Below are 144,179 nucleotides of genomic sequence, written 5' to 3'. Positions count from 1 at the left end.
ACACCCACCGTTGCTGGTGAGAAAGGGGAAAACACTCAAGAGAAGGCGTTATTAGCTGCAGAAGCCCGCAGGTTACACGTAGATGAGTCCCAAGGCGACTTTAGGTCAAATGCTTATGCTAAACTTTTATATGAATACGTGGATGCCATGGAGGTTAAGGACTGCTATGTCTGCATGCAGTTGCCGGCGTCTGTAGATGAAGGCATTCGATATCATCACCTCCCGCTGACATATGGCATTACATGTAGCTTATTGCTTAGTATATTTTATGGGAGAGATAGTTTTGAATACTATTTCTCCAATTACGATTCAGTGTTGCCAGAAGTCCCAAATTATAAACAGATGAACAAATGGGACTACTGGAAGAGTGAAGACAGGTTGGCAAAGTTTTTCATTCCTTGGATTACCTTAGATACTTCACATGCCCGCAGAAATAACCTGACATGCAAGGTGTCAGATGTCGAGAAGAAGTTCATAGGGCAGGTGGATGATCGATACAGGAGACAAAAGATTTTGAAAAAATCAGGACAATGGAAAACAGATTGGACCGAGGAAGAGAAGGCACACAAGAGAAAGGGTAGTAGTGGTCCAATAGCTTTAGATAGAACGCAGAGAGGAAAGTTATGTCTTCATAGAGCCAAAACGTATTATGAAAATGTATACGTGGGAGAAGTTAGCTGTGAACATGCTTTCAATCTAGAGTACTATACTAAGGACTTCCTGAAGGGAATGCAAGTGATTCCAAATGTGTATTTTGTATGTGGAAGAAATGCCTACGTGAGACTACCTGACAACTGGTACGGATCATGTTACTTGGCAATTATCTTCCCCAAAATATATCATGCCCAAGACTTAGAGATAATCGAGGGCAAGACATCATCGAGAGGAAGGAGAGATATAGGAGATGCAGAAATGGTTGGAGATGTCTTTGGAGCTGTGTTCCCTCTTTTGGGACTAATCCTTAATGATGTCAAAATTAGACGACTGGCAACAGTCGTAGACAGGTTGTCTGCCAGCACTGCTCAGTCCTTAATGCTGGTAGAAGGAGAGATGCAATCGATAAGGGCTATGGTTCTCCAGAACCGTCTTGCATTAGACGTCCTATTAGCAAAAGAGGGCGGAGTCTGTAAGGCTTTGAAGGTCCAGGAATGTTGCACTTACATTCCAGACAATTCAAAGCCCCTTGAGAAAGTTATTAGGAACATAACTGATATTCACAAGGAGATCGAAGACTTGAGTAGAGAAAATGTCTGGGAAAAGGTGGGCCACGGAATGAGTGAAGCTGGAGGTTGGCTCACCACATTAGGCAAAAGCTTTGTGTGGTATATACTGAAACCTATCATCATAATATTGATCCGTGGGATCGTGTTGTGGGGATTGGTGAGGGTATTCAAATGGTACAGAGCAAGAAGGTCAGAGAGGGCCCAGAGAGAACAGCTGCAGAGATTGGCTGCCATACAAGATAGTCAGTACAGGAGTCTGAGGGCTCTGAAAACGCAGAAACGAGTTATGCTAGCAATCACTGCAGTTTAAATGTTAATGATGACCCCGAGAGGTCATCAAAGGGGGGAACTGAGAGAGCGCAAACTGACCTAAATGTATAAGTACACCACACTTACACGTAGTAAGCACAAGTCATGAAGAGAAATGCCATGAGTGCTGATACTACCTACATCTATATTCTGAAATGTGTAGTTAATTTAGAGATTTAAGTAGAAGTGGAACTAATGCAGAAATGTGTGAAACTATATGACTTTATTAGACGTGATTATTCCTGAATCCATGTCGTGTAGCTGCTAAAATGTAAGATGGCATACGGTTAAACGTAGAACGTGGTAGGCCTCAGGGCCAGAGATGGAAGGGATGGGGAAGGTGTTTCATTTCACGACATGGATTGCACTAATGTTTTAGTAATAACGTTAATGGGCCATGATTTATAGATGTGTTTACCGAATAATAGAATAAGAGTATTAACATGCTATTAATTAATGAAGTAGTTGAATGTTATAATCATTATGAGAAATGCTGTAGGCCTGAAATGTTTATAGACATTGATTTACACGTATTGGTCTGGGCCGAGAAATGTTGCAAACCTTTGTTGGAAGTCTATGAGAATTGGGATCTTGGCTGCAGATGTCTGTCTGCAAGGGAAAGGGGGGATCCAATTATAAATGAAATGAATAGAGGTTTGTTCAGGAGACGGCCCAGACATGGAGGAGGGTTCCGGAATGTTTTAAGGGGTATCAGCGGGCCGGAGAAGAGTCTGAGAAGCAAGGTCAACTCTAACGCACGAGGCCTCATCATGGAAAAAGCCAGAAGCTACACCACGTGAGGGGCGTCTCACGAGGGGCGTCCCAAATGCTGTTGTATGTTTTTGTATTAGGGACAGCACCCCTGGGTGGAGTTAGAGCAGAAGCCTGAGGACCCTTTAGAGAGCGGATGGGTAGGCAGAGAGGGGTCATGACTGGAGAACTATAGGTTTTCACCAAGAGACTAAGAGTGGGTGACTTCCCTAGGGGGTCATTCACCGCTGACACCTTTGGTAGGTTGAGACCTGGTTAAGTAGGGATACCATCTAGAACAGAGTAGGGACAGCCTAACCTGTGTTTTTCCTCCAACTTAAATGACGGAGAGATCTCAGTACGTGTCAATGCTGATAGCTTTATTATTCTTAGAACTTGTACTCGTAGTTTTCTTTGCTCGTCTGAGGGTTTTCAGAGAGCACATGTATGTAGTTGGGCCCGTGTATCTTGTGAATCTCATTCTGAGATGCCTGTACTTGCAGCTTATTCTGACTATATAATAAATCTTTGAAAGCTAGAAGTTGTCTGTGATCTTTCGGAGCGGAGTCCTTTATTGGGTGAACTAACTTGGTAAGAGATGCACTTTCTTCCCTCAATGACAGGCAACAAAGGTTCAGTCGGCCAGATCGGGGTTTTAGATCAATAGGATAAGGTATCGATCAAAATCTCGCCCTTCCAGTATTATTTTGGGGAAATGCTAAACCTTGTGCCCAATGTTTATCTGTGGGTGTAGTCTCAGGTACAGTATCCCAATATTCTCTGAGGGGGGCAATAAGGGACGTGATATCCGGTTTGAGTGAAGTATAGATCATAGTGCTTGTTCTCCTACCCGTGCCGTGTGTCAGAAATGTTTGGCGTACGTCAGATGTTACTGGTTCAGCTAGTCTAGTACCCCGTATTTGGGATAATCGTTGTGCCAGCGATGCATATAAGAGGAACGATCCAGGGAGTATCCCATAATCATTTACTAGTGTTTCAAATTCAGCGTGGAGTCACTAACTAGATCTCCCCACGATGAGAGTCCAGCTGCTTGCCATTCTGTTATTTACGGGCGCCGAATGTCTCTCAGAGTATTGTGGAGTACCTCCAGAGATAAGACCGGGGAATTGGGTGGAGTTTAACATGTGGACTGTACGTATCGAGTCCAGCAGCTAAGTGCTGTGGACATTAAGATGTTATCAGGATGATTTGAAATCGCCGTATTCAACCCTCTCCGCAATTCTAGTAATGTCTTCTGGTTGTTATGGGTGTAGTGACCTGGGGGCAGGGCACTAGGACCCTGCAAGAGATGAGGTGGACACTGAGGGAACCGGACACCACATCCGGTCGAGGGTGTGGGAGGGGGCATTGCAGAGTGAGGGAACGACATTGGCAGACGTGCGTGGGCACTGGAACAACAGGCTGTAAAAGAATAAAGTATTGGTGATCCTTACCTGTCTCCTGTGAGTCTGTATCAGCAAGACACTACATCTGGTTAACGAAGGCGGGATACAAAGGGCAGAAGTGGATCAGACCGTTTGTCTCTCTGAGAAGAAGAGCGACGGAACCAGGAGCCCACCCTGGTCCGCTGGCCAACTCAAGAAACACCATGATGAGTGGCGTGACGGTGATAGGAAAAGCGGAGCCAGGAGCCCACCATGGTCCGTGAAGTGCAGCCAGACAACAGCGATGCCGGAGCCCACCCCGACCGCCGACACATCGGTAAGAGCGCTGTTGAGGCTGTGCGCATAAAGAAATAAGGACAGCATCTGCCGGTAAGCGGAAAAGCAAATAAGCGCCAGCAACCGAGAACGCTCGTAAGAAACTGAAGCTGAAAGCAGAAAGACGCGAGTTAGTTTGAACAAACTATTGCGAGACTACCGCAGGCATTTTAGAGTCAGGGAGACCGGGCCAAACAAAAGCGAGAAACGAGCAGCGGCCATTTTAAGAGGTCAGGCAACGCGAGTGAGACAAAGAAACCTTGCGAGACTACGGCGGGCATTTTGGAATCAGGCAACTGAGACAATCAGAAGCAAGGAATAAGAGGCGGCCATTTTGAAATCAATTTACAAAAGGGGGTGGTGATGAACAGAGTGTCTGAATTGAGCAGACCACTCTTACCCAGTCCAAAGATCAGGGCTTGATCCATCACCGTTATTTATCTCACTGCCCCATCCCAGCTCAGAACCTGGCTATATGCAAATCAGTCTGTCCCTGGCCCAGTGCATCATGGGAACAGGGCAGACTAAACTACCAAGCCAATTCTTTACCAGAAAGGAGACAAGCTACCGGGGACCGGTTTCTGGCATTTCAGCCTCTTCGGCCCGGCTTGCTTGAATCCTGATGGAGCAGTGAGAAAGGGACTCATGTCTGAGTATACCCTGCCACACCTATAGTGGCCAAAATCGATTTACAAAAGGGGGTGGTGATGAACAGAGTGTCTGAATTGAGCAGACCACTCTTACCCAGTCCAAAGATCAGGGCTTGATCCATCACCGTTATTTATCTCACTGCCCCATCCCAGCTCAGAACCTGGCTATATGCAAATCAGTCTGTCCCTGGCCCAGTGCATCATGGGAACAGGGCAGACTAAACTACCAAGCCAATTCTTTACCAGAAAGGAGACAAGCTACCGGGGACCGGTTTCTGGCATTTCAGCCTCTTCGGCCCGGCTTGCTTGAATCCTGATGGAGCAGTGAGAAAGGGACTCATGTCTGAGTATACCCTGCCACACCTATAGTGGCCAAAATCGATTTACAAAAGGGGGTGGTGATGAACAGAGTGTCTGAATTGAGCAGACCACTCTTACCCAGTCCAAAGATCAGGGCTTGATCCATCACCGTTATTTATCTCACTGCCCCATCCCAGCTCAGAAACTGGCTATATGCAAATCAGTCTGTCCCTGGCCCAGTGCATCATGGGAACAGGGCAGACTAAACTACCAAGCCAATTCTTTACCAGAAAGGAGACAAGCTACCGGGGACCGGTTTCTGGCATTTCAGCCTCTTCGGCCCGGCTTGCTTGAATCCTGATGGAGCAGTGAGAAAGGGACTCATGTCTGAGTATACCCTGCCACACCTATAGTGGCCAAAATCGATTTACAAAAGGGGGTGGTGATGAACAGAGTGTCTGAATTGAGCAGACCACTCTTACCCAGTCCAAAGATCAGGGCTTGATCCATCACCGTTATTTATCTCACTGCCCCATCCCAGCTCAGAACCTGGCTATATGCAAATCAGTCTGTCCCTGGCCCAGTGCATCATGGGAACAGGGCAGACTAAACTACCAAGCCAATTCTTTACCAGAAAGGAGACAAGCTACCGGGGACCGGTTTCTGGCATTTCAGCCTCTTCGGCCCGGCTTGCTTGAATCCTGATGGAGCAGTGAGAAAGGGACTCATGTCTGAGTATACCCTGCCACACCTATAGTGGCCAAAATCGATTTACAAAAGGGGGTGGTGATGAACAGAGTGTCTGAATTGAGCAGACCACTCTTACCCAGTCCAAAGATCAGGGCTTGATCCATCACCGTTATTTATCTCACTGCCCCATCCCAGCTCAGAACCTGGCTATATGCAAATCAGTCTGTCCCTGGCCCAGTGCATCATGGGAACAGGGCAGACTAAACTACCAAGCCAATTCTTTACCAGAAAGGAGACAAGCTACCGGGGACCGGTTTCTGGCATTTCAGCCTCTTCGGCCCGGCTTGCTTGAATCCTGATGGAGCAGTGAGAAAGGGACTCATGTCTGAGTATACCCTGCCACACCTATAGTGGCCAAAATCGATTTACAAAAGGGGGTGGTGATGAACAGAGTGTCTGAATTGAGCAGACCACTCTTACCCAGTCCAAAGATCAGGGCTTGATCCATCACCGTTATTTATCTCACTGCCCCATCCCAGCTCAGAACCTGGCTATATGCAAATCAGTCTGTCCCTGGCCCAGTGCATCATGGGAACAGGGCAGACTAAACTACCAAGCCAATTCTTTACCAGAAAGGAGACAAGCTACCGGGGACCGGTTTCTGGCATTTCAGCCTCTTCGGCCCGGCTTGCTTGAATCCTGATGGAGCAGTGAGAAAGGGACTCATGTCTGAGTATACCCTGCCACACCTATAGTGGCCAAAATCGATTTAAAAAAGGGGGTGGTGATGAACAGAGTGTCTGAATTGAGCAGACCACTCTTACCCAGTCCAAAGATCAGGGCTTGATCCATCACCGTTATTTATCTCACTGCCCCATCCCAGCTCAGAACCTGGCTATATGCAAATCAGTCTGTCCCTGGCCCAGTGCATCATGGGAACAGGGCAGTTGTAAATATTTTTGTCCACCCTAAGCGTGGAAGGGTATACTCAGATGTGAGTCCCTTGCTCATTGCACCATCAGGATTCAAGCAAGCCGGGCCGAAGAGGCTGAAATGCCAGAAACCGGTCCCCGGTAGCTTGTTTCCTTCCCAGTGTAAGAATTGGCTTTTGTAGTTTGGTTTGCCCTGTTCCCATCATGCACTGGGACAGGAACAGACTAATTTGCATACAGCCAGGTTCTGAAACTGGGATGGTGCAGTGAGCTAAAAAACGGTGTTGGATCTAGCCCTGATCTCTTGACTGGGTGAGAGTATTCTGTTTAATTCAGAGACTCTGTCCCTCACCACCCCTTGTTGTAAATATTTTTGTCCACCCTAAGCGTGGAAGGGTATACTCAGATGTGAGTCCCTTGCTCATTGCACCATCAGGATTCAAGCAAGCCGGGCCGAAGAGGCTGAAATGCCAGAAACCGGTCCCCGGTAGCTTGTTTCCTTCCCAGTGTAAGAATTGGCTTTTGTAGTTTGGTTTGCCCTGTTCCCATCATGCACTGGGACAGGAACAGACTAATTTGCATACAGCCAGGTTCTGAAACTGGGATGGTGCAGTGAGCTAAAAAACGGTGTTGGATCTAGCCCTGATCTCTTGACTGGGTGAGAGTATTCTGTTTAATTCAGAGACTCTGTCCCTCACCACCCCTTGTTGTAAATATTTTTGTCCACCCTAAGCGTGGAAGGGTATACTCAGATGTGAGTCCCTTGCTCATTGCACCATCAGGATTCAAGCAAGCCGGGCCGAAGAGGCTGAAATGCCAGAAACCGGTCCCCGGTAGCTTGTTTCCTTCCCAGTGTAAGAATTGGCTTTTGTAGTTTGGTTTGCCCTGTTCCCATCATGCACTGGGACAGGAACAGACTAATTTGCATACAGCCAGGTTCTGAAACTGGGATGGTGCAGTGAGCTAAAAAACGGTGTTGGATCTAGCCCTGATCTCTTGACTGGGTGAGAGTATTCTGTTTAATTCAGAGACTCTGTCCCTCACCACCCCTTGTTGTAAATATTTTTGTCCACCCTAAGCGTGGAAGGGTATACTCAGATGTGAGTCCCTTGCTCATTGCACCATCAGGATTCAAGCAAGCCGGGCCGAAGAGGCTGAAATGCCAGAAACCGGTCCCCGGTAGCTTGTTTCCTTCCCAGTGTAAGAATTGGCTTTTGTAGTTTGGTTTGCCCTGTTCCCATCAGGTACTGGGACAGGAACAGACTAATTTGCATACAGCCAGGTTCTGAAACTGGGATGGTGCAGTGAGCTAAAAAACGGTGTGGGATCTAGCCCTGATCTCTTGACTGGGTGAGAGTATTCTGTTTAATTCAGAGACTCTGTCCCTCACCACCCCTTGTTGTAAATATTTTTGTCCACCCTAAGCGTGGAAGGGTATACTCAGATGTGAGTCCCTTGCTCATTGCACCATCAGGATTCAAGCAAGCCGGGCCGAAGAGGCTGAAATGCCAGAAACCGGTCCCCGGTAGCTTGTTTCCTTCCCAGTGTAAGAATTGGCTTTTGTAGTTTGGTTTGCCCTGTTCCCATCATGCACTGGGACAGGAACAGACTAATTTGCATACAGCCAGGTTCTGAAACTGGGATGGTGCAGTGAGCTAAAAAACGGTGTTGGATCTAGCCCTGATCTCTTGACTGGGTGAGAGTATTCTGTTTAATTCAGAGACTCTGTCCCTCACCACCCCTTGTTGTAAATATTTTTGTCCACCCTAAGCGTGGAAGGGTATACTCAGATGTGAGTCCCTTGCTCATTGCACCATCAGGATTCAAGCAAGCCGGGCCGAAGAGGCTGAAATGCCAGAAACCGGTCCCCGGTAGCTTGTTTCCTTCCCAGTGTAAGAATTGGCTTTTGTAGTTTGGTTTGCCCTGTTCCCATCATGCACTGGGACAGGAACAGACTAATTTGCATACAGCCAGGTTCTGAAACTGGGATGGTGCAGTGAGCTAAAAAACGGTGTTGGATCTAGCCCTGATCTCTTGACTGGGTGAGAGTATTCTGTTTAATTCAGAGACTCTGTCCCTCACCACCCCTTGTTGTAAATATTTTTGTCCACCCTAAGCGTGGAAGGGTATACTCAGATGTGAGTCCCTTGCTCATTGCACCATCAGGATTCAAGCAAGCCGGGCCGAAGAGGCTGAAATGCCAGAAACCGGTCCCCGGTAGCTTGTTTCCTTCCCAGTGTAAGAATTGGCTTTTGTAGTTTGGTTTGCCCTGTTCCCATCATGCACTGGGACAGGAACAGACTAATTTGCATACAGCCAGGTTCTGAAACTGGGATGGTGCAGTGAGCTAAAAAACGGTGTTGGATCTAGCCCTGATCTCTTGACTGGGTGAGAGTATTCTGTTTAATTCAGAGACTCTGTCCCTCACCACCCCTTGTTGTAAATATTTTTGTCCACCCTAAGCGTGGAAGGGTATACTCAGATGTGAGTCCCTTGCTCATTGCACCATCAGGATTCAAGCAAGCCGGGCCGAAGAGGCTGAAATGCCAGAAACCGGTCCCCGGTAGCTTGTTTCCTTCCCAGTGTAAGAATTGGCTTTTGTAGTTTGGTTTGCCCTGTTCCCATCATGCACTGGGACAGGAACAGACTAATTTGCATACAGCCAGGTTCTGAAACTGGGATGGTGCAGTGAGCTAAAAAACGGTGTTGGATCTAGCCCTGATCTCTTGACTGGGTGAGAGTATTCTGTTTAATTCAGAGACTCTGTCCCTCACCACCCCTTGTTGTAAATATTTTTGTCCACCCTAAGCGTGGAAGGGTATACTCAGATGTGAGTCCCTTGCTCATTGCACCATCAGGATTCAAGCAAGCCGGGCCGAAGAGGCTGAAATGCCAGAAACCGGTCCCCGGTAGCTTGTTTCCTTCCCAGTGTAAGAATTGGCTTTTGTAGTTTGGTTTGCCCTGTTCCCATCATGCACTGGGACAGGAACAGACTAATTTGCATACAGCCAGGTTCTGAAACTGGGATGGTGCAGTGAGCTAAAAAACGGTGTTGGATCTAGCCCTGATCTCTTGACTGGGTGAGAGTATTCTGTTTAATTCAGAGACTCTGTCCCTCACCACCCCTTGTTGTAAACATTTTGAAATCAGGCGGCCAGACAAACAGAAAAAAGTGCGAAAAGACTCAAAAAGAAGAAGAAAACAAGGGAAATAAAGCACAATAAAGCCCAATAAAGGGGAAACAAAGGAACAAAGAAAGGAAATAGAAGAGGAAGAAGCACAGAGGAGTGCCAAGGAATAAAAATGAGTGACAATGAGGAGAAGCAGGGCATGCAAGCCTATTTCCGTAGGCCATTACCGTTCAGCCTATCGGAACTGCAAGCGGGCATCAGGTGGGAAAGATGGATCACTGAATTAGAACGCTATATGAGTGCCACAGACGTCCCGAAAGCAAGCAACTGCACCTACTAATGAATCTCGCAGGGGATGAAATAGAAGATCTCTTATTAACATTCCCCGCCGACCAAAGCGCGGATTACAAGGGAGTGATGCAGTGTCTCGCACAGAAATTTGACCCGCAACGCAACGTTGATTTTGAAAGATATACAATCAACACTGCATGCCAGCAAGGAGAAGACAGCCTGGAAGACTTTGCAACCAGAATAAGGTAGCTGGTCGCATACTGCGAGTTTGACAAATTTGACAATGAGCAAGCAATAAGACGGCACATCATCAAAGGTTGTCAATCAGTGGAGTTCCGAGCACGCGTTCTGAAGGAACCAACAGTGTGGAGAAGATATTGAAGATGGCTCGCATGGGAGCACGGGCCACGGAGCACGCTAAGCAGATGGTGATGGGAAAGGAATAGAGAGTGGCGCTAGGACATCACGTCACTGGGTAACTTCAAAAAGAAAGAATTCCAGGCGCTGGTCCTACCAAAGAAGGGCAAACAAACATGCTATCGATGTGGCCTCAAATTCCCACACGTTGGTGCCTGCCCAGCAATGGGTCAGAAATGCAGGAAGTGCAACAGGGACAATCATTCTCATTTCTCAAGCACGTGCATGACAAGACAATTCAAAAGTGAAAGAGGCAGAGGCAGAACAATGAGATCGTGGATGACCAGTAACAGATATGCACGGCATATGGAAACGGCAAATCGCAGCTCCTCCGATGAGTCAGAAGAGATGGCAGCACCTGTGAGGGAGGCGAGACTATATCTAATGTTAGACGCACCAAGAAAAGCCAAAGAAACAGAGCACCTTCATCTCGTGGAAAAACAACAAATAAAGAAAACGGCCACTGTGGACATCAGCATTGGGAACCACCAAGCCAAGTTCGTGCTTGACAGTGAAGCAACCTGCAACATCATGTGCATGTTAGAATACCACAAAATGAGAGTGAAACCACAGCTATCACCGTCAAACCTGGATGTGTTCACATGGGGCTCCAAATGGCCGGTAGAAAACATGAGAAAATTCACAGAAACTCTAACGTATAAAGGCAGATCGTACCAAGAAGAAATACATGTGCTTAAAGGTGACATCCCAGCACCATGCCTGTTCAGCAATGTGGTGGCCCAGGTAATGGGGCTACTGGCAATGACATACTACATGTCGGAAACGGAAAACATCCTACAAGAATACCTAGCTATATTGAAGGGTCTTTTCAAGCTAAAGGAAAACAGATAACATTACATATCAATGAAGCAATCAAGCCAGTGGCCCAGCATCATAGACAAGTACCAATTCACCTACATCCACAAGTTGAAGATGAAATAACAAGCTTACTGGCACAGGATATAATGGAACCTGCTGAAGGACCAGCGCCTTGGGTGTCTCCAATTGTGGCAGTACCTAAGAAGAACACCTCAAAGATCCGCATCTGCGTGGACATGAGAATCCCAAATACCGCAGTCACAGGGGAACGTCATCCGGGGCCACACCTAAATGACATGATCAGCTGCCTCACTGGGGCCTGTCGGTTCTCGAAGCTGGACCTGTGCAAAGGGTACCATCAATTAGAACTGGACCACCAGTCCAGGTACATCACAACATTTTCCACATACATGGGTCTGTTTGGATACAAGCAACTGAGTTTTGTAATCTCTTTGGCAGCGGAGAAATTCCAGGAGACAATTCGGCTAGTGATAAGACCGCTACGGAACAGCCTGAATTATAGCGATGACATTTTGGTATTTGGAAAAACAGACAAGGAATATGACGCAGCTTTGTGTCAAGTGTGCACACAACTGGAGCGAGCGAGCCTAACATTAAATGGAGAGAAATGCGAGCTGGGGAGAGGTGAACTAGTGTTCTTCGGGCACATCTTCTCCAAGCAAGAGATGAGGCCAGATCCCAGCAAACTTGAAACACTGAAAAGCGCAAATTCGCCGACGGATATTGCAGAAGTACGATCATTTCTAGGCCTTGCCAGCTATTGTGCACAGTACATACAGGACTTCGCCACAGCGAGCACATCACTAAGAGAACTGACCAAACAAGGACAGAAGTTCATCTGGTCTCAAGAATGCATAAGAAAAGCAGTGGTGACTGTGGAACGTCTGGCCTACTTTGACCCCCTGCTATGCACTGAAGTGACTGTCGATGCCAGCCCAGTAGGACTAGGAGCAATACTAGTGCAGCATCTGCCAGGGATTGATTCACAAATAAAATTGTTGCATATGCAAGTAAAACCTTAACAGACATTGAAAAGGCATATTCGCAACCAGAAAAGGAGAGCCTAGCAGTGGTATGGGCATGTGAACACTACCACATGTTCATCTACGGGAAGTCATTCACCATCATAACTGACCACCAGGCGCTAGTGATGATCTATGGCATCCCGTCAGTCAAAATGCCACCTAGGATTGAACGCTGGGGCATAAGGTTGATGGATTATACATTCACGATTGTGCACAAGCCAGGGAAAATACACAACCCAGCAGACTACACTGTTGAGACTCCCATTACCGCAGGTCCATGAGACGACATCGGGGACAGAAGAATACCTCAATTTCATACTTAAACAAAACACCCCGGCACCAATAACCCTAACAGAGCTAGCAAGAGAGACCAAGGAAGATGCCACGATGCAAACAGCCATGGAGATAATGAGAATGCAGAGATGGAGGCACATTAAGAATAATTGCACCTGGGGAACAGGAGTATGCAAGGAAGAAGTGTTAGCTCTCAAGAAGATCCATGAGGAACTGTCAGAGACAGACACCGGGATAATGATGGGAGGGGCAAGAATAGTGATACCAAGCTCACTCAGGAGGCAACTGGTAAACCTTGCTCATGAGTCACACCGAGGCGTGGTAGCAAAAAAAATAAACTGATAAGATAGAAAGTATGGATCCCTGGCCCAGATCACATGGTAGAAGACACCATAACGGCCTGCCACCTCTGTCAGGTAACAGGACCACCGGCTAGAAACGAACCATTACAAATGTCAGAACTTCCAAGAGCGGTGTGGACAACATTGGCAGCTGATTTCTTTGGGCCCCTGGACACAGGCAACTACCTGCTTGTGGTCATCGACGAATACTCACGGTTTCCAATAGTACGACACGTCCCATAGACATCAGCAACAGCAACACTACTGATATTAGATGACATATCTGCAGCATGGGGTTCACCAGAAACACTAAAAACAGACAATGGTCCTCCATTCTCAGGGGAAGAATTCTGCATATTCATGGTCTACCTAGGAAAAAAACACAGGAAGATAACTCTGCTGTGGCCCCAAGCAAATGGAATGGTAGAGATGTTCATGGGAAACATCAAAAAGGCAGTTCAAAGGGCAAAGCTGGCGCAAATATTACTTGGCCAAGCTCTGTGCCAGGTACTACGTAACTACAGAAACACATCCCATAACTCCACAGGAAGATGCCCAGCAGAGCTAGTACTGGGAAGAACAAATAGAACGAGGCTACCGCAAATAGAGGCAACCATGGCACCAGATCACAGTAGCATTGCAGAAAAAGACAAAGAGGCGAAAGAAAAAATGAAAAGATATACAGACGCCAAGCGACAAGCCAGCGTGTCAGACCTAAAAGAAGGAGACACGAGGTAGTGCATCAGCGGCAACAAAGGAAATCCGACAGCATGTTCTCCAAAGACCCGCTAATAGTAATGAAAGTAAAGGGACCAACGATCACGGCAGAGTCAGAACATCAGCGGATACACAAGGAACAGTTCACATTTCAAAGAACTAAAAGGGGAAAAAGGGGAAGACCAGGATAAGGAAACAGCAGAACAAGAAGAGAATGAGCATAACAGGAAAGAAAGAGACAACGGCAGAAGAGCAACAGACAGAAGCTGGCCCGAGAAGAGGCTGCAGACGTCCAAAAAGACTAATAGAAGAAATGTGATCATGGGAGGCACACCGACCTGTGCCCGGGCAGACTTGCATCTATCTTTACCTACACATCTCTGTGTTTCACTTTTCTTGTCACTTCTCTGTGGCTAAAGGGGGAGATGTAGTGACCTGGGGGCAGAGCACTAGCACCCTGCAAGAGACGAGGTGGAAACTGAGGGAACCGGACACCACATCCGGTCAAGGGTGTGGGAGGGGGCATTGCAGAGTAAGGGAATGATGTGGGCAGACGTGCCTGGGCATGGCAACAACATCCTTTAAAAGAATAAAGTATTGGCGATCCTTACCTGTCTCCTGTGAGTCTGTATCAGCAAGACACGACAATGTGGTGACCACTGCCCTAATTCAGGTACATTACGAAGTGCCAACCATCTCAACAGCCATTGTAGTTATGTGGCTGCGTAGTTTTTTTGTAATTAGGAGCCCCCAACCCTCCTTCTGTATTTGGGGCGTAGAGCTTTGTGAGGGGCTACTTTTAGTCTAGATCTGCCCCATATTAGGGACGGTACAATTGACTTCAATTCCCGGAGCACCTTGTTTGGCAGCGGGAATGGTATAGTCGCAAAATAATACAGCAGTCGAGGTAATAAGAACATTTTGGATATTGCTATTCGACCCATAGGGAAAGAGACAATTCAGTCCAAAATGTCATTGAAGAACCCACGGTTGTGATTGCCTTCCCCAAATTGCCATCTATAACGTTCGCTTGTAAGTGATATATTTGCACCCTTAGATATTTAAATGAGTCACATATCTGGGTGAGAGGTGCTGGGAGTAAGGTTGCCTGTTGTTCTGAAGATTGGGGTACCATTGGAAACAGTAGGGATTTCTCCCAATTTATTTTGAGACCTGAAGCCCATCCAAAGATTTTAGCAGTGCCATCAAATCTTTTAATGCTGCTTGATGATCCCGGATATAGATTAATGCATTGTCCACGTACAATAATATTATGTGCCATTGGTTATGAGCTTTATTGCCCCAGTCGATTACTTTAGTACGCAGTGCGTAGGCAAGGGGTTCCATTGTCAGAGCAAATATAAAAGGGGAGAGAGGAAACCCCTGCCTGGTGCAGCGCCTGATACTAAATGAGTCTGGAATATAACGGCCAGTTTTGACCCTGGCCTGTGGAGCGCTATATAACTATCAAATCCATTTCAGAAATTTGTAACCAATGCCATACTTTGTTAGTATCATGTCCAAATACTCCCAATCTAGGGCAGTGAATGCCTTCTCTATATCAAGGGAGGCTATCCACGCCTGTTCTCTGGATGTACATTCCCAGTTCAGTAATCGAAAGAGGCGCCAAAAATTTAGGCCAGTATTTCTATTGGGTATAAATCCATTTTGATCCAGATGCACCAGTAATTGTGTAACCTCCGTCAGTCTGTTAGATAAGACCTTTCCCAGTATCTTGTAATCTGTATTCAGTAGTGGCAGGGAGTGATACAAGCCAATTTGTTGTGGATCTTTGCCAGGTTTGGCACCTACTACAAGTATGGCCTCTTGCATCGAGGATGGTAGCATGCCCCTGTCGTATGCATCTACATATACACGATAAAGGTGCAGGACTAAATGTGTATTACAAGGGGTGTAACATTCCACTCCAGCCATCTGCCCCTGGGGTCTTACTCTTCCCCTTGCCATTTGTTGTAAAGCACCTGTTATTTCATCAATTGAGATGGGGTTTCCAGATTTTCATAATAATTGAGCGGGATATGTGGGAGTGTAACACGTTCTAAAAATGTCCTCATATCTGTCACTGCTTGCATTGAGGGTGTGTTATAGAGGTTTGCACCTTACTTTTGAACGGCTGATTTGATCTCAGCTTGTGTGTTGACCAGGTGGCCTTCTAAATTATATATGTCGGTAATTGGTGTACGGGGCATTTCTGATTTTAACAACCAGGCCAGTGTCCTGCTAGCTTTGTCCCCCTCTGCATGATTTTTCATTAGGTACCTCTTATAATCTAGTGTACATAACTTGTCTAGTGTGTCTTTGTGAGTTAACCAGGTGTGTGCTATTCTTGGTGCCATTTGTGGGTTTCCGGGTAGTTGCTGTTCTTGACTCTGTATGTCATCTTCCAGCCCTTTAATTTCCCTAGTGAGTGTCATACGTGTGCCTTATACTGCTTTTATCATATGTCCACATAGGATCACCTTGAGTGTGTCCCATTCTATGCCAGTGTTTGAGGCTGTGCCCTTGTTGGTTAAGAAGTAGGTTGTCACTGCTTCTATGAGAGACTCATGTAGCGGTGCATCTTTGAGCGGTTCCAAGGGAAGATACCAAGTAGGAATGCTGGATCTTATAGGACCATATGTCAAGCATAGGTGCAACGCATTATATTCAAAGAGTGTGCGGGGAGATAATCAGCCTGAGTTAACATTGGGAGAGCCCCTGATGGGCAATATACTAAATCTATTCTAGTATGAAGGTCATGAAGACCAGAATAGTGAGAGTGTTCTCTGAGTGTAGGGTGTAGTTCAAGCCATAGATCATATAAGTGAGCTCTGGTAGACCAGGACCGCACATGATGTGAGAGGGCGATAGTTTGGGTGCCTTGTACTGGCGGTTGAGAGCTATCTAATGTCATAGTGGGAGTGCAACTGAAGTCTCCACCCCAAATTATGGGTACATCAGGATTCTGCAATAATGCCGGCGTGAGTGATTGAAAATTGGGGTCGTCGGGTATTCGAGACATAAAGCGATACCAGTGCCACTGGCTGACCATTTAATATCCCCTCTAGGATCGTTTATCGCCTCTTCGCGTCAGTGCATATAGACTGTATTGCAAGAGGTTTCTCTGGTGCTACCCATTTCAGGGTTCTTCTCGCATAGCTCAAGTATGTGGTTCCCACCAGTGTGCCCCTCCATCTCTTGCACATGGCCCTGAGTATCTGTGTATTCAAATACAATTCTTGCAGTAGTGGAATGGTGACCGCTTTTCTTCTCAAATATTGATGTACTCTATGCCATTTTGGACAGCCGGCTAATTCGCGCACATTCCAAATAAGAAGTGTAATGTTATTTGTGCCCCTGTGCATACAAAAAGCTATTATTTATGTGTGAATCTATGGTCTACCTTCCTAGTAAAGTGTCCCCTGCACTTTTGCGTATGTACAACATAAGGATGAACTAGTGCAGTCTTAGTAATAATAAGATACTCATTTGGGCAAGGATTGAACATTCTATTTAAAAACACTCCCCAACTCCCACCCCAAGGCCCTAGTGCCAACGGGCAGCTATCCATTCTCATTCAGCTGAAATACAAAACAAGATAATCCTATTTAAGGATTATAGAAAAGAGAATCCCATCGAAGATGAGATATTACAGTAAAGAACAAATTCTACATCTATAACAGCCACTTAAAATGAGTGGTTAGGAGGGGGCCAGATTCTGCAAAGAGTCCCACTGTGCCCTCCTATATAGGTTCTTGATCTGGGCCCCAGCATCACCTGTAAAATTACCTTTGGGTTAGGGGTAGCGGGTCATCTATTACTGATGACAAACACATGCACATATCATTTTCAAACCTGGATGAGTCCTTTTACACAAGATCGTCTGCCATCTGGGGCGTAACCTCTGAGCCTTCTACTACCAGGACTGCCCTCTGTGAGCATGTCAGGGAGGGCATGTCCTCTTGTGTTTTATTGAGTTCAGAGCCTGAAAATGAAGCAGAATGAAGTGCCTCGTTTCGACTAGCATCCTGTAAATGTAAATGTAAATGTACATGTATTTATATAGCGCAAACCACCCACATCGCAGGCATCTAAGCGCTTGCTTAGGGAACCCGTCCTGGTATTCCCCTGTGAGATAACCCCGGCAGGGTATCCACAAGGTGAAAGCCAGGCATCCCGCCGCGAGGGGCCGTTGTGGAGATTAAGCAAGCTATTGCCCAGAGTCGCAGAGTGTGAGCCCGTGAGTCGAGTAGGCACCGGAGCGAGAATTATCGAGTCCGTGGAATTATTGAGCCCAAGCCCCGTCGAGGCGGGGAATTGAACCCTGGTCCAGGGCCGATCTCAGCTTCCGGGTCTGCCGCCTCTAACCCCTGAGCCACACTTCTCCTGTACTGCTTGCGCTTGCTCCCTTTCTGCTTGTTTCTTGGTGGGTTACTGTGGACTTCGGTGAGAACGCTGCTCGCACCTCCTTTGTTCCTGCCTTGGACCCTGTGATGTGTAGGATGATTCTCTAGAATTTGCCAGTCCAGTTTGCTCTATTTAGCTCCATGCGGCATTAGGTGTGATGCAAAAGGTGGTCGTTATGCAGAATCCGCAAGGTGGCCATGAATTGCAGTGCATATTTTATGTTGTGCTCACGTAGGTTTTCCTTCATTGCGAGGAAGAAGGATCAACTTTGTTGTACCGCCAGTGTGTAGTCTGGGTATTGAAGGATCATACCATTTTCAATTGTCCACAGGCTGCGCACTCTTGTGACCTACAGAATATGATCTCTTTCGCAGAAGTTGGAGAGGAGCTCTACCACTGGACATGGTGGAGCCCCTGGATGAGGAGGAACTGCCGGTACTCTGTGGGCTCTTTCCACTGAGAACAATTTAGAGTGTTTGCCTGGTAGGAGTGTATCTGTGAACCACTGATCCAAGTATAATTCTGTGCTCTGGCCCTCTGTTCATTCTGGGAAACCCACAATGCGGACGTTATTTCTGCACGATCTGCCTTTCTGGTCTTCCAACCTGTCACGTAGTTATCTCACCCCCTTCTGCAACAACCCAAGCTGTGCTTGCGTTTCCTTTACTGTGGAGATGCAAGGGTTGATTCGAAGTATTCTACCTGTTCCTTTAGGCGTTTTTGATCTTCATTTAGGAGGCCCATCTCTATACAGAGTGAGTCGACCCAAAGTAGATTTAATGTTCAGGATGGCTGCCATAATAGACTCATAATGCTCTGTGGGTTCAGAAATTGCTCCTGGATGTTGTCAGATTACTGGGGCTGTTTCTGATGTCTTCTCTGTTGAGTCCGATGTGGACCCCGCCTGGGTTTGGGGTCTCTCTTGCTTGGTTCTGCCCATTTTTGTTATGGGGAGGGGGAAGAGTAGGAGCAGGAGCAAGAGTACAGAAACCGGATATTGAGGCGCTGTATCTATGTATCGCTGCAGCTGTATGGCATGCAGAACACTTGATTATTTCAGTATTGAGACAGTTTCCTCTACTCCGTGGGTGGGTGTCAACTTCTGACCCTGAAAGTGTTGCAGCGGAGTTGGTCCGAACTGCTGGAGCAGTTAACCGCCTCCATGGACAGTCCCTTCACAAGCCTGGCCCTGCCTTACACAGATCTGGCTGATTATTTCAGTACGGGATCTGAGACCGTCCCAGTCTGACTCCACTGTGCAGGGGATCTGGACGGGTTCCTTATCCTAGGTCCCAAATCTATTACAGAGCACTCACTGCCACATTGTTACAGCAGCGCCCCGCCTATAAAGCACCCCAGAGATCTCCAGCTTATCACCAAGGGGGGGGGGGGGACACAGAATAGTCCTACTGATTATTGGCCTAGATCTGCTAGGATGTGCTCATGGCCCTCCGGGGCCCGGATCTACTCTACCATACAGCGTAGTGCTCTTTTGCTTTGCACATCCAATCCCCCATGCTTCACACATCCTGGGGCTGGAGTGGGACAATGCCTAAAGACTCCGGGTTGCTCCCCCAAATCAGAGCCAGGATCTGTCACAGAGCAGCGTGAGATTGAGTCTTGTCCTCTATCCTGGGACTCGATAAGCTCACAACTCGCTCCCAGGATTTCAATGCTCTGCAAAGCCGCCTGTGTTGAGCACAGGCCCACTGTCATGCACCTCTTCACTCAGTTTGAATCCTTATCACATGAAAACTCTGTGCTGGTATCTCAGCCTCTGTATAGTCTATTCCCCACTTACCGATAGGGGATTCCGGCTTACTTCCTTTGTTGGCTCCGAGTTCATTCGGCACGGATGGTCGGTACAAGACAATTCCAGCTCCAGGCCTCCATAGGCCCCGGACCACCCCTTTCGTCCCAGAGTCTGCTTCAGTGGCACCAGCACTTTCCCTTTTCTCCAGCTGTGAATACCTGTATATGCTCCTGAAGTGTGTGTTCCAGGTGCCCGGGATAGTGCGTTACTCGGTTTTCGTTGTCTTTGGCTTCCGCAGTGCAGGCCCCGTTGGAGAGCCCTTTGTCAGCAGCATGTGCTTGTCTGGTCTCTCCCCTTTTACAGTGGTTACTAACTTCCCTCCCGCAGTCGGGTTACCAGTGCCTTATCTCTTGCCATGCTCGTACAAATCGGGGCCCAGGGTTAACTATATTTCAGGATTTTACAGTGGGCCAAGACGGAGCAAATTAACACACGTCTCGTCTGGTCGCCATCTTGGCCACGCCCCTCAAGGTTAGCCAGAGTACTTTTAGGAAGATTTTGACCTTTCTACTGCATTACATTTAAATACAAGATCATCTGCAGCATCTTCACCCCAGACTACTATCCAACTCCTTCTGATTTGTCACAGCTCTCCGAGGGTATAGTACTTCTGGTGTGGAAAGCAGGGTTATTTCTAATGTCTCATTAATGAATGTAAGCACTAGAATAGAGAAAGGAGGAAACCACCTAATTTCATCACGCTGGAAATCATTAGGGATTATCTAGAAGCCCTCACTCACCACCCTGGGGGGTGACATGCTTCATCATCGGGCCCAACAGGAGAAGCCGAATGCCTCCCTGGTGTGCTACAATGCCAGATTACTGCGGAGCTTGTAGTTGTGACAGTGACAGTGATGTGAAAAAGAACGTGATTTAAAAATGCCAAGAGGCTGTACCAGAAGAAAAAACTTTATTCAGTGGTGAGCTCGGCATAGATAAAACCATATGTGTTTGGAAATCTACCAAATATTATATTGGATATTTCCACTTAAAGTGGGGTCGACATGTTTCTGCCCGTATGTGTATAATTTACTAGGCTTTCATCAGGACCATATAGATCTGTACCTCAGCAGTGTGGGCGCGCTAAGGCTCATCCTTACCAGAGGACGTGAAAGTTAAAATTCAGTGAAAAAATGTGCAAAAAACAAACCAACAAGTAGTGGGGTATTTTCTCAAAATTTGAGGTACCTGTATAGTCTGAAAAAGAAAAGACACACATACATACAAGAAAAACACATAATTAGTGAGATCTGTCTGAGTCGTTTTTTAGAAGAAACAGATCTCTGAGTCGATGTGCTTAGCAAGTCCAGTTTTGTGACCACGGTGTACTTCAAATGCAGTTTGTGCAAGAAACGCTGCTCTGGGATCAGATTAGCGTGTGCACATGCACTATGATAGAGGATGACTGTTCAATTTATGCAATACGTTTAGTGCAAGAGAAAGCTGGTCTGGAGTCAGACAAGCGTGTGAACATGCTCTATGGCAGGAAGAATAGGTTGGTATGGCATCACTCGTGGTTAGCGATCAATAGGCCAGAAAAAAGGGGCCAAATGGTGATGTATACAGAGTGTCCCTGTGTTTCCCTCTCTCTCTAATTGTTGTTACTACCTAATGTCTCAATAAACCACTAGCTCATTAGCCTGTGCAGTGGATTAAGGCATGTGTGCACACTTAGTGGGAGTCCTTCGTTCTCTGAATACCAGCACTCTGCTGTTTCACACACCACGTAAGTTTGCACCTTTGAGACACCGATATACAAAATGAGGAAGGGTGATAATGTTTGTTCTGGTAATGACGACAGAGATATTCTACTGTACATAAAGTTGTGGTTTTTTTTAGGTTTCACTATAGCTCCGTAAAATGTTATACATGGTACCAAATCAGTAAATGTCTAATTAGGGAGCCCTTGTTGCCTTAGTATAGTTTATGACCATGGCTAGAGGGCAGTCCTTGTGTTTCTTGGTAAACTGCTTTAAACAGGCCACTCAATACTCCCATAGACAACGCCGCACTGATCTCACTCACTGAGTTCAAACAGAAGAAGGGTTGTAAATAAGCTCTTTGCGAGCTGAGCGCCCCTCTAGGACTACTAGGCAGGGGGTAACATAGGCTCACACCATGCGGCGGCGGGGAGGGCACACTATGGGCCCACACTTCAAACAAATAAAACCCTCAGAAGCAGCAAGGTAGTTAGGGAATGGGTAATGGAGACCCCCCCACCTTACCTTGAAGGGGGCCCCACTTAAGTTTTGTTACGCCACCTATCCTAGGTCTTCTCGACCATCACAAGGACCAACCTAAGTCAATAGCCCCCTTTGCGAGATCTAGAGGCTAATACTGGAACCATATCTCCTGGCTCATCTCTTTATTCGAACAAGCAAAAAGATACTCAGTCCTCCTTTTACCACAGAGAGTAATGTGGGGGGGCTGGAACTGTAATACCTGTCTGCTGCAGCAATCATGCTCTACTCTAGGGCTGCGAAATCAGTCAATCTATCTATCTATCTATCTATCTATCTATCTATCTATCTATCTATCTATCTATCTATCTATCTATCTATCTATCTATCTATCTATCTATTTATCTATCTATCTTAAACATTTAAGCACGCATACATATGTATATGACAATTGTAAGTGGCCGTGCACTTTCATCTATGGCCCAAGGCGTGCTTTATTTCTAGAGACAATATCACTAAGGTGCAGAAATAGCATAGTGAGTTACGCTCTGGCAAATAAATTCTGTTTGTGACTTGTGTAATCAGTTCAAATCCGACAAAGGCCAATTGAGTCATTCATCTTTTCAAAGCCGATCCCTTGTAAACCTCGAAAATTTATATTAGAATCAACTGTTATGTATAGCTCATAGAAGTGGCAAGAAGAACTTCAACATATACTTTTACTCCTCACATTTCCTTCTCAACCAGTATGTGAACTTATATGTGGAAAAAAGTATATCACACTCTGCATTGTATAATGTTTTTCATGCTGATGGGTTTCCCTTTGCAAGAAATAAACTCTGTTCTTTGCTTATTTTATAATCCCTTGAATCAATAAACACTTGTGTACATTGCGCAGAAAACAAGCCAGCATTTTTTTAAATAAATGGCTTATAGAAATGTTTCTTTGCAGGCTGTAGTTAAAATAAATTAATACACGTTGCATTGTTTTGAAATTACATTACTTTCAAGTTAATCTCCTGTGTAAATTTGTATAAATAACAATTAACGATGTACTAAAATGTGGCTGCGACTCCTTCATGCATATGTATGTCTAATTTATGAGCATTTTTATAATGCAGATAACTCGCATCTTTATTTCTTGAACAGGCTTGTAATACATTTCCCTAGCTGGAGTCGACTGTGCGTGCTTCATAGGCAACTCTGTATTATTATAGTAATAATCACAAACAACACTGTTATTTTTCCATTTTATTGGCCTTATTTCCAGTTTATTGCCCTCTTCAAAAGGTTGTGCTGTGTTTCCCATTTAATACGTCAGAATAAGATATTTGGGAAACAATTTCATTCACAGTATGGCGATTGACAGGCAGTCAAGCATTAAAGGGCTTATTACTAATTTGGCAGTCTGACCTCCCGAGAACGGCGTCTGAGGTGTCTACAACACTGCTGCATTGGTGATCTACCACCTGTTGTATAGCGAGATGTGCTGTCTGAATAGCCGACTGCGGCAACTGCAATCTACCGGGCAGGACAGCGGCAGTCTGTAATGTCGGGGGTATGTCCTCGGATGCCGCCAGGTCCCCGGCACAACCACCTAGCGTATTATGACTACACTGTCTTACTTGCGATCTCACAGTGGTGCTAAGTAAACTGCGGTTACCCAATGGCAGTTCACTACTGCAGCATCCGCCCCAAAAAAACAACACAACAGTGATCATTGGATGGATTTAAAAACTACACACCTGATGTGCTTTGACAAGTGGACACGAATGCAAATTACACTATAAAACACACCCCATCCCTGACCAGCATCCTTTGCTTGCAAAATGCAGCACAGCAAGACAGGCTCCACCATTTAATACATTTTTAGATGAGGAACCCCTTTTTTTATCTTCCCTTTATCTACAACACCTGCAATTTTTGTTTTGCACCTTTATCCCTCTATCACTTGTTTGTGTTACATTCATATACTCACTCGCATATTGTTTTTTCACCACGCCTGATAAAAAAAACAAGCTTCACTGAGTAAGAATTGACCTTCTCACGTGTCTGCCATGGTACAACTGATCTAAGCTAGTGATGCAGCTTACCATTTCCCACGTGTTAGTAAGTAGAGCTAGAAAACTCCCACTACTACTATTAGGCCTTTCCCACTTCAACTTTATTCACAAGGCTACACTACTTTTTCCTCTTCTCACTTGTCTGCTGTGGTACTACTGACCTACACTAGTCAGACAGCTTACCATTTCTCAAGTGTTGGTAAGTAGAGCTGGAAAAACAACCACTACTACCATAATGCCTTGTCATGGCAACTCTAATAAAGATGCTAGACTCCTTTTGCCCCTTCTCAATTGTCTGCCATTTTACAACTGATTGACGCTAGTCAGGGAGCTTACCATTTCTCATGTGTTGGACTGTAGATAACAAAAGCTACCTCTACTGCTTGTCATTGCAGCTCTAAACAGGATGCTAGACTCCTTTTGTCCCCTCTCACTTGTCTGCCATATCTAAACTGATCTACACAGGTCAAGCACTGTGCACTGTACAAACAATGTTCCACTCAGATATACATCTGAATACTTTGCTTGATGGTGTCTCGGACCCATCAACTCAAACTAATGATGGCACGAGTGACACCATAATAATGGTCTACCCCTAATATATGTAAGCCATGAAGGAAACTCAGCTGATGAGCAGTGCCATGTGACCCCTGCACTTCTTACATGATGAACAATGCTAAATATACAACCACGCAGGGTGTTTGTCTGTATTCGTCACAACTAGGCCTTGGAATGGACAAATGCACATGCTATGACTACAATGTGTTTGTAGCACACTTTTGGAGATGCCATGTCTATTCTGAAAGTCAAAATGCCACATAACTGCATATCTAATGACCTGGTGAAATCTAGTACATCTATTTAATATTAACAAATGTCTAGCAACCAACGGCTACTTAATACAAATTCATGACAGTACTAATCTCTACCTATGTTGTTCCATCCTATGCCCCCATTTACCTTGACACAAACAACATGTGTGTAAATACCTCACTTCGACCATTAAAAATGTTCTCTATCTCTCCACAGGTCAAACTACAACTGGAAACCGAGGAGAGTTGCTCTCCACCCCAAGATGAAGCCCTTAATGATGACAATGGTCCTGAAGAGGTGAACATGGATGATAGTCCGGGCCCATCTCTTCAGCCTGATAGGTTCCATTTTCCATTGCCCCGCCCACTGACATTTACATATATGAGTTAGCATCATGTGTCTAACTAATGACGTATTCACTTATGCCTTTGCGTTTTTACTCTTCATAAGTATAATTCATTTATGCGTTTGGTGATATTCGGTTTTCTTAGCTTAGCTTGTGTGCCACCATTTTGGGTGCTTCTCTGTGTGTGCGAGTCACACTCGCTCATCCCCCCTCCCGTAGGAATAGGGAAAATCCTAACGCAGCAGTTTTTCATTTCTTAGCTAACTGTGGCCGAAACTAACAAGTTTCTAATCAATAATGTTCTCATGCTCTGAAAACGCTGAGGCCCGGCTCCGTGGCCTTGGGCAGAGATAACCAAATGTTGCTTTTGCAGGTTCGGATGCCTCTTGTATGAGGCCATTGTTCACCCTCTTGGGGGTTCAGTACTTTTCCAGTATGGGCGTGTCTTATTTTGCTGTACCATGATATAATGTATTGCTGTAAGGAGATGGGTCAGTCCTCTCGGCGCACTCTTAGGGGTGAGGTTGGACAGGGCCCTCTCATATGGGAGATTGTGACCTAATAAAATTACCTTGTTTATTCTTCTCCACTGTCCAGCTGACTTCTTACTGAGTAACTATAGGTGAGTGTGGTAAGTCACTCGGGTGGATTTGAGCCACGCTTATCAGATGGTGCCCGAACAGGGACCCCGCGATTAGGATCTTTATCACCCGTAAGTGGGTAGCAGAAGACCGGGGACCCTCTGGTCGGCACGGTGGGTCCGAGTACCCACTTTGATGCCGAGCTTGGTTCTCGCAGCGCTGCCCCACCCTGCTGATCGGGAGAGGTCCCGGTTCAGGATCCTGCGCCGGGGTCCGGAAGGCGGAACTTTGGAGCTGACCGTGTTGGTCCTGACAGCTGGAGGTGGAGAACGGTAGAGGTCGGTACCGCATACGGAAGGTGAGTGGTCCGACTGTTGTTTGAGGGAGCTGGGATGCTTCAAGAGACCGGTGGGTCTCTGAGACCGGTGTGTCTCTAGTGGTTAAAGGAGCCGGTGTGCTCCTGGGGCTAGTGTGCTCCGGGGAACTCATGGTGCGAGTGGTGCTCTGACAGACTTGGCGGAGGTTGGGTGGACGTTTGCTTGTGGTCATCTGACCGGGTTGTACTGCGGTGGAGGCGCGGCTCATTGCGGGCAGATTCAGGGACTCACCCGAGCCCCTAGAGTGTGTGGTACGTTGGGAGAAGGTCCTGGGTCTCCCGTGGTAAAGTGCGCAGCAGCCTGTAGTGCCGCCCGTGTGGCACAGGTGTCCTCCAACCTCAGAACAGTTAGTGTACTGTTCGGTCTGCGGTAAGGTCCAGGTTCCCCAGGACTTGGTCGACGGGCCTTGTCCCATTTTTGTAACACGTGTTTGGTAGAAATTTGACGCATAGGATGCATGAACATATATGTGTGTGTGTGTGTTTAGAGGTGATTGTACGGTCGGGGAGTCGGTTAGCAGGGTGTGGGAGTTTGCATTGGTGTGTGATCGCATGAGTAAAGATGCTGTGTTTCAGTAAGCTGCGGTGTCTCGGGTGCTGTTGCGGCGCCTCGGACACTAGATTGGCTGAGAGCCAGCCCGCCCCGATGGAGGGCTCCCCTAATTTTGAGATGTATGTAAAACATGGATTGACCCCAATTTTGTTTAACACTTTGTGGAACAGATACACTAAGGGCAATGTGGATTTACAGTGGCCCTTGACTGGTTCTTTCGATGTGGCAAAACTAGACTATTTACAAAACAGGCTGTTTGCTAGGCGTAGTCGCCAGAGCATGTTCGACTCACTAAGGATGTGGCAAAAGGAAGTAAAAGAACGTCAGTTGAGAGAGGAGAAGGTAGCTCAGAAGAAAGCGGCGCAGACGATGGCACAGAGGGCGAGGGAACACACAAAGAAAGAGAATGAGCAGCAAATTGAGCGCGCAGATAGGCTTTTTAGGTTACAGGATAATAAAAGTTATGTAGTGAGAGAGGAAGAACAAGATGAGATGGAGGACATTTTGAGTGTTCGGCCCCCTCCCCCTTATGCCCAACAATCATTGTACCCCGCGTTGGCGGGTTCGGCTTCTTCAGGCGGGGTTTCGGTTCCACAAATGGGTGTTCCTCATTTGTCCGACGCCCCCACTTCTTCTTTCTTAGCTTCTCCTTTGTTGGGGGATGCTGGACAGGTTTTGCCTTCTGTCACCTCTTCTTTGCCTGCACCCCTGGTCTCTCTCCTTGCGGCGACCTCACCCACCCCCTCTGTGTTTTCCTCTGCGCTCCCAGCTTTTTCGGCCAGCGCTACCCTCCAGAGTGGGCTACCGACTCTGACTCGAGGTATGGGGAGTGGGTTGCTTACTCAGGTATGAAAGTTGCTTATGCGTTATACTGTTGGGTTGGATGAGAAAACGGTGGTGGCTAATCAAGCCTGTCAATGGGCCAGGAATAATATTTACTCGTTCGAAGACATTTGGTCCACAATGAAAGATTATGAGCCCCTGATGCAGCAGCACGCTTTGTGGCACATGTCAACGACGCTGATAGCGTTATGGGAACAAGGGTACGGAAGGGCGGCACCCGAATTCTTCATGACATAAAGAATAGAGCCTATAGGGCTAACACTGGGATAAGAGATGTGATGCACAGTTTGAGGTCCTTGTTGGAGTATAGAAATGAATTACCGTCAGCAGGTGAGCCCCATTTTCCTGGGATACATCCAATGCGTGAGGTACATCCTATTTTTCACCCCGAAATGCCCGAAGTGGTAGACCCAGCAAAAAACACTGTCACTAGAGCTTGTATAGATGCACACTTCCAAGAACAGTGGGTATATACGCCATGGAAAAGAAGTGAGGTATTAGCCTTGAAGGCTCAGTTGCCCGACTCTAGAAAAAATCCTACTGCCTATTGCAAAGAATTGACGGTGGCAGCCTCCTTGACAGTTATGACTTTAGCGGACATTGAATTGTTTTTTGGATTGTTAGTTCCGGTGGATGTGTGGAGACAGGGGAAGGGCACTGATCATACGGAAGAACTGGGTGGTACATGGGTGGAATTGCAGGATTGAGACAAGTAACGGAAGCCAGGAGAAAAGCCGAAAGCTGAGATTTTAGCATTACCGGGGGCGAATTATCAAATACATGCACTCTCTTATTCCCCCGAAAAAAGTGGACTGGGATAAGTTGGCTGCATGTAGACAGAAAAAGGATGAAGCGGTCTCTGATTTTTTCACACAGTTTGAGGAGACTTTCATGGATTTTAGTGGTCAGGATCTTTTGCAGGATGGAGGGTTACGACTTTTCGTTAACAGATTCGTAATAAATTTGCTACCGGAAATATCGGCTAGGTTGCAGGCATCGGAGAGTACGTGGACGACATCCATCCCCTCTGGCATTTTAAGCATGGCTCAGTACTACGAACATAGAGAAAAGGAGAATAAAGATAGGCAGGAAATGAAGGCCAAGGACTTGAAGACAAGAGTGTTAATGCAGCAGGTGTCCAAGGGTCAGGGACGCGGTGCCCCACCTACGGTAGCCGGACGAGGGGGAAGTGGTATCGGAAGGGGCGAGAAGAGAGAGCGTTTGGGACCGAATCAGTGTGCAAAATGTAAGCAGGAGGGACACTGGTGGGGAGATTGCCCGGAACTCCAGTCGAATGCCGGGCAAGGCAGAGGGCGAGGTCGTGGCAACTTTAGAAGGGATGACAGACAGTCTGATGGTGGTAGGAGACCGGGAGGAAATTGTTTTGATGGAGATAGGGATCGACAACACTTTCAAAGTGGGGACAGACAGTATTACAATGACGACTATACTATGGATGACTTGACCGGATTTTCTCATAACTAGGACAGCGTAGGACAGAGCGAGGGACCAGTTTCTGTGGAAGTTGATCAACGAGGACCCTATGTGACTGCAGATTTGTCAGGGTCCCCTCAGAAATTTTTAGTGGATACGGGTGCTATGAAAAGTTCAGTGGCACTTTCTCAGGTCCCAGGGGCGGCTCTGTCTGGCAAGAATAATATCTCAGTGGGGTTCTCAGGCACTCCAGTGATTAGCCCCATTTCCAAGCCTCTCGCTCTTACGATTGGCCCTTTTACTGTTAACTCTCCTTTTCTTTTGACTTCAAATTGTGGTGAAAATCTGTTGGGATTGGAATTGTTGAAGAGAATGAATGCCACCATTTATTGTTCACCGGACGGTGTATACCTTACATTGGGTCCTACTGTCGCGCGTGCACAGCAGTGTTTTTCGAAAGATGAGCCTTTGCTGGCAGAATTTGATGGGATCCCAGAGAGCTTGTGGGCAGGTAGTGATACTGATGTGGGAAAAATGGATATTGCCCCTGTGTCCATTAAGGTTAAGGTAGGAGCTCGAGTGCCAAGAATACCCCAGTATAAAATATCTAGAGATGGCGAGAAGGCTCTACTTCAGATCATACAAGGCTTGATCCGATCAGGGGTAGTGGTGGAAATGGATTCCAACAGGTGTAATAGTCCAATTCTTCTGATTTTTAAAAGACAATGAGCCGATGCCAGTGATGATGCACCTGACGTCTACAGATTTGTGATTGACTTACGCCACATTAATGAGGTGGTTGAACCCCAGTACCCGGTAGTCTCTGATATTACCACGATTTTGACAATGATTCCCCCATCGGCAAAATATTTTTCTGTCCTGGACCTGAAGAATGCTTTCTTCAGTATTCCTGTACATACAGATAGCTGGTATCTCTTCAGATTCTCATTGGATGGCCGAAGTTTTAGATTTTGTAGAATTCCCCAAGGTTATACAGAGAGCCCCAGCATTTATATTCAGGCTTTGAAGGCTCAGTTAGACGATTTGGAACTCCCCGAAGGTAATGTCTTATTACAGTATGTGGATGACATTCTCATTGCATCGGACACCGAGGATGGGTGTCGGGATGCTACTGTTAAATTGTTACACCATTTGGCCCACAAGGGCCACAAAGTGTCCCTTCCTAAATTTCAATACTGTCGACAGGAGGTTACCTACTTAGGCCATCTCCTATCGAAGGAGGGGAGGAGGTTGACACCGGAGCGCATAAAGGCGATAACTAACATGGCTGTACCTATCACCCAGCGAGAGGTGCGCGCATGTTTGGGCATAACATCATATTGTCCCCAGTGGATACCCAATTATGCTTTACTAACAAAACCCCTTTTGTATCTCACTACTAAGGAGGTGCGCAAACCCCTAACCTGGACTCCAGCATGTCAGGAAGCTTTTGAGTTACTAAAAACTGCTTTGTGTTCTGCACCCGTTCTGGGAACTCCTGATTACCAGAAGCCTTTTGTGCTCTATGTACATGAGGCGGAAGGTTGCGCATTGTCTGTCTTAACACAATGTTTTGGCGGGAAACAGAGACCTTGTGCTTATTTTTCCGCTACGCTCGACAATGTGGCGAGAGCGCTGCCGAGCTGTCTAAGGGCTGCAGCGGCTGCTGCGGTCTCTATTAGACAATCGGCGAGGCTCGTGCTGGGATCGGACCTCACAGTAATGGTACCGCATGCTGTGGACATCCTATTGAACAGAATGCAGACGCAGCATTTAACTAGTGCTTGTCTTACGGGCTACGAAGTGACATTGTTTGCACCCCATGTTACGATTAAAAGATGTGCCACTCTGAACCCAGCCATGTTGCTACCCATCCCTTCAGATGAAAAGGACGATGAGGTCCATGATTGTTTGTTTCGAACAGAGGAAGAGACAAAAGGAAGAATAGACTTGACAGACACACCCCTAGATGATCCTGATGGGGAACTGTACGTTGATGGGTCTTGTTTTAAACTTGCAGATGGTACTTCAACTGCAGCATATGCAGTTACCACATTAGAAACAGTAGTGGAGACTTCTAGGATTCCATATCATTCGGCTCAAGCCGCAGAAATAATAGCTTTGATGCGAGAGTGCGAATTGAGTGAAGGACTGGATGTGAATATTTACACTGATAGCCAATACGCCTTTGGCGTGGCTCATAGTTATGGTCGACTGTGGGCAGAGCTGGGGTTTTTGACATCACATGGACAGAGAATTCAGAATGGGCCATTGATATTACGACTAGTGACAGCACTGACGCTTCCCAGACGATTGGCACAAATCGGTGGTGGATGATGTAGGACGGGGTAACGCATTTGCGGATCAGACAGCTAAGGAGACAGCTAGGACGAAAGCCCCACGGATGTTTATGGTAGGCCCAGCTAGGTGGGTACCAGATGATAACATGTTTGCAGATACTGTACAGAGTGTGAGGAACATACAAGAAAAAGTGACTGAGGACCAGTTGAGGACACGGAAGGATGGTGGGGGGCGGTTGGACTCGGATGAATGTTGGATGGATGTATCAGACAAAAGACAATGGTTACTTCCAGACGCATATGTCCTCCCAGTGGTGACAATGGCTCACGGGCCAGCCCATATTAGTGCAAAGGGGATATGCAAATTACTAGACCCAGTGTGGAGCAATAAGAATATCTCCAAGGTGGCTACCCATTTAGTACGATAGTGCATGGTTTGTTTAAGACACAATCCTGGAAAAGAAACTCCTGTTCCGGTGGGCAATTTCGCTCCTCCTTCTTTCCCTTTTGAGGTGATTCAGATGGACTATATTGAAATGGAGAGGATTAATAATCTCAAATATGTCCTGGTGGTGGTATGCTCCTTCAGTAGATGGGTGGAGGCTTTTCCAACAAAAGATTGCACAGCCATTTCTACAGCTAAGATGTTGATAAAAGAGTATTTTCCCCGATTCGGTTTGCCCCGGGTGATCTGGAGTGATAACGGCACGTCCTTTAATGCTGAGTTGATGAAACAAATATGTGAGGGATTACAGATATCCCAGAAATTTCATGCAGCACAACACCCCCAAGCTGCGGGCTTAGTAGAGAGGTTCAATGGCACACTAAAGCTGAAGATGGCCAAAATACAAGAGAGTACAGGGTTATGTTGGCCAGATGCACTTCCTTTGGCTTTGCTTTCCACTAGAATGACTGTTAACTCTAAAACAGGAGTTTCACCCCATGAAGTTGTTTTCGGCCGCCCCGCTAATGTGTGGGGTGTCCCTAGACCAAAATGTTTCTCAGAAATAGAATACCCTTTGTTGATAGATTACCTGTATGCTTTGACTAAAGACCTCCGTTCTATTCACCAGCAGGTAGCAGACACCCTGAAGCCGCTGCCGGATGTGCCAGGACACACCTTACAACCTGGAGATTGGGTCGTCGTGAAGAAGTATCAATGGAAGTCCTGCTTGGAACCCAGGTGGTCGATGCCCAGGGAAGTGCTCCTTACCACCCGCACCGCACTTCGGGTTGAGGGCCGGAAGGCATGGACACATGCATCACACGTCAAATGCGTCCCCCTACCACTGCCATATGATGAATGGGTGAGAGGCGGAGTTGCTGATCACAAGTGTGAGACGGTCCCAAGATATATACCCTTCTCCAATGCTTCATTGAGGGGTGAGGAGCTGAGTATGAGAAATAAGAGGCCGATTACGATTGCGAGCACTGAGGCTTCCCCTGATCACAGTGAGCAAGCATCAGGGGATACAGTGTTTGCCAAAGACCTCCCCATTCTGTTTATAGATCCTGAAGTGCGAGGGAGCACTCGTTATAATCTGCGGCCCAGAAAGGAGAAAAATATGAAGGTCTGAGCACTGGAAGAAGGACTGAGATAGGGAATGAGTTGTGGACAATATTAGCAGACTAGCTAAGCGTTAGGGATGGACTGCTGGTAAGAGCCCTGGTGCTTGGTCGAGACTTTGTTTTATGAGACATTAGAAGCGGTGTCTGGGCCCAGATTTAGTGCTCCTGAGTTGCTGCAGCTGTGCGACTCCATCGAGGGATTAGGGACTGAACAATAGAAGCCTGCCTGTGAGGCTTTAACGGACACAGGGAGAAGATCCCTTTTTAGGGCTGAAGAACCCCTCTGGCCGGTTTTGGAGTGACTGGAACTGTTTTACATTTTTAGTTTAGTTTTTTAATTTTTTTATTTTTAGTTAGGGAGAATGTACCCTTTTGGCCGTCCCGTCCCAGAGGAGGAGCAGTCTTTTGCAGCTCATCGTAGACCAGAGCCTGATTCCCCATGGTTAGCTTTACCACGTAAAGGAAAAATTGTGGTCATCATAATATTGATTATTGCGTTCATGCTGATTCTTGGAATACTGTTTTTCCTGGACAAAGCCTACCCCATACACGTGTTTGCTCCCACAGCTTCGGCCCTTCCTGAGCACAATATGGTAACTGTTGAATATGGTGAACAATGCCTACGAAAAGGTTATAAAAATAATGTTTTTATCAAGACTCTACATCATGCCCATGCTATGTATAATGTGATGGGTTGTTACCTTCTGCAGCTTACAAAAAGGATCGATTACTGGCTCTTCCCCTAACACCTATAAATAGTTGTGTGGGATGGTACACATTAATTGGTATGGTGAAATTCTTCCAACAACCAGATTTTCTAAGTCCTAAATTACCTAGTAGTGGCTCTACTTTGACTATGCGAGTGCGCCCACGCCCACCTCCTCTCTTGGACAGTTGTTTACTGACAGACGTTTTGATCAGACATTCCTGGATACATGTGCGAAGAAAGTGGGACGGTTTGTGACTCCCAATGATACTGACAAAGTGAGGGAAAGTTTCCTACAGTTAAACTCTTCTTTACACTACAGACACCCTTCCTGTGACTAATAGTAGTAGTCATTCTTTGGTACCCTTGGCAGTCGTTGGACCCTCACCATTTTTCTGTATAATGGGGAGGGGCCCTATAAAGGTTGGGAATAGCTCCTGCAATGTGACCGCTTCCATTCGTTTGCTTTTCAGTCCTTCTTTAGTCACTCCCCCAAATATTTACTTTGTCTATGGAGACAATGGGTACCTATGGTTGCCTGAGGAAAGGGGTGGGGTCTGTTATCTGGCCTATCTGCTGCCTCCTGTCTATGTAGCCCCATCGGACTATCATAAGACTCACCGTCGGTTTGCCATTATGCCAGAGCAGCGCATAAGGAGGGCACTCCAAGTTGAGGATGTGGATCAGACTGACACCTCTTTACAACAATGGACAGATTTTTCTAAAGGTCTACTGCCATTCTGGGGTCCAATATTCAACAGCAGGGCTATACGTAGATTGTCAAGGGTGATGGAGAAAGTAGTCAACACTGAAGCAGACATTGCAGCTAATATGTCTGTCGAGATGCAAGCTATGAGATTATTTACGATTCAAAACAGGATGGTGCTTGATGTCATCCTTGCTGATAGGGGTGGAGCCTGTCACGTCATTGGGACGTCTTGCTCCGTATATATTCCAGATTCGGCCCCCACTGTTAACTTAGCAGTACAGAAACTTCATAGATTAGCGACTGAACTTCACCAGGATACTGGAACATGGTCACTACAAACATGGCTGTGGGGCGTTTTCTCCTCTTGGGGTTGGAAGAATCTAATGGGTGTTGTAGGAATAGTGGGTGTGTTACTGACTTGTTGCCTTTGCATTTATTGTCTTCGGCCCTGTTGTTCGATGTGTGCCAGTAATTTGCGATCCCCTAAAAAGGTGACCGGCCAGTATCCTATTTCTAATGCAGTGGAACTTCCTGATGTTTGTTGGTTGATGCTCATTGATGATGATATTTTTGATTGAAATGTTTCCCTGCTCTTAGACAATGTGTAAAGACCTTACCTTTTAGTTAACAAAGGCTACGTTCCAGTTTGCCAAATGATGCTAAAAGGAGGGTCTGATAGGTTCCATTTTCCATTGCCCCGCACACTGACATTTACATATATGAGTTAGCATCATGTGTCTAACTAATGACGTATTCACTTATGCCTTTTCACTTTTACTCTTCATAAGTATTATTCATTTATGCCTGTGGTGATATTAGGTTTTCTTAGCTTAGCTTGTTTGCCACCATTTTGGGTGCTTCTCTGTGTGTGCGAGTCGCACTCTCTCATCCCCCCTCCCGTAGGAATAGGGAAAATCCTAACGCAGCAGTTTTTTATTTCTTAGCTAACTGTGGCCGAAACTAACAAGTTTCTAATCAGTAATGTTCTCATGCTCTGGAGACGCTGAGGCCCGGCTCCGTGGCCTTGGGCAGAGATAACCAAATGTGCTTTTGCAGGTGCAGATGCCTCTTGTATGAGGCCATTGTTCACCCTCTCCGGGGTTCAGTACTTTTCCAGTATGGGCGTGTCTTATTTTGCTGTACCATGATATAATGTATTGCTGTAAGGAGATGGGTCAGTCCTCTCGGCGCACTCTTAGGGGTGAGGTCGGACAGGGCCCTCTCATATGGGAGATTGTGACCTAATAAAATTACCTTGTTTATTCTTCTCCACTGTCCGGCTGACTTCTTACTGAGTAACTATAGGTGAGTGTGGTAAGTCACTCGGGTGGATTTGAGCCACGCTTATCAAGCCTGGGAAGATGCCGACAGTGAAGCTCACTGTGCTCAACACAACACCTCCCACCAACGCTGTAACATCAAAGCCAACCACTGCCCCTCCAACCTGTGCACCTACCACAGTCAATACCATCCTGTGCACCCCAGTCCTGGATCTTTTTATGGCTTTCACCACCCCAGCCACAGAAAAACCAAGACATAGTTGGAGGGTGCACTCTTCATCAAGGCACCAGGCCGTAAGGTTAGGCATAGTGGGAGGGTAACTGTGGGCCCGCAGAGTGAGCCCACAGAGGCCATGGATGCCCAGACTGCCATTACCCAAGTCCCGGGAATCTGCCAGGACTCCCAAAGTATGATGGGCCAGGTATTGGCCGAAATCTTGGAAATCGATTAGTTGCAGATGAACACATACTGGGAGGTTGCTGAAATCAAATTGAGGTGACCTGCCTCCACACCAAGGTGGCTGGCATCCACACAGAGGTGGTCAGCATCCGCACCAAAGTAGCGACCCTGGTTGGAATGCTGCAGGACATTAACACCACCCTCTGCATGGCTTTCTACCTGCATTTACCCCTTCCTGTGTTCCAAGTACATCCACACCATCAACATCTGCTGCAGCCATAGAAAGGGAGGACTTGCCAGAGGGTGACATGCCTGCACGCTTCCCTGCCTCAGCAGCTCCGGATCCCCCCTCTGTCGGAGTGAGAGGACCTCCGCACAAAAAGAAAGGAACTCAGGTTTGCAAGACACCCACTCCCACCAGTAAGAGACCTCGACCCTAAAGTCCTGTGGGTGCTACACATTCAATGTGTTGGACTATTTCTACCCCCTTTTCCATATCTTATGGGAGGAGTATGTTGGACTTTGAACTCCTGACCATTTGGATTCCACTACAATGATTTATTTCATCGACCATGGCTGAAGACTTCTCTTTTTGTTTGTACTGTTTAATTTTAAGTTCATTTCTTTATCGTACCCTTGTTCACTTGTTTAAAAACACATGTCACTAAAGCATTGTCCCCAGTTGTAATTCTCACATATAACACAATGTGAATTTTGTACCAGGTGAACTTTGCAATGTCAAAACTAGGGACTTCTAGAAGGATGGAGATGTTGTATATAAACAATGTTCAACTCAGGATCACTACCATGTTACACCAACACATACATACAAGTGTCTGGGCTGAGAACATCTTTAATCCATTGTTCAAATGAGAGGGTAACATGATGTCAGAAACATAGCAAATAAGACATGACTCATTTATTCAGGGTCAATAATCACACAACCACTGGCATACTTTCACAACCTGGTAGGAGGGGATACAGCTGACAATATCCCACAATTAGGTTTACATCATCAGCTGGAGTGATATTTTCTACCTCACAAAAGGAATCCTACATCAAATTAACAAATCAGCATGTCAGTACAGCAGTTTCTGACCACAGGGTCATTTCAATCCAGTGTTGCTTGCATCCGGTGGATTGTTACAAGCAAATATCAGTGATGTGCTACACACACTTTGGCCTGCAATGAGGAGATGCATCAACAGCTACATCCAGTTCATATACAATGAAGAATTATCCAATGTGAAGGCAGGATAGCGTGAACTGGGCATAACCCAACATTGCACCATAATGAACAACTCTAATGGAAGTCGCGTAACTTCCATTCTGTCAATATTTAACTCTGTGACAGACTTCGCAAGACCAATCCATGTCCACTTTGTACATTTGAACAGCATCATATACTTGCTAATGTCACAACCCTGAAATGTCCAAATGAAGATGACATGGGGAAGGTACCTAAAACAAACCAAAACAGAGAGATTAGGTAAGAAAACATACATATGACACACATCATATTGTCAGCTTCTAGAGAACACAGTCCAAGGCAACATTTACAGCTATACTTACTATATAAAACACCTTTCCCCAGATATTTCCAGACCCATGTATTGCTAGTATGTAGCATTAACATCCTCATCACAACATTACTACAAGAGTTGCCAGACTACTCAAGTTATCACATCTCACACCATACTTAAACTCAGGTGAAGTAGTTCTGGATGAGATCCTGATGCAAATCAGCTTCTTCCTCTTCACCACTATCATCATTCTCATTTGGCATTTCAGGATCCCCACCCGGTGGGTCTTCTGGCCTGCATCCTCTGCAATGCAAGGTATATTCTGTTGCAGGGCAATGTTGTGGAGTATGCAGCAGGCCACGTAAAGGAGGGCTCCCCCAGTCATGTCCAGATATCTGAATCTGACTTTCAGGAGCCCAAAAGCCCACTCCACTGCCCGCTGTGTTCTTCCATAGGCCGCATTGAAGTGGAATTCCACTGGTGTTGTGGATTCCTCAGCAGTGCAAACAACTATAACCATTTGGGATACTCTGAGTCTCCTAGATAGAACATAGACAGAAGTGCAACAGTGAGTTATAGAATTTTAGACCATACTACCTGATATTTCCCACACAAAGGTAAGACGGAGCAGACTTACCTACAAGCCTGGCCCTCTCCATTAGTAGTTTTGACATCAGCTGGGGTATGGTGCTGTTCCGCAGTACGAAGGAATCATGTGCAGATCCTGGGAGCCGGGCACAGGCATTAGAGTTTAATAAATCCGGGAAGCAGACAACTTGCACGCTGATAGAATGGATGTGATTCCTGTTCTGGTGGACTTGCTTCCTGGTATGTGGTTGTACTAAGCCAATATGGGTTCCATCAATACATCCAATTACATGTAGGCTGTGACAAAATCTATAGAAATCCTCACATCTGGAGGACTGGATGTAGCTGCCCACGTGTCTTAAAAGTGCTGCTAGCACCTATGAGAGAACTCAATTAAACATAGGTTGTGACATTCCACAAGAAATAGCAACAGTGAATTGAAATAAGCCTGCAGCCTAAAAATGCAAAACTGAAATGAGTTTCACTAGTGGTGCTATTGATGTAGGATTATTAGAGCGAGGTAGGAGGTCAGACTTGTTTGCCTGTTTAAATGGAACTTCGTGATGATATGTCATTCTTCCATGATGTGTAGGTCTGGAAATGGGAGGTACACAGAAGGCTGGCATCTCCTCCCTCTACCAGAGTACCTATGTTACAGAATAAGATAACACAAACATGTAGTTTGGACACAGTGTGCAGATTAACATGTGTGAAGAGTAAGGCAAAATGATGCAGTATACTTTTTACATCATCATTGTAAAATCTTGAATATCCACCTGTCATACCCAAGGTGGCCTACAGCGGTGTGCAACAAACTGTGCACATCATCAATTCAGAGATTTTATTTGCTACTAAAGTGAGGGTAGCAAAATATGTATCACTGCTAACTGCAGTGTACAGTACGCAGCGTTCATTTTGCCTATGTACAGTTCTCCCAACCGCTAAAATGGAGGATGCCTGACCTTGCTAATAGGACATTTTGAATGTACGCTGACTGTGGAAGTTGATAGCGCGGCGGGCAGTCGCATGAACCGCGGTCACAGCCATAAGCTAACAATGGGTATAGTGACAGTCGCAACCCAAAGGCTGTGTGCACCGACATTGATGACCATATATGTGGTGTACATTTCCACGGCAGGTTGAAAAAAAACTCAGGGGCAGATTTACAAGCCTCTTATGAAACCTTGGCACCACTGTTGCGTCACTTTTTGTCCAGCAGTGGCAGCGTATACAATGCGCCACATTGTGCCCCATTTACAACGTGACGCATCTAGGGAGATGTATCACCTTGTAAAGCCCTGCACCACATTATACCTGCGTCAGGTTTATTGTATGCAGGGTGGGCATTTCCACGCAGGAACGCCTCGTAGAAGTGATGCAGTGAAATCTACAAGATTTCACTGTGCCACTTCTAGAACACCAATGCATCAAAACCTTATGCCTGCTTGGAGCTGGCATAAGGAGTGACGCAGCACAATAAGTATAGGCCTCTCCACCCATTGCTGGAGTTGCATCATGCTTGCAACACAACTCCAGCAATGTGTGAGTCAATCCTTGCATCATGGTGCGCCGTATTGTAAATACAATGCATAATAATAATAATAATATTGACACTTATAAAGTGCAAACAGCTACCTCAACCAGAGGTGTCCCGGTGCTCTAGCAGCACGCAGTATGCACATATGAGGTCCAAGCACTGGTCCCAAGCATTAGTCTGACCTAAAAAGCCATGTCTTCATCACTTTCCTGAAGTTAGTCTCTAAATCAGCGTTGCCAAGGTTCCCAGGTAGGGAGTTCCACAATGTGGCCGTCCCCACCAAGAAGACTCTACCGCCAAGACAGGCCTTCGCAAAGCCGGGGATACAGAGCAGATTTTGCAAATTTGACCTCAGAGATTGGTTTTTCTTGTTGCAACATAGCCTTTGTTTAAGGTATCCGGGGCACTTTTCCTTCAAAGCCTGGTAGGCCAAAGTCATGGCCTTGAATTTGATTATTTTAGCTACTGGAAGGCATTGAAACTCAAGTAGATGCGGAGAGGCGTGATGCCAGAAAGGTACGTGTCTGATCAGTCTTGCAGCTGCATTCTGTACCATCTGAAAGCATCTAATCAAATATTTAGGAAGGCCAAGATAGGGACCATTTGCGTTGTCCAGCCTTGATGTCACTGTGTCATGGACTACGGATTGGCGACAGTCTTCTGGCAGAAGATGAAGACATATTTTCTGGTTTCTCAGTTTGCTAAAGCAGGTAGCAGAGACCTGCTGTATTTACTCTCAGGTTTTTAATACTAGTGCCGGGAGTAGGGGGTGAGCCCATTTCTAACGGCCACCACAGTTCTGGTGCTGGTACAGGGCCCTTTCCACAAGACAGCACCTCTGTTTTACCCGTGTTGAGTTTGAGCTTTTTTTCATTCATCTAAAATGCTCTATCTCTCAGACAACCTTTGAAGTTCTTAAAGGCAGCCATCGTCTGCTCTTGAAAGGGGAAAACCAGCTGGGTGTCAACGGCGTAAGAAATTGCCTTCACCTCCCAGTTGGCAATCTGTGAGAATAGCAGCGCCAAATACAGAATAAAGAGCAGTGGGCTCAACGCTGAGCTCTGAGGAACACCGCACCAGAAGTGTTTACGTTTTCGAATCAAATGGTTATAGGGCAACTTTCTGAGTATGAAACTCACATATGATGTCAGCAAGGCCAGCATCTTTCCCCCGATGCCCATGTCCCATAAATCTTAAGCTAACAGGGCATGGTCGACTGTGTCGCAGAAAGATCCAGGAGCACCAGCATCGCTGATGCCCCTGAATCAAGCGAACCTCTCATCGACTCAGCCACCTCAATGAGGGCAGTCTCCGTGCTAAAACCAGCCCGGAATCCAGATTGTGTGTCATGCAGAGCCCTGGTCTCCTCTATGTATCTATGGTGGTGCAAGGGTTTTGCAGGCAGGTGCAGGGAAATTGACACATCTCTAATCTACTGCAGAGATGGGTCAGCTTCTTGTAAATCTGCCCGTTTGTTGCCTCCTGGCACTGCTGCTATCAATTTCTCCTCCAATTTAGCTGCTGTTTGCCACTTCTGGAAGCAATCATGGCATGGACTATAGGGGATAGGGCCTGTCCCTTCATTCCAGAGGAGATTGAGACCCTTGTAGATGAGGTCCTTCCCCAGTATCCTCAGCTCTATGGCACACCAGAGGGAAATGTATATTTCTCAATTGCATATTTAACTCATTTTCAGTGTTTTCTTTCTATCCCATGGGCTACAATGTGACTCTGAATGTCAGAATGTATGCATTATGTAGCTTGCATAGATTGTGTAGCCCCCACATAGGGCACACATGTGATTTTGGAGCTCTGGACGTTGTGGAGAGAAGGCCAATACTGGAATGTGTAATGATTTCTACTTGTGTTACATCTATGCAGGGCTTAAGGTCATAGTAGCTACAATGAGTTTTCAAATCACATCATGGTATATGTACTTTGTGATTTCTAGGCTTCACACCATGTGCCATGTCTCTATACTGTTAGAAGCATGTAAGGATGATGTTGGCCAAGTGTACCCTCCCACTGATCATGCAGCCCACGTCAAACTTGTCTGGGAGGTAGGTAGCTATACCTCAAGGACCCCTTCACATTGCCACACAACCGTATGTTCACATTTGGAATGGCCAGAGGTTTGACTATTCATAATTGAATTAGTGGTAATGTGGGGTTTATATGCGAAAAGTAGCCTCAGCCTGCAGAGAGCAAGGCCTGATATTCATATAAATGGGCAGTCTAGGCCATGGCCCAGCCTGGACCAGCGTTACTGTGGAAGGAGAATTGATGCACAGAGTAATTTCCCTGTAGACCTGCTGATCCATGGACATTCCCAGACAGAGTGAGCTGTGCATCTTGTAACCCCAACTAGTAGCCCTGATCGCTGTTTAATTTAATGTTTCATATGTGGCATGGTGACTGAGGTGACCCCCTGACCTGATACTTCCTTACATTGACCCACAGTGTTAATATGTGTGTGTCACACAGGTCTGTTGACCAATTTCCAATAGTGATGCTTCCACTGCACATCTGAAACATGAATAGTGGTGATAGTGTGTTACTTTTAAAGAGATTTAGACATGTGAATCATCTGCTTTGCTACAATATCCACTATCACACAACACATACAATGGTATGTTGATTATCCTCCCTGTTGCAGTGCCTCATATGACAAAAGAGTGTCCTGTGATGGCTATAAAAACTACCCAAATGTATGTTGACCTACTAGGATAAATGCAAAAAGAACAATAGATGAACAGAATGGAGAACAATGTCATACATTCTGTACAGAGATCTGGGCCTAAATACATCGTTTTTTTGCTCACCATGCCATTCCAGTTTGAACCCAGCCATAGGCAAATCAGTCTTGACCCTGTGACCAATGGTAACAGTACAGCAGAAACTGCCAGGCCAGGTCCTCTCTGGACTGGAAACAAGCATCCTAGGACTGGTTTTGGGGTTTCACCCCTCATAAGCCAGGCTTGCTGATTTCAGTGGCATGGAGGGAATGGGATCCACGTCTGGGCATACCCGTTCCACTCGGGGTGACAAATGCAAAAAGAACAATAGATGGACAGAATAGAGGAAAATGTTGTACATTCACCCCAGTACAGAGATCTGGGCCTAAATCCATAGTGTATTAGCTCACCATGCCGTTCCAGTTTGAACCCAGCTGCATGCAAATCAGTCTTGACCCTGTGCCCAATGGGAACAGTCCAGCCCGAACTATCAGGTCATGTCTTCCCTGGACCGGAAACAAGCATCCTGGGACCGGTTTCGGGGTAACACCACTCATCACCAAAGCTAGCTTTACGGCCTTAACACAATCTCCCATAGAGAAATGTGGGAATGAGACCTCCTCATGTGTGGTCACATCAGGATTAGGTGGTCGGGACCGCCGCCCGGAGGTTGGTTGGTCCTGTTTCCGCCAGTGTTGGTTGGAGAAAACCCTGACTGACATTGTAATAAGCCCCAAAATATTTGAAAAGCAAACCATTTAAATTAGAATTAAAAAGTGAACATTATAATTTTTTTACAATTTAATAAAAATATTTTACAAATAAAAAACATGAATAATTATAAACATTATTATCTTAGGCAAACGAAAACATAATGATATAAATTAAAACAATATAAAATTCCTACTACAATTTATACAAAAATTGACAAATTCGTACAATAATAATATATAAAATGCACTACTTCTACCTCACACAACACAACAATAATAACATTTTTACATCACACAAAGGTAACATTTACTACACTCACTATAATAAATGTAACATTAGATTAAATATTGTTTTGAGAAGTACCAAAATGTACTATTCCTACTATGATTAATGAAACACTAGGACAAATGTTAGATTGCAGAGAGTTAAATGTACTATTGCCACTGCAATAAGTGCAACAGTGGGGAAAGTGTTACCTTGCGGAGGGTGAAATTTACTATTCGAAACTCCACTGAGTGTAACAGTAGGGACAGCGTTGGATTGTGGAGAGACAACATTTACTATACCCATTCCAATGAGTGCAAAAGTAGGGAAAGTTTGGGATTACAGAGGGGTAAAATGTAATATTGCCACTCCAATCAGTGCAACAGTAGGGAAAGTGTTGGATTGTGGAGGGGTAAAATTTACTATTCCGACTCCACTGAGTGTACCAGTAGGGAAAGTGTTGGATTGTTCAAAAAAACATTTCATGTTCCCACTGCAGTCTGTACTACATTAGATACAAACAAATTCTCTGCAAAACAATAAAATAACTTCAAAACTGAAATATTTTTTTAACATAAATATTGAAAAAATATATTTTATATCAACATTATTTTGAAATATATGCATATTATAATGCTAAATACATATCATATTCAATTACAAACATTATCACAATTTAAATTAAAACATAACTTTCAAATAAAAAAATATTTTTATTTGAAAATTATTTATTACCAAAACAAAGTATTAAACAATTATCATTTTAGGTACTGTCCATCATATACCCCTACAAAACTCACAAGCAACACTTAAAACTTTAAAAAGCTAATTATTTACAGTAACAAACATTTATCAATAAATAGAAATTAATTATAATTTAATTAAATGTAATTTACTTTTTACAATATACCCCCGCAAAATATACAATACACTTCTTACATTTACAAAATGTTGTTACCAAATTAACATAATTCATTTTAATTTTCATAATTATTATCAATTAAAACATTTCCTCCAACCTAATTAAATTTGAATTTACTCTCTACCATATACCCCACCAAAACCCAAACCCATATCTAAACTTTTTGTCAAAAAATGTAATTACACAATTAACATAAGTTATTATAAATTACATAATCATTATTAAATAAAAATATTAATATTAGTTACTATGCAGCCGATTATGATGCGGCCTAGTAAGGCTCCGACCAACGGTCAGAGCCTTTCCGGGCCGCATCTCGGTTTACTTTCCGACCTCCAAATTACAATGCTGGCGGTCGGAAAGTAAACCGGCCAGTCATTCTGTCTGGCTTACGACGTTTTTAAGGAGCCTGTTGGCCAGTTGGAGGTTGACCCGTATTTCCAAAGGGCGGTCTTTCCACACTTTGGATTATGATGCATGGTCTCCTTTAGGGTTTCTATGATAGTGGGAGGATTGCAATTCTGTTGTCAAACAACTTGGCTTGCTCCTATAATCCAACACATGTAGCCTAATTCAATGTGTAAAGATTTGGGAAACCTTTGATATAGAGCAGGATGACTTCTAGTTTCTTTTGGTGAATACTTACATTCCACTGGCAAAATTCACACATCATTTCTTTTATATTAGAGATCACAGAGTTGCTAAATTGCAAAAACATAGTTGTGGTAGGGGATCTGAACACAAAAGTGTCAAGTCATATGCTGAGAATGCACATTTAGTTAGAAGACAGTTACAGTATTTAGTGGCCTGGAAGGGCGACACTGTGCCTTAAAAGGGAGTTACTGTCATGATTGCAGACATCGCTCATCATTGATCACACTACAGTCAGGAGAAGCACTCCAACAAACATTGGCCCTTATTATTATGGTGGTCGGCCGGATCCCAGACTGCCAATGCTGCCCGACAATGATTCAGCAGCTCCATCTGCCAATTTAGTATAGGACTGCGGTTTGCAGATGTGGATCATCAGCTAAAAAAGGTGGATGACCCATGTGCCAACCTGTGGCTCCTCCTACTCATTGAAAGTTGGAGGAACTGCAGACTTTCTGACAGCAGAGCTTTACCTATGTCAGCCCTCAGAAACTCCTAATCCAGTCTGTTACAGGGACAGAAGGCCACAGGGATGTTTGGCCGGCTCTATCAAGGGTGTGGTGACCATTACTCATTTTCACTGTCCTGACTCACAATATGAGGCAGGAAAATGTTGCGCTTTTTGAGAAAACTCCCTGTGCATGAGGGCTATCTATAACTGCTTCACGCTCACTTCCTGACTGCTTGATATATGGCAAGAACAGGAGTATGCAGTTCCTAGAGGAGACAAGGAAGAGGGATCCAGAAGGGAGAGTAAGAGGGGCGGGGGCAAGGTGGTATGATGTTCCAGGTGACAAAAGGAGGAAAGATACAGAGGGGGTAGCTCCTTTTAGGAACAAGGGTTCTCACACACCCCAAGAGGTGTCATACTTCATCGTCGGGCAGCTCCTTGTTGGGCCAGCGCTGCAATGCCCAACGAGTCCCGCAAGGGAAAGCTTTGCCGGAGGCCTTTACTTTTTTGCTGATGTGTAGAGGGAAGGGTGAAGGGGCATATGTTTAGAGAGTAGTATGAGTAGAGGTGGGCGATGCAGCACACATAGAAATAGAAAAAACGAGGAGAAATGAAAGTATTTCTCCTAGTTGCGCCACTCTAATGCCTGCTTTTGCATGCTTTTGCGTTTTGGCGCTTCCTCAGATTTACACATACTTGTAAATATGGGACATTAATATAACAATGGGGTAAACCCGAAAGGCCACTGGACCCGGGTATAATGTGGTACAAAAGTTGTGTGTCACAGTGATTAAATAAAATCACATTAATTTTTGAAAATCTACATGGTGATGCTTCATTGTGATCAAATAATTAAGATTAAGCCTATTTTTCTATGTTTATGTTGTGCAACTGTTTGCCACTGTGACACACAACTTTTGTACCACATGTAAATCTGGGACAGCATCGAAAACCAATGGGTGTTGCGGTGTAAACTTAGTGCCTGATTATGACTTTGGCAGTCCTACAGCAGATGGTGCAACACACCATCTGTTGTAGGATGGCTAAGGCTGTGGTGCTGCAATCTGCCAGATTAGGAGTTAAATCCTGGTCTGGTGGGCAGTGGTGTTGCGGTCTGACAGCGGGGGTCTCACAGGCTCATAGAAGAGCTTATAATGCAGACTGCTGTTGTCAGAGCTCTGACTGCACCTTCCTGCACAGTGAGGCATATATGCTGCACTGAGCGGGAACTGGGGGTGCAAATCCTTGGGACCACTAAATGTGGGGACAGCAGGGGGCACTATTAGGTGCCCCCTTAGTTTCCTCACCGCCACACTTTTTATGGCCGGCTCACCGCCATGGAAAGGATGATAATTTGGCAATTTGAAATATGCTCATCGCTGTTGGTGCATCACTGCCAGCATATTCCTGCCTCAGACCCCCTCTGCATGCAATGCCACAGGACGCTAGATCCCGGTGGAGGCGGCGGCCCTGAGGCGGTCCAACTGCCACACTCAGAATGCAGTGCATAGTGCCTCAGTGTGGGGGTAGTTGGACCTCCACTGCAAGCTGCTGTACTTGTAATCAGGCCCTTAATCTTTTGTGTAAGGTTATGATTGTTTGCTATTCACAAAGGTATTTGCTTGTAGCATCTTTATGACTGTGGAGGTTCCGCACATAAAAAGATAGGAAAGAAGTATCTTTTTATGTGAGGAGACTCCACAGTCATAAATATACTATGAATAGCAAACAAACAGAAACTTACAGAAAAGTTTAAGTTTGCCTGTGTGAATCAGGGCCATGGCCTCTCATCCAATCATAGAAGAGGCAGCCTTATGCAACCGAACTTCACTAGAACAATTTGTTAAACTAACCATTGGGAAGAAGGGTGTTATTTCAACAATATATCAATTGCTCCTCAGGGTGATGCTTCAGTCACCCACCCCTACACATTAAAATGGACCACCCTTGTACAACAGATCTTCACAGACCAGCAGTGGTTACTTCTATGGAGGAATATAAATAAAAACTCCCATAGCGTACTGGTCAAAGAGGCACATTATAAGTTAGTTTATGACTGGTATATACATAGATGTTTCCAGACAGACAGTACTTTGTGTTGGAGGATTGCCTGGAAGTGGGAGATCGACTTCGCATCTGGTAGGCCATCCCTAAGATACAACTATATTGGAAAGAGGTGCTGTTTGTGTTTGCAAAGTGAATGATCTTTGGAAAACGTCGCTCCAAGAGCTTCTCTTTTATACTTTTTGGGGGTGGAATTGACAATACCAATCCAAAGGAGATAAGTTACTACTTAGAATTGCCTGGGAGCTGCGACAACACTGCACTAACATTTGACAGTGGCCCAGCCGCTGGTGGAACCTTCAGGTAATGAAGAGAATGATCTGCAACATGATGGACAATAATAAAGATGTTGCAAGCCAGTTGGAACCTCTGTTGAACTAGCAGATAATCGACCTCCCTCTGACGTAATACTCACCTCTACGTAAGACATTGAACGTATTATAAGACTTAACTTAACAGAAGTGAGAAACAAATACATATACTCTGCCAAATGTCCCTTGGCAATGCAGGTACTTTACAGCTCACTCTAGTGGAGGTATATTGATTTATCTAGCCTAAAGTGGTCACTTACACATAGGAAGGACGCTATACCCTATAGTACGGGTTGGGGCCATTAGGTGGGTTTTCACTATTTCACTAAACTCTTCAATATACCCCAAACAACTGACATTGATTTTTGATGTCAAACAGTATAATAGGTATTCGTTTTAGAGCAGTATCACTTTATGTATTATATTAGAATATGCATCCATGAGCTGATAACATTGTTTTAATTCATGCATTTTGGAGATTGTTATATACACATACTCAACAAACATGAAACATAAGTGGATTAGAACATGTATATGCATTTATGTGATACGTATTTATGAATTTATGTTATTCTATTTACTTTATATTATTGCATTTTGAACATTGTTATACACACATATTTCATGTATATGTGAAATTTGTTAGACCAGTACACAGCAAGTTTAATTTACTTCCCATTTCTTCTTTTATTGGGATTTTTTTAACATTGAACATCTAGACTATTTGAGTATAACTTAGTGATGAGCATTAATTACTCAGATCTCTTAGGCACATTTGTTCTGTAAAATTGTAACCACAATTTCATTACGTTCGGTTAATTTTACGCATTTAACCATGATGAGATAGATGAGAGCGACGAGGAACTACAATTCTCACATAACACTTCACATACACGTGGTTACGTTTGTTTCGCTATTTGATTTGTTCTCTGAAGTTTACGGTTATTATCATTATATGAGGGGATTATTATTTTGATTGCCGTCTCGTTTCGTGAATTTGAACACAGCGTCACGTGATCGTTATACAGTTCAACAACTCGCTTACCTGCAATATGTATATATTTATGATGCAGGTTTACACATTGAAAAATATATTTTAACTTCCGAACGCTGTGAGGGTTATCAGTAGATCACGCATACACTGAGTATAATCACCGTGACTTTATTCAGTCCGGTTTCTTTGTCTATCTTCCGCACTCATTTAATCTTGTATGGTAACCTTACGCGGCTAGCGGCTGAAAGGTTTGCACACTGAAGCATGGTTAGGTGCTGACATCGATACATCGCGCTGACAGTCCTGATATATGGTAAGACGATTATCAATAGCATACGTTTCACCATTTGACCTGTTTAATTAAATAGTTAACCACGGCTATCACGTAACTCGTTGGAAATTTAATTTCTTTTTTGACAGAAAGAAACTACGTGGCACGAGGATAATATTACCCTATGTTCTCCTACATAATTGTAAACATGTACGCGAGGTACGTATACAATATATATTTTATTATATGAGTTTGATGTCATTGATAGCTCATATCTCCTATATAATTTAGAATTATACCCACCAAACAACAAGTCAGTAAAAATTACTTGAGATTCGATTTATTTATTTTTGAAAACACTCGCCATCATTATATAATATTCTCGGGCACTTATGCAGTTGTATTTATTATACGCCTTCAATTTAGTTTGTTTATGAGTGAAATCGTTTAGTAGGCTTGGTGTATTTCACACTCATTCTTTTTGCTACAGGTTTCATTTAGCGCAAGCAATTTTACAGCCTGAAGTTTTCCATAAGGTTTATTGACGAACACTAAACTTCATTTTGTTCATCCCAGGTACATCAAATTGAGAGCACTGGTGCATACGGTAATGCACATGTTGAATTCTTAGCAAAATTCCTTTAGTCACAATGCTCATATCTAATACACAATTTGGTATCTCCTGTCCTTTATAATTCACTCAGTTGTGCGGAGCAATAGAAACACGTTTTTGATAATTGGTGAAGCTTATTGAGTGCACGCTCTAGTGGGCATATAAGGTTCCTGATTACTAAGAATTTACAACATGGTACCCCTACTGTGTCTTTTAATTCAATATATGATCTATATGCATTTAATATGGAGATATGAATATTGTTTACACTCATCTTTATAGGATATCACCCCTGATGAAGGGAACCAGTTCCCGAAATTCATTGGGCATTGGCTCATAAGCTAAAGACATCAACACTCCATTGAAGATACAAGTTCCTGTATATATATAACAAGCTGTAAATAGGTCTATTAAGGCAGAAGAAAAAGAGAGTTTTCCCTTATCAACCCAGAAAGGACCGGGAAATATTATACCAAAACAGAAAAATGTCCTTTCTGTGTGTTAAAGCTTGAAGCATTAGTGTTATTTGTAAGCAATGACACCTATCTTGAATCAATAATATCCCCAATTCATAATGTAATGCACATAAACTATATCATGACATAAGATGTCTCCAAGCAAATTTAGTTAAAATATTTATTAAAAAAAGGTTTTATCACAAAACTTAATATAAACATTTACTCACATAGAACCAAAAAAATGTTTTTGTGCACATATATTCATAAATCACATTAAATGATACTCAGTACATAAAATTACAATAATCAGTTAAAAACAATACTGTTGATGCGTTTCGGTGCTTGATTGGTTAGGACACCTTCTTCAGGACTACATTAAAAACATCTTCTTTATTTTACTGCAATGTTACTTTGCGAAACCAGTATGGATCCGGAAGTTGAGGCTAAGTTTATTGATCCCCTGCAACTCTGAGAGTTCGTCAGCGGATTTCGTGTTTTAAAAGAGGCCACATGTATAAATGAATGGACTCCTTAATACTTTTCGTGTTCGTATTTTCTCATCTTCACTTCATACTAGGCCAACCCCGATTTCTTCGTTTTTGGGGAATTAGCACGATAGTATATCCTCTTTTTGAATTGAGGTAGTCTTTTTAGTCTCGTTAAGCGAACCGCACACCGTCAGCCCGGTCTTCCTTGTTATCCGGATAACAAGGAAGACCGGGCTGACGGTGTGCGGTTCGCTTAACAAGAATAAAAAGACTACCTCAATTCAAAAAGAGGATATACTATCATGCTAATTCCCCAAAAACAAAGAAATCGGGGTTGGCCTAGTATGAAGTGAAGACGAGAAAATACGAACACGAAAAGTATTAAGGAGTCCATTCATTTATACATGTGGCCTCTTTTAAAACACGAAATCCGCTGACGAACACGCAGAGTTGCAGGGGATCAATAAACTTAGCCTCAACTTCCGGATCCATACTGGTTTCGCAAAGTAACATTGCAGTAAAATAAAGAAGATGTTTTTAATGTAGTCCTGAAGAAGGTGTCCTAACCAATCAAGCACCGAAACGCGTCGACAGTATTGTTTTTAACTGATTATTGTAATTTTATGTACTGAGTATCATTTAATGTGATTTATGAATATATGTGCACAAAAAAAAAAATTGGGTTTTATGTGAGTAAATGTTTATATTAAGTTTTGTGATAAAACCTTTTTTTAATAAATATTTTAACTAAATTTGCTTGGATACATCTTATGTCATGATATAGTTTATGTGCATTACATTATGAATTGGGGATATTATTGATTCAGGATAGGTGTCATTGCTTACAAATAACACTAAGGCTTCAAGCTTTAACACACAGGAAGGACATTTTTCTGTTTTGGTATAATAGGTCCATTAAGGACATTTCATAACGTTTTGGTAGGAAATGCTATACCTAGATTCATTGTATATAATGCCACATTGACCACTGTTTACTACAGTATCTTTATGTTTAATGTTCAAACATGTATGTAAGCATGTCATAAACATGATATAACAAGATTTGATATGAATAAAAAAACATAATATGTGTAAATAAGACTTTATAAATATTGTGGAAATAATTTTCTTTCCCAGGGAACAGTGCGTAATACATGCAGATCCTTTCTGCATCTCATTTTCCTAGTACTCCAAGGTGTTAGCCAACACATGTTTGTATTGCTGCACCCCAAAAAGATTCATGCACAAACATACTTTTATTTTTGTTAAACTTGATTAAAGACAGTGTGCATCTCAATTCTATAACTCTAAACATGGAGTTGTACCCATTCGAAGACATGATTATGCTGAAGTTTGTATGATAAACTGCTCTGGCACTGAACTAACAATTGTTTGGTTAAAAAGAAACAAAAAATACACATTTAACAAGGGAGTACAAAGAAATTATATGTTAATTTCAATCAAAAATGATATCAGAAAGCAGATAACTACATTTAGTGGACTCAAGATGTCCACAATGTTCAGCTGGATACCAATTGCAGCAACAACACTGCAGATGTGAACATCAAAACAGTGTCAATGGCTGTACACTCGAAATACTCTCCTTTAAACCCTCTTGCTTCCTTTGTTTACTGCTCAACAGCCTTAAATAAGAATCCTAGTCTAAATATTCCTACTAATTATATTAAAAACTGTATGATCAATTGAAATGTTCATGAATGTTAGTATTTATAGTGCAGATAATCATAGTATTTGTACATTTGTAGATGTTTTATTATCTGTAAATCTCTAATCAGATGTGCAATATTAAAACATGTAGTAAAGCATTAGGAGGTTTGCAGATGTGGATCATCAGCTAAAAAAAGGTGGATGACCCATGTGCCAACCTGTGGCTCCTCCTACTCATTAAAAGTTGGAGGAACTGCAGACTTTCTGACAGCAGAGCTTTACCAATTTCAGCCCTCAGAAACTCCTAATCCAACAGCCTGTCTGTTACAGGGACAGAAGGCCACAGGGATGTTTGGCCGGCTCTATCAAGGGTGTGGTGACCATTACTCATTTTCACTGTCCTGACTCACAATATGAGGCAGGAAAATGTTGCGCTTTTTGAGAAAACTTGAGATAATTGTTTCACGCTCACTTCCTGACTGCTTGATATATGGCAAGAACAGGAGTATGCAGTTCCTAGAGGAGACAAGGAAGAGGGATCCAGAAGGGGGAGCAAGAGGGGCGGGTGGCACGGTGGTATGATGTTCCAGGTGTCAAAAGGAGGAAAGACACAGAGGGGGTAGCTCCTTTTAGGAAAAAGGGCCCTCACACACCCCAAGAGGTGTCATAATTCATCGTCCGGCAGCTCCTTGTTGGGCCAGCGCTGCAATGCCCAACGAGTCCCGCTAGGGGACTCTTTGCCGGAGGTCTTTACTTTTTTGCTGATGTGTAGATGGAGGGGTGAAGGGGCATATGTTTAGAGAGTAGTATGAGTAGAGGTGGGCGATGCAGCACACATAGAAATAGCAAAAACGAGGAGACATGAAAGTATTTCTCCTTGTTGCGCCAATCTAATGCCTGCTTTTGCATGGTGTTGCTTTTTGAGGCTTCCTCAGATTTACATATACTTGTAAATATGGGACATAAATATAACAATGGGGTAAACCCGAAAGGCCACTGGACCCGGGTATAATGTGGTACAAAAGTTGTGTGTCACAGTGATTAAATAAAATCACATTCATTTTTGAAAATCTACATGGTGATGCTTCATTGTGATCAAATAATTAAGATTAAGCCTATGTCTCTATGTTTACGTTGTGCAACTGTTTGCCACTGTGACACACAACTTTTGAACCACATTGAAAATCTAGGACATCATCAAAAAGCAATGGGTGTTGCGGTGCAATGCCCACAGCAACACCCATTGCATGCCCCTTTCACGCAGAAAACTGTGTGAAAGGCACCATATTTAGAAAGCGGTGTTAAGCCACATAAAGTGGCTTAACGCCGCTTTGCAAATAAGGTACTAGGTATTGCACCACCGTAACGTCGAACAAAGTGATGTTTTGTAGGCGTTTTCCACTTGTTCATATGCCCCCAGGCCTTTTGGAGTGAACTGCGGGCTGTAGTGGAGCAATGTCAAAGTCTTGGTAATGGCTGCAAATGGCATTTTAACACACTGCAGTGTACTGAACAAAGTGGTTATGTTTGCAGACTTTTGCATAGAAGATTGGTCTTTCCTTTTGACAGAATTTCTCTCACCAGCCTGCTCTAAATCAATCCATGGATCTACATTTTAACGGTTAGGTATGCCCAGTTCCAGTTGCTGCATGCCCTGATAGTGAGATGAAGCTGATGTATCTTTGAAAGCAAGACTGCTTCATCCATAAGGGGTTTGCATATAATGAAGAAATCCAGGTATGAAAGTAACATGTAAGCAGACCAGTGGTAAGGCCAGATTCTTAACTAGATTTTATCTTAACAATCCTTAGAATCCGCGGTCGACTGAATCTTTTTGTCTGGAAATATCACTAATTTCATACTTATGACAATTTTTCAACAACCAAATTCATCCCATTTCAAAGGACCACTGACTATGAAGTAAAATTTAAAAGATTCATTACAAAGCGAAAAATAACCGAACATACAAGCACCTCACCAAGAGGTTCAGAAAATAAACCGGCACTAATGCAAACATGATCCTCTGCAAGAGCCTCAGACGGCTCAAGATAATAATCAGCGTAAGCTCAAGAAGCTTTAGACATACAATTACAGTTCCTCCTTGAAGTCTCAACTGCATTTAACAAAAAAGAAAGAAAAGGTTAGTGTGTCCCTACACTAACCCTAAGGTGACATCCCTACTTGCATCCCTCCCAAGCAAGAGAAAAAGGTGTCAGCAGTGAAGACTTACTAAGAAGTACACTCACTTTCCGTAGGTAAGTAGCTTAAACTACAGATCTAAGATGCTCCTTCCTACACCCCTCTCCTGCCTGGTTTTTCCCCAAATCTGCTTCAAGTCTACATTCTGCCTCAAGATCTGCTCTACAAGTCTGCTCTCCACCCTCGGGGTGCTGTCCCTTATGCAAAATCCCAAAGACAGTAAACACGCCCTGAACACACCCCTCTGGGCAGGTGCTTCTTCCTGGATTTTTCCAGCAAGACTCCATCTTCATTCAAAAACCGTTGCTGTGTCCTTTGGTCCCAGGCACCTTCTCCGCCAAATGCAGCATCTCTGCTTTCCGATCCATTCCCTTCGTTCTCACTCCTACCAAACTAACTCCTAAACAATGGATTATTCTATCTAACAAGCTTCGTGTCCTTGCACCTGCAACATAAATGCATGAGAAACAACCTTGCATACACTCCAAGTTACAATCTGAAATTTAAACTGCGAACAGGAGCATTTTCCCAAGGAAAAATAAAATGTAGCCCCTAACGTTTTAGCTAAGCTAAGAAAATATAGTTAGGTCTCTGCTGGCTTTTTCATGTCTCAGGCCTTCACAAGTTTAATTGCATTTCTAATACTACAACATAAGCAAAGCATTAAATACATTTCATTATTTCTCTAAGGCATTTTCCTTCTCTAGTTAGAGCATCACATGTTTTCATTAATAAGCAACTTACACAAGCAGCTTCTAAAACTGCACGTTTATTCCTAATGCAACAGTTAGACACGAAACAATAATTTCTGTATTACATTAAGCATATTCTCGGTTAAAGCACTACATTAGTCTCCAAATAATATGAGCATTTATCTACATATTGCACTGATCCCGGCCTAGTACTACATTTCAAAAGTCAAACATTAACATAGTCCTCTAAATATGCGGGTGCTGACTACTGGTGATTATAATGCACCCCTACAATTTTCAGAATAACATGGCGCTCTATCAGCAGTGTACACCATTTCAGACTGACAACTTTCACCCTGAAGTAAAGGAGGTAAAAGCAGACCCTGGACACCGATATCTTACTTTACATATTTAGAAATACACTTTCAAAACAAAATATGGCCTGGAACAATTGAATTATTCTCCGATAATAAATGTCTCCCCATCACATGCAATGATCTCCTAATTTAAATCCGGTAGACCTTGTTGGGCTGTAGAGTTGGGGAAATACATTTTCGTAAACATAATATTTGAAGCCTGTATTCTGAACAAAAGCATGAGTAGTTATGTGCTTATACATGGCACACATCTGCTCTGTGCCATGGTTGAAGGGATTGCAGTAAAAATTATGTGAAAAAAATGTAAATGCAAAAATGTTGTTTCAAAACTTTTGTCAATACAATGAAAAAAAAGTTAGTGGTTACAAAACAAATTCGAAAAATGTTGTGCCTTATAGAGCAAGGTTTTAAAAGCAGGGGCAAAGGGACACCATCCTACTAAAGTAGAGAGGAACCTTTCGAGTGAGGTGGGGAAGGGAGTCTAGGACTAGCATAGGGTTTTTAGATTCAGAGAGGTGTAGCTATGGGGAATAGTAAGGGGTTGGTAGGGTTCGGGGATAGGTAGAGTTAAAGGGTGGTTAGGGGCTTTTAGGGTTCAGGAAAGGACAGCATTATGGGGTACTAAGGTTTTTTTTTGCATTCTGGGAATGGTTTTGTAGAAGGGTATTAAGGCGTTTTTAGGTTCAGGGATGGGGAGTTTTAAGAGACAATAATACGGATTTTAGGGTTCAAGAAAGGGTAGCATTATGGGGTAGTTCAAGCTTTTTAGGGTTCAGAGATGGGTATCTAAAGTAAGTATCCATGTAAACAATGAGGTGGGTAGTAAATACATTTATTGATAATAAGAAGACCCTTTTGGCTGCTTTTGGGATACTCACACTGCTGCCTGCAACTTGGACCGCCAGCCCTCGTGGTTGCTTCGTGTGGAGGAAGACCTCGCCGGACCCGCTTCGCGGGTCCCGCAGCGCCACACAGACACTGTTCCCTGATTGTGAAAGGAGCTGCTATCTTGGGGCGCGTGGAGCTGCCGGCAGGGCTGCGAGCGTGGAGGCAGGGACTCAATCTACCAGGAGTCCTTGCGAGCCCCATTCGACACACCTGGGCTGCTCTCCCTGCTGGCCCCGCCCCCCCGCTCACTGAGTGAAAGGCGGGTGAGAAGCTCGCTGTAGCGGGACCCTTTTGGCTGCTTTTGGGACACTCACACTGCTGCCTGCAACTTGGACCGCCAGCCCTCGTGGTTGCTTCATGTGGAGGAAGACCTCGCCGGACCCGCCTCGCGGGTCCCGCAGCGCCACACAGACACTGTTCCCTGATTGTGAAAGGAGCTGCTATCTTGGGGCGCGTGGAGCTGCCGGCAGGGCTGCGAGCGTGGAGGCAGGGACTCAATCTACCAGGAGTCCCTGCGAGCCCCATTCAAAACACCTGGGCTGCTCTCCCTGCTGGCCCCGCCCCCCCGCCCATAATCTTTCCCTCCACTTTTTCAAAAGGAGCTATACGGGCCGCTGCGCGGGAGCGCGCGGGAGCGACCGGGAGAAGCCCGGGACAAGGGCGGGTCCGTCTGTGGCCGTCAGGGGCCGAAGGAGGCTGGGCTGGGCCCACTCCCTTTCGCCTGCATTTCTTTGATTTCAGTAGGACCACGATATACGCTACGGACATGCCCTTACCGGCCCTAGGCGAAACTCCAGCAAGGGTGGGGGGAGGCAACACCGGGACTCTGGACAATTACTTCAAATCGGCTAAGGGCGACGGGGGAAAGGAAAGCTCTTTGGAGAAGCGCAGGGCAGAGCGTCGCCGCTCAATTGAACATATGAAAAACAGGCCTCTCAGCGAGATAATCCCCTATCCTATCTCCCAAGAGGAAAGCCCCCTTAATGGTAGTCAGGAGCTATCATCCCAAGAAGGCGTCCCCCTACTATTACGGGATAGCATTTCCAACCCCGGCTCATTCCACAAGCAGACTACGGAGGTTATCCCACTCCCAATTCCAAGTAGTATGGCTGTTGATTTAGTCACCCAAACACCTCCCGCAGTTAAAACCAGGAAAAACAAGCCCAAGCAAATTGTTGCAGTAGAGGTGCATGGCCCTCCGCCTAACAAGCGCAGAAGGAAGACGAGGGGTGGGCAGGGGAAGACCAAGATACCTCATTCTGATTTTGGAAAAAATCATAAGTCTGTACCCATTTCTGATAGGCCCATAGAGAATGAGCACATTGCTACTCCCCCTAAGGGTACCAACACTACCGCTGCTTCCACCAGCGACCAAGGGGCCAACCCGCTTAACATAGCACCCCCGCCACATCTTTGGGGAACATAGAATTTCTACTCAGATCACTCCTGTTGCCCATTAGCGAGAGTCTGAAGAAAGTAGAGATCAGGCTTACCATCTTAGAGGCAACCCTAACTAGCCTGAAAACCTCGGCCAGTAAGCAGACCAGAATCATCGGGCCCAACCCACCTATAGGAACCTCCCCCAATATACAAAACCCTTCCACTAATGCGTAAACTGTCCCGGGTGCCGTTGTTGTCCCCCTTTGCAGCCACTTATGGCCAACCCAGCTCCAATCCCACCCAACATTTCAAACACCTTACCTCCTCAGATAGTAGCCCCAGCTTCCCATAGCTTAGTTCCGGGTACAAACTCTGGGGTACCACCAAATGCTAGTATTTCTCCCTCACTCCCTGGCAAGCCCGCTCCCAGACCACGGAGACCTGGCTTGCCTCCGGAAGCTAATAGCCTTATGGTGGTGCTGGCGGGTGCCCCCCCCCCCCTCGAAATGGGCGAAAGTGAAAACTTCCAATCACTCAAGAGGAAAGTCATCAAATGGCTGAATTGGAACAGGCCCTTACCAGCCCATTTCAACAATGAGATCATTATGGTGAGAAGGGTACCATGGTTGGGGAAGACGAGGAAAACAATAATTGGGGACTGCATTATGGTGTCTTTCCGAGACCCAGGGACAGTATTACATATTTGCGCTGGGTCAAACAGATCATTGGATTCCACCATACAGACTCTGCCAGTTTCCTTTTTCTTTCCGCCCATCCGTATGCACCATTACCTGCCACAAGGCAACTGGTCAAGGGTAGAACGGAGACCCAGATATAAGGAATATGCTGCACGCCCAGTTTACCAACCCCCGGAGACACCCTTTTTTCACTACAATCGTTTTAATTGTTTGAGCGGACTGGATGGGGTTGATTGACTGTCCTTAAACCTTGACCCCAACCTTGTGACCTCGGATAACGGTCCCAGTGAACTTTCTGAGCCAACTGGATCTACCGTTGACAATGTTCCTGATGTAGTAATGGGTGTTTACAAAAAGGGGTGGTGAGGGACAGAGTCTCTGAATTAAGCAGAAAGCTCTCACCCAGTCAAAAGATCAGGGCTAGATCCAACACCGTTTTTTAGCTCACTGCACCATCCCAGTTTCAGAACCTGGCTGTATGCAAATTAGTCTGTTCCTGTCCCAGTGCATGATGGGAACAGGACAAACCAAACTACAGAAGCCAATTCTTACACTGGGAAGGAAACAAGCTCCCGGGGACCGGTTTCTGGCATTACAGCCGTCTTCGGCCCGGTTTGCTTGAATCCTGATGGTGCAATGAGCAAGGGTCTCACATCTGAGAATACCCTTCCACGCTTAGGGTGGACAAAAATATTTACAAAAAGGGGTGGTGAGGGACAGAGTCTCTGAATTAAGCAGAAAGCTCTCACCCAGTCAAAAGATCAGGGCTAGATCCAACACCGTTTTTTAGCTCACTGCACCATCCCAGTTTCAGAACCTGGCTGTATGCAAATTAGTCTGTTCCTGTCCCAGTGCATGATGGGAACAGGACAAACCAAACTACAGAAGCCAATTCTTACACTGGGAAGGAAACAAGCTCCCGGGGACCGGTTTCTGGCATTACAGCCGTCTTCGGCCCGGTTTGCTTGAATCCTGATGGTGCAATGAGCAAGGGTCTCACATCTGAGAATACCCTTCCACGCTTAGGGTGGACAAAAATATTTACAAAAAGGGGTGGTGAGGGACAGAGTCTCTGAATTAAGCAGAAAGCTCTCACCCAGTCAAAAGATCAGGGCTAGATCCAACACCGTTTTTTAGCTCACTGCACCATCCCAGTTTCAGAACCTGGCTGTATGCAAATTAGTCTGTTCCTGTCCCAGTGCATGATGGGAACAGGACAAACCAAACTACAGAAGCCAATTCTTACACTGGGAAGGAAACAAGCTCCCGGGGACCGGTTTCTGGCATTACAGCCGTCTTCGGCCCGGTTTGCTTGAATCCTGATGGTGCAATGAGCAAGGGTCTCACATCTGAGAATACCCTTCCACGCTTAGGGTGGACAAAAATATTTACAAAAAGGGGTGGTGAGGGACAGAGTCTCTGAATTAAGCAGAAAGCTCTCACCCAGTCAAAAGATCAGGGCTAGATCCAACACCGTTTTTTAGCTCACTGCACCATCCCAGTTTCAGAACCTGGCTGTATGCAAATTAGTCTGTTCCTGTCCCAGTGCATGATGGGAACAGGACAAACCAAACTACAGAAGCCAATTCTTACACTGGGAAGGAAACAAGCTCCCGGGGACCGGTTTCTGGCATTACAGCCGTCTTCGGCCCGGTTTGCTTGAATCCTGATGGTGCAATGAGCAAGGGTCTCACATCTGAGAATACCCTTCCACGCTTAGGGTGGACAAAAATATTTACAAAAAGGGGTGGTGAGGGACAGAGTCTCTGAATTAAGCAGAAAGCTCTCACCCAGTCAAAAGATCAGGGCTAGATCCAACACCGTTTTTTAGCTCACTGCACCATCCCAGTTTCAGAACCTGGCTGTATGCAAATTAGTCTGTTCCTGTCCCAGTGCATGATGGGAACAGGACAAACCAAACTACAGAAGCCAATTCTTACACTGGGAAGGAAACAAGCTCCCGGGGACCGGTTTCTGGCATTACAGCCGTCTTCGGCCCGGTTTGCTTGAATCCTGATGGTGCAATGAGCAAGGGTCTCACATCTGAGAATACCCTTCCACGCTTAGGGTGGACAAAAATATTTACAAAAAGGGGTGGTGAGGGACAGAGTCTCTGAATTAAGCAGAAAGCTCTCACCCAGTCAAAAGATCAGGGCTGGATCCAACACCGTTTTTTAGCTCACTGCACCATCCCAGTTTCAGAACCTGGCTGTATGCAAATTAGTCTGTTCCTGTCCCAGTGCATGATGGGAACAGGACAAACCAAACTACAGAAGCCAATTCTTACACTGGGAAGGAAACAAGCTCCCGGGGACCGGTTTCTGGCATTACAGCCGTCTTCGGTTCCCATGATGCACTGGGCCAGGGACAGACTAATTTGCATATAGCCAGGTTCTGAGCTGGGATGGGGCAGTGAGATAAATAACGGTGATGGATCAAGCCCTGATCTTTGGACTGGGTAAGAGTGGTCTGCTTAATTCAGACACTCTGTTCATCACCACCCCCTTTTCTGAATAGTTTTTGGCCACTATAGGTGTGGCAGGGTATACTCAGACATGAGTCCCTTTCTCACTGCTCCATCAGGATTCAAGCAAGCCGGGCCGAAGAGGCTGAAATGCCAGAAACCGGTCCCCGGTAGCTTGTCTCCTTTCTGGTGAAGAATTGGCTTGGTAGTTTGGTCTGCCCTGTTCCCATGATGCACTGGGCCAGGGACAGACTAATTTGCATATAGCCAGGTTCTGAGCTGGGATGGGGCAGTGAGATAAATAACGGTGATGGATCAAGCCCTGATCTTTGGACTGGGTAAGAGTGGTCTGCTTAATTCAGACACTCTGTTCATCACCACCCCCTTTTCTGAATAGTTTTTGGCCACTATAGGTGTGGCAGGGTATACTCAGACATGAGTCCCTTTCTCACTGCTCCATCAGGATTCAAGCAAGCCGGGCCGAAGAGGCTGAAATGCCAGAAACCGGTCCCCGGTAGCTTGTCTCCTTTCTGGTGAAGAATTGGCTTGGTAGTTTGGTCTGCCCTGTTCCCATGATGCACTGGGCCAGGGACAGACTAATTTGCATATAGCCAGGTTCTGAGCTGGGATGGGGCAGTGAGATAAATAACGGTGATGGATCAAGCCCTGATCTTTGGACTGGGTAAGAGTGGTCTGCTTAATTCAGACACTCTGTTCATCACCACCCCCTTTTCTGAATAGTTTTTGGCCACTATAGGTGTGGCAGGGTATACTCAGACATGAGTCCCTTTCTCACTGCTCCATCAGGATTCAAGCAAGCCGGGCCGAAGAGGCTGAAATGCCAGAAACCGGTCCCCGGTAGCTTGTCTCCTTTCTGGTGAAGAATTGGCTTGGTAGTTTGGTCTGCCCTGTTCCCATGATGCACTGGGCCAGGGACAGACTAATTTGCATATAGCCAGGTTCTGAGCTGGGATGGGGCAGTGAGATAAATAACGGTGATGGATCAAGCCCTGATCTTTGGACTGGGTAAGAGTGGTCTGCTTAATTCAGACACTCTGTTCATCACCACCCCCTTTTCTGAATAGTTTTTGGCCACTGCAGGTGTGGCAGGGTATACTCAGACATGAGTCCCTTTCTCACTGCTCCATCAGGATTCAAGCAAGCCGGGCCGAAGAGGCTGAAATGCCAGAAACCGGTCCCCGGTAGCTTGTCTCCTTTCTGGTGAAGAATTGGCTTGGTAGTTTGGTCTGCCCTGTTCCCATGATGCACTGGGCCAGGGACAGACTAATTTGCATATAGCCAGGTTCTGAGCTGGGATGGGGCAGTGAGATAAATAACGGTGATGGATCAAGCCCTGATCTTTGGACTGGGTAAGAGTGGTCTGCTTAATTCAGACACTCTGTTCATCACCACCCCCTTTTCTGAATAGTTTTTGGCCACTACAGGTGTGGCAGGGTATACTCAGACATGAGTCCCTTTCTCACTGCTCCATCAGGATTCAAGCAAGCCGGGCCGAAGAGGCTGAAATGCCAGAAACCGGTCCCCGGTAGCTTGTCTCCTTTCTGGTGAAGAATTGGCTTGGTAGTTTGGTCTGCCCTGTTCCCATGATGCACTGGGCCAGGGACAGACTAATTTGCATATAGCCAGGTTCTGAGCTGGGATGGGGCAGTGAGATAAATAACGGTGATGGATCAAGCCCTGATCTTTGGACTGGGTAAGAGTGGTCTGCTTAATTCAGACACTCTGTTCATCACCACCCCCTTTTCTGAATAGTTTTTGGCCACTATAGGTGTGGCAGGGTATACTCAGACATGAGTCCCTTTCTCACTGCTCCATCAGGATTCAAGCAAGCCGGGCCGAAGAGGCTGAAATGCCAGAAACCGGTCCCCGGTAGCTTGTCTCCTTTCTGGTGAAGAATTGGCTTGGTAGTTTGGTCTGCCCTGTTCCCATGATGCACTGGGCCAGGGACAGACTAATTTGCATATAGCCAGGTTCTGAGCTGGGATGGGGCAGTGAGATAAATAACGGTGATGGATCAAGCCCTGATCTTTGGACTGGGTAAGAGTGGTCTGCTTAATTCAGACACTCTGTTCATCACCACCACCCCCTTTTCTGAATAGTAATGGGTGTAGCAGCTGGCATTGGCTCCCCCCACATTTCCAACCCTGCATCCCCCCCTGCTACTGCTACTGCTACTGGGCACCTGAGACTAATCTGGTGGAACGTGGCCGGCCTAGCTAATAAGCTGGTCACTCAAGACTGGGTAAACTATATTGAGTCCGGGGATGTTTGCATGTTCCAGGAGACCTGGGCAAGGGAAGAACATAGGCACCAGGGCTACCTGTCATTTTCCATCCCGGCCAGGTGGGAGGGCAAGGGTCGCCCTTCAGGTGGACTCACAACCTGGGTGGCATCCCACTTAGGATGCCAGGCCTCACGCTTACCGGTGCCATCAGATGATATCCTAGTGGTACTATTGTCCTGGCCGCACCAAGCGAAACTTGCCCTGATAAGCATCTACTCCAGGCCAGTGGGAGTTGCTAGGGAATCCTCCACCATAGATGAGCTTTCAGTTTACTTAGCTGAAACACCAAGAGATCTACCCTATATAGTGGGAGGGGATTTAAATTCCCACTTCGAGCCGCTGCCCGGCCTCCTAGAGGGATTCCCAATGGAAGAAGAGGCCAGGTGGTCAGTACCTTCGGTAGTAGCTCCTCCCCCGAAGGCATGGACTCCTGTAGCATTGCAGATCACAGCCCTCACCCTAAAATATGGAATTAGAGCCTGTAATGGGCGCATCAAGTCTGATGTACCAAGCAAAACCACCTATAATAGAGTGGGAAGAGAATCTCGCTTGGATTATGCCCTGGTACAGATAGCGAACTGGCCATCTATTCTGGACTTTAGGGTCACTGAAAGACTAGATAGTGATCACAACGCCCTCGAACTTGATCTCATTCACCCCGGCCTTCAAGCTTCTATAACAACCGAGGAGGTCAAACCTGAACTTCTACTGGGTAACAACAGGAGAAGAATCAGGTGGGAAAAACTAGCCACGAGCCAAGTGAAACTCCCGAGGCTCTACGCAGGGCTAATCCCTATTTTGGAAAGAGTGGGAGATTTAGCTAATGGGCTGGGCAATAAAGATTCCCATGATAAATTATACCAGGCCCACGAGGACCTCATAAAGGGTGCGGCCCCCAACCTCTTTAGTAAGGTACAGAATCCGAGGAGGGGGCAGCAACACAAATCCTCTTGGTATAATACAGCCTGCAGGAAGGCGAAGGGAGAACTTCTCAGAAGCATCAAGGAAGGCCTAGGTGGAGAGAAGCTAAGAGAAAGTAGACGGGCATACAAAAAACTAGTCGCCCATGCTAAAACTGAATTAGAGGAAAACCAATGGGAGGAGCTAACTAATTAGAGACCACCGAATATTCTGGAGAGTAGTTAACGGGGGGTCGGGGAGTCTCCACTCGGCAATAGAGCCCAATATTGCAGCAGGGGTGTGGCAGGCATACTTCCAGTCTCTCTATAGCTCTGAGCAGGGAGAAACCATGAATGACATCGGTAATGGACTGGCCGAGTGTGATGGGGATCTAATAACAGTGGGGGAGGTTAAGGCAGTAATAGCAGGACTGACATCAGGAAAGGCGCCAGGATTGGATGGCCTACCCGGGGACCTGTTTAAGCAGGAGCCCGACGTCTGGGCCCCCTACCTTGCCGTTCTGTTTAATGGAGTTCTGCGCGGCATGGAAATCCTGAGTACTTGGCTGGGGGCAGAGGTGGTTCCCATATTCAAAAAGGGCTCGCCCCTGCTCCCAGCCAATTACAGACCAATCAGTTTAATTGATGTGTCACAGAAGCTGTTTGGTAGGATACTGTTGAACCGGCTCCAGGACTGGGCAGAAGAGACGGGTGCCCTTAGTCCGTACCAGGCGGGCTTCAGAAAGGGAGTCTCTACAGTGGACCAGGTTTTTCGCTTGAACATTATCTACTGGAGGACAGCGATATTCGAAGGCGGCAGCTTATACACAATATTTGTGGATCTAAGGGCCGCCTTCGACCTGGTGCCCAGAGGGAAACTTTGGAGTGTTTTGGCCGAGATGGGCGTCCCCCCGGATATCCTGATAATCTTACAGAGACTGCACCATAACAACTATGCCCGGGTCAGGTGCGGGAAATTTGGGGAACTGACGGACAGATTCCCCGTTGACAGGGGGTTAGACAGGGTTGTGTATTGGCACCGACCCTGTTCTGCCTCTTTGTCAATGGGGTAATCGCCCACCTAAACGGCACCGAATACACTGACGCCCCAAGGTTGAATGGCAGCAGGGTGCCTGCAATCATGTTTGCAGATGACACCCTGCTGCTGTCCAAAACCCCCATGGGGATACAGAGGATCCTTGACTCATTTGTGGCCTTTTGCACAGATAGGGGCTTAGAAATCAATGCTGCAAAAACTAAGTTTATGGTCCTGAATCCAACCCAAAAATCGCGCCCGAATCCCTTATTGGGATCGTCACGGCTAGAGAGAGTCTCCACCTTTGAATATCTTGGTGTAACCTTGAACGAAACTATGTCCTGGGGATCACATCAGACTAGGGCCAATCCTAAATTAGTACAGACCACTGGGGGCATTGCTCGGATGATGAAAAGCTCCACATACCGTCCGTTGGGGCCGCTCATCCAGATCTACAAGGCAAAGGCCAGGGGTGCTATTATGTATGGGGCGGAACTGTGGGGTCACACATCTTCCCGCAGTCTGTCTATAACCGAGAGCAATTTTATCAGACAGATAGTGGCACTTCCGCCTAGCACCCCGCTCCTCCCCCTGAGGATGAATCTGGGACTGAGACCAATAGCTGACGAACTAGGTCTCAGACCCATAGTCTTCTGGCGAAGGCTATGGAGTAGCGAAGAACTTTCTACTTATAGGGCGGAACTGAGGGAGTTTCTAACCCATCCTAAAGCTCTACAGATCCCCTGGATAAAATATATACAAAAATCCTGTGTGAGACTGGGGCTCCCTGACCTCTGGTCCGATCCAGCTAATGCCTCACTAAATATTCCACGGAGAGCATTGGTCAATGTTTACCATGAGCAAAAACTAGCCATGGCCTTGGACTGTCAAGGTGAAGGGTCATTAACATCTGTATTTGCGCAAAGCAAGGACTCATACAGGTTGGAGAGGGTCCTGGACGCTATGTCCCCCGTGCTGGCCAGGAAGCTATTTCTCCAATGGAGATATGGCACACTGCCTTTGCGATCTTATACTAGCTCCTGGTCAACACCGCCCTCCACCAAGCAGTGCCCGGCTTGCACTAGTGCTGAGGAAAGCGATTTACATGTGGTCCTGTTTTGCCCAACCTACAAGGCAGCTAGGAAATACTGGCTCCTCCCACTTATTAGAAACCTTGGCTGTAGGGAGTATCTCCCGATGTATAGAATTTTAAAAACTGATGTTTCGAGTCCAATTGTGTTTGCACTAGCAACATTTCTCACCAATGTCTGGCACACTCGCACCCGTATTCTGAAGTCGCAGGCTCCCACCCAATTTTAAGTCAACAAATTTTAAATGTATGGTCTTTTATTTGTGCTAACTCTAGTAGTACTTAAGTTCCTAGAATGGAACGATTTTACATTGTACATTATGTATTTGTTGTTTACTTCTGATGATTTTATAATGGTTGTATTTGTTCTTATTGTATATCTTTGATGGTCAAAATGGCCGAAATAAAGATTAAAGAGAGTTTGCTCTGAAAAAAAATAAATAAATAAGAAGACAGCTTGACAACCACTCCAGTCCAAGTCCCAGGAAGAATGCAGTAGAAAGAATGCAAAGCGCATTCCAAGTTAACATACTAAGGAATACTACAGTATCATAAAAGGGTAGTAAGGGTTTGTTATGGTTCAGGAAAAGGTATTCTTAATGGGTAGAAAAGTGCTTGAAGGGTTTACTGATTAGTAGCGCTAATGGGTAGCTACAGGCTTTTAAGGTTCAGGGAATGGTCGCGTTTAGGGTATGTGAGGGATTTTTAGGCAGGAGAGAAGGGTAGCATTAAAGTATAAATTGGAGTTTTAAGGGTCTAGGGATGGGAAGTGTTAAGAGGTCAATAGGGTACGGCTAGACACATTAAGAATGCATGTTAATAAAATCAATGTAAAAATGTGAACATTTTAAACTGTCAGAGGTAATAATGAGAGACTTTATAACCTCGACAATTTCAGGCCGACTGTAATGTAGCCGGCATTTTAAAAGGCAAATGTATTGCACAGAATTGTGTGTGTATGTGAGAGAGAGAATATTCACGTCCACCGGTGCACACACAGAATAGTCAGCATGCATTTGGCTTGTTTTGCATTTTAAAGTGAATTATGTTTTGTGCAAATTGTTTCTTGCTAGGTTGCTTCTGGCACTACTACTGTGTCATTGCTGGATAGAATAGTGTGCTAGTGTCTTGGTTGAGATTAGTGGGTTTCCAGCATTTGTCTGTATATTTCCATCTTTTAATTTCAGTGCATTAATTTATGAGCCGCAGTAGCAGTGTTTTATGAGTTCTGTGTTCAAGATCAGGATTTTCATATTCAGGTCATGTTTTTTCATGCGTCTTTACCCGAGGTACTGTCTGCCTGCAAACTACAAGAAAACATGCCTGCTGTGCAGGGCAGCCATGCTAAATGACTATACATTGTAAATTCATGGGAAGCTAATGGCTCCCCATTGTTCAGAGCGCTGACTGGAAATGCCTAAAACAACTTAGCGGACAGTTCTGAAATGTCAAAAACTATTTACACTTCAGTAACTATGGGAACAGTGGTACATGATATTGTGAAACAGGTTTTCAGGTGGCTAACACTTCCAGTTTCATCTCTCCAGGGGAGCATTGTTCTGATAGAGAGAGATGTTGTGTAAAGGTTAACTTTCACAAAGACGAATGCTTTCTTGTCTACACGTTTACTGTAATGTAATCCCCACTGGAGCAGAAGTACAACTTCGGCTATTTAATTAAAGATATCACAGCAAATATCACTGCACTAATTGATAACTCAATAGGCTCTACATACTAAACCCTGCTAAACCTTGCTGGTCACTGTGGAAGTGATGGCAAGGCTGTGGCAGTAAGAAATGGTGTGGAGTGGACTGGGAGTCGAGGAAGGGGCAAGGATCAGAGACAGGCGATCTCCTTCCAGCCTGCAGAAAGCACATGCTCATATCTTAAAGCTGGTGCTGAGGAGTGGGGATGGGGCAAGTTTGAGGGACATAGCTGGTTCTGTACTCTTAACTGCACTTCACTTTTCCTCATGTTTGACTTTTACACTATTTTGTACCATCGGTTAATACCTGAAAACCATGGAGACAGCCAGAAAGTATTATTGCCTTTGCATATCCTCAGCTAATGTGAGTAGAGGGTTAGGGAGGGAGGAAACCGAGTAGAGGTAGATTTTGCATGCCAGAAGTGGTTCTTGTTTGTGTTTATGTCTGGAGAGTAGGGACCCAGTTTGGTCTTTCTCCAATTTACTCATACTATTAACACTGGTCCTTCTCTGACTTAACCTTCAATGGAATCTCCTGGCCCAGCATTATAGTTTTTAATCTTCCAAAGTGTAAAGTCAAGAGAAAGTTAGTAAAAGATTAAGGGGCCTATTTGCGAGCTGGTTTGTGTCACTTATGCTCTTGCACTGTGCAACGTGGAGCAAGAGCGTAGCAAACCGTATGTCGTATTTATTAAGCCATGCAATACCGCTTTGCGTGGCCCCGAATAGCTCTATAAATCTGGAAAAAGGCAGCACAGTACATATCATGGCAATGCCTTACTCTGCCCCGGAAAGGCATTTCAAGGGTGTTCCCATGCAACTGCTTTCGAAGCATTTCCAGATTTACCATAACTGTGAAACCTGGGAATACGCCAAAACGATATGCCTTTCCAGGAGAGGCATAATGAGGAGCAATATCTTTATTTCTCCTTGCTACTTTCAATGTAGGTCGAATTCTGCAGCATGCATAGCTAGAGGAATTTTCCTCTCAGGACTTTTTATGTGCAGGAGGGTGTCCCTTTCTGCATAAAAACAATCCTGCAAGCACCACAGACCCCCTTGAATCATGGTGAAAGGATATCTGCATTGGCACAAGACTTCCAAAAGGGCGCCAGCAAAGAGTGAAAGGCAAACATGTGCCATATTACCTTAAATGCAGTGCATTCCTGTCCTTTCCCTGTCATGCAGAGCAACAAGATTACTTGCTGCACTGCTCTGCATGACAATTGGGGCTATCTGCTATGCAATACACCTTTGCTTATTCTTGCACATCATCAGGAGATTTCCTCTCCCCCATCAGGAAATGCTGTTCTCTTTTCAGGTCGGACAGCATAATGAAAGGAAACATAAGTAGTACTCAAAGACCAAGAGGGATGGCTGTTTGCTTCTCCTTTGTCTGAATGGCTTGGGTATATAGTCTGTCTAGTTATAAGTTTGTTGAAAAGTCCCCTCTGATCTTTAGGGGGTTCTTTACTTCCCTCTTACCCTGAGTTTGGAACTGAGGTTCAACGATTACTGCTGTTAACACTTGCTCCCATTGAATGATTCCCCTCTGTTATTTTTCCTCTTCCGAGTTATAGAACATGACCGTCCCCAACCTGACTCTCTGCCCAAGGCTGATGCCGAAATTAAGTCACAAATCCATGATTGAGCCCCTTCTCTCCTCCTCAAGTACCACTTTTTGTCTCCTCTGTGTTTGGGGTATCATTTTACTTTGGTTTGCTTCTCACCCACCTCAATTTGACATTCCGCAAAAAAGTCTGTCCCAAAGTTTAGTAAAAGAATGCCTATGAAACAAGAGAATTCTTAGCCCAAATACAATGTCTTCTTCACGCTGTTTTTATTTGTGATTCCAAAAAAACATTCTTTGTTCAAAGATATTGCATTTCATTCTCATTGCCCATCCCTCCCTAGAGAAACATGCCTGAGGAATGACAATTGGTTTACCTATTACTATACAAACCATTACCAAAAATGTTGTAATACTCTGCCTGTTCCATCTGACCATCTATTACTGATATTTGGACAAAACATAAAGTAAAAATATCGAGATTCAGAAGTACTGAGTTTTTAATATCATGATTACAAATATTGTTAATCAGGAATATCGTTGACGAGAATATCAATTTTCTAAGGTAGTAAATATTGATGTAAAAAATATTAATGTTGTTAATATCATTTACAAAAATATCTATGTTGTTAATGTTAAAACAATCTATTTTGTTAATATTGTTTACAAAAATATCGGTATTAATTATAACGTATGTTCATTTTTATTTTGTAGTTTAGTACATGTTTTAATTGTATATGTTATACATTGTTTGTATAATAATTGTTAATCATTTTTAATATAGTTTGTAATTTTTGCGATGTTTTTAAAGTTCATGTAATTGATTATTGTAATTTTTGGTGTCCTAGCGGGTCGTGGGGATGGTAGAGGTACAGAATTGGAAGTAATTCATGTTCAATTTTTAATTATATAGTTGATAATTATGTAAGTTATGTAATCAATGTATTTTTTAAGTTAGGCTTTAGGTGCAGGTTGTGGGATTTGTAGGGGTACAGGGTGGGAAGTAAATTAATTATAGTTCATTAATGATTTTCTTAAATTACTAATAATTATTTAATTGATAATTAATTATGTAAATTGTGTAATTTGTGTATTCTTTAAGTTGTTTTACCAGCAGATTGTGGTTTTTTCCGGGGTACTGGGAAGGAAAAAAATGTAATTATAATAAATAATTAATGTTTAATGACCAATTATTATTTTTGAATATACATTTTGTAAATTCTTTAATTATTTATTTTGTAAGTTATGTTTTCGGTCTGGGTTGTGGGTTCGTAGGGGTTCAGGGTAGGAAGTAAATTGATTATAATTAATTGATACATCATTTTAGTTATTATTAATTATTTAAATGATAATTAATTATGTAAATTGCGTAAATAAGATACTTTTAAAATGATATTCCAGGTGTGGGTTGTTGGATTTGTATGGATAAAGTTTGCGAATTTAAATAATTAGAATTAATGAACCATTAGTTATAAATTATTAATTGTGTAATTGATTATTAATTATGTAAATTGTATAATGTTTATAACTTTTAATATATGTTTTAGTTGTGGGCTGTGTTATTAGGGTTGAAGGGTGAGAAGTTCATTAAGAATTATTTGTTTTGCAAACAGATTTTATTGCATTGTAATTCGGAATGCATTGTACATGACACTATATTGTGACAATGCATACTCCTGTACCTGGTGCATGCTAATCCCAAGTAATATTTGAAAATAAGTTGGCATTTCTCCAGTTCAAGAAACAGTTTTATAGCTCCCCACTCCCACCCAGGACACATTTTGCTGAGTGGTGCCCTGTTTTAGCATGATATTTCAAATTCTGAATGGCTGATGGTCTTGCATGTCTATGAATATGGCACGTTACAACGCATGCTTTTACAACGCCATAGTTTACAATGCGTTATTACCACGTGTGTCATTCCATCGCAAGTTGTTTCAACGACTTGCTGTTGGGGATGCGCTGGACTTAAGAATAGTATTAATTACTATTCCTACACCAGTTTGCACAAAAGCAGGGAAGGTTTGGATTTAAAATCCAATACATTCCCTGGCGATGCACGAAGTCGTTGAAATGACTTGTGTTGTAATGACACGCATGGTAACAACGCAGTTGTTGTAACGACCGAGTTGTAAAGTACTGCGTTGTGTCGGTTGCTTGGTAAACGGTGTTTCCTTTGTGTATAAGTGCTCTTTTCTGGCTTAGGGATTCTCCCTATCAAAAAGTCCAGTAATTGCCGGAAGAAGTCAGATTTTGTTGTGTTTCCTCTCTCAGTTCTCCCTTTTCAGGTGTTAGTGGGGTGGGGAGTGCCGTGCGGTGTGCTATTTTCTTCCTGAGGATCTAGGCGTTTTAGTCTGTCACATAGAGACTCATAGGCTCAGGCTCTTTCTATCAAGCCAATACATATCCGTGCCTCCTGTGTGAGTACCTCACCTTTGTAGCCCACCAGTTTTTCTTACTCTTTCATTCATCCCGGTCCCCAACCCTGCTGTTTTCAAGTTCAGAGTAATCTCCCTTTTAGCCAGTATGTATACCAGGTCCTGGAATGTACTTTTTACCCATGTTTTAGAGGTGAACAGGAACCAAAAAAAGTTATTTTTTTTTTATATGCAGCCCATTTGAAAGCAGCCCCAGACATGGTGGACTGCTGAGCCCAGCAGGCCACCATAACTGGGAGGGCCTGCCATTCCCAATGGGGTCGCAAATTGCGAGAGGCTCATTAATATTCATGAGCCTCTCAATTTGTGACTCCATTGGGAATAGCTAACAGTGTGTTACACGCTGTAGTACATCTAAAATAGGGCCTCGCAAATTGCGAGTCACAAAAGACTTGTGTAAAGCAAAACCACACCCATGGTTATAAGTTTGTATGTGGATTGCCCAACAACGGTTTCAAGTTTTTTCAGGAGATCTGTAGTATCTTCCAAGTATGATTTGAGGTCCTTTACCAAGGGAACAAGGAATTGGTCGATATAGTTTGATATCGGTTATAACAAGGAATTGTTAGCGGATACAATTGGCCTCCCCGGAGGTTTTTCCTGGCACTTGTGGATTTTGGGAAGGCAGTAAAAAGTTGGTATTGTTGGATGTGGTTTCGCTTTACACGAATATCGAACATCAAATTGGGATTTATGCTTGCAAATACTATCTAGGCAAGAGAAATATCAAATACAGAGAACATAACAGAATGTTAAATGACATGATCTCATTGTGCCTGCATAATAACATCTTTCTTTTCAATAGGAAGTTTTATAAACAAATACAAGGCTGCGCAATGGAGTTTTCATTCTCGCCCAATTATACGAACCTCACCATGGGGTGGTTCGAACAGAACAAGGCATGGAGCACTGCAAATTATGCATGGACACAAAAAATCGTACTATGGCTAAGATTCATAGACGATTTACTTATCATCTGGAATGGCACAACAGCAGAATTTGATTAATACTTTGAGAACATGAATAACAGTGTAACAAAACTCAAATTCACCTTTGAAATCAGCTCAGAGAGAGTTGTGTTCCTCGATACAGAAATTTAAATCGATAAAAACTCCCTACAGACCACATTGCATAGGAAGGCGACAGCAACAAATTCTACCTTGCATGGGAAAAGCTTCCATAATTAAAAACTGAAGTGGAGCATCCCGTATGGGGAGTTTCTACGATTAAAACGGAATTGCTCCAATGACAAGGATTTCCAAGAACATAGCAATAAAGCTACAAAGAGATTCCTCACAAGAAAGTACCCACTGAAAGTGGTTGAGAAATGTCTAAAGAAGGTAGAGGAACAAGATCGCAAGAAATCCTGCACAGAGAAAAAGATGACAAAACAACGGACAACACTATCAGATTAATTACTACACACAGTGCGGAAAATAAACAACTAACAAGAATTATCCGCAAACATTGGGCAATCCTGAAAGTCTGACCAAACCTTGACAAACTTGATTGGAGATCATCCAAACATCAATTATCGAAGAGCCAAAAACATAGGAGATCGACTAGTCCACAGCCACTTCAGTGAACCTGCAAATAGTACCTGGTTACAAAGCATTGTAAGATCTGCAAAATAGCCACACCTACCAAACAATTGGAGAGTGACAAAGAAAGAAAATGGACAATACGCCAACATCTAATGTGCAAAAGCACTTTTGTCGTCTACATGGTAGAATGTCCCTGCCACAAGAGATACATAGGCAGTACGATATTCAAAGTAAAAAAAAGATTTGTCGAACATGCCAGAGCCACCACTCACAAAGACCGCAATTGCCAAAAACATGGAAAAACACCATGGCAACAATTGGGAAACACTGAGATATTGCGCCATTGATCAAATACCGATTCAGAAAAGGGGGTGGTGATGAACAGAGTGTCTGAATTAAGCAGACCACTCTTACCCAGTCCAAAGATCAGGGCTGATCCATCACCGTTATTTATCTCACTGCACCATCCCAGCTCAGAACCTGGCTATATGCAAATCAGTCTGTCCCTGGCCCAGTGCATCATGGGAACAGGGCAGACTAAACTACCAAGCCAATTCTTCACCAGAAAGGAGACAAGCTAACGGGGACCGGTTTCTGGCATTTCAGCCGTCTTCGGCCCGGCTTGCTTGAATCCTGATGGTGCAGTGAGAAAGGGACTCATGTCTGAGTATACCCTGCCACACCTATAGTGGCCAAAAACGATTCAGAAAAGGGGGTGGTGATGAACAGAGTGTCTGAATTAAGCAGACCACTCTTACCCAGTCCAAAGATCAGGGCTTGATCCATCACCGTTATTTATATCACTGCACCATCCCAGCTCAGAACCTGGCTATATGCAAATCAGTCTGTCCCTGGCCCAGTGCATCATGGGAACAGGGCAGACTATATATATATATATATATATACATATATATATATATGTATATATATATATATGTATATATATATACATATATATATATATATATGGAACCAACAGTCCTGTTCCGCTAATGGATATATATATATATATTAAAAACCGATATTTTTGTATAGATTTTTTCGATATTAGTACTTACTTTTATATGTATCATAAAAAGTTTGGTTTTGTTAGTGTGTCAGAGAACCTTATTACCTTTATATTTTGGCATGAGGTTTGTTATATAGTGTATGTTCCTGGTGATCATATATAGGACAATTATATCTGCCCCTACCTTCCTGACAGTTCCAAATATGTTGTTAACAAAGACAACAAAAGTGTCCAGCTGGTAAGAGGACTTTACTGGGAGAGAAATTTACATTGTCCCACTACAAGCTTGTCTTGCCAAGACCAACAGCTTCACCGCCTCTTAGTTTGACTTCCGGAAAAGAGATCAAGGGGATGATTGTGATGGTGGTTGGACTAACTGTCCCACCACCGTGGCCGCTGTCCAATTCCATCCGACCGCCGAGGCCGCAAAAAGTTACCCCCACCATTTTAAGATGCAACCCCCAACTGATGCTGTTGGAGTGTTCTCTGTATGGGCTGTGTAGGCGGCTGGCTCAGTAAATGGTGCACACTTACTTAAGTGAAGCACCCTGCACTAATCCACACAACCCTTATGGTGATTTTAGTGGACTTAGACAACTATAGAAAGCGCTCTAAGTAGTAGCCATGGAGAGCAGCCTTCAGGCTTAGTCCAGAAGGAGTGTAAAACAAGTTGTTTTACCAGTACTGATCAGATAGTGTAGGTTAAGTGAAAAAGAACCACACAGTGTAGTTATAAAAATATGTATTTATTATAAACACTCACTAACATATTGCAATATCTCCTACATGGACATACAGTCTCAAATAACACAATACTTTAGTAATAGAACACATAAGTAGCACAAATACACAGTGGTCTCCAGTGGGTGACCAAACCATATACTAAGAAAGTGGAATGCGAACCATGACCTAAGTCGAGATTGGAGTGGACCCTGAAAACGTAGAAGAGTCGGTGATCCATGGAACCACCAAAGGTGAGTACCCAGGAACCCCACGGATGCTGTGTGCAGAGTGAGAACACAATTTCATGCTCAATACAAGTCAATGGGTAAGTTGCGGTTGCAGTTTTTAAGAAGGAGGACCCTTCCAATTGAACCCTGAAGAAACTCTGTGGTAAATGGAAGGTTAGAGAGTCACCCGACTTGTGGATACCCAAGGAACCAGGATACATACACTAGGGAAGTGAAGTCAGAAACTGTCATAGACCACAATGGAGGATTTCAGTAAAATCCAATTGGCGAAGAAGGTGAAATTGAGGATTAGAGGTCCCTGTAAGCAGAGAGGACAGAGTCTATGCCACTCAGGAATGATCAGGAGGCACAGAAAATGAATGCCCACTGGTGTTGGAAGATGCAGGAGAATTGACTGTGACAATGGCGCTGCAGCTGTGCGGATCTGGCAATGCTGTGGAAGACCATAGCCATTCATGAGCTGCCCCACATCAGATGTCAAGAGTCAGGGGGCCAGTGTCTGGTGGGAGCACCAACCAGCCTAGTCAGCAGCAACAAAAGTAGAAGATGAAAAATGGTGCAATGTCGGGATCAGCAAGGTCCAAGGGACTCACCACAAGCAGGTAAGTCAGGGTAGGCCCTGAACAAACAAAGGGGAGCCCACTGGAGTCAAAAAAGATCCTCAAGAGGACCCACAGGCTGGTGGCATAGGTGTAGCAAGAGGACATTGACCAGTTCACCAATGATGAAGTCCCACAGAGGTGCTGAGACTGCGGTGAGAATGAAGATCTTGGTTGCAGGAGATGCTGGAGGCTGGAGCATTTTGAATCCCAAAGATCTCTGGGGGAGAGACACAACAAGCCTTGGCAACGGCAAGTCGATCTGTTGCACAGGGGTACTGCTCCAGCGGTTCCATTGAGGGAAACTGGCTTCAAATTTGCTGTGAAGACAGTGCAGGCCTCAAGGGGGTTTCAGAACCACCACCTGTGTTGCTGAACCTTTGAGAGTCCTGGGAGCTCAGCAACAGCAGACCGGTCAACTTTGTTGCGGTGCCTGAAGATGCAGGTGAGTGACTCCTTAACACCAAGGGAGATTCATTTGGGTGTCTTGGATGTTCACATGCTTATGCAGAACCTGTATGTAGCACAGGCACAGACGATGCAGAAGACTGGCAAGACGACGAGACAAGGAGCAGCAGTAGTCTTCCCAGTTGCAGTCTCGCTTCCCAAAGCAAAGTCCAACGAAGTCTAAAGTGCCTAGACTGTTAAAGATTAAGTGGTTTCAGATCTGAATCTTGTCCCATGATGAATCTAAGTAACCATCCACAGGGAAGCCCTTAAGTACCCTAAGATAAGGGTTGGGACGATTCAGGGGTCTGCATGACTGGTACCGGTAGCACTATGGGCCACCCGGAGAGGCCCCACGGTGCATGGAATCATAACTCCAACACCATTTACAGTGTTAGGGTATGATTCCAACATGTTTGATACCAAACACAACACGTTTCATTACAGGCAGTTTAGAGTTAGCCATCATGTAATGATACATAGCCATTCTATGTATCGTAATGGCTGATGCACTTACAATCCAGGAGAATGGACTCTGAGGATTGTAGGGGTATCCTGCTCATGAAGGGGCACCCTCATACTTATAACCTAGCACCCTGGCTTCAGGGGTGACTTAAACTTCTATCTGTCATAAGTGGTGCTAGCACCGGCGTACACAGGATGCAATGGCAGGCCTGTAATCACAATTTGAGTGGGCTCCCATGGATGGCATAATGCATGCTTCAGCCCATGGAGGACCCTTGGTATACCTATGCCCTGGGTACCATGGAGACCTACAAGGGTGCACCAGTAGTCAATCTGGGGGTATATACGTACTCACCATGGTTCAATTTAGGGGAGAAGCACAGAGATTGGGGTCCTGATTAGCAGGATCCCAGTCAGACTAGTCAGAAAAACATAATAACACCAGCAAAAAGTGGGGATAACCAAGAAAGCAGATCCTACTTTCCTACAGGCTGCGTTAGTCAGACTAGCCTTCGCATGGGCTGTGGTGGTCAAAAATGTTGCCAATTGGGCCTACAACACTGCCAGGGCTGTGGCACCACGGGCTAGCACATTACGATGAAAACCTTTTACTGGCGGTCCCTTGTCTGCTATATTATGACGATGCTAGACATTCACGCTACTGCTACTGCTACCGCTAACTGAAAAAAACAGCACAGCTGATGGCCATAGCAAAAGTAGACATACTAACAAATCACACTATAAAACACAGCCCATCCCAGACCATGATGATTTGCCTCTATACTGCAGCACAGCAAGTTAGAACAGCATTACTAGTCACATAAGGCAATCCAATCCAATCACAAACACTCCACACATGTTTTTTTCACTTTGTTTTAAATGTCAAGGCATTTTACATTTTCCTCACTCACTCTCACTTACTTTATTTAATTAACATGTCACCAGCCAAATATCCATGTTTTTTTGACACTGAGTAGAGCCACATGTTTTTGGAGTCCAATTCCAACAAACTTCTCTCGCTAGGAAGAATGAAATGCAGGACATAATGGTAAGGTACCACCTTGCTTGCAACAGAAAGTATCAGGAAGAGGTGACACAACCTGAGGACAGGGGTGAAGAACATGGCCCCCAGGCACCACCTTGCAGCCCAGAAGACTGGTAGTGGTCCTCCCTGCCCACCGTTAGAACTCTCACCCTCGGAAGAAAAGGTGCATGCCATCCTACATTCTGAGGGCTTGACAGGAATACCTTTGGAAATGGAGACTGGTAAGTAACACCACACCAACTGTCACACCATAGCAATGTTCTGTTTACAAACATCTCAGTTCTTGCTATGGGTGTTCTAATCTACTTGTCCTATACGCAGTAGCGGAAGTATCAGAGATGTGTGATTGCCAGTTACAATCAGTAGCCCCTGTACATATAATCACATGCATCAACTTCCATTATATCCCATATGTGGTATTGCTGTCTGTAAGTGCATTACCATCAAATCATCATCCTAGGAGCCATCATATGTGCAAATGTAGAATAATATGGCCCACCACAACTGCATTTTGCTAGCAGGTATGTGACATGAATGAGCGTTGCTAGTGTTGGCAAGTTGAAATTGAAATGACTACAACTACCATGAGGTCCGGTTGCTTGAACACTTAACAGGAGGCACTAATGTTGTTTGACTTAATCACTTGTCCGCCATCTGACTACTGAGGTTCCCCTCACAGCCAGTTAGCCATTGGTCAAGTGTGGGGTAGAAGAGATTGAAATGACTACTGCTACGATGAGGCCCTGTTGCTTGAAACTTGACACGCGGTACCTATGTGGTTTTTCCTTACTCACTTTTCAGCCATGTGAATTCTGAGGTTCACCTCAGAGGCATTCACACATTCGTCAAGTGTGGGGTAGGAGAGATTGAAATGACTACCGCGATCATGAGGCCTGCTACCTCTAGCTCTGAATAGGAGGCAAAAGTTTGTTGTTTGTCATTACTGGCCGATGACATGTTGACACTGCACAGCACACATGACCCATTGGCACTGCACAGCACACATGATTACCAATGCTAAATCTGCTACCACGTAGTGTGTATATGTCTGTATTGTACACACCTAGGACTTGGAATTTACTAATTCACATGTAACTGCAACACTGTGTTAGAGTCAAGTTATTGGGGGATGCCAACCATCATGTCAACATGAAGCAAATCAGTCAAGCAAATGATCATGCCAATACCACTTCATGTAATAGATGTCTCCCAATGACTTGCAAATGTATAAAAAACAATAGGAATAGTTTACAATGTCAACCTCCACCGATTTTGTCCCTCCTAGGCCTGAAGTCACTGTGTAGGAAATGATGTGACTGTGCATGCCAACCTTACAACAATAACAATATACTCTATGTCTGAACAGGTCGATCATGTACAACATTCTAGCCAGACTCAGGACACCACCCTGACTCCAACTCCCCCTTAGATCAATCCTCCAGTGATGCAGATTCTCCTTGAACCATGGATGAGAGGACCTACCTGGCCCATCTGGACAGCCTGGGCAAATGGGAACAGTGAGTCTCACTGTGCCCACAACCACACATCCCACGCCAGCAGACTTCTACAGCATCAACTGATGGACCTAGCACAGACAGCAAAATCTTCCCCACCCCATGTAACCATGGAGGCCCTCCTCACAGCAGCGCAACAACAGTTAGTTACGCTCATGAGAAGAAGTTGTTGATGAGCTTCTGACGCATGTCAACTCCTTCCTCTTTAGTACTATCATCATCATTTGGCATTTCAGGATCCTCACCCGGTGTCTCCTGTTGGTCTTCATCCTTCGCGATGAGAGGGATGTTCCGTCACAGTGCAAGGTTGTGGAGCATGCATCAGTCTATGGTGATCTGACACACCTTCCCGGAGAGCAGAGAGGGCTCCCCTAGTCCTGTCCAGCCATCTGAATCTGGCCTTCAGGAGCCCAAAAACCTGCTCCACTGGCTGCCAATAACTTCCATCAGCCTCATTGAAGTGGACTCCCCCTGGCGTTGTCGGATTCCTCAGCAGTGTCAACAACCATGGGTGGTTGGAATACGCTGAGTGTCCTAGATGGTAGACAGACAGAAGGGCAATCTTGATTCGCACAATATCAGAAGATGTCACCTGACATCACACACACAAACGTTAGACACATCATACTCACCAACAAGCCAGGCCCGCTCTGGTAGTAGTTGTGACATCAGCTTGGGCATGGGGCTGTTCCGCAGTACGAAGGAGTCATGGGCAGATCCTGGGAATCTGGCACAGATGTGTGAGATGTATAAATCTGATCAACAAACCACTTTCATTTTGATAGAATGGAAGTCTTCCTGTTCCTTTTAAACCTATTCTCTGACTTGCATTGGCACTAAGGCAATATGTTTGCCATTAATGAGGCCTATGGGTCTGAAAGGTGGTATGCTGATGTTTTTATGCACTTTAGGGAGCATATACAGTCGAGGTCTTCGAGGATATTTAGTATCTAAGAATGTATACGTTTTATCATTGATCGTAGCGTTTTCATTACACCATACAGGAATGCTCCCCTGAGTCCTCCGTCGTAACTTGCTACGTCAGGTTCATAGTCTTTCAATATGACTCGTGTGAATAGCTGTTATACTTGCACATATTGTTTACAGATCTTGGAGTATTGTTTGGCAATATTTAAATTGTATTGTTAATAATTTGTATATGTCAATGTACATAACCACTACCAATGAAATAAGACTGATATAGTTTCATGTATCTTTCTTTTACAGACCCCTGAGGAAGGGTCTCACTTAGGACCCGAAATGCATTGGGTTATGTGAAATGGTCTGTCTAAACAGCTCGTTTATGTCAAAAGAAATGAACTCTCACCATGAAGTAATGGATGATTCAATAAATTAAACTAATGATTTACTCAGAGAAGTGAATGAAATGTATGTTCAACTGTAAGAAATACGTATAGAAACTATCAGTTTCTAATTGATCTGCACTCTTCCTAGGGTACAGTATACCGGACCCACACCATTAAAAAATGTGTACAGTCCCAAATATCACTCAACACACATGAGGCCTCACCAAACTGTTGCCTGGAAGATACCAACACCTCACAGACCCCTTCAGAGTGACCCACAATGATAAAGTTATATACAAGATGGCCACAAGATGTGATGTTAGTTATGGAAAATGTGGGCATATGATGGTCATTGTGGAACAGTATGCCCAGGCTGCAGAGTGCAAACCCTGACAATGAGTTCTGCCCTGTAGGGTCCATGGCCCAAGCTGTAGCAGAGATAATGTGGCTATGGAACTGTTGGAACTAATGTGGTTATGGAACTGAGAGTACTCTCACAGGAGACCTTGCTGAGCCACAGATGTGACCTAAATTAGTGTAACTGGACCCTGAGTTGTCCTAAATTCACCTAGTATTACTGCAGTTGACATGGTGCATGATAAGATACCCCGATCCAAGACTACCGTCCTTGGACACCTATTGTCACTGTGTGTCATTGGAATTAGGACAGGCACCTTACTCAAACATGTCTTGGATATTACTATTTTATGAGTGATTCTAGCATTGTATAGGAACATTGCTCATGTGAAACATGTACACTGTAGATAGATTAATCTATAGTAGAGTTCATAAGTGCATGACCAGCTGTGTTAGAACGACCAATCATGCAGTACGTATATATGTGGTATGTTGATGTCGTCCCATACACACTGCCATATATGGCATACAGTGTGTCCCATGTTGCCAGTACTTCCCACACAAACACATACATACATAGTATGATGTCCAAATAAGTAAATCACATGTCCACTGATCATCAGAGTGGGAGATCTCAGTGAAACGCACGCCAGGCCTTTGATTGTGACCCAAATCTTTAAATGTAGTCACAGCAATGGTAGCAATGATGTCTTGGACTGTTTGAATAAAGTCATTTGCCCAGACTGTTCATTTGTCTCTCCGGTATTGCACTAGTACTGTACCCTTCAGGAGGGCACAGTGGAGTGCTGTGTTGCACGTTAACTCATTTCAGAGCACATGTTGTGTGAGCCAGGGCTACATGATGTTAGTGGGCGGGCTTAGTCAGTATATGCATAAACGAGATTGAGGGTAGTCCTCAGATGACTTGAATAGTGAATAGTAATTCTTTTTGTGGTGATCAACATGTGTGCCTTATACTTGTAGTGTGTGCAATATAGATCAATGGTTATGCTAGCTGTCTACAACCTCTGTGTTACCCTATCAGTTAACCTACATCTTGCATGTCTACTGAGTCTCTTCACCTATTGCATCCATACAGATCAAATCCCATTAGAAGGTGTCCATGTAGAAGGCCATTGCCTGGAAGGTGCGGACCCTGGGGTTGCTCATCGGTGCAGTATTTACTGCAGAAAAAGGTGGAGGATCCTAGATGCTGGACCTGAATGATCATGGCCGCCCAGCTAGGGCTGTCCTCCCAAGGCAGAAGAAATACGCACTGTACACTGACCTATCAAATGGCCCACATACTGGCAGTAGCATACCCGGACTTTGATGGTCAGCTGGGAGCCCAAAAGCAGCTAGAAGGGGGTGAGTATTTGCCTGAGTGAAACATTCTCCATGACCTTCTATTTTTTGTTACAGGCAGCTATTTCCCCCTCAAGCTTGAAGGTGACTCAAGTTCCATGCAACGGGAGAGTTGATGCTTGTGTAGGTCTAGCAGTAGGTGCATGGTGATAACTGTAGACTATTGTCTATGTGAGCAGGAGCTAGTCAAATGTCAGTTTCCAGTGTTGAACAGCCACAATGCTGCTTAATGTCACAGATATACTACTTTATCTTTTGCTGTCATGTGTGATATTGGTCCCAGACATGTCATCCTTGTGTCTGGAGCAATGCTTCCTCACTACTGTGTCTCAACCGTAGACTGTCAGTCTGTCTGTCTGTACTGCTGTTTCCTCCCAGGCGAGAGGTGATAGCTTCATTTGGGACCCCCTCCCACTCTCATCGGGTCCTACCTTGAGCTTATGCACACCAAGGGGATTGCAGCGCTTTCAGAGCTAACTTTGGGTATATTATTTTTTCATCCCTTCCGTTCTGCCCAAGTGATCTCCTGCTTATGGCGTGTCACACACCTATTTCGAAGTTCAAGGGGGCATTACAGGGACCCCATTTTGAAAGCTACTACATCGTCTTCTACCAGATCTCCCATGCAGGCATAATGGCACTCATTCGGCCACAGAAAGAGTGAGAGGTTTAATCAACACATAACCCTCCACAGAAAGGAAGAAAGAACCACCCTAACTCAGCTCAGTTAGAGAGGGATATAGGACTTCCCCCATAAAACTGTCCCACTCCCAGAAATAGTGATAGGACTACATCGCAGAGCTCAAGATTTCTTCTGCAAATCTGGCGGCCGTCTTAAACTTAGCCTTAGTGCCCATAGGAATTTGACTACTCCTGAGCAGACACTGAAATAATTCAGTAGTGCACTCCCCCCTATCCGTCTACCCCTCATTTAAATGTCGTTAAAAGGATGGAGCGCTCAGGTCAACATACATACACCATCAGGTACCCCCCTAACCTCTCAAAAAAAGCAGCCAAACATTTGCTGCTAAAAAGATACCCGAGATCTCAATATCAGACACCTACCACTCTATAAACAAGGACTCTTTAACCAACGACATTATTTTTTACACAAAGAGAAGAGCTCAGTTTCCTCATTCAGGAAAACAGCGCACGGTCTCAAGTTCTCTATCATCCCCTCCCCGCTACAATCATACTGGGAACATTCTCATGCAATCTTCTGACCAAAATGTAAACTTACTCGACAACATCTTTCCTCTCATCGAAGATAAAGTCCTTAGATCTTTTCCCCCGTCACAGGTGCCCCTAACGCCATAACACCCCCCATGTCCATGCCGACATCCCCCCTTGGCACTCACCTACAAACCCATCATTTCATACTCCCACCCGATGCCAGGAGATACCCTAGCTTTCCAGAACCACACCCACAACTCCTACATCACCACCCCCCCACCTAGGATCCAATCAAGTAACATTCCTTACAAAAGTCCCCCTAACATTAGGAACCCTCAAATATCCTTAACCACAACGCACACCCTTCCAATACATACCTCCCCCCTTTGTCTACTTTCCCAACTCCGGACAGCCTGACTGGTAATGACTGGTAATTCTCACAACGCAGATGCAGATCACTGCCACCCTCCAATCCACATCTCAAACCCACCCACCCCCCTTAACCCTAGACCACACAATTATCACACCTCCCACACCAGACCCTAGGCTCGATTAAATGCTACTTTCACTACAATATATCAAAGATGACCTCCATTAGTTATGGAACCTGATAAAGCAGCAACCCAAGATCAGACAACATGTGGTTAAAAAGAGCAGGAACCCCCACAGCAACAGACCCACACCCCAGCACCAGTTGCAATTTCTATACATTAATCAGCCGCCCCAAGATGGAGAACCATTCCTAACTGCAACTCCACAACCGTCCGATCTGAAGGAAGAATACTCTATCTGCCAAGAATATACACTCCTTCCTTCTCTCCTACGATCCCCCCACCCAGCCAGTCCACAGAAACCCTAGGCTTAGTACGCGTAGTCGCGCTACGCGAAGTGTACTTTTCACTACGTCGCGCTGCACATAGCTACGCAAACTGCATAGTGCGGTAGGAAAATGCTGTTCGCAATGACTGCACAGTGCCGGATGCTTGTCCACACTGTGCAATTATTGCCAACTGCATCATGCACAGTGCAAGCGGTCGTTTTCTGCTACTCGAATAGATTTGTACTCGAGTGTCAGCTTTCTCAACGCGGACTGGTAGTTTCTCAGCGCGAGCGGGCACGAGCATACACGAACAATCGCAATGAGAAACCTGACCTTCCCACGTTGAGATTCTCGCCGGGAGGTTTATTTTCCACGCTCGCGATCGGCAACTTGATGTTGCCAATCGGGAGCCAGGAAAAAGTCTCTCTCGGATGTTGATTTTGCTCGCTCGTGGACACCAACATGAGGTTGAGGACCACGAGCGAGCAAAAAATGCCCGCTAGGCTATGCTTTTTTGCACTGTGATACGTGCTATCCGCGTAGCATGTAGTTGCGCTCGCTAAGCAAACTCCGCGACCGTAGCATAATTTTCCATCCAGCTTTAGTCCACAGTAGCCCCTAATAAGCCGAAGCAACTCTCCCTAATCAAAACCATCAATCTCAGTACACACAGAGCCCCTAATCGCAACACCAGAGGTATAACCCTGGAGAATCTTATGCAAGTTCCATTAACACTGGAACCTCCAACGACCTCTAAGCCGTGTCTCAAATGCATTCTACTGAACTGCAGATCGGCTTCAGCACAAGCAGCTGACATTGCTGACCTTATACTCACTCACGAACCTGACCTCTTAATACTAACCGAATTATGGCTAACTGAAACGCCCACGCCGATCCTAGACATACTGGTCCCCCCAATTATAACATCACCAGACTAGACAGACCTATTAGACAAGGAGGAGATATTGCCTTTATCTACTGGAACACCCTCTCAGCGACCGCTCTCCCTCACTGGATCTTTCCTCATGTGAATATATTTGCTTAGAAATCACAATAACAAACAATCTATTCACTGCACACGTTTTATCACCCGCCAGGCGATAACCTCACCTTCATCGAGCAAATCATGGATATCGTGATCACACATACTGGTCAACAAAATAACCAAATATTCCTTGGTGATTTCAGTCTTCATTGGAATGACCCTAAAGACCCGGCAGTAAATAGCCTCAAAACATTCCTTTTGGACCTTAACTTCACCCAAATCTGCAATAGCCCCACACATGTCAAAAGCTCAACCCTTGACATGGTGATTTCCAACCCAGAGGCCATTCTGCTTAACACAATCCTCCCCTGTGATTAGTCTGACCACCATTCCATCACCTTCTCCATCAATGTATCAGTTAAACTACGCTCAGCACAACCTACAAGACCTAAAGTATGGAAGAGAAAGCTTAAAAGCTCCCTCACAGACATATCCACATCCGCCAAAGTTAGCATCCTGCTTCCCCCGGAAGACCTACTGATGTTCAACACTACTTTAACTCCATGACCATAATTTTAGATACATCTGCACCTCTACAACTGAAGAGGCTCTCCACAAAAGACTCTAAACCTTGGTATGACGGTAGACTCAATGAGGACAGACGAGCCCTAAGATTAGGTGAACGGAGATGGAGGTCATCACCATCCACGGCCCACCTTAAACTGCTCAGATCCTTTGGAAACTCGTACTATAGAAAGATCAGACACTCAAATGCAAACTTTTTCACAAATCAGCTAGATCAAGCCAAGACCCAACCCAAGAAACTATTTGAAATAGTCAAAACTCAATATTTTGGGGTAGCTCACCCTCCCCAAGATGGTCAATGTTCTCCACCCAGCTGTGAAGAATTTTCTTCCTTCTTCACGAGAAAGATGCAACTCCTAAAAACGGACCTACTTAAGACCTCAGTAGTTCAGATTGGCACTCAGAAGGACACGCCATCTCACACTCTAGCAAACCCAAACACCTGCACCGCTAAGCTCGCCCTCAAAAACAATGCCGAGTCCTGGGCCTCCTTCACAACCTACAGCAAACAAACAATCCTAAAGGCATTCATGTCCTTGAACCCCTCCAACTACTTCTCTGACCCCCTCCCTGCTAACTATCTTAAAGATCTCATACTGGTGCTATTGTCACTTTGGACAAAGATCATCAAAGCTTCCTAATTTATTCCTGATATTCTCAAATTGGGACAAGTTTCCCCATCTTGAAAAAAAACTATGGCGGACACCGCGGACCTAAATAACTACAGACCCGTTTCCAACATCCCAACTCTGGCGAAAGTCCTAGAAAAATGTGTTCTCAGTTAGTTAGACAATCACAGCACCTACTTCCACCTGCTCAATAAATTTCAATCTGGCTTCCGGGCAGGGCATAGTACAGAGTCGGCCATGACCCACATAGTATATGACGCAGAAAAAATCCTAGATCAGAACGAAGCCTACCTACTTATCCTACTTGACTTATCTTCTGCATTTGACACCGTCAAACATGATAATCTGCTAGACCGCTTGCAACACAGAATGGGCCTATCAGGGTCAGTTCTAAATTGGTTTACCTCATTCCTCCAAAATAGATCCCAAAGGTTGAAGGTCAACCAATCCCTGTCCAGGACCATCCCAGTCACATTAGGAGTCCCACAGGGCTCCTCCCTCTCACCTACACTATTCAACTTATTCATGGAGCCACTCACTGAGATCCTCAACTCATCAAATATCCCCTGTCACATGTACGCTGATGACACACAACTATATTTAAAGATAATCTCTTTGATGACATCAAAGCTCTCAATCTAACTCTACAAATAACTCAGCCTGGGTTGACTGAAAACCACCTCAAACTAAACTCCTTCAAAACCGAATTCCTACTAATCATACAAGAATGGCTTAAACAACTTACAGCGCTCGACTGCCAACCTCTTATAATTGATTCAGCAAAATCACTGTGAGTAACTCTGGTAAGTAACCTAAACATGCAAAAACAAATCAGTGCCGCAGCAAAAGGAGCAAACTTTCAGATGCACACCCTGGGAAAATTAAAACCCTTCCTCCCAGCAAATGACTTCAAACTGGCAGTCCAAGCACTAGTAATTCACAGACTAAAATATGGTAGTGCAACTCTCTGTGGACTCCCTAGATCGACAACTTCCCCGCTAAGAGCATCACTCAACTCAGCAGCCAGGCTCAACACAGGTTCCAAAAGACATTGCCACATTTCCCCCGACTTCAAAGCACTCAACTGACCACCCTTCGAAGCAAGAATTCAACTAAAAATCCCTACATCACAACAGATCCTTCTTTTGGAGCCTCAAAGATTTGCCAAGAAGAAAACATAATTGGGCCTTCTCTGGATTGCTCTAAGTATTTGGAATGCACTACCCCCAGAAACCAGACTCAACCCATCAACTGCCGCCTTCAGGAAAGAAGTTAAACCTCTCTCATGACGAAATTCACTTGAACATTATTTCGGACTCATAAAACAACCAGCTGTAACATAAGTCTTTATCTCAAAATACTTTGTTTCTTTTCTACATTGTGGAAAATGGGTGTTTCACACCTTAGCAGATTTCATCTCAGGAAAAACGAGAAGCTTGAAGACTTCAAAAGCCAGGTAAAACAAGGACAGTCAGCCACCCAAGCTACTCTAACTGCACAAACCGAGTGTACAAGTACACCAATGCTGCACCCTCCCGGCCATGCTGGGATGCCTACTAAAAGACCTAAAATTGAACTCTAAAACAAATAATACCATCCAACCCATCCAAGCAAACAAGGAACTGGGGGATAGTGCAGCTAACCAGGGCACCCTGTCTAACAGGTTCCTAAACAAAAGGGACCTACACACGGCCTCAAACAACGAGGAACAAACAACCATCTCCCATTCCATCTAAAAAAAGACCAGCAATTCAGTCCCCTACAATGCACAAACCTGCCACAAACAAGAAGAAAAGGGAGACACAAGAAGAACGAGATCATGGGCTACTTTGTAAATTTGGGATGGGCGCTTCCACAGGGGCATCGTTGGACCGAAAGGAGAGTATCCATCACTTTGCACAACTTTAGCAATCTAACACCCCATTAAATTCTGGAGAAGGGACCCCATGTGAGACACCATTGCATGCATTAAACATTACACCACGTAAAGAAGGCAGGACAGCCACCATGTCACTAGAAGCCAAGGATCGAAACAACGACCCTGGAAGGACAGCCAGGATAAGACCTCAAGAATTGAACACCATTAGCCTCATCACTAACACAGAATGGGCACAACCCCCCAACATAACAACAATTCAGACCAAAAGCGAGCAAAAAGCAAATGCCCCAACAAGAGTGGAAGCAACTTAGTTTCACAGGTGAACCCCCTCAGCAACAGCAACTGGGCCAATTACAAACCAGGCAACTACAACACTGGGCCCACCTAGAGCCTCCACCCAAAGGAGACCAACAGAGCCTCCTAAAATCAGTAACAAACTGACCTGTAGTCAGACAGCCTTGAGACCCCACGGGTATGTAGCGCGCTTTATAAGTGTCACTGATTGATTGATTGATTGATTGATTGATTGACAGCCGCCAATCCTCCCGACCTCTGCACTCCTAAACTTCCTTCTCAACTGTTAACACAATTCACATCGACACAACTATGGTGTGAGCCAGCTAATGACCTAAGAGCAACCAACATCATAATATTCCAGCACAAATACAAATTAAGAGGGAGAGAAGACATTCTAAACAGGGATCATATAATGTGACTTCTCCAAACAATTAAAAGCCTGGACAACCTGCTCCCAACCAACCTATTATCATTTGAGTTCTTCAATGTTGACAGCCCGCAGGGCCTGGAGGCAACCAAAACTACCTGGATAACAAATGAGACTGCCAACAAGGTCATGAATGAAACAAACATATTTTGACAATGGGGGATAAGGTTATATCCCCATAACAAAACAGGCTACCCAACCCCCTTGTTAATTGGAAATATTTGTAAAAGGCGGCCTCAGGACCAACACACCACCAATTCAATACTAAAAGACACAAGAAGCACCTTCCCTGTGAACAAATATATCAACAATATACCGTGAGAGAGGTATGAACCAAAGGAGCCAAAGGCAGAAGCAGGCAGCAATAAAAGAAGTCATCTAACGCGAACAATCAATGTTGACCACACACAGTGACAGACAACCCTCCACACCAGCTCTATTTCAAAAGGACCCAGACTGATCTGCATGTGTATCTGGAACATCAATGGCCTGGCCAGCAAAGCAAAAGACCGACACCCCTTAGACTACCTCCAAGCTTTCAATTTCATACTTCTCCAAGAATCCTGGGAGGAACAAGTGATAGAACTACAGGGTTCACATCCCAACTAGTCTCCCGCATGAAAGGGGGCAAGATATGGCCACCGATCGGGTAGCCTGATAATTTACGCTTCAATACCAACAATAGGAATTATCAAAGCATTAAGAACAATCCTATCGGCTCCAAGCAAAATCCAGGCAGTAGGTATAACAATCACCTTTAATGATAAATGGCTGGTCATACTCATACATTTCTACCTATGACCATGGCACAAACTCAAGGGTGCAAAAACAACCGATGAAAGAACTATTAAGAATCTCAGAGGAAGGACACACAGAGAACATCATTCTAGCAGGGGATTTTAACCTGAACCTTCTGGCCACCGCTAGAGGCGATGGCCTGCTCTTGGACCTAACAGAGGAATGGACAATTCTAAATCAGGGCCCAAGTCATTTAAACAAACAAACCAGCTCATCAACTTACCTTCTATGAGAATTTGAACATGGCAATCTGCGTGCCCTGAATGGTCGTTTCCTAGATAACAACCCTCCACCACTCATCAACAACTACCTCACATCTTAACTATAATTTGTCAGACACCCCCTGTGCCACAAAATCTCCTTCTCTCACTTGGTAGAAAATGAACAAAGTGACCACCTACCACAAAAAGTCACTTTTAAAGAAACATCCATACCTTTAAATTCAGTCATAAAAGTACTTGGCATAGAATACAGCCCTGACTAAGTATGGGCGAAATTTGCAATCTGCCAAATTTTTGGGTTTTTGCGTGTTCGCGGGGTTTTTTGCGTGTTTGTGGGGTTTTTTGCGTGTTCGCTGGGCTTTTTGCGTGTTCGCGACCGCTTGCATGGCGAAGTTACCCATGCAGTTGTGTATGGGCACAGCACCCTCTGGTTCACCACTGCCACCGTCTGGTTCATCACTGCCACCCTCTGGTTCACCACTGCCACCCTCTGGTTCACCACTGCCACCCTCTGGTTCACCCCTGCCACCCTCTGGTTCACCCCTGCCACCCTCTGGTTCACCACTGCCACCCTCTGGCTCAGCACTGCCACTCTCTGGTTCACATCTGCCACCTTCTGGTTCAGCACTGTCACCCTCTAGTTCAGCACTGCCACCCTCTGGTTAACCACTGTCACCCTCTGTTCAGCACTGCCACCCTCTGGTTCACCATTGCCACCCTCTGGTTCACCCCTGCCACCCTCTGGTACAGCAATGTCACCCTCTGGTTCACCACTACCACCCTCTGGTTCACGACTGCCACCCTCTGGTTCATTACAGGACCTCTGGTTCACCCCGCCACCATCTGGTACAGCACTGTCATCCTCTGGTTCACCACTGCCACCCTCTGGTTCACGATTGCAAACCCTCTGGTTCATCACAGCACCTCTGGTTCACCAATGCCACCCTCTGGTTAACCACTGTCACCCTCTGGTTCAGCACTGCCTCCCTCTGGTTCACCACTGCCACCCTCTGGTTCACCCCTGCCACCCTCTGGTACACCACTGCCACCCTCTATTTCATCACAGCACCCTCTGTTTCACCCCTGCCACCCTCTGGTACAGCCCTGTCAGCCTCTGGTTCACCACTGCCACCCCCTGGTTCACGGCTGCCACCCTCTGGTTCATCACAGCACCTCTGGTTCACCACTGCCACCCTCTGGTTAAATCTGTTTGACTCGTTTTTTGTGCCCTTCGGCCCTCTGTTATGCCCTTGTTTTTGTGCCCTTCTGCCCTCTGTTATGCCCTTGTTTTTGTGCCCTTCTGCCCTCTGTGAGACTCGTTTTTTGTGCCCTTCTGCCCTCTGTTAGACTAGTTTTTCCCTTGTTTTTCTGCCCTTCTGTCCTCTGTTAGACTGTTTTTTGTGCCCTTTTGCCCTCTGTTAGACTCGTTTTTCTCTTGTTTTTCTGCCATTCTGCCCTTTGTTAGACTGCTTTTTGTGCCTTTCTGCCCTCTGCATCACTCCATCATCACTCAGCGCTACCCCAGTATCACTCCGCACCACCACATTATCACTCCGCACCACCACATTATCACTCCGCACCACCACATTATCACTCCGCACCACCACAGCACCACTCAGCGCCACCACTGCATCACTCAGCGCTACCACAGCATCACTCAGTGCCACCACATCATCACTCAGCACCTCCACAGCACCACTCTGCAGCACCACAGCATCACTCAGCACCACCACAGCATCACCCAGCACCACCACAGCACCAATTAGCACCACCACAGCACCACTCAGCGCCACAACAGCATCACTCAGCACCCACACAGCATCACTCAGCACCACCACATTATCACTCTGCACCACCACAGCACCACTCAGCACCCACACAGCATCACTCAGCACCACCACAGCATCACTCAGCACCACCACAGCATCACTCAGCAGCACCACAGCACCACTCAGCACCATCCCTGTATCACTCAGCACCACCACAGCACCACTCAGCATCACCACAGCACCACCACAGCACCACTCAGCGCCACCCCAGCATCTATCTGCGCAACCATTCAACAACAACTGGTTCAAATATGTTCTCTCAATGTTTCAAACTTTATTACAAATGTCTCAAAAAGATGTTAATATTTCACCTCTGTTCTTGGATTTTCGTCACAATAAAATACACTGAACATAATCTTCACAAAAGTTATTTACAAAAGTTTAGGCTATTGCCATTATAAATTAAAATCACTATTATTTAAGTATTAATTATTTAAAAAAATTAAAAGCCATTGTAATTTGTAATATAAATACAGCTAAGTCACGTAAATACAAAACATGTTGCATTACCACTGCTATAGGTGTCACATTTGCGAAAGTTATAACTATTGGCATTGTAAATGAGAAAGCTATTAATTTAGCTATTTTCAAAACGAACACATAAATAAAATAAATGTCATTTACAAGACCAATAGCTCAAACTTTCCTACTGCGAGACCTATTGCATTGCAAATGCTTGTTTTTATATCTGTCAGTGCTTCCTGTTGAGGTTTAATTTTCGTGACAGGCGCCTCATTGCCTACTTGTAACTATTCTCTGACCCTGCTTCAAGGGTCAGAGCAGGGTCGCGAAATCGCGGAAAATCCGCAAATTCCGCGAGCGGAACGAATTTTCAGCCCATGCTTACCCCTGACTGTAAGCGGATCAAATGCATCTTCGATTCTGTAGGGAAGTGTTACATCTACCATTTTCCAAGTTTTATTCCCTGTCTCTTTAAGTTTAGTGCATCTTTCTGTGCTTTGTTATAGTTCCCTATAGAACCCTGCTCGCTGCTAGGCACCCTGGTCAGTTGCACTGTTCCTGCCTACCAAGAAGCTGCAGTTTGTTGCTGTGCCGCATATTTGGAATAAATTCATAAATAACATCTGTTCCAGCATTTTCTTTCACTTCAATATACTACAAGAAGCTCTTAGAATTTGCTAAAACCTCCTTCAACAAGACCACAACACGAAGACAACCCCCTTAACTATATGGGAACATTTCACAAAGCCCGTTAGGGGCACATTTACCACCAAGGTAGGAATAAAAAAAAGGCAAATAGCAAAAAAATCCTCAGCAAACACAATCACACCCCGGGTCAGAAGATTCAAATGCTCTATAACCCAAACATTATGGAATCTCCACAGGAACCCTCAGAACTCAACCCCTTAGGTCAAATTGAGAAAACAAACTCTAGGCTAGCCTGAAACAGGAAAAAGGAGAGAAGAAAATAAATCACTGCGAGCAAGGCTGCTACATCTAAGAGCTATAACTTAGCTCAGTTCTGTCGGACAATCAACACACTCCACCGGCCATTCCATCAAGAAATAAACTCCCACATTTCAGAGGAAGACTGGGTAAAATTTCGGCATCATCATTTTAAAAGACTGGATTGAAAGGGGAAAGAGATCAAGGAAGAGACCAGTGCAGCATGAGGAGATGATACACACACCAGCATCACACAGAACTATACTAAACCCAAAGCAGCAGGCACCAAAGCACCTCAATACAGGAGGGAGGAACCCCTCAGCATCTCACCATAGCATCCGGGACCCAACAGGATTCCACTCATCCTGTAGAAGCAAGACCCAGTGTATTGGAATAAAACTCTGGCGCCAATCTTTAGCGAGATACTGGAACACAAAAAACATTCTAGAATCCTGGAAGGGATCTATAATATCTCCCATCTACAAACAGGGCAACAAGGGTAAAGCAAAAATCTAACATCTTATTGAGCAGATTAATAACGAGGATAAATACTATGCAGGAGCGATCTTGGAAGTACTTACATTTTGGGCTTCATCTAAATCCATCATTCTATCAAACCAGACCAGCTTATGCAAACAAACTGGAACCACCAACAACATCATAGCCCTACCACTACTGATTTATGCAGTTAAAGAAGCAAAGCAACCGCTATTTTTATGCTTAATTGCCTATAGCTCAACATATGATCATGTTGATCATGCAAGTCTATGGCAGAAGCTAAAAAGATGGGAGATTCCACCAGCCCTCTTAAACTAGCTGATCTTATTACACAAGGACACCTAGGTTAACATCAAGCTGGGAGCCGTGACGCACCTTTCCAGGTTCTTTAACACCACCCAAGGGCTAAAATAAAGGTGTGTCTTAGCACCCATCCTGTTTAACCTCTTTATGGCTGACCTCCCAGCGATACTGGATAAAAGCATATCACACGCCCCAAAACTTGGAAACATGACCCTTCCAACCTCCTCTATGTGGATGACCTGGTCTTAATAAGTCAAATGCCAATCGGACTACAACACCTACTGGATACTACTCAAGACTTCTCACAAGTGAATGCCCTACAAATCAACTTAAGCAAAATGAAAATAATGGCAATAATTTATACCAAAAAGAAAAAACTGCACTTGAATCTGGACATGCACAGCCTATATCCAGTAACTGAGTACTTTGGAGTCTCACTAGACAGCAAAGTCTCCTACAGACCCAGATGGAGGCCCTGCAGCAGAAAGGCACCACAACAACACAAGCCATGAAGCCTTTAAAAAAAGCACTATCAGGCCTGAACTTAGATCCTCTACTTCAGGTCCTCCAAGCAAAGTTACTCTCAATGTTGACCTACTAAAGCAAGCAAATGCGAGGTAGAGACTCAACCGGTCTTGACAAAATCATCATTAGCGCCTATAGAATGATCTTCCACCTCCCCAAATATCTCCAGCACAAATACAGCTCAAATTCAGCCTTCAGTAACAGACCACTGCTAGAAAGGGGGTGTTTACTAAAAGTTGGCATAAGATCAAGGGAGCAGAGCAAGGTCACTGAATTCAGAACTTTAGGCTGAACTGTCATCCTGAGAAAACGCACCAGTCAGAGAGTACCTTTTAGAATCCCTACTGAAACTAGGCCTGCCTTACTTATGGGAGACCCTTGCAACCCACTTGAACTTCAAAAAAGAAGTAACCAAAGCCACAAAAATAATATCTTTAATTGAAGACAAAGCAACTCTGGCAAAAAGAGCACATAGCTGGCCTGTTCTTAATGAATACACAGTCGCCAAACCACAACCATACTTGAGGGCAGGATTTAATATAACAACGAAGGAGAGCTTTTCAGGCTACCGGCCTGGCATAATTCCGATTCTCCCTGAGCTACCTCCCGGCAAAAGGAAACCTGGAGAGTATATGTGCTGACTTTGCTGCAACAGAAGCAAGGACTTAATCTGCATCTGCGCAAGCCGACTGGGCATCAGACATTCAATGCTCCACCCAATCTTTAACCAGAATGATATTCGGTCTTGTAGGCAGGCAGTGGAGTCCTGCTTCAATCCAAACTCCACTCAACTAAGCTTCTGTTTTACAAGATTCTTCAACATAGAAGAATGAGACTGGCCCCTTTTGCCACCTCACAAGGAAACAACAGGCGAGTAACACAATAACTGGGCCAAGTATAATCTTACCATCAACTGCCTACTCTCATAACAAACATATTCAAATCTCTGTGAATGTCATCACTCTATGCAATATGAACATCACACTTTCACCCAAAAAAACACAGCTCTAAACTAATTTCTTGAAAGCTCAAATCCTAATCTCAAGCCGCTAGCATTTTATGATGGTTTTATCCTTCTTTTTTTAATATGCTATTTTGTGTTATCTAAATAAAGTTGCAAAATGATACATGTATGTAATGGTTTTTATTATTCAAGCATAAGAAACTTCTTTGTACCTTTTGTAGTATTGCGCTGGATACGTTCTAGTGTTCAGCATGTTGTCACACACTGAACACTCACCCACCAGAGGTGTCATCAGTCAGATGACCCTGCTAAATAAAAAGGGATGAGCGCACGTGCTCAGGGCCAGTTAACTAACTACTATACCGGTGTCTGTGTCACCTCATTTGAATAGTATGAGGGCCTAGGGCCCCAATACCACATTGGCGATGAGGGGGCTGTACCCGTGCGTGCAGCAGCACATTAGAAGTTGAAAAAGGGGGAGAAAGCTACCGAGTGGTGTCGCCCCCCCCTGCATGAACGGCGGTGGCCGCCTGGAGGCCTGTGTGGTGTGTGACGAGCCCTGGGCATGTATGCTGATTATGAAGTGACGGGAACCCACCCGCACCTCATGTACCGGCCTGCGTGAGCCCGCCCCCGCGTGGAGCGCCGAGGAGAGAAGTGCAGGCCAAGCGTAGCCCACCCGCATCGGCCGCAACCGAGTGCCCCCGCAAGTGTAATAATCCAAGCGGAGCCCACCCGTGTGGAAGAAGAGGCCCGCCGGCCGAAGGTGAGAAATTGCAGAAGGGGAAGCAGGAAGCAACGGCAGACAGCACACTGCCCTGGTCAAAAGTAGAGTGGACTGCCTTCCCGCATCGTATCGCGGACTGTCCCCCACCCCGCACGGCGTTCGCACAGTGAGCCGGTGGAAGATGAGAGGAGAGCTGTCCGCCATCAGCTTATGCCCCGGCCGGTGTAGGAACGAAGCGGATACCCCTCGTGCGTGAGGCCGAAAAGGGAAATGAGAGCCCAGGCCGCAGCAACTCTGTCCTCCACCCTGCGCAGCGAGAGAACAGATTGAAGCTGCTGCATGCTGGAGGGGAGCGTAGAGAAGGCAGTGTCAGGCCAAGTAGCGCAGCACCCCCCACGCTCCCGGAACAGCCAGGATAACGAAAGGCCTGGTGCGGGGCGGGAGGGACTTCAATGAAAACTTTAAAGAAAAGTGGCTTACCGGAACCTCTTGTTGTGCCTGACGCCTGTGTGTGCCCAAAAGAAGCAGCCGAGAGTGTGGCCATTGAGGGAACCTCCGGCTGTCGCTGCAAAGTAAACCAGCCGGAGGTGTTAGTGCCCAGCCCAGTGGCGGATCCAAAGCACATTGATGAGAGGCGGCCAAAAGAAGCACTTGACTGCGTATGCACACAGTGAGGTGAAGACTGCCCGTGCCTGATAAAGCGCTCCCTTGCCATCTAGTGGCCATAGTACATTATTGCGCCCACAGAATAAAAGACTGGCAGCTAGATTGCATGCAATGAACTGACAGGAGCTATGGAGTTGTGCCAGAACATGAGTAGTGCAACACAGGGAGGACTGCCAAGTGCACAAAGTGAGTGTAAAATAAAGCTGCCACGCCAGAGTGGTGCCAAGGCACTACACAGCCTTGTGGATAAAGAGACATTGCACACGAACTCAACACAGAGACAGTGGCTACAGCTCCAGGAATAAAAGACTCAATAAGCGCGCAGCAATTGCGCCCAAGGAAGCAAACAAAGAGTGCAGTCAAAAGCACACCAAAGCAATGCGACTGCGAAGAGAAGGAGGAGTGGTTGCACAGACCTCCAGAGGCATGAAGACTCACAAGGAGGGAGAACCGACCACCCAGTTGGTCGCAAGGAAGAAGAAGCCGATCACCCAGTTGGTCGCAAGGAGGAAGAAGCGATCACCCAGTTGATCGCAATGAGGAAGAAGCCGACCACCCAGTTTCGTCACAAGGGAGAAGAAGCCGACCACCCCGTTGGTCGCAAGGTAGAAGAAGTTGACCACCCAGTTGGTCGCAAGAAGGAAGAAGCCGACCCACCAGTTCGGTCGCAAGGATGATGCTGACCTGCAAGAAGTCCGTGAGCAAAGAAATCTGACAAAGACATCTGACAAGAAGAACGGAGAAACATCTATGAAGAGAGCAATCGAGATGTCCACAAAGAGGACCAGGAAGAAGACTGAAGCAAAGTCTAATGACATCAATTAAAAGCAATAAGTAATCAAGCGAGAGAAGGTCACAACGACAGTTCCAGTCACAGAGTGAAGTGAAGACAGTGTCCTAATGCGTGGACAAGACCAGAGGGAAACATGTGTAGTGCACGCTACACGGAGAAGCCGGGTTAGAGCGAACAAAAAGATAGAAGACAAAACCGAGTCGCGAAGGAAGGAAGAGAAGACCAATCCTGAGTGGCACGACGCCACGACGAAGGAAGAAGAGAGGAAAGGAGAAGAGCAAAGAGGTGTGCATGACAGACCAACACAACACACCCAATATAAGGGGAACACCTGATGGGGAAGTGAAAGGATGCACGGACATCCGAACACAGCACCTGGAAAACATCAGCACCACTGGGAGTACACATCTACGTGCAACCCAAAGGTCACACAGGAACGACAGAGGCGAGCAGGCCGAACTGTTGGTAACACCGCCTCTGGGAAAGAACGGACACAGAACCGTGGCTATCCAAGGGGCAGAGGCCTCAGGGACACCGTTGGCAGGGGGTCCCAAAACGAGAGATGGACCGTTGAAGCTTGCTTTGGAGATCCCGGGAGAACAACGGTAGCATGCGACAGAACAAGTGCCAACAACACCCTTTTCAGGTGGGGCTTCGGACACGGAGAAGGGACCCGTAGCGACTCCTCCAACACGTTTGGAACGACAAGGCGGCAGCCCACCAGTCCAGTGGAAGCCTGGCAGCAAAGGGCCTCTGAGTCGTCCAGTGAGAGGGGACACACACGAGAGAGGGGTATCCGTGAGAGGGATATCCTGCAACTGCAGATCCTGTTGGAGACAGCCACCAGTTGGAGAAAACACCTCAACCAGGATTATACAGTGGACAGCAGCACACCAATGATCCACCATCTTTCCATTTGAACTTTTCACTCACTGCAAGTCAGAAGAAATGGACTGGAAAGCACACTTCCACAGTGCAAGTACAAAGGGAGCACATCCACAGGGCACACAAACATTGTGCCAAGGAAAACTAATGGTCCCAGCTGCAAGGATACCCTCGCTGGCAAATGACCAGCAGCCCAGAGACTATGTAGAAGTCATCTGCATCGAGTTATGTTTGGTTTGCAATTTTGTATTTTTTGTTTGGACCTTCATTAAAGTTTGGGAGGGATGTATTATCGTGCTGGATACATTCTAGTATTCAGCATGTTGTCACACACTGAACACCCACCCACCACAGGCGTCATCAGTCAGATGACCCTGCTAAATAAAAAGGGCTGAGCGCACGTGCTCAGGGCCAGTTAACCAGCCATTACACTTTCTACACTAACTAATATACTGGTGTCTGTGTCACCTCATTTGAATAGTATGAAGGCCTAGGGCCCAAATACCACACCTTTCATTGAGATTAGTGCGTTTCTAGCATTTGGATGGGAATTTTCAGCTTTCTATTTCAGTGAATTAATTTGCGAGCCACTGTAGCGGTATTTTGGAAGTTGTTTTTTCAAAAGCAGGATTTTCATATTCCGGTCATGTTTTTTCATGCAGCTTTAAAGGAAGTACAGCCTGGCTGCAAACTACAAGAAAACATGTTTGCTGTGCAGGACAGTCTTGCTAAATGACTACACATTGTAAAATCATAGGAAGCTAATGGCTCCCCATTGTTCAGAGCGCTGACTGGAAAGGCCTAAAACAACTTAGAGGACAGTTCTGAAAGGTCACCAACTATTTTCCCTTCAGTAACTATGAGAACAGTGGTACATGATATTGTGAAACAGGTTTTCAGGTGGCTAACACTTCTAGTTTCATTTCTCCAGGGGAGCATTGTTCGGATAGAGAGAGATGTTGTGTAAAGGTTAACTTTCACAAAGATGAATGCTAAAGAGAATAACCGGACCCCTTGCTGACTGTCCTTACTTCAGAGCCTGCTTTAATAAAAATACTCCACATACTCGTACCTTAAAACAAATGACCGGAGTATTTTGCTTCTTTTGCACATCCTAGAAAAACCTTGTTTTAAAAACCTATTTTATATGTAAATTGCATTTTACTGTATCTTTTGCTGTTTTCTTACCAGTACTCGGCTCACAGAGCTTTCTGGGCAGATAACGTCTCACCGATAGTCCCTTCTCATTTTCAGAACTTCGGGTGAGCGCCATCTTGGTTATCGCGCTAGTCTTTCTGCGCTGCTACTTAAGCAGGCAGATGCTAGCGCGCAGCGGGCGCGCTGAGGGCGGGCCGAAGGCGCGCCAGAGGCAAGCCCGTCTGCGCCCGTCCGCATCTGGCCGTGCCCTGCAGCCAGAAACTCTGCTCAAAATCCAGTAAACCCTGTAAGTAACACCATTGGTTTTAGTTATACTGCCACTGGTTTAAAGCTTCTCAGACATAAGCCATCCTCTCAATGTAAGATATGTGTTCTTACCATGCATGGCTTTAAATGCCCTGGCTGTGGATACTCGCTGGGAAGGATGTTTAGCAGTAAGTTGATGGGGGTAACATGCCACCAGACTAGAACCAGTCTTAAAACAACGACACCTAGTTACCGCGGTTTCCGTTTTTGGAGCATTAACTGCAGGTCCATCCCTAAAAATAAAAATAACATCTTTGACTTCCTTAACTCTGAGAAACCTGATGCTCTGTTTCTCACGGAAACCAGGCTGCATGCCAGTTCTGGGCCGGATGTTGCTGTGGCCCTTCCCCCTGACTATGTTATGGTGAGAAAGGACAGAGATACAGGGAAAGGAAGCAGCATTGCAGTAATCTTCAAGGCTATTTATAGCTGCAAACTTGTAACTCTGCCTCTCCAGAGATGTGAAACTGCTCAGTTTAAACTTGCTGTTAATCCTCAGCTGACCCTGTCTGGCCTCTTGATATACCGCCTCCCAGGAAATCCTGGAACATGGCCCGCCTCTTTTTCCGATACCATTGCCCCCCTTCTGCTAAAGGCTGCTAACTTTACCATTCTCTGGGACCTTAATTTGCACTTAGAGAATTCTCAATGTAACATCAGTAAAACTTTTCTGTCCGATTTAGAAGCTCTCAATATTTTTTTATGCAATTCGGGACTTACACATGTGGCAGGGCATTTGCTGATTCTATTCTCTCCAATCTCCCGTTTAAGTGTAGCCCTTCTCCTCTCCCCCTGGACTGGTCTGACCAATTTGCGGTTCAATTCCATCTGACACTCCCGGGGGTTGAGAACAAGATATGTGCGGATACGCATGAGAGTTTTAGACGCTGGGGTAAACTTAAGGCTGAGGCTTTCAATGCTCTTTTATCCAAGAACTTGCGAGACACCTGTTTGCCATTGCCTCTGTTCGATACGGCTGTTTCGAATTGGCTTACGGCAGCTGTTAATACGACTCTTCCCCTGGTGTCTAAACATTACCTGCCTCACCGTCCTCCTGTTCCGTGGTTTTCAGAAGACTTAAAGGCCATAAAATCTAAATGTAAGGTCCTTGAGAGGAAATGGAGGCGTTCCTACTCTCCCGCCCGTAAAGCTAACTGCAAAGGCGCCCTCAAAGAGTATCATAAATTGTGTAAATTGGCAAGAGCCACTTACATCACTAACACCATTATACAGGCCCAAAATGGTTCCCATATGCTTTTCTCTGTGGTAAAGAAGTTGACAGGTTCTGACACTGTCCCTACTCCACCAATTCTAGATAAGGCGCAATGTGACTCAATTGCGGAGTTCTTCATAGTAAAGGTTGAGCTTATTTATGATTCTCTGGGTTCCCCCTCCTCCCCGGGGGAATCTACTCTTCTCCCCGACCCCGTCTATGGAAGCGTGCCTGATTCTGCAGGCATACTTGCTGACTTGCTACCTTATGATGATACAATATTTTATCTTTGTCTGGCAAGTAGTAAATCGGGCTCCCCGCGTGACCCCCTGCCGATTAAAATCCTGAAGCAACTTTGCCCGGACTCCCTCAATGTTTTAAAGAAGCTTCTTAACTCCTCACTGAGAAATGCTCTTGTTCCACCTGAGTAGAAACATGCAATGATTATTCCACTCTTAAAGAAGGTTGAAGCTGACCCTTCTAAACTATCAAATTACAGGCCTATCTCTCTGTTACCTACTCTATCCACGATTTTGGAAAGACATATTAATAACCAGCTTACCCATTTTGTGGAAAGTTTGGGCTTCTTACATACTTCTCAATCAGGTTTCAGGGCCAATCACTCCACCGAAACAACGCTTCGGGGAGTTCCTGAGAGATTGCGTACTGTATTGATCGCGGAGAGACATCTGCACTCATATTACTCGATCTGAATGCGGCTTTTGATACCTTGTCACATTCCATCCTTCTCGTATCTCTTCGGTCTCTGGGAGTAGAGGGTCTTGCCTTGGCTTGTCTGGCCTCCTTTCTCAATGGCCGCACCTTCCAGGTCTTTTCTGCGAAAGCCTTTTCCAAAATTTGTTCTACATCATACGGGGTACCTCAGGGGTCTATTCTGAGTCCTCTACTCTTTAATATCTACGTTAGACCCCTGGCCACCATTGTGGAGAAAGCTGGCCTTACTTTATTTTCATACTCTGACGATACACAAATTATTTTTTCTTTTTCTACTATGGAAGACGGCAGTATTTCAGCTCTTAAACAGGGACTGATCAAGGTCTCAGAATGGATGCGTGACAACTTTTAAAAGCTTAATGGGGACAAGACCGAGATTGTCATTTTGAGCAAAGGGAGGAACTCATGGGGCCCTCAACATCACCTAAAGATGGGTTCTCTTCCGCAGCCTGTTGCCCAGGTTTGCAACCTCGGATTTCTCATTGATGAGAATCTTTCTATGCGGCAGCAAGTAGTTAAAGTGGCTTCCACTTGTTTTACTATTTTAAGATGGCTGCACAAAATTATTTGGATGCTACCTGTCTCCACTCAAAGGACGGTGGTCCAGGCCTTAGTTGTTTCACGCCTGGATTACGGTAACGTTCTTTATTTGGGAGCCGATCAAGAAACTCTTAGAAAACTTCAGGTTGTGCAGAATGCGGCCGCACGACTCCTATGCCATGTTCTGCAGAGAGTCTCTGTTTCTCAATCACTTCTTGATCTTCACTGGCTCAGGATTGCCTGCAGTATTACGTTTAAGACTCTCTGCTACATATTCAAAATCAAACAAGGCACAGCCCCCGCATACCTACAGGAACTTATCCATGCCTATCACCCTATTCGTTCTCTCAGATCCTCTTGTAAAGGTGATTTTGTAATTCCGAGATTCAGGCTGGTGTAAATGGGTGGTCGCTCATTTTCCCACTTAGGTCCTATGTTTTGGAATACCTTGCCTGCTGCACTGAAAACTGAAACTATCTCTGCTTCTGCAAAGGTCTTAAGACTTGTTTTTTTCAGCAATGATCCATGGATGCTCTCTTCTCCTCCTTTTAATCTGTCCCTTGGCGCTGGGAAATCCACTGCGGGTATCTGTGGCCTTATAAGTTAAATAAATAAATAAAGAAAGAAAGAAAATAAATAAATAAAAATGTCTTGTATATACGTTGACTACATTGTAATTCCAATTGTAGCAGAAGTACAACTTCAGCTATTTAATTAAATATATCACAGCAAATATCAAAGCACTAATTGAGACCTAAATAGGCTCTACAACTAAACTGTGGTAAACCTTGCTGGCAGTGTGGTAGTGATGGAAAGGCTGTGGCAGTAAAAAAATGGTTTGGAGTGGAGTCGAGGGGGGAAGCCAAGGTTGAGACATAGAGGCGATCTCCTTCCAGCCTGCATAGAGCACATGCTCCTATCTTATAGCTGGTCCTGAGGTGTGGTTATGGGGCAAGTGTGATGGACATAGGTGGTTCTGTGCTCTAACTGCACTTCAGTGTGATTCTAACCTGATTGTTGTTAGTCTACAGGCCCACTGGATTGTTTATCTGTGACCACTGTTTGTTTTCACCATGATAAACCATTGAATCAAGTGTCACTTCCACTTGCTCTACTGTTTGGTGTTTTGCACTATTTTGTACAATACTTTAATATCTATAACACATGAAGGCAGCATAAAAGGATTAGTGGCTCTGCATCTCATTGGTTGATGTGGGTAGATGAGTAGGGAGGGAGGACACCAAGTAATGGTGGATTTTGAATGCCGGAAGGTGTTCCTGTTTATGTAGATGGCTGAGGGTAGGGACCCAGTCTGATTTAGTCTTTCGCCATTGTTCTCACCCTATCTAACACTGGTCCCTCTCTGACTTAGCCTTCAATGGGCCCTCCAAGACCTTCCTTAAAGTACACTGCTCAATTTTCATTCGTTAGAGTTTTTGGCCTTCCCCAGTTGAAAGTCAGGAGAATATTTGTAAAAGACTATGGCATTTGTGTATTCTTGCACATCATCAGATTCCATGTCCCCCAAAAGGAGATTGTGCACTCTTTCCAGACCAGGCAACAAACTTAAAGGAAAGATAAGTTGTAATCTGTAGTGTCTTGTGAGCTAACAATAATGGAGCTCGTTTTGGCTCCTGATGGACTCCGTAGAGCTATGACGTAGGTGTTAGAATGGAATGCAACATAGGCTGATTTTAGAATGTTGAAATACTGGTCAAATACAGCAGAAGAATAAAGACATATTATACTAAGCTCCATGTGTGGTGTAGTCATTTGCGGGTTCCCTGGCTTGGTAGAATGCTAAAAATGGTGACCAGATGGGGGATAAGTAACCCGGAGGTAGACAGTGCTCTTTCAGAAAATTTGCTGTGGTCCAAGCAATCTACTTGTGTATGCCACTTGTGTTTCTGTTGAAATACGAAATCAACACTTAATGCATGTGGAGTCAAAGTGCAACGCCAGTCGCTGTAAAGATGTCAAAAACTATGAAAGCATTGAAAAGAAATCTGCTGATCAGACCTTACATAAAGGTCCTGCCTGCTACGCAATATACAGTCATACCTAATATGGAGCGGTAACGCTGAAAGGAATTACAACCAAGAATTTCGAAGAGCAGCAATTGATAATCACCAATTGCAAGGTACCTTTATAGTAAGAAAGTGGTGAAAATAAAGAGAGCACAAAGAGACACCAAAGGATAAAACAATTATTTGATCACCAGAACCAGAGGAAAAGTGAGCCTGTACGACCTCTACGGCAGGCACCGCAACCGAGACCAAGTACAGGGTTGTGTTTGACAACAATCATCACTGTCTCCAAGGGGCAGATGTATCAACTGTTTTTTTTTGTCACAAATGCTGCGATTTGCAAAAAAGCAGCGTTTGCGACAAAAAAATTGGAAAAAGGTATGTATGACACAAATCTCATCACAAAGTAAGAAATCTCAAAAATTGTGATTTCTTACGTTGTGAGAAAATGAAATCTGCGAATTGTTTTCCGATTTTTTAATTAGCGATGTCCTCCGTTTGCGAAATTCGCAAACTGGATATCGCAAATTAAGAAATCGCAATGATATGTAACAAAAATGTGCAAATTGCGAATATGTGAAAATCGCTATTTAAGAAATCGCTATTACCACCAAGTGCATGCAGGTGGTAACCAGGTGGAAGGTATAAAAAGCAGGCCACAAGGCAACTGAAACTTCCATATTGTATATACTGTACATACAATGGCAGCACTATATGGGATAGCCAGGAGGCTGCCTATCCGTGCCCTTGCACAGAGGAGACTGAGACAGGAGCGTATATTCAGACTGCGCATCACCTGTTCCAGCAGACTGAAGAGGACATTCATCATAAGCACAGGCTGCACCCACACACCATCTTGGATCTCATCGATGAGCTGAAACCCTTTTGGGAACACCCAACAGGCAGGACACAATCAATTCCCACCCATGTGCAGGTATTGTGCTCATTGCACATTCTTGCCTCAGGGAGTTTTCAAGGAGTCATAGCAGAGGTTGGTGGGGTGTCACAGAGTGCTCTTTCTCACTTTTTCCATGCCTTTTTGGATGCAATGCTGAACAGGCTAGTACATCACATATACTTCCCCAGCACCCAACAGGCATTACAAGAAACCAAACTTGACTTCTATCAAATTGCACGTTTCCCACATGTCATTGGCTGCATTGATGGGACCCATATCGCCATCACACAGCCAGCAGCAACAGAATATCTGTTCAGGAACCAAAAATGCTACCATTCCCTGAATATCCAGATTGGGTGCAATGCCAAATACATTATCAATGACATTGTGGCAAAATACCCTGACAGCACACATGACTCTTTCATCTTCCGACATAGTGGGATACATAGACGTCTGAGTGCTGGAGAATTTGGAGAGGGATACCTGCTAGGTAAATCAATAGCACACATCCATTCATCCATCCATTACTCATTTTGGGGGGCAACATTGACTTACCTTTCCTTTTCATCCATACAGGTGATAGTGCCTATGCAGTGCGAGACTTCATCCTAACACCATATCTCAATTCTGCAAATGCAAGTGAGAGGAGGTATAACAGGGTACACAGGTCAACGCGCAGCGTCATAGAATGCACATTTGGCATCTTGAAGAGCCGTTTCGGATGCCTACATAAAAGTTGAGGGGCACTGCAGTACAGCCCTGAGACATGTTGTAAAATAGTGTCAAGCTGCGCAATGCTCCACAACATGGCAATGAGGAAAGGGATCGAAATTGATGTGAGCGACTCAGACACATTGGATGATGACTGGACACCTCCTCCTGGCAGGGCAGCAGCAGGAGTTGGGGCAGCGTCTGGACGTCAGAGACGGTCTGAGATCACACAGAACTACTTTTAGGTAAGAAATGAATATAATGTACGAGATTAATTTGTGTAACAGGTGATGTGTTTATTCACACTTCACACACATTAATGTTATCAAAACCCAAGACATGTTTCAACACAGTGATGGCACTGATGACTAATGTTATGAAAACACTTTAGGTTGGTTGCTTCACCAGTTTAAACAATAGTGTCATTATCCACTTCACCTCCTACGGTGACGACTGGGTGCAGGGCGGTGTTCTGCCTGTGTGCCCTCCGTTGTATGGCTAGCTGCAGCACCATGTCTGGCACTGCGACGTTGTGTAAGTGGCAATGTAGGAGTGTTGCTGCTCCTACTGAAGGTCTCTTCACTCTCCCCAGAGACCATTAGAGTGCTGCCACCAGAATTAGTAGTTTGAAACAGTTCCACTGCATTCGTAACTTGTTCGAGACCTCTGGCAATGTCTTGGCTGCAGTGAGTCATCTGCATCTGCATAGGTATGCTGCGACTTATTAGGTTGCTGGTTGTTGTGCAGAGGCGGTTCACAGCCTCAGTGTAACTGTGCATATGTGCATGGGCACGTTGTGCAGCCCTGTTCCTGGCACTTTCGGTGCGCTCCAGTGTAGCACATAGCTCTTCAATGGCACCTGTCATGGCCATCATGCCCTCACCCATGTGACTCTGATTTTTATTTAATGTGGTCAGCTGCCTGTTTATTGAACACAGTGCCTTGTGTTTCAGACGCTGCACTTGAAGCATGTTCTGCTCCAGTCCTGTAAAAAGAGTGTTCTCCTCAACATTGCCGCTGCTGCTCCTGGACAAGGACCTACGTGCTCCATTTGTGTGAGACCTTTTCTGCGGTTGCAGTTGTCCACGACTATGGTCTCTTGCATTCCCATTGTTGTCTATGTCATCCTCCAAAGGAGCCAGTGGGGGCACATATGTACGCTTCCTGCGCAGACTGGGTGTTTGGTTTGATTCGTCACAGCTTTCCCTCTCCCTCAGCAATGTCCCATGGTGCCCTTGATTGTGCTGTGGATGTAAAGGGGGACATATGAGTTTGTGTTTTGTCATGCATTTTGGACTGAATAAAGTTTTCAACTTTAAAGTTGAAATCCTGACACTCTCATTTTGCCTTCACTGCAACCCACAATCTAGGCATGTGTTTTATTAGTCGCATTCACACACTATTCTTCATCCAACTACAACTCCCATAATGCATTTCTATGTGTGTTGTAAGGAGTAGACAGGAGTCAAATGTGTTTACTTCATGTCCCTCATTCCACACAGTGTGCATGCTATGTGTAGCTGTTTAAAGATTATTTGCCATGCATCTTACCTTGACTACTGGATGCAGGGTCGGAGCTGTCAATCTCAGCCACTCCACACACACACTCAGGCAGGAGAGTGGCCTCCACCAGCTCCACATGGGGTGTTGGCTGTTCTGCAGTTGAAGTTCCTCCACCGGTCTTATGCTCCTCCTTCAACCTGGCTGCCACCCTCTCCTTTGACCTTTGGCGCATGTCATACCATCTTTTGCGCAGCTCATCAATGGTACGGTTGGTGACTCCCACTGCATTCACCTTTTCCTGTATTTCCAGCCGTATCTTTCTTTTTCTTGCCTCCGGTACCTTCAAGGCTTTTTTCCCAAACAGGAGTTCATGGCTGCAGACCATTTCTTCAAATCTCCTGTTCTTTTTCAGAAAACTTGTGTTTCCTTTTTCTTTTTTCAGGCTCCATGCCCTCCTGTGGCCTCTGTGACTTCATTGTAGAGCTTGCAATGCTGTGCTGCCTCCACACACACTCCTAACTGCCACTGGGTGTGGCTCAGGCAAACAGGTGCAGCTAATCACTCCAACTTTCTGGTTGTGATGTAATCAAGCTGCACCTGTTTTGCAGATTCCCGGATTTGGGATTAATTTGCGAATTTCGCAATTAGGGAATCACAAAACAGGATTCTCGTCGCTGAGGCAGCCATGCGCATTACAAATCCTGAAATAGATAAATAAATAAATATTTAGGAAACTGCAAAACTTTAGCGATTTTTTACATACATCCCGTTTTGCGAATCTGAAACTGCAAATCGCAAATTCTCGCAATTTGAGATTCGCAAAACGGAATCTTTATACATCTGCCCCCAATATTCTCAGAATAGTGAACATTTTCAGATGGCTGTGAAGAACATCACATTTGCTAGCTATATTTAAAGATTATCCAGAGGCCAACACATCGCAAGGTCTCACAGAAGAGTCTCATAAACGAAGTCCCAGTGACCCATCAGCGTTGTCATTAAGTTCCGGATTGGTCTACAATGCTGCTGCATTCCTGAAAACACCACCACCTTTTTATGCTTCCAAAAAGCAATATATTAGCGATAGATGAACTGCATGGATAGAGACATTTGGGAGCAAATGTATCATCCGTTTTTCTAGTCGCAAACGCTGCGATTCGCAAAAAAGCAGCATCTGCGACAAAAAATTCGGAAAATGCGATGTATGATTGAAATCGCATCGCGAAAATGAAGGGATCGCAGAATTTGCAATTCCTTAATTTTGCGTCAGCATTTAAGGAATAGCAAATTGCAATACCTGAAATGCTATGTATGAAGCACCCAAGTTGTGTAATTTCTCATTAAGAAATCGCAAATTACCACCAACTTGAAGTTGGTGGTAATTTGCGATTTCACAAATGCACTTTTTGCCATTTGTGAAGGTGCCATGTGGTTCACATACATGCCCTCAGGGCATGTATGTGCGCCACATGCGCAGACATGTAAATTTCAGGGGTGCATCAGGGTATCCTTATGACACCCTTGCACCCTTGAAATTATTCTCAATTTGCGATTCACAAAGTGCGAATCGCAAATTGAGAATAACTTCCCATTCCTTCCTAAAGGACTCCTGACCCATATAAATGAATGGGAAAGTATTCCTTAATGGTGAATTCGCAATTTGCTAAACGCAATTAAGGAATATTAAGAAATCGCTAAAAAATTTGGATTTTTTACATACATCCCTTTTTGCAAATCTCAAATAGCGATTTCTAAAAAATCGCTATTTGAGAATTGCAAATGAGGGTGTTGATACATATGGCCCCTGATGACTGTTGATGCACTTGAAGAGAATGATAACAAAAACAATGATCACATATCTCAAAAACATTGATGGTGTACATGAAGACATAAAGAAAATGCCACAAACTGACGAAGAAATCACGTACTGTCAGATTTTAAAAAATTTGAATCGCAAGTTCAATCGAATGCCTACTGTTGATGAATTTGTTTAGACACTCAACACACTCATCAAACAAAGTTCAGTTAATTTCATGATTTATTTTATTTTTTATTTTGAAGGTTTTATATAGCGCGGACAAGACTCTTGCGAGTATCAGAGCGCTTTACAAGTAAAGATATAGTATTCAATGATCTATGTGAGTAAGTTATACATAGATCTCAATGAAGAGAAAACAGTTCTCAGCTAGCGCAAAAAAACCAAAAAAAATAAAACAGAAGGACAAATAGGAGCGCTAGAACACAACAAATAATAAAATACAGTGAATAGACCTAGAGTTCACTTGAATTTAGCCAGGAGGATAGCTTTCACTTCTCTTATGAAGGAGGCAGTGGAAGGGTTCATTCTTGTTTCACTAAAAAGCGTTCCATATCCTCGGAGCCATGCCAGAAAAGGACCGGTTCTGAGTTTTTTCCTTGGCAAATCATTGAGGTTGTTAAAGAAGAGTCTTGGCACTCCTGTAGAGCACCAGTTTCTGAGCCAGGTAATGTGGGCGTGGTGGTAGAGGGCCTTGTGAGTCATACAAGCGATTTTTAGATTAACTCTGGCTTCAAACGATAGCCAGTTGAGGACTCTCAGGTCTGGGGATATGTGAGCGTGTCTCTCAGAGCCTGTGATGAGTCTCTCAGCTGAGTTGATTGTGGCTCTTAGCGAGTCTGTCGATGACCTTGGGAGGCCGCATAAGGTTACTGCTCCATATTCCACTCGGGAGATTACTAGAGCTTGCACTGCTGGTTTGAAAGCATAGGCGGGCAAAAAGGGTTTCAGTTTTCGCAGGGTCTTTAGGTGGAAGCTGGCACCTTTTGTTGAGGCGCTAATGTGTTTCTGCATCTTTAGGTTACTGTCCAGCATTACCCCTTGAGATTACGCTGAGTCGACAATGAGCGGTTGACCATTGAGAGCTGTTAGGTGTTTCATCCAATCCAGGATAGTGTGAGTTTTGTTAGGGGGAGCGATTAAAAGGAATTCTGTTTTGAGGGAGTTAACTTTCAAATGGTTTTCAGCCAGCCAAATTTGGTTTTTTTGTAAGGTGGTGTTGAGTGATTTGATGTCCTTCAGTGAGTGGATCTTGATGTATATATTTGGGTGTCATCTGCATACATGTGGAAGTGTATCTTGGTGAGGCTGAGAAGATCAGTAAGAGGTTCCATGCCAAGGTTGAACAGGGTGGGTGAGAGGGAGGAGCCTTGTGGAACTCCTAATGTGACTGGCATGGGGTTGGACAGGGAATGGTTGACCTTGAATCTTTGGGACCTATTTTGGAGGAAAGAGGCGAACCAGTTAAAAACATTTCCAGACATTCCCATTCTGTGTTTCAGAAGATCAAGCAGGTTGCCGCATTTGATGGTGTCAAAAGCTGTTGACAGGTCGAATATGATTAGTGGACAGGCTTCATTTTGGTCAAGGATTTTTAGAGCGTCATCTAATACATGTGTCATGGCTGATTCAGTGCTGTGACCTGCTCTGAAGCCTGATTGAAATTGGTTCAGCAAGTTGAATCGATCAATGTGACTGTTCAGATGTATGTTAACGCATTTTTTCAGGAGTTTGGCTAACATAGGGATGTTAGAGATCGGTCGATAGTTATTAGGGTCCGAGGGGTACACAGTGGTTTTCTTTAGGATAGGCGAGACGTGCCCAGTTTTCAGGATGTCTGGAATGGATCCTTGAAGGAGGGATGTGTTAATGATCTAAGTCCGGAGGGATGGTAAGAGAGGAATGAAGTCTTTTAGGTAGTTCGCAGGGAGCGGGTCTGTGAAGTGATTGGAGGGTTTCAGCGCGTTTAGCGTCTTTGATATGGTGTCTCCAATGTAAGTGTTGAAGTTGGACCAAGTTGCATTGTTTTTTAGATTAAATAAAGGGAGGTCATTAGCTAGGGCACCAGCCAGGGACAGTGATGAGCTCTTTTGCAAGTCTGAGATAGATATTAGGTCCTTGAGTGGATATGATTTTATGGATTCTGTTCTAGAGGTGAAGAAGGAAGCAAATTCTTGGGTAGAGAGTGGGCTGGCATTGAGGACATTAGGTTGGCATTAGTTTGGGCTTTGATAAGATCGAATAGCTTTTTGGGGCGGTTCTTGGCTAGGTCTAGTTGAGACCTGAAGAAATCGGTTTTAGATTTTCTGATCTTTCTAAAATAAGCGTTTCTGGATGTTCTTAGCAGTTTGAGGAGGTCAGCTGAGGGTGTAGCTCTCCAGCGTCATTCAATTACTCTATGAGATCATCTATCATCATTTATCCTCTCATCATACCATGGTTCTGAGTCTTTAGAGGATATTTTCAGTTGCAACTGGGCCAATTTGTCTAGCAGGTTGTTCATTGTGTGAAAGTAGTGATGTGTCAGCCCCGGTACATCGGTCAGGTCTTCTGGGGGACAAAGAGGGTTTGAGTTAGCTGAGGCTGTATGGTCAGATACAACGTTTTTCAGGATGCATTCCAGGACTTGGAAAATAATGACATGATGGTCAGCCCAGTCGCATGGGAGTATCGAGTCGAACTGTGTGGAGTCCGCTTTGGAGATTATTAGGTCGAGAGTTTAACCCTTGTCGTGTGTAGGGCTGTTACATATGAGTAAACTATACATTTTAGAGTTATTGATGAATGCGTGTCAGATTCATTGAGCTGACGAATACTAAGTGAAACTCTTAGGACCTTATTACGCAAATGGCGGTCCTCAGGATCACCTTAATTGTGGTGGAGGTCCGACCACTGGCACACTGCGGGTCTGCCCACAGTATTCTGAATGTGGAGGTGAGAAAGCCAAGAGACTGCTGGCTCTTTTGGGATCAAGGATCCAGCTGGGCCGCCTGTCTCTAACTGGCATGAATATGCTGGTGGTGCCGCTAAGGACACCACCAAGCATATTACAAGTTGCCTTTTCACCGCCATTTTCATGTCAGTGAGCCATCCATCAATAACCTTTCATGCAGTGAAAAAGGGGGACAGAAAGGAAACTAAGGGGGCCCTTACTGGACGCCCTGTGATATTGGGCCTCGAGGCACTTATAAGGGGGCACCTGTTGTGCCCCCTTGTAATTTCTACCATGTTCCTGCATGGTGTGGCATTCATGCAATATCATGCAGGAATAAACAGTCAGTGCAATCACGACGGAGGGCTGCATGCTAGATTGTCTTATGAGCATAACAGCCCACAGCTGTGAGACAATGGCAGCACCACCCACCTGACCTGGATTAAACACTGAATCCAGTGGGTGGCCGCTCCATGGCCTTGGTAGTCCTCCTGCGGATGGAGCAGTGGTGGTGTCGCAGAGCTGAAGTGCATGCTGATAGACAAGCTGCTAATGTGGAAGCCGGGGGTGCCCAGAATAAAATAGTAATGAGTGTGAAATGTAAACCACACAAGGTGATGTCTACACATAAAAAAAGTTATGATTTAGATGTGGAGTTTAATTTACATAAAAAGATAAATATCCCGCCATTGGAAAGATGTGAAAAGGCTGTGGGAGAAGGACTATTTTGTGATGGTTTTTTAGAGCAATAGAAAAAAAGGTGCGTCATGGTACACAGACAAAATGACCACTGGAAAGTTCCAGAACCAATGTTACATGCTCACGCACAACTTGGCGACATCAGTTAAGACAAATTGACATTGAAAAATGTTGATTGTCATCTAAATCATTGCTAAGTGGTTCTTCTAGCTCACTATCAAGTGAAAGAAAAGGATGGCTGTGCCATGTCGATGTTTACCTCAGAAAAGTATGCAAATGTTGGACAGGCCGCATGTGAAGAAAAATAATAGTCAAAGATAAGTTAAAATGCTAAAGCACCAAAGATATTCAAGCATTGCCTAAAGGCTACACTGAAAATAAATGCTTGTTCGATAGCTTTCATCATCGACAATGGTGCTTCGATAAACATTATGCCTGAGGAGAAATGTAATGAATTGTCTCTATTACCATGACTGAGGCCATTGACAACTCAAGTGCATGCAAGGGCTGAATCAACACCCTTCAAAAGCCAAGGTTCATTTGTAGCGACTATGAAACACAAGAAAACAAAAGTGCAAGAACCCTTCCATGTGCTTTAAGGTACAGCGTCAAGTACCTGAGTGCTCACTTTCAGCACAGCTGCTGATATGTAACTGATTTCTGTAAACTACAATGTGGATGCTCACCACGAAATACAAAGTCAATTCCATTCATGGTGTCATGCATTAGGAAAGCTTAAGACAATGACAGCAAAGCTGCAAATTAATGAGGAAATACGTCCCGTTACTCCAAGACCTAGACAAATTGCTTTTCATTTACATGATGCTGTTGAAAAAATAAATTGAATTGTTCCTTAAGCATGACATCATTGAGCAATCCCATCTACTGATCCCACACTATAGGTTTCTCCCGTTGGAGAAGGACAGTGAAGAAGCTGTATGCATATGCATTGACATACATCAGTCAAACAAGGCAATTGAATGAGCATGATGTCCAGGTCCACACTTTGCTGACAGTATAACACAATTAATGGTGCAAAGGTCTTGTCTCACCTTGATTTAAATAAAGGTTTTCATCAGTAGGAACTCGAATAAAATTCGACTTCCATTACAATCTTTTCTAAAAGCCAAATGGGCTTATTTACAAGACTGTTGCTCTGTTGGTGCGTTACCGTTTCCCATTTTAAGTGATGCACAGGCGGCGCAAGTGGCTTGTAAATAAATCCCCAACATGTCATTCGACATATCATATAGTCTTTCATAAATGTGTTCAATCATAGTGATGACATATTAGTTGTTATTGCTTTGCAAAAAAAGCTCAATAATGCTCTCACACAAGTAAGTTATTTACTTGCAGATTCAGGTTTGACTTTGAATGTGGATAAATCAGAGATCCACAAAACAATGTTAAAATTATTTGGCCATATCTTTTCTGATGGGGTGATGACCCTGCTAAAGTACAAGTGATGTCAAATGCTGATGCCCCACAAGATGTTTCCACTCTGCGTTAATTTCTTGGCGTAGCCAGCTAATGTTCCAGATATATACAAGACTTTGGCACTATAAGTGCTCCATTGAGAGAACAGATGAAAATGAATGTTTAATTTCATTGGTCACATGATTGTGAGAAAAGTTTTATGAAATCCATGCAGAGCCATTGAGAAGTCTACTGAAATGTCATATTTCAATCCGAAGCTTCACAGAGGTTATTGTCGACCCATCGAACCATCCTCGCACAGCATAGTGGACACCAAAATGCTCATTGGCATATTCTGGCATATGCAAGTGAGAGTTTCTCCCCTATAGAGCATGCTTTCTTCACAACCTGAAAAGAAGGTTTAGCCATGGTAGGGGCTTGTGAACATTTCTATGTCTTCCTGGCAGTCCAATGGCCAAGATGCCCCCTCCCATTGAACAATGGGGACTACGTTTATAGAGTACAATTTTTGCATTGTACATCATCAAGGGAAGGACCAGGACCCTGCTTACTACATTTCCAGAGGGCCTATATAAGGTCATGGTACCCCATTCAAAACAGATGAAGCCAAATCAATTTCATTGTAAACTCAAACATGCCAGCTGGTATTTCATTAGCCCAGTTTATCAATGCCATGAGCCAGGATAGAGACATGATAGCGTCGAAAGACATAATCGCACATTAGTCATGAACTGACACCCTCACCTCTCACCAGTGATAGTGAATATCAAAAATTCTGAATGTCAAAGATGAACTGTCCATAAATTAGGAAGGATATATATTTTGATAGTCGAGAATCCTGATTCTGAGAGACTGAGGCAGAAGATAATTGAAGTGGCCCACGAAGGACATCATGGAAACTTTGCCACAAAACAAGTCTTCCAAGAACAAGTCTGGCTTTCTTATGTCGATGATCAGGTTTAAAAAGGAACTGAAATCCTGTCATCTGTGCAACTGCCTTTCTATTAAAGTTACTGAGCACAACTTAACCATTTCAGAACTCCTGAAGCATGTCTGGGAGAAAGTAGCCATTGACTTTTTTGGTCATCATCTAATGGTGATTGTGGATGAATACTCACAATTTCCCTTAATTGAGGATCTTTCATCTACTATTCAAGACTGAGTAATTGAGAGACTATATTGCATCTTTCCAACATGAGGCGTTCCAGCCGTTTTGAAATCTGACAATGGCCTGCCTTTGATGGTTGTGAGTTTAAATACTTTCTAGAGCATCTCAGCATTAAGCATCAGAAGAGCACACCTCTGTGGTCACAGGACAGCAAACTAGTGAGTGTTTTATGAGTATGCTAAAAAAAGCAGTGCAGCATGTGATTATTGAAAAGCTCAATTTAAAGATTGTTAAATTCTACCTTGAGAGCTAATCGTTCAACACCTCACTCGACCACAGGTGAGAGTCCTGCGACACTGATGTTCAGGAGAGCAAAGACAAGCAAGATGGTAAAACACCTTTACAACAAATCTTTCTTCCTGCATACTATCACTCCGCATACTTTTACAATGAAACTACCATCACTCCGCAATGCAATTATAACGCATGGCATAATAGCTTATATACTTTTACCACACATGCTTTTACAACGAAATTCATTGTAAAAGCATGAATGGTAAAAGCATATTTTTTTAATATTTAAGTTTTAGGTAAGTATATGGTTTTAATTTGGGGGTGTTGGGGTATATGTTTTAAGGGTTCAGGGGTATTTTAAGGGTGGGGTATATGTTTTAGGGGTTCAGGGGTATTTTAAGGGCGGGTTTATTAGTATGGTATTTTTAGATTATAGATTATTATTTATTATTATTTTCTCATTATTTATTTTATTAAATTATTATTTTTATAAATTTTTTAGGGTTCAGGGCGGGTTTTGGTTTATGGGGTACAGGGGTATTTTTAGGGTTCATGGCTAGGTTTGGGATTTGGGGTACAGGGGTATTTTTAGGGTTCAGGACTAGGTTTGGGTTTTGGGGTACAGGGGTATTTTTAGGGTTCAGGGTGTGTTTTGGGGTACAGGGGTATTTTTATGGTTCAGGGATAAGTTTGGGTTTTTGGGTATAGGGGTATTTTTAGGGTTCACGGATAGGTTTCGGTTTTGGGGTACAGGGGTATTTTTAGGGTTCAGGGCTAGGTATGGGTTTTGGGGTACAGGTTTTTTTTGGGTTCAGGGCTTGGTTTGGGTTTTGGGGTACAGGGGTATTTTTAGGGTTCAGGGCTAGGTATGGGATTTGGGGTATAGGGGTATTTTTAAGGTTCACGGTGTGGAATTTTAGTTTGCGATCTGAACATCATCTGCGCCAGCTTGTCACCTATGTACTACGTGCACGGCAGCCATTTTAGATATCATGGTCTCCCTGTCCACGATCGATCGCCAGCGCGCCCCTCTGACCCAGCAAGCATCCTCCGCGCACCCTGGCTCCCCCTCCCTCCCCCTCATGAACATAAACCTTCTGCATGACCCTGTCCTTGGGAGTCACGCCAGCGCCTGACCAACACCTCTTCTCCTCCCATGAATGCCCCTCTGTTGATAAACCTTCCCTCCGCACTGGAATTGTCCACGCAGCATGAATACCACTCCATTGATGGCCCCTCACCCCGTGTCCGACTGTCCACACAGGTCCGAGGCCATCGCCTAAGCCGGGAGATATCATTTACTGCCCCTTATTGTATGAGGTCGCTCTCCTTCAAAGGACCCTCTATTGATCCAGGCCTCCCCACCCCCTGTGATATGATCAGGCGCACACATCCCAAGACTCGACAGAACACTCAGCTGCATGATGACCCCCTCCCCCTTATCAGCAGGTTGAGGACCTCTATTGTGGAGGTATCTGGGGGGTGGGATTGACACGAGGATTACGGGGATGTCTTTTCCTTTATGCCACAATGTTCTGATTGTAATAAAGAAAGGTCACATGCCATAAACCAGTGTATAAGAGGCCAGGCCTCCGAGAGGCTGTTAGAGCACCTCGAGACGATACCTTGTTGTCTGATCTGATGTGTTCTGCTCCGTCGGAATAAACTTCTGTTTTCCTGCCTTCTGGTCTCCGGCGCCTGCCTCATTGCTTGGTAATTTGAATGGTACAAGGGCGGTTAGCGCCGGGCAAATCTTGAGAAAGGTCCTAGCCCTACCTTTTTCCACAATTGGCGTCCCAAAGCGTGGGGCCCATCAGCGACACGTGGATCCAGTGGGAGAGGTCCCGACGACAGAGTGAACGACTGCAACGATCGGGAAGAGCTCGTGTCCGATAGACCCTCGTCTGACAGCCGATCATCCGACCTTCACTAGTTCTGAACAGACCTCTCTTGAGTGATCTACGGTCCTGACTGGGAACCATCAGGAGTGCCACGGGCATCACGAAGGAGAGAGGACGATCGGGCGCTGGATCCAGAGGACAGGAAACCGTCCATGCGGTCCGGGTAAGGTCGTGTAAACACGACGAATTGAGAAAAGATTGTTTTGTTTGGATAATACTAGTATTACGCTTTGTTGAAACCTCTGGAGATTCGCTGTCTGCAAACGGAGAAAACAACAGGCTCTCTCTTTGCAAACAGTGAAGGATAGGTAACGCAGACTTTTGTCCCCGTTGTAATCCGTCGTGCCTATCTTCCTCCCCCACTGTTTCCCGAACTGTTGTTCGTGGATTATTGTCTGGAGATTCTTTGTCTGCAAACAGGGAAGAACAGGGTCTCTCTTTGCAGATAGAGAAAGAGTGGGTAACGATAACTTTTTGTGCCCACTTATTCTCCCCACTGAATTGTTTTGATTGACCGATTATTCGGTATTGGTTCGTTTGAGGTATTCACCGCCGGCAAACAACGGAGAATAGAAATATTCTGTCTAGTCTTTGCCCGCCGTGATAAGATAGGTAGTGCAGACTTTTGTCCCCGTTGTAATCCGTCATGCCTATCTTCTCCCCACTGGTTGGTAGCCTGTTTAGCCCGGACCGCTTATTAGAGATGAACCATCCAGCTCCACTGGAGGGCACCCCTAATAAGGACATGTTCACTAAGTATGGACTAGTCGCTATAGCTTACACTAAACTATGGCATAAATATACGAAAAAGAACCCTGAAAGTCAGTGGCCACTGATAGGTTCCTTTAATGAAAATAAAATAAAAACATTAGAAATAGCGCTCCAGAAGAATAAGACCACGCCCACTATGCTCGACAGTATCGGCATGTGGCGCAAAGAAACGGAACAACGAAAGAAAAGAGAAGAAGCAAAAATAGGGAAAGAATTACGAAAGGCAGCCAACCTGGCCGCAAAGCAACTAGAAGAGGAAATAAAAGAAAGAAAGGAAGCTACACAAAACCAAGAATCAGGGTCGACAGGCCAATGTCCTGTTAGGACCCCCTCTGGGCTCTACCCTGAATTACCCTCCAAACAGCGGGTGAACGATGAGTTACTACTAGGTCCCCCAATCATCTACATGCCCCCTCCGTATGCCCCCTGCCAGCAACACCCGCGGGCCCTCAGTGTAAACGAGAACGATCTTGGCGCTAGTGCACCGGCCCTCACGGCCTCCACACCAACCACAGTAACAACATCGCCAGACGACCCCGAGGCTAGTAAACAACCACCAGCCAGACCAAATAGGTTAAGCAAAGATGAGCGGGATGGGATCGACAATATAGCAAAGACATTAGTAGAACGAAGGGAGAGCGAAGATTATACAATGAGCGTATATAATTCACATGCCGACAGCCACAGACGGCATTTCATCTTGCGATTCAGCTACTACACCCTGAACGCATATGAAGATAGGTATCAAAGTAAGGGTCCCGCTAAACTAACAACACTGTATAGGAAGATTGATGTTGGAGATGGGACTGAATGTGAGGCGACGGAGCTCTTCATGCAGATGCTTGAGGTCTTCCGCCACCTCACGGAACAGAAACCAGAAGCCAAGGTCACAGTCCCTGAAACAACCTCGGTAGAAGTAGCCAATACTATGATGCCTATCAGAGAAGCGGCCCCTTACTGGATCCCGCCACGGGGCCAGGGAACAAGCGATGATATCAATAATGAAAATGCAAAAGGGAGGGTTGTGTACAATTGGGTTTACCAACCATGGGACCGACAGGATATCCTAACCTTCAAACAAACCCTGCCCGATTTAAGAAAGAACCCGACAGCATTTTATACCGAATTAGGCACAGCCTTGGGTTCGACAATAATGACTTTAGCAGACATTGACTTGTTCTTTGGGTTATGCCTGCCAGCTGACGTGTGGAAGCAGATCCGGAAGGCTGACCACACGGACCTGTTTGGACATACCTGGGACCAACTCGGTAAACTAGATAGACAGCGAGAGCCAGGAAGGAAACCAGTGAAAGACATACTGGAACTCCCAGACAAACTAGTTCAGAAGTTAAAAACACTGATCCCGGAAAGAAAGGTAGACTGGTCGATAGTCACGGCCTGTCGACAGAAACCCCAGGAAGATGTGTCAGAATACTTCTCCCGATTCGAGACAGTGTTCTCCGACTACAGTGGCCAAGACATGACCACCGCAACCGGACAGCACCTGTTTGTACAAAATTATGTAAAGGGCCTAACACAAGAAGTTTCCCAAAAACTGCAGACGAGTGAGAGTAGTTGGGGGGCCTCCAAACCCGCAGCTATCCTTCAGATGGCTCAGTATTACGAGCACCAAAAGAATGAGAATGATAGGGCGTCTGAGAAAAAGAAGAAAGATTTAAAGGAAAGGTTAATGATAGCCCAGATACAGGGTATAGCGGTAGGATGGGAACACCAAAGGGGGAACTACCAATCAACCACCCCCAGAGATCTACCTCCTAAAGATCACACCCCAACACCCCACACTGGACGTAGAGACATTAGCAATGACCAATGCGCCTTCTGCAAAGGGTTCGGCCATTGGAAATCCCAGTGTCCGGTTTTGCTAGAAGTGAATAGAAATAGGGACTCCAGGGATGTGGCAGGTAGTCCGAGAAATAGAGTACAAGGACGAGGGCACACCAACGACACCAACAATGACAGATCAGGGAGACTGAACACGTTTGACCGTCTCCGACAGAACCAATATCAGCTGTCCGAAGGTGAAAATGCCCCCGACTTTGCATAGGACTGCCAGGGGCAAGGGAGGGATCCAGTCGAGCTCTGTGTTGACCAGCAAGGTCCTTATGTCACCGCTAAGGTCCTGGGTACAGAGTCTCCATTCTTGGTAGACACTGGGGCGACACGTAGTGTGTTATCAAAACGACTGATTCCAAGGGCACCCTTGTCTGGCTCACACATAACGTCGATAGGTTTCGATGGAACGCCCTCCACTAACCCCCTGTCCGTACCTATTACCTTTGACCTAGAAAACAACACCACTGACGCGACATTTCTGCTCTCCTCCAACTCCCCTGACGCCATTATGGGCATTGATTTACTGAAACATTTTCGAGCTACCATTAGGTGTTCCCCAGATGGAATACGAGTCATCCTGTACGACAACCCAGACATGCCCAGATCCCGTCCCCCACGACACATGTGCTCCATAACTGACGCTGACCTGTCCCTGCTTGACACCCTGCCTCCGTACCTATGGGCCAAAAATGACTCTGATGTGCGGCGAATGATGATTGATCCTATTCACATAACTGTACGACAGGACGCTATGCTCCCGAAACTCCCACAGTATCGGATATCCCCAGAGGGTGAGAAGGCACTGGTAGCGATCATTCAGTCTCTGGTAGATGCAGGAGTGGTTGAAGAGGTGGTTAGCAACGTCTGCAACAGCCCAATCCTACCTATTGTTAAGAAGCAAGGTGAAGGAGATGAGAAAGCGTACCGCTTCATCATCGACTTACGAGAGATTAACAAAGTGGTTGTACCCCAATATCCTGTAGTCTCTGATATCACCACCATTCTGACCCTCATCCCGTCCACTGCCACCACCTTCACTGTTATCGACCTTAAGAACGCGTTTTTTCTCTATCCCCATCCATCCAGACAGCCGTTATCTCTTCGGCTTCACTTTAAAATCCCGCTCGTACCGATTTTGTAGTGCTCCCCAGGGGTACACTGAAAGTCCCAGCATTTACAGCCAGGCCCTCAAAAGGCAGCTAGATGCCTTCCAGCTACCAGATGGAGTGGTGTTGATCCAATATGTTGACGATATCCTTTTGGCTGCCGACACCACCCCACTTGCCACGACAGCCACTGTCCAACTCCTACACTTTCTTGCAGAAAATGGCCATAAAGTCTCCAAAAAGAAGTTACAGTTCTGCCAGCCACAAGTAACTTACCTAGGCCATCTTCTGTCCAAAGAAGGGAGGAAACTTACACCCGACCGAATCCAAACCATTCTAGACACCCCCGTCCCAAAAACACAAAAACAGGTCCGCTCTTTGGTTGGCCTAACCTCTTTTTGCAGACAGTGGTTGCCTAATTACAGCCTCATTGTGAAACCGTTACTTGCCCTGCTGACCAAAGATGTCCCCTCCCCGCTTCCTTGGACCACTGAGTGTCAAGCCTCCTTTAAGGAATTACGGGATGCACTCTGCTCAGCACCCGTCCTCGGAACCCCGTATTACTCCAAACCCTTCTCCCTCTTCACCCACGAAAGGGAGGGGTGTGCATTGTCTGTCCTAACTCAATCAATTGGTCCTAAGCAACGCCCTTGTGCCTACTTCTCCGCCACTCTTGATCCTGTAGCCAGAGCTTTGCCTGCCTGCCTTCGAGCAGTAGCTGCCGCTGCTGTCTCTATCCGCCAGAGCGAAGGAATTGTACTTTCAAACTCCCTCACTGTGTTAGTACCCCATGCAGTCGACACCCTTTTGAACCAGACAAAGACCCAACACCTGACTAGCGCACGACTGACAGGGTACGAGTTGACTCTGCTTGCACCCCACATCACACTAAAGAGATGCACGACTTTGAATCCTGCCACATTGTTACCCCTGCCTGAAAATGACCCCGACGTGCCTCCCATACACGACTGTGTGACTCTCACGGACGAACAGACTAGGAGTAGGGTTGACCTCCGAGATACTGCTTTTTCTGACCCCGATGGAGAGCTATGGGTAGACGGCTCATGCATCAAACTCCCAGATGGCACCACTTCAGCTGCTTATGCAGTAACGACAGCCCGAACCGTAGTTGAGACAGCCTGCATCACACAACGATCTGCCCAGGCGGCGGAGCTGATAGCCCTCACACGAGCATGCATCATAGCCACAGGGACCACCGCGAACGTATATACAGACAGCCAGTATGCCTTCGGAGTGGTCCATCATTTTGGACTCCTGTGGAGGGAGAGGGGATTCCTGACGTCCCACGGCACCCCGATCCTCCACGGAGATCTCGTCTCCGCTCTGATTGAAGCAGTTCTCCTCCCCAAACGATTAGCGGTGATCAAATGTCAGGCACACAAAAGGGTAACAGACTTAGTCGGACAAGGGAATGCATTGGCCGACATCACTGCACGAACCACAGCTGAGAATAGGACGGCAACACGCATGTATGTGACCAGGTCACAAGCAGAGAGATGGACTGACGCAAGGGAAATGATCAGAGACATCCAGTCGGCCAGCACCCCTCACGAACTGACTAAGTGGGCAGGGGTGGGTTTGAAGGACGAAGAGGGCTGCTGGCGAACGAAAGATGCAAACAGGTGGTTGCTACCCGACTCATACCTGATGCCCATACTGACGATGGCACACTCCCCCGCACACATAGGATCTGCACCCATGATCGAACTCATTTCCAAAGTCTGGCACAACGACAAAATCCCTGACTCGGCCAGACGCCTAGTTCAGCAGTGCCTCATCTGTCTGCAACACAACCCCGGGAAAGGAACTGTGGTACCCCGGGGAGGGTTTGGGACCCCCAATCACCCCTTTGAGGTCCTTCAGATGGACTACATCCAACTAGAGAGATGCCAAAACCTGAAGTATGTACTAGTCATCGTATGTGCCTTCAGCAAATGGGTAGAGGCCTATCCAACCCGTGACAACACTGCCATGACTACTGCCAAAGTACTACTGAAGGAATTCTTCCCTCGCTATGGCCTTTGTCGAATTTTATGGAGCGACAATGGCCCCCACTTCATAGCTGAGGTTATCCAACTAATCCTAAAGGGGTTGGGGGTGAAGCAAAGGTTTCATGCGGTCTTCCACCCCCAATCCGCCGGTCTAGTGGAACGCCATAATGCCACACTGAAGCTGAAATTGTCAAAAATAGTGGCCACCACTGGACTTAACTGGCCGGATGCTCTCCCACTGGCCTTGTTATCGATGCGCTCCACTCCCACCAAGCACCATTTGACCCCCTACGAGGTCGTGTTTGGGCGACCGATGAATCTCTGGACTGCTCCCAAACCGACCTCCATTCATGACGTCCCGGACGTCCTACTATCTGATTATTTGTGCAAGTTAACTAAAACGTTGTCTGTCATTCATCAACAGGTGCAGCAGGCCATCCCCGATGCTTCCAGGGGCCCCGGCCATGACATCCAACCGGGAGATTTCGTGTTGATACGAAATTTCCAGCGGACCAAGAGTCTGGAACCGCGGTGGACGGGCCCCTGGCAAGTGCTGATTACGACCCGAACGGCGCTTCGAGTGGAGGGGAAGAAGCACTGGCTGCACGCACATCATTGCCGGAAGGTCTCTGCAAACCTGGCCACGACAGAAAACGTCAGCGCCCAAGAGGAGCTCCTGAGAAAAGACCGACCGATATTGGACTGTTATTCCGATACTGAGGCACTCGAACTTGCAAAATTCTCTGATCCCACTGTGCCATCCAGAGAAGGGTATTTCCTGCGTCGAAAGGAGGGAGTTTCGGCTAAGTAGGCCACGGACTAAGTTAAATCTCAGAACGGTGACCTAAGCATCCAAGGGTTACCGGGAGAGAAGCTAAGCGAAGTCTGTGGTTCTGCCCACTACCGAGCCCCTTGAAGGTGATGGAAGCACCAGATAAGAAGATGATGGAAGCGCCAGATAAGAAGATGATGGAAGCAACAGGAAATACCCAGTATAGAAATCCAAAGACTGACAACTTTCACAAATCAAAGACAATCGCACTCTTCATTGTCTTCCTCTTCTGCCTCCTCCTCATGACCTCCTTCTGGATTCTGGAGGAAAGCACACCGGCTCGTGAGGCACTACTACCTACTGCACAACCGACACCCCTGAAAGAGCATCACCTAATCTCCCTGTCGCCTCAGCTCCAAGAAAGGCGCAGGGAATTCTGGAACAATTCCTTCGTGCAACTGTTGCACCAACACAACCTTGCTGCAAATGCTACGAACTGTTGGGTCTGCGGGTTGCTCCCGCATGCCACTGGACACTCCATCCCCTTCATCCCTTCACCCTTCTCAGTTCACGGCTCTTGCCTCGCTTGGTTGATACTCATGCAAGAGAGCCACAAGGACAACGCCACCTCCAGCCGGACAGTGTCACACTTCTACTCTGGGTTCTGGCTGAACAAAACCGAAAAGACCTCTGGTGCTCTGTGTCCTGCGCTCACGGGCGCCACCTTCCTTAAAGACATTCCAGCCAAAGAACGAGTCGAAGTACAGGTGCCCCACAACCCAGCCAGAACCACCTTCTCTCATCTGCAAAAACAAACTACCGCCACCCTGACTGTGGCTCTGTCTGTTATCAACGTCACTGGCCTTGTGTGCCTCGAAGGCCAGGGAACGCAGCTGGTGGGTCACAGTTCCTGCCGAATCACCAGAACACTGGACTCAGTTGACCCCCCTTCTTTTGTCGCCTCTCCAAACATGTACTTTGTGTGTGGCACCAAAGCTTACACCTGGCTCCCGAAAGGTTGGAAGGGTATCTGTTACATTGCCTTCGTTCTTCCACCCACATATGTAGCCCCTGCCAACCACCACCGGCAGAGGCGTGCAGATGACATAGAACAAGCCGACTCCACTGGAGCTCAGTTCCTAGATGCAGCAAAGGGACTTGTTCCTCTGTGGGGCCCAATGGCAAACAGCTGCGCTATCCGACACCTGACCCAGGCAGTAGAAACAACGATCAACATCACGGCTGGCATCCTCGCCAACAACACGGCGGAGCTTCATGCGGTCCGCCTTGTGACCCTTCAAAACCGTCTTGTCCTAGACGTGGTCCTAGCCGACCGAGGAGGAGCATGCCGCATCATCGGATCTAGCTGCTGCACCTACGTGCCAGACAACTCGCCTTCAGTCTACAAAGCCTTTGAACACCTCCACAGACTTTCCTCAGAGGTTCACCAAGAACAGGAAGGATGGTCGCTTGGGAGCTGGTTTTGGGACGCTTTGAAGAACTGGGGTTGGAGGTTGTTTTCCTTCGTGCTGATACCTGTTGTGATAATATGTGGGTGTTGCTTAGGTATCCAATGTCTGCCACCCTTGTGCGGCCTTGTTTCCAATTGTATGTGCCCAAAGACTTTGGACTTCCGAAATGAGCACATGAGTCCCCTCTATGAAGTAGAAATACGTGGCCTTATGGGGATAAACCCAAACTGACAAGTTGGCGAGACATGTTAAAAGGGAGGACTGTGGAATTTTAGTTTGCGATCTGAACATCATCTGCGCCAGCTTGTCACCTATGTACTACGTGCACGGCAGCCATTTTAGATATCATGGTCTCCCTGTCCACGATCGATCGCCAGCGCGCCCCTCTGACCCAGCAAGCATCCTCCGCGCACCCTGGCTCCCCCTCCCTCCCCCTCATGAACATAAACCTTCTGCATGACCCTGTCCTTGGGAGTCACGCCAGCGCCTGACCAACACCTCCTCTCCTCCCATGAATGCCCCTCTGTTGATAAACCTTCCCTCCGCACTGGAATTGTCCACGCAGCATGAATACCACTCCATTGATGGCCCCTCACCCCGTGTCCGACTGTCCACACAGGTCCGAGGCCATCGCCTAAGCCGGGAGATATCATTTACTGCCCCTTATTGTATGAGGTCGCTCTCCTTCAAAGGACCCTCTATTGATCCAGGCCTCCCCACCCCCTGTGATATGATCAGGCGCACACATCCCAAGACTCGACAGAACACTCAGCTGCATGATGACCCCCTCCCCCTTATCAGCAGGTTGAGGACCTCTATTGTGGAGGTATCTGGGGGGTGGGATTGACACGAGGATTACGGGGATGTCTTTTCCTTTATGCCACAATGTTCTGATTGTAATAAAGAAAGGTCACATGCCATAAACCAGTGTATAAGAGGCCAGGCCTCCGAGAGGCTGTTAGAGCACCTCGAGACGATACCTTGTTGTCTGATCTGATGTGTTCTGCTCCGTCGGAATAAACTTCTGTTTTCCTGCCTTCTGGTCTCCGGCGCCTGCCTCATTGCTTGGTAATTTGAATGGTACAAGGGCGGTTAGCGCCGGGCAAATCTTGAGAAAGGTCCTAGCCCTACCTTTTTCCACAACGGCTATGGTATGGGTTTGGGGTAGAGGGGTATTTTTAGGGTTAAGGGGTATGTTTGGGTGTTGGGGTGCAGGGTGTATTTTTAGGGTCAGGATGGTTTGCTGGGGTATTTTACGGAGTAAGGGTGGGTTATGATTATGGGGTGTAGGGGTATTTATAGGGACCAGGGTGGGATTTTTTTTAAGGGTGTAATAATTCAAGTTAAATTTAAAAAAAAATTAAATTAACAAAATATATATGTGTATTTATATATATATATATATATGTAGCGGACTATTGAGAAATAAAACGCTACTGCTTGCACTTACTCTGGGCTCGTGTCTGCTTCTTCGGTGCTTGCTGGAAACCCTTCGTTGCACCTGATCCTTTCAAGCGGCCTCTGAGATATATATATATATATATATATATATATATATATATATATATATATATATATATATATATATTTATATATATATATACTAGCAGCCCATCCCGACCTTGTCCGGGAGCAATCATGGCTTAGGGCCCCCGCCCGCCCTGACGTATGGCTGTATGTTTACTTTTGGAGGCTTTTGTAACCTGCACACGTTTGTCAACCTGCACACTCCTCATTGCCCACGCCACTTTTTGTCACCTGCAGATGTTTCTGTGACTTTTTCCTCCTGTAATGGGCTGTTTGCTACCCGCTCCACATTTCTTTTTCAGCGGCCGCTGGCGCCCTGCACACGTTTCTTAACCTGCACGCTCCTCACTGCCCACGTCCCCGCCGCTGCTTTTTCCTCCTGTAATGGGCTATTTGCTACCCGCTCCACGTTTCTTTTTCCGCACCCGCTGGCGCCCTGCACACGTTTCTTAACCTGCATGCTCCTCACTGCCCACGTCCCCGCTGCCGCTTTTTCCCACTTACCTGCACACGTTTCTTTTTCCTGTGGCTCGCTCACCACTCCTCTCTGCCTCCACTTTCACCCTACCTCATCCGCCGCTCAGCACTCCTCCCCACCGCCACTCCATAGCCTATAACCATCTACACACCCTGATGATTTCAACTGTGTATGTTACGTTATGTTAAAAGAACTTGTTACCGCGCACGGACACCAATTGGTTTCATGGCGCTCAGAGACAAGTGGAGAGAAGGAGCGGGTTTGAGCAAGGGACTAATCATAAGCTAGTTGGAACAGATAGGTTTTCAGGTTTTTACGAAAAGTGGTGTAGTCAGGAGTAAGCCGGATTGAGAGAGGGAAGGAGTTCCGGGTAGAAGGAGCAAGGAAGGAGAAACAGGCACCGCCATGTTTCTTTCGTTTGTACCTGGGGGTAATCAAGAGATTGTGAGCAGAGGACCTGAGATGCCGTGAGGGAATGTGACGGTTGAGGCTAAGAGAAATAAAAGCAGGGGCAAGAGCAGATAGAGATTTGAAAACGGTGCAGCCCATTTTAAAGATACAGCGGGACTCGACCGGGAGCCAGTGCAGTCTTTTCAACAGGGGCATGACGTGTTGGTACTTAGGTTGTTGAAAAAACAGTCTGGCCTCCTGGTTTTGTACCAGCTGAAGCAGATGAAGGTGGTACGCGGGGATCCCCACATGCAAGCAGTTCGCATAGTCAATGCGTGAAGTGACCAGGGCCATAATAACAAGTATGAGAGCCTCTGAGGATAAAAACCTATGGATTTTACCAATTCTGCGTAGGTGATAAAAGCAGGCCGAGGTAACGGAATTGATTTGAGGCCTCATCGACAGGTCACTAGAAATGATGACACCAAGGCTCTTCACAGATTTGGCTGGGCAGGGGGGGGAGCCGAGAGCTGGGGGCCAGAAGTTGGGACTCCAAGGATTTGTGGGCCCGCCGGTCAGGACCAACTCAGTCTTGCTGGGGTTGAGCTTCAGCTGGCTGAAGTTCATCCACTCATAGATGGTAAGCATGATCGATTGAAAATTAGAGCAGGAAAGAGGAGAGGAATCGATGGGGATGATTAGTTGCAGGTCATCTGCATAATTGAAGATGGTAACAGGAGAGTGGCGGAGAGAAGCTAGAAGGGGTTGCATGTACAGATTAAATAAAAGGGGGGATAGAGCAGAACCCTGGGGGACACCACAGGAAAGTGCAGTTTGGGGGGCAGAGAAATTGGAGAGTTGAACCGATTGAGAGCGTTGTTGAAGGAAGGAGCCGATCCAGGTCAAGGCCAGGCCCTGAATACCCGCATTTCTGACACGGTCGATCAAAATGACATGATCGACCGTGTCAAAAGCGGCCGACAGGTCTAGTAGCACCAAGGCCTGGGCCAGGTTCTTATCAGCCCCCTGTCTCAGCACATCCATAACAGCCACAACGACCGCTTCCGTAGAGTGGGCCGGTCTGAAGCCAGCCTGCTGGTCATCCAGGAAGTGGGTTTTTTCAATGAAGGCGCTTAGACAGCGGGTGACATAGGTCTCCAACACCTTCCCCAAATAGGGGAGGAGGGAGATAGGTCGATAGTTGCCTAAGACAGCTGGATCAGAGCCGGGTTTTTTAAGGATGGGTACTACAACAGCTTTTTTTAAAGCATCGAGGACAGAGCCTGTAGCTAGAGAATGATTAAGCAGGTCTAGAGGGTGGCCTGGACAGGCCATGAAAGCATCCCTCAAGATTTGGGGGGGGGCAACAATTGTTGGGGGAACCGGAGCTGACTACATGTAATAGAGAGATAAATTCAGCCAGAGAAATTGGAGGAAATTCATGCAGACAGCAAGGGTTTGAGGGAGGGAGAACACAGACATTGAGCGGGGAAGGGGGGGAATATTGTCTTTAATGGTAGTGATTTTATCTATGAAAAATGAATTGAGGGAGTCACAAAGAGCCTGCGAGGGTTGGGCCTGGGCAGTGACACGGTCAGGAAGGGAAAGTTCAGCTACAATGGAAAAAATATCCTTGTTTTTGAGGCTGAGCTGATGATTTTCCTGGAATAGTAAGAGGATTTGGCCACAATAATGGATTGTTTATATAGTTTTAATAGTTTGGTATGAATGGTCTTTAGTGAGGGGCCATCATTTCGCCTCCACCGACGCTCAGCTTGTCTGAGGAGTAGTTTATCCAATTTTAGTTGTTCGGTGAACCAGCGCTGCGCGTCATGTGGGCGTTTGGATCTAATGATTTTCATGGGAGCAACCACATCACTAGTTTGGGTCAACCATTGATCCAGGGTGGCAGTTTGAGTATTTATGTCAGAGTTATCACTGGGGAGTGTGGTTGACAGGATCGAATGAAAATGGGGGATATCGGCATGTTTCCAGTTTCGTGCCGAGAAATTCGACACCAGTGGAGGGCAGGTGGGCAGAGAAAGTTTCAGTAAAAAAGAGATAAAAGAATGGTCGGACCAGGTGCAAGGATAAACTAGGGGAGGAGAAATATCCAGATTTGCCGTCCATACCTGGTCGAGGGTATGGCCTTTGTTATGGGTTGCTACAAAAATATGTTGTTGGAAATTAAGGCCACATAGTAGGTCTGTGAATTCAACTGACGGGGCACTTTCCTGGGAGTCTGATGGCCAGTAGTTGAAGTCACCTATAATCAGAATTCTAGCGGAATTAATGACCAGTTGAGAGATAAGATCACCAAAGTGGGATGAGAAGAGAGGCATATTAGCAGGAGGGCGATACACCAAAACACACATGAAGGAATATTTAGGAGACATGAATTTCAGAGTGAGTATGTCAGAATTTAGAATAGGAGTAGTTATTAGAGTTGTGAATTGAAATTTGGAGCGAATAATGGCAGCTACTCCGCCACCCGATCTACCCGATGCCCTGTTGGATTGAAGGATATAAAATCCTGTGGGGATGGCAGCCAGGATGTCGGGGGAGGAGTCCTCGTGAAGCCAGGTTTCAGAGAGGAGCAGGATATCCATGTTACCGTTGTCCAATAATTGAAACACTTCCAGTTGGTGTTTAGGAAGCGAACAAGTGTTGAGGTAAACAATAGAAATAGAGTGGGAGTCATGAGAACTGATCGTGGGGGGTGTAATAACAGTATGTATCGGGTGTGTAGATTTGCGCTGTGGTTCCCGAGTTTTCCCGCCTCAAAGCCTGAAAGTTCTTGCTTTATTATAGTAGTATATATGGCGAGGGAAGAATAAAGCCAAAACTTTGAAAATCTAACCTTGGTGTTTTGGAGATCTGTTCCGTGGTGATGTGAGGAGACGCATTGCAGGACTTTTGTTATATATATATATATATATATATATATATATATATATATATATATATATATATATATATATATATATATATATTCACTGAAAAAACCATAGGTTTCAGACCGGTTATAGTTAGGAGTTAGCATTTAAAAAACCTATTAAATTCACTGAAAAAACCATAGGTTTCACACCAGTTATAGTTAGCTGGAAAGTTTATTGATATAAAACCATTGAAATTCCCACGTTATAGTTAGTTGGACTCACTATAACTTGCGCGTGCAATGCACTGCTGATGACACCACATATTACATCACTCATGACATGGTCAGTGACATCACTCATGACATCACTGATGACACCATCCTTGTAACACAGTGACAGACCTCCTTTCACTGTAAAGTAACCTTTGAAACAGATATTCAAAAATAGAAACTAACATTAACAAAAAAGTGGATATACCCATACCAGTTACAACAACCAATTCAGTAATTTCACCATCTATATACAAATTCACACATTCACCAACAGTTTTATGTATTCACTCATACATATACTCACTCATCATATGTAGTGATACCCCTATTCATTCTGTTACACACTGACAGTCATCAAAAACTTACTCATACATATACTCACACATGCAAATAAACTAATAAACATCCATTTATTTGCATATACAACTATACACACATTAGCACATTACTTCTAAGGAAACTTACACATACTTACTCTCTTAAACAATCACTCATAGAAACACATACTTATTTAAACAGGAACTCTTTCAATCTCTCACTCTCACATATACTTACTTATATACATCAATTCTCATATATACAAGATTTAAACATATGTAGTTACTCATAAAGACACTAGTGAGAGAGGCATTCTCTCTCTAACACACACACATACACACTCATCCACCCATACAATCCTACACAAATGCTGTCTTCAAAACACATACAAACAGTGAGTCAGTCATTGATGCATCTATGTGCTAAGTAACAGCCCCACCAAACCATACAGACACTCATACTGATACTAAAAAAACATGTCATGAGTGATGTAATATGTGATGTCATCAGCAGTGCATTGCACGCGCAAGTTATAGTGAGTCCAACTAACTATAACGTGGGAATTTCAATGGTTTTATATCAGTAAACTTTCCAGCTAACTATAACTGGTGTGAAACCTATGGTTTTTTCAGTGAATTTAATAGGTTTTTTAAATGCTAATTCCTAACTATACCCGGTCTGAAATCTATGGTTTTTTCAGTGAATTTCATAGGTTTTTTAAATGCTAATTCCTAACTATAACTGGTGTGAAACCTATGGTTTTTTCAGTGAATTTCATAGGTTTTTTTAATGCTAATTCCTAACTATAAGTCTCACTTTATAAATAAGACTGTTAGCACTCTAGTTGTTCTTTAGAACACTCTGGTACATTCTGTCATTGGGCTACAGTTGGGCTACATCTAGTTGAAATTTGGGCTACATTTACATTTTTTGGTCTCTGGTGGCCATCTTTGGGCTACATTGGGCTACATTGGACTACATTTGGGTTACATTTTGGCATTTTGGCATATATATATAGCCCAATGTAGCACAATATATATTTTATCAAAGTTAATTTTCGTAAAAACCACTTAAGAATAGGGCTACCAGTCCCTACAATTTTTCCCATTTTTATTTTTTTTTATTTTTTGCTTTGGAGCGCTCCCGGTGCGCTTCCCGGGGAGCGCCCCGAAAAGCGTACTTTTATAAAGCGCCCCCGGGCGCGCTCCGAGGAGCGTCCCGTAAGCGCCAATATCGCGAACGAAAACATGATCATGACGTATCGCGTAGCCGCGTCCGCGTGATACGCACGGCGTAAGCGCACCCGGAAGTACTCGAGCGAATACGATCGCGCAACGTAAACATCCGACGCGCTTACGCTACGTGACCCGAAGCGACCCCGGGGGCGCCCGGGGGCGCGTAGCGTAAGCGCGTCGGGTCATGTGACCTGAAAATAACACTTTTCATTGGTTCATAACAGTTTTAGTTTCATAATGATGAAGCCCCTGGTCTTGTGACCTGAAAATAACACTTCTCATTGGTTCAGGACAGTTTTTTTTCTAAATGATGAAAGACCCCACCTTTTTTCCTTATTCTGACTTTGTCCTTTGACTGAGGAAGACCTGTTTGTACATCTCTGTACCTTTTTGATATTAATAATGGCTTCAGTAGCAGCAGCAGCTGGTGCATCTGCCCCACCACCACCACCACAACCACCAAGAGGACCACCTCAAGATTATATTGGTGGTCAAGAACAGGAGGAGGAGGAAGAGGAAGAGGAGGAGGGGAGGAAAAGATGGCTACCTGAAGAAAATACCCCATACAAACCCAAGCCACACATTGTATAGGAGTTTTTTTCAATCCCAGAGGGCAAGAAAAAAGTGAATGCGCCCAAGGTAACTTGCCTAATCTGCAATGAGGAACTTTCACGGGGCAACCCAAACAAAAAATATTCATTTGGTAACTATACCATGATTCGTCATATGACCAGAAAGCACCCAAACAACTACTCTCGTGCTGAGTTCAGGGAACTGGCCAGTAACCTCCCCCAGTCGTCAAGGACCACCTCCCAAACAAACCAACCCACTTCATCGGGACCAGAAACATCCGAGATGATGCCTTGCATTCAGCCAAGATTTGCTGATTTTAAAATCACTTGTTATGCATGTGGCAAGCTTATCGCCTATGGTGAAAAAAGCGTTAAGCTCATCGTCCTTGCAGGTGATAATCACAAGTGCCCCAAAAAGAAGTAATTTTTGGGGTTTTTTATTTTTTTGCTCCAGTTGAGCCAGCTTCAATTCCCTTTTTTTGTTTCTCCTACTAAAAAAATACAAAAAAAATATAAAACTGTTTTGAAAAGCCAAAAAAAGTTCAAAAAGTTCAAAAAACACAAAAAAATATAAAACAACAAAAAGAAGAAAAAAAAAGTTCTTTTTAGAACTACCTCCAATTTCTAAATAAAAACTTCATTTTTTTTAAAACTCTGTCATCTTTTTCCCTCATTTTACGCTCCCCGGTGCGCGTACCGGGCGCTTCCCCCGCGCAAAACGAAAAAAAAAAAATATTTTAAATGCCCCACGGGGCCCTTTTATAGCCCCCACATCAAACCTAGGGGGTCAAGGGGGGGTCTACCCTGCCCCCTTATGGTCATTGCCCTCTTTGTTTTGCCCACCTCTCGTGTCTCGATCCTACCGAGACACAAGATGGCGGCCGCTCCGGACTGTTTAGAATGTTTACAGACAACTGAGAGCCAATCAGCTTTCTGCGCGCAAGTCGCGTGTCGCGCCTGGAGCGCTCTCCGGTGCGCGCACCGGAGAGCGCCTATAGATATATATATTTTTTTGAACCTAAATTACTCAAAATCCACTGCAGCACATATCTTGAGACATAGCAAAGGCACATCGGGCTACCAGTCCCTACAATTTTGCCAAGTTTGGTGGAAATCCATTCAGCCGTTCGGGCTAAAAGTGAAATCGACCGCCCTATGGAAATTAACATGGGGAAAACGCGTTTTGGGACCCCCCTTTTATCTCGGCCCCCGCTTGACGTATCCCCCCCAAACTTTCAAGGAAGAACCGGAGCTCGACGAGGCCATTTTCAGGAAATTTTCAGGCAGATTCGTCAACCGGTGCCAAAGTTATTCCAAATAGAATTTTGAGATTTAACATTGAAAAAAGTCCTAACTATAACTACCTACTGGCGACCGCCAGTAGGTAATATATATATATATATATATATATATATATATATACACACATAGTACTTTTACAAAGTCTAAGCCTTCACCATGCATGCCTTTGCGTTGTAATGGCATGCGTGGTAAAGGCATATGCAGATTCATTGTTTGCGGGGTCATGGTAAAAGCACTTGCGTTATAAAAAATGTGGAGTAATGGTATGTGGGATATTATCCTGCGGAATAACATCACATATTCAACCAAGATACCTCAATGGACCTATCAGAGAGAGAAAAACGAGAATGCAATTCATGAGAAGGACTTGGTTCAGAAACAAAAGATGAAAGAGTATGCTGACAAAAGACGACATGCGAAGAACATCGGGCAGATTTATGTTGCCTGGCGCATCTCTGCAAATCAGCATAGATGCGCCAGGAAAGATACGGCACGCAAGTTTATCCTTGCGCTACCCATGATGCGCCGCATTTACAATGCGGCGCACCATGGCGCAGGAATGAACAGATGCGTGTCGCATCTAGGGGGAGAAGTTGGCGCAGTGCTGAAGTTGTGTTGCGTGCAGCACGCAATTCCAGCACTATTCCAACTTGCCCTATCTCTAACTTGGTGCATCAAGCCTTACGCCTGCTTCAAGCAGGCGCAGGGGTTTGACGCATCAGCGTTGGGAAAGTGACTCAGTGAAATCTTGTAGATTTCACTGAGTCACTTTTCAGGGGCGTTCCTGCGACAGAACGCCCCGCCCCCTGCGTAGAAACGCCCACATGAAACCTGACGCAGGTTTCGTGTGGCGCAGGGCCTTACACCGTGACGCATCTCCATAGATGCGTCACGATGTAAGTATCTCGAAACGTGGCGCAGGGTTTACGCCGCCACTGCGTCACAGAAGTGACACAACTGCGACATAAATCTGCTCCATCATCTTTAGGAAAGGTGATCGATTGCTTGCACAACAGATATGGAAAAGAAAATCTGATGCTACATTTGATGAAGAATCTTTTCAAGTATTGTCTACAAAGGGACACATGGTGGTTGCCATTCCACCATCAATGCAGATCCTGGACAATGATTGTGACAGTCCCCAGTTGCAAAATTGGGTTAAACACTTGTCAAAAGGATTGATTGAAGAGATTTAATTGTGTATAGTTTTGTAAAAAGTTGCAATTTTTCATTTAACAAAGGGGGAGCCAACAATGACAGAGCTCCTTTGGCTCCTGATCCACTCTGTAGCGTTATGATATAGGTGTTACAGTGGAATGCAAGGAAGGCTGATTTCAGAATGAGGATTTTACAGTTACACTCTGAAAACTAAACGTGTGTGGCAATGTCATTTGCGGGAACCATGCCTGGGAAGGAGGCTACATACTCAAAGATGGAACCCAAGCAACAGACCAAGAGGAATGGTATCCTCCTACTCCTTCCCCTGAATAGCTTGAATATATAATCTGTCTAGCTGTACGTTTCTAGCTATTTCTCCTCTGATCTTTAGTGGTTTCTTTACTTCTCTCATGTGTCATATGTTTCACATATCCTGAGTCTAGAACCAAGGTACTACGATTACTGTTGCTTACACTTGCCCTGCTACATTGGAATTTGTTTTTGTGACTTTGGTTCTAAGTTAGATGCATATTGTTGCTGAAAACATCAATTACTAAGTATCTACGGAGAGACAGGCAGGTAATATTTTTGACTGATGTCCACTTCCTGTTTATAACGTTTTAGGATGATGGCGTCATTCATATGTTCGAGCAAGTAACACATTACATTAGATAATTTCCTGAATTGTGAAGTTGCTCAAACACAAAGGTGCAGGCCACATGCTTTATACAGCATGGGAGCGAATTGGTGCAGCAGCAATGTGCTAACATTCCATTAGTGGGATGGGCTGTGAACAATGTGAGTTTACATAGGTGGTATGGCAGTTGGGCCTAAGTCAGTGGCTGTCCCAGTTTCATGGGATGCATAGGGGCTGATCCCCTATTCAAATCGGCGAGGTACTGGGCAGGTGGCTGTTTAAACGCAAGGAGTCCTAGCAAGACGAAAGGGAAGTGGTGAGTAGTCAGGTAGTTGTTACTGCTTGCTCAGACTTCATTGTGCCACTGCTATTTGATGCAGCCTGGGTCACTGCTGTTCATTACGAGCCGGGTCATTGATCTTCCTTATTGACAGCTACTGGTGATGGGAAACAGCCATTACATTGCATGCGTTACAACTCGTATGATTACATTGTTGTAATGACTGCGGTTGTTACATCTCAGTACATTACAACGCAAGTTGCTACATCGACTTGCTGTAGGGGATGTGCTTACATAAGGAATAGTATAATTTACTATTCCAAGACCTTCACTTCTGTTGCACACACTGGAGTTGGAATAGTAAATTATACTAGTCTAAGTCCAGCGTGCCCCCTACAGCAAGTCGATAAAACAACTTGCGTTGTAATGTACTGTGATGTAACAACGTGGTTGTTGTAATGACTAGGGGTGGGCAGACATTTCCGTTCTGCCCACGGAATGGGCGGAGATTTGCCCCTTCCGCAAAGAAGGTGGAGAAACAGGGCAAATCTCTGCACACTTGGGGGCGGAACGGAACTTGGCCACCCGCATCCCGCCCGCAATATTTAACATTGATTAAATCCTAAAATAAGATTTAATAACACTTACCTTATCGCAGGGTCATCTTCCCGGTCTATCGCGCCTTCTTCTTGAAACTGCGCATACGCGGGAGCCTGAGCATGTGCATTCCTGGCAAGGAATGCGCATGCGCAGGCTGGGAGGCGGGCGGGTGTCACGTAACAGAAATTTGCGAAGAGGCACAGAGATTGATTCAATCTCCGTGCCTCTCCGCGAAAGTTCCTTACGCAACTTCTGCCCACCCCTGGTAATGACTGCATTGTAATCGCATGCGTTGTAATTGCATTCGATGTAAAGTGTCCTATTCCTGGTGATCCGTGCAGACCGAGCCACTGGTGGTCATTACTGACTTGGCCTCTTATGCTTGTTCCTGGCTGTGTTTTGAGGTTCAGCAACAAATGGTCTTTAATGGCTGTGCCTGCGATCAATATTTGTGTTCTTTAGTCTTTACAGTCTAGGCTCCTAGCTCCATCATGTACTGTTAAATGCTATTGAACAATATATTCGCTGCCACCTTTATTGTACTTCCACCTCTGGAGTGATTTTTGGCTGTTGGGAAGTGAGATCACTTGCTAAGTCATCGCGATCACTTTCATTTTTGATCAATTAAGTAATATTTTTGGTTCGCATGCATTTAGGTGAGATGTCTGTATTATGTGTATTTCATCACTTTCGCTGTCTTTAATGTCATTAGATTGGAATGCCATGCAATGTCAGCTCGTGAAATAACACTGGCAATGTAAATATTACACCTCAGAATTTTGGAAATCTTGAAAGTTCAGACGGGAGCCGCCAGACGGGAGCCGCCAAGACGGATGTAGACCGGGAGCACACATGGGACAATTTGAGAAATGTCAGATTAACCCAGCTTAGGCATCAGTATTTAACTTTTCCTATTTTAGCTGTGTGAATCCTGGTACTTTTAGATTTACTATTCACAGTATACATGTATAACCTCAGGTACACTAATTAAAAGCTGGAGATGTATTGATTGCTCAGTAATTTACATAACTTTCCTTTTTAAACTACTTTCAATAAACATTCACTGTCTATCACACTCGGGGCATGAAACTGCCACACATAGGCAGAATACAAACAAAAATGTGACACATTTGCTGAATGAAAACTTGGCAGGTATGATTATCAATCAATCAATCAATCAATCAATAAATCATAGCACCTCTGCGACCATGAGCTGCCCAAGGCTACCTGGATGAATTTTACATTAGTGTGCTTTGACTCGTAGAGCTGAGCTGCTGGCTGCTGCGCCGTGAACTGCTGGTCTACTGCAGATCCTCTCTGACAACTGATGTCACATTAGAACGTGCTTGGATGCTAGGACTGCACGCTAGTGATCTTCCATTCTAGGGGTTTGAATCAGTATCAAGATCTTTTTATATAGTTTTTCATTGCTCAAAAAGGTGCAATTTCTGATGTGTACATGATATGTATATGTTTCTGTAAGAAAGTGGAGCATTGTGCTGTGAGGCCTCACATGTAATATCAACAAAACAGGACATCCCAAAGATGGTCCTTGGATTCACAATAATAAATCCTTAGCTCAGTCCTGGTAGTGTGGCAAAGACCAGTCAGGCTTTACTGGAGGAACGTGAAAAGCATTTTAGAGCACCAACATAGATGATATGTAATTGACACGACGTGAAGGAAGTCTGGCACTTATTTATAAAAGTACAACAGATTTGAATTCAAATTTAGACACCGAAACGAACACAATTGGATGCATATAATCAGAGTTATGGATTTTAGAAGAAATCATAAATCTGTGTAATTCAATACTGTAAACTTTACCATTGCGGTCAATGGGAAAAAGGTATGAGTAACAATTTGTCACTTGCAGGTCGAGTTATCTGGAACCCATGGACAGGTAAGGTTTTGCGGTTTCCAGGACCAAGTCACAACAATCAGTTCAATGTCACCTGCCTGATAGGACGAGGGAAAGAGTTGTCCTGGCTGTCCTTGGTGCTGAAGCTGGCGCCACAGGAGATCAGGGTTTACCACTTAGACTATGGGTACTCACAAACATTTTCCCAGGGGCCACAAAATATGGTCTGTGGTGTGCCTGAGGGCCGCACTGATGCCAGTGAGATGGGAGTGGGGCTTTTGGGCCTGGGGGTAAGGTGTGTTTCGGGGAAGAAAATCATGTACATAGTGTGGTCAGTGAGTTCTGGAGTTATTTTGAGGATTTCAGTCCATACTGTCCTCTAAATTAATCCCCTAGTCTCTAGAAGAGTCATACATTTGACAACACTGTGCTAAGCAGTATCTGAATCGCTATCGCTTTACCAACCTTCTCTACTTGCTATCACTACCTTGGTAGAGTCAAATAAACAAAAAAAAAGTAACTTCATTATTGAAATCAAATGAAATAGAATTGAACAATGTGATACCAAAAAAGCCAACGATCAATCCCGGCTTCCCCACTTGACTAAATTTTTCATTCCTAGGCAATTTGCCTCCCTTTTATTTATTTCTCAAGTAAGAGCACCTCGAAATATCTGTATTCAGGACATGCGCCATACAAAACCTCCTATTGTGTTTGATTTAATAAACTATAATGTTGTTCATGTATATTGAGGACCCAAGCCACCCAGAGGCTTCGACAGGCTTGCCTCTTAGTTCACTTTAACACCTTAGCTGCTTGTAAACATTTCTCCCCAGTGCTGCGCTGTCCATTAGAACTAGTGCTGAATGGACGTTCAATGGTCGTGCGCAGCACTGGGGAGGTAGCGCTGCTGACGACCATTGGCCGTCAGCAGCACTTAAGGGGTTAAACATTTGTTGACTGGGTAGAAGGAGGCATAACAATTATCAATGTGAAAAAAAAACTTCTCAATGCACTGATATAATCTGCGTCTTAACAAAACTGTTGGAAATTGTATACACATTTGTTTCAAGATGTCTTATAAATTAATGTGTTCCAAAAGTTAAGTGATGCAGGGTACCTTCTTTTTCCTTCAGGTATCTTGTAAATAAATGCATGTCCATTTATTTACTATCTTTATGAACGTTAGCGCTCTCTTCAGTAAACAGCAGCCCCGTCCTGCTGTTCACCAAGGGGCAGCAACTGAACATCAGCAGGGCCACAAGCAACCAGCGGGCCCTACATTGAGTGTCACCGACTAACACGGTGCTGGGGAGTAAGTGGATGCAAAAGGTCGTCAACATGGCCACCGCATAGTCAGTTGACGGTGTTGCATGGTTCCCTTTTGTTGCAGCGTTGAGTAAAGGGGCTGGTCATCAACATGTCTTGGTAGAGGTAAGCTCACCAAACTGATACTTCGAAGTCCGAATGTCTGGGGAAAAACGGTAGCCACTTGAAACTTGTGGAGTTTGGCACTACATTCCCCACAATGCACTGAACTATCTACTTTTTGGCTATTCTTCAGAGGGCCCGGAGAGCAGGGATTCTGTGGTTCCAGGACATTGTTTTTACCTGCGGTTGCAGGGGACTACTGCCACTAGTCCAGGGGAATCTGGAGTTGCCTTTTGCTCTTAAAGGTGTCCCTCTGTCAGGGAGAGCCAATCTTTGATCCGTGACAGTAGCAATCATCCAGTTCCAGGAGTGTTATCACCTGTGCAGAGTATCTCGCCTTGTTGTGCAGCTCCTGATATCCAGATGTCTCTAGTCTGCAGAGGGAGGAAAATAGCATCTGCAGACAGCTTCTGTTTGCCTCCCACGAGCTCATATTTTATTATACATTCAGAGCTCAATCTTTCTTATATTTGCGATAAAGTAAAGTTAGCACCTCTCTTATTTTGGGTCAGTATGTGGGCCAACACTGAGGTAAGCTTGAACAGAGACATTACTTTAGACTGCCTCACAATGGATAAGAAGTTAACAATCCCGTGTCTGGCTCACGATAAAAATAGTTTTAAAGCATTAAATTGACCTGATTTATTTGATGCATCTTGCACTTTAAAAAAAGGGGAATAAGCTTTTGGTTAAGCGCCACTTTTTAAAGTAGAGACTACAAAATCAGTCCAGTAGATACACTGTCAATCAGGGAATTCCTCCGTTTGCATACACCAAAAGACCCAGCATCCTACTTTGCAAACCTGCTTTCTCGGTGGGGGAGATTCTTATTATTTCGTTTTAGGGTTGGCATGGTGGTGCAGCTTTTATTCCCAGGTACTGGAGGTTCCTTGGTTTCACCAGCTTTGGATTGTCCCTGTAATGGATTATTGGACCAGTCCATAATGTAAATTGATCCTTGTATAGCGCACTACTCACCCGCAAGGGTCTCAAGGCGTTTGTACGAATACCGCTGTGTAACCCATCCTGGCTTTCCCTGTGAGGCGTCCACTCCTGGGCACCCCCAAGGTGGAGGCCAGGCATCCTTAGCGTTGTGGGGGCCGTTGTGGAGATTAAGCAAGCTATTGCCCAGAGTTGCAGAGTGGGACTCTATGATTGGAATAGGCACCGAGGTGAGAATTATCAGGTCTGTGGAATTTTTGAGCCCAAGACCCGCCGAGGTGGGGAATTGAACCCTGGTCCCGGGCTAGACTTCTGCATCAGTGGGGAATTGAACTCTGGTCCCGGGCTAGACCTCTGCATCAGGGTCTGCCGCTTTAATCATTGAGCCACACTTCTCTCTTTTGTAAATTTTATAAAGTACATTTTATCTTATTTGTCAAGCCTATTTTAAAGTCACGAGGGATGTGTACGTGCAGGGACTCTGTGTTCTTCCTCCAACTTTTTTTTTTTTTTTTTTTTAAAAACCTTTATTGAAAAACATGAAAATACAATAGCAGTCATACAGCCACTTCGGGTCGGCTGGCAACGATTCCAAAATCATATCAGGATGAAAGAATACACAGCTCTTCAGCCAACAACCCTAGGGCACGGCGGCAGTTGACCAATCATGCTATGCCATGTTTCAGTGTACAGGAGGAATAAGGTTTTGATTTTATCTTTTTGAAAACACCCCCCCCCCCACCAACAAATATGAGAAAACTTCTGAAAAGGCTAAACGAAAGAGAAACAACCGTGAGTAATCCTTCTGGGGAGGGGGTACCACATCCACGGCTATACATAGTTAACAATAAGTTTATCCGGGAGGGGGAGAAAGAGGGAGCAAGAGGTAGCCAGCATCACATAAACAAAATCTGGACAAGAAGGAACGCCATGCTAAGGGGACTGCAACACTTCCGGTGGAGGCTCAAAAGGAAGGGTACAAATTTCACCACGGTATTGATTCCACTGACTCCATAATTTCCCCCATTTCTTGGGCCTGCTCCGAGCAATGTACACCGTTTTTTCACGGAACATGCACCAGTCCATGTTCCTGGCCCAGGTCGACAGACTCGGTGGCCTAGCTGACCCCCACAATTGCGCAATGTCACGCTTGGCAATCATGTTACCCAAAGTGGCCCACTGTGTTTGGGCCACATTATAATCATTGGGCTCCCATATATTTAAGAGACATCTTCGGGCCTCAGGCAGAAGAGAGGCACCCGTTACCTCAGACATAACACCATGCACACGAGTCCAGAAGGACGCTACCGAAGGACATTCCCACATAATATGAAGGAACGTACCCACCATACCACAGCCACGTTTACACAAATCATCCGAGACAAACCCCATCCACAACAATCGAGGACCCGTCATGTACACTCGGTGTAGGATTTTTAACTGCACCAATCTTAGACGGGCCGAGATTGCCACCTCCTTCGGGGAGGATATCGCCGCCTGCCAGTCTTCATCGCCAAGTTCCAGTCCATCACCGGTCCAGGACATGCGAAGCTGTAAAAGAAGGTCCGCTCGGTGGTTTATCAACTTTTTGTATATGAGAGAAATCGTACTATCCGGGACGTGCCCATCAAGTATTCTGTCCTCCAGGGGCGAGGAGTCTGGAACGGGCGTACCAGCCGGCAACGCAGAGGAAAGGGCGTGTCGAACTTGCAGGTATCGAAATTATTCGCGGGGGCCGAGTTTAAATTCTAGCTGCAACTCTTCAAAGGATTTTATCTTGTCCTTCCGCAAAAGATCACCCACCGCACTAATTCCAATAAGGTCCCATTTGTCGAACCCCTTAGTCATCCACAGACTACCCAACCTCTCAGCAGCATAAAGTGGAGTCGCTCGAGTAAGGGTATCCGACCAACTCATGGCTGCGTTAGCAGTGTACCAGACCCAAACCGCAACTCTGGTAGGCCCGGTCAATAATACGTCGGACCGTTTTGAATAAAGTGC

The sequence above is a fragment of the Lissotriton vulgaris genome, chromosome 4_1, assembly GCF_964263255.1.
Source record: "Lissotriton vulgaris chromosome 4_1, aLisVul1.2, whole genome shotgun sequence".
Taxonomy (NCBI): Eukaryota; Metazoa; Chordata; class Amphibia; order Caudata; family Salamandridae; genus Lissotriton; species Lissotriton vulgaris.
This window is presented reverse-complemented; position numbering follows the sequence as displayed.